The sequence below is a fragment of the Dipodomys spectabilis genome, unplaced genomic scaffold (assembly GCF_019054845.1).
Source record: "Dipodomys spectabilis isolate Male_0828 unplaced genomic scaffold, ASM1905484v1 ptg000231l, whole genome shotgun sequence".
Taxonomy (NCBI): Eukaryota; Metazoa; Chordata; class Mammalia; order Rodentia; family Heteromyidae; genus Dipodomys; species Dipodomys spectabilis.
This window is the reverse complement of record NW_024870908.1, coordinates 919,916-1,059,552: the sequence shown is the minus strand read 5'-3', so window position 1 is coordinate 1,059,552 and position 139,637 is coordinate 919,916. Positions and strand designations below refer to the sequence as shown.

Below are 139,637 nucleotides of genomic sequence, written 5' to 3'. Positions count from 1 at the left end.
AAGATGAGCCAGAACAACCCCCATGAAGATGAGATCGCACTAAAATTAAAAAAAAAACAAAACAAAAACAACCCACGAAGAATTGAGCCAATGAGCGGACTTGGTAAATATAACGAAGAGAATGACCGTTCAAGCACTCACCTTAGACTATCTTAAAGAGATCGTAAATATATTTGAAATATTAAAGACAGAAGAAATCAAAAACAAAATGAAATACGAGGATGTGGAAAAAGAATGAATAAAACTGCAAAAAGTTAGCCTCGTGAAAACATGATTGCTAATGAATTAAAAACGCAATGGATTAAATACAGAGTCACAGTAAACGTAAGGCTCTGAATCCTCACTCCACTACTGCTAAATCAGCCAGTCAATATTGAATATATGAATCAACAAAATAGGTACTGAAGTGTGGTTAAGGTGGTGGAATGTTTACTTAGGAAGCACAAGATCTTGAGTGAGAACTTCAACAGCACTAAGAAGAAAAGAAATATTATAAAAACAAATTAAAGCTGCATGCTGGTGGCTTATACCTGTAAACTTAGTGATGCAGAGGGCTGAGATCTGAAGATCATAGTTCAAAGCCAGCTTGGTCAGCAAAGTCCATGAGACTCATCTCCAATTAACCAGCAAAATATTAGAACTGGAGGTATAGTTCAAGTGGTAGAGCACCAGCCATTCAGTGAAAAAGCCAATCAAGAGTGCAAGACCCCTCTGAGCTCAAGGCCTGGTGCCAACACAAAATAAAAAATTTTAAAAAAGTAAGTAAATACACAAACACGGAGATACAGTGATTTACAAATTAGAAACTGGCATTCTAAATTGGCAATTTGTAAATCATAATTTATAAACTGGAAGGCAGACTTGAGGAAATTCGCCCCCAAGGCAGCACAAACAGGAGGTGGAAAGGAGCAGAGGACAGAATGACAAAGGGCATTCCAGGAGAGAAAACAGAGAAGGAGAGGCACAAATTTCTAGGAAGGTAACATGGAAGTATGTTCTAGAATTGAAAGGTACGATGGCTTCCTTAAACTGAAGGAACTTGAACCAAATTTCCCGTTTGTCATTCACTGATCACTTCTTGAATGCCAGGCCCCATGCTAGGCTTGCGAAAAAGCACAGCAGCAGTGCTGAACGGACCGTAGGGAACCAGGAACCGAAAGCCAGAGGGAAGTGGGAGCCGCAGGGACCACGAAACAATGCGCACAGCTCTCCACACCACCTCCACAAGGACTGGCCAGAGGCTGGGTTGGGGTTGGGCTGCGGATGGTCAGGGTTTTCTCCCCTCACTTCACCTCTCCTCTTTCCTTGCTGCAGGCTCCCGGGCAGAGAAGAAAGCAGAGCCCCCACCTAGCAAACCCACCGTGGCCAAGACAGGGTTGGCACTCATCAAGGACTGCTGTGGGACCACCCAGTGTAATATCATGTAACTGCCCCCCCACACGCAGGGGTGGGGGTTTGCCCCTGGGGCCATGGGGACCCCCTTCTACTCTCTTGTCATCATGGCCTCCATTTCACTGGGGCCCAAGAACTCTCCAAGGCAGAAAGGGTTGAGGGCAAGCGTGCCCGCGGCCAGAGGCTATGGGCATGGCAGGCGGGCCTGGCCGGCCTGTACAGAGTGTACCATAGGGAGCCCCTCACCGTGCATGGCCCCCCCCTCCACCCCCAGAGCATGCCCAACCCAGCAGTCTGTCTCAGCGTTTATCCGGCCTCCAGAAAGGGTCCTTCCTCCAGTGTATCTCCACTCCTCTCTAGCTGTATCTAACCTAACGTGCGAATGGACTGGGAGGGAGGCCGGCTCCCCAGGTCTGTATAGTCGTGACTTTCAATAATCTAGCACCATGTTGCACACGTTTCCTACCCCGACCCCCACCCCCAGCTCTGCTGTCAGGCTGGTCCTAAATGGGCACAGGCTCTGCCCCCTACTCCCCTCCTTTCCCAGGGACTGTGCCCCGAGGGCTCTTCAGTCTGTGCATCCCAGTGAATGGCATTCTGGGAGAGCCACGGCCTTGTCCATAAGCGCTGAGCTTGTGCGTAGAGTTGTAGTCACACCCCAGGTTTCCCCCCTGTGCTGTGTCTGGGTGCGGCTCAAGGCAAGGGGGTAGAGGGGGTGCCCCATGGCACTCTTGGACTCTTCCTTTGCTTGCCACGTCTGATCTCGTGGTATGGAGGTGGGCAGCCTGGACAAAAGCAGATCCAGTGCTTGGATGAGATAGAAGAGAGCTGAAGGCTCCAAGGCCAGGGCAGACAAGAAAGAGGACCTAGAACATTCTTTACCCAACCAGTCCAACACACAGACCTCCAGAAAGAATGACACGTGGGGAGAGGCAGCCTGACCCAACAGGTCCCATCGTTCGGTGGTATATTTGAACCAGCCTAACAATCCCACCTGTGTAACTTGATGTACATTTGCTGCCACCAGCCTGGCACAGCCATGTGACCTGTGTGTGTCTGTGTATGCGTGTGCGTGCGTGCGTGTGTGTGTGTGTGTGTGTCATGACCAGCCTAAGTAGTTAAGCCTAAAGAGTTGCTGACGTGTCACCATTCCTCAGAGAAAAATAAAAATGGAAACCACATGCAGAGCATTTTAAAAGTTTTTACTTTTTTCTTGATTATGGAAGTAACTCATGTACATAGTAAAATCATTTTAAAAGTAAAGAAAGTATGAAGGCTTTTTTTTTTTTAAACACTCATTATTCCTCCAATTAGAGACCTGATAGTTTGGTATATTTTTTGTTTTTTGGTTGGGTTGGTTGTGGGTCTTGAACTCTGGGCCTGGGCACCGTCCCTGGGCTCTTGAGCTCAAGGCAAGCGCTCCACCATTTGAGCCACAGTGCCACTTCCTGGTGTTTTTCCTTTGGATTGAGGTTCGCAGCTAGCCCGGGCAAGAAAATCCATGATACTCTCATTTTGGATAAACCACACACACAAAAAAATGGAAAAGTAGAGCTATGGCCTTGAGCAAAAAAAAAAAAAAAGCTGAAGGACACACACACACACACACACACACACACACACACACAAAGCGAAGCTGGACATGGTGGCTCGTACCTATAATCCCAGGCGCTTGGGAGACTGGGATTCAAAGGATCTTGGTTCAAGGCCAGCCCAAGACTCCACCTCAACCAATAAAAAGCTGGTGGTACACACCTGTCATCCCAACTACTGGGGAAGCATTAAGTAGGGGAATCATAGTTCGGGTCAGCCTTGGCAAAAACCAGAACCCTATTGGGGGCATGGCTGGAGTGGTAGAGCCCTTGCCTGTCAAGCACAAGGGCTCCAAGGCTCCTGGCTTCCGCCCAGCAGGGTCTCGGGGGAGGGAGACGGCGCCGAGTACCAATGAGCAGTGTAGTGTGTAGTGTGATGCTTCACCCTTCCTCCACCCCTATTCTGTACCGACACACCATGGGCACGTTTTCCAAATCCCACTGTGGGAGCCATCGGCGAAGGCTGTGGAGGTGAGGGGCCTCCCAGTCTGGGGTCCAGGAGGCACTGAGGAAGGACACTTCGGGGATGAGACTAAGGGAAGGCGGAGGTGGAGGTGGCAGTGGGAAAACCACCCATACCACCTCCTTAGCCCACTCTGCAGAGCATGGGGGCAGCTCGGCTCTTTCTATACAACTTTGAGACTGTGAAAGGAGTTTTGAGAGGGTTGCCAAAAAGCTTTAGAAGCTTGTACTATCAGACTTAAAAAAGAAAAGAATCACACTTCACTGTACATAGCGGTCCAGATCTGTAAGCAGGAGGCATCTAGAGACAGAAGGATCAGGAGTTCAAAGTCAGCCTGGGTGAAAGAACAAGACCTATAGTTCCCCCCCCCCCCTCCCCAAAACAACCAAGAATCAAGAAGGAAGCATTGTACTTTACCGAGAGGCAATTTGCTGGTCTCTTCCGGACCCTTCCATATCCTTGCACGGGGTGGATGCGGGGGAAGGGAAGGAGGCTTTTACCACTGGCTGAATCTGCACAAGGCTATCCCAGAGCAGCCTGTTGGAAAGGCTGGGAGAGCCTGGGACTCCGCGGGTCTTCCCTGGAACGCCAGGTGGGTGGGTACCGAGTTTCCCACGCATGGGAAGAGGCTGGAGGAGGGCTGGGGAGCAAGGGCCTGGGCCACATGGCAAACACCTGCCAAGTCACCAAGGCCTCTGCCCCCCCCCTCACTTACATTATACGAGGGGCAAAGCTGGGGGGTACCCAGACTGAGAGGCGACGGGGCTGGCTCATGACCCTCCCCGCGAAGACACGACAGCACTCCTGGGATGCTTGCTTGTGAAGTTTATTGACAACTGTTTGGTCCCAACACACAAAACAGCACTTGAACCACAAAATTAAAAAAAAAAAAAGGTGTCCAAACAAAAGAGACGGTTAAGAAAAACATCTCATTCCCCCACAAGCCTGATCCACAACAAACAGTGCGAGAGAGGAGAGGGGGCTGGGGATGACTTCTGTCTAACCTGGTGCAGTTTTCCACCGAGATCCTGCGTCCCACTGTCCCAAAGCCACACACCATCGCCTAGCACTTAATTAAGCCTCTGGATAAAAAAATAAAGACAGCGAGTGGCCTGGCTACAAGGGAGTGTGGCCACCCACGCCGGCTCCTGCCGCCAGCTCCCACTTTAAAACAGGAACTGATGGCTGCGCTCTGTCCCACACTCCCCCACCATGCCAGCAGGCAAGCGGCACGGACACACTCCCATGCCAGGCAGTGCCGGCTGCTGCGCCGCCCCAGAGCCTGCTCCTGGGGGGCAGCCCCGGGGGCAGCAGGGACGCCCAGCACACATGGGCCACACTCATTCCCACACTAGCAAACCACCCTCAAGTCCAGATGTGCAAACCCCTCCTTAGGAAGGCTCAGAGCAAGGCAATGCCCGTTCTCCACACTGATTCTGTCACACGGCCTCAAAGCGCCTTTCACCCCCTTCCCCCGCGGGCCTGCTTCCTCCTGCCCCTGCCGCCGGGTCTGCAGCGCCGCCCGCGGCCCGCCCTCGTCAGGATCGGCTGAGGGAGGGCCGCCACGCGGGCAGTGCTCCCACGGGCTTCCGTCTTGATCGGGGTTACAGGCTGAGAACTGAGAATCACCGGCTTCATTGGAAAGATTTGGGGAACAAAAACCCAGCTTGTAAAAAAAAAAAAAAAAATCTCCCTACAGCCCTTATTTTGTGGCATTTTATCAAAATGCTGGCTCCAAGATCAGAGTCCATTTCCTGGCTTTCTAGAAATTACAAAAATACACAAACATTTTCCCCAAAGAAACCATTCTTACTAGTGGAAGACCTAGCGCCAACAGGTGCTTTCTGCTTTATGATCGGACCCGCCTTCTTTGCCTGACAAATACAACCCATTGTAAATGCCAGGTTCTCCGGCGGGGGTGAGTGGACGCCTCAGGCACCCAGAGAGGAAGGCCACTCCACACAGGGCAGTGCCCCCATGCCAACAGCAAGACACCGCCAAACTCAAACGTGCTTCCAACGGTGAGAAGTAACGGGGGGTAAAAACAGACACACTATTAAAAGGTGCGGAGCCAACAGACAGACGTGCACGTCTTCGCACGGAGAGCTTCCCAGCTGCCCAAACCAGCTTGGAAAATGACAACAACAAGGTTAAGTTCCTCAACCTTGGCCTTCAACTTGTATTGATAGCATTCCGGTCTCTTCCTAGTGGACACAGTATGGATCCTGCTCACCGCTCCGCTCTGATTTGTGATTTATGCATTCAATGCATAGTTTAGAAAATCAGACTCTCCATTATCATCGCCTCTCCACACACAGTTATGTGTGCTGTAATCCACGCACTGACTTTCAACCTATGACACCAAGACTATCTCCTTCTCCTTAACCTGATCCATAGCACACTGGAACTGAGTGCGGAAGGGAAGCTTAAAACACCCTCCACTTTCTAGAAAGCTCCTACACAGAACCCCAAGATGGAAATGCTTAAAAGAATCTGTGATGAAGCCACATACTTACTGACTACAGACATAGTTAACTAAAAACAAGGGACACATGGACACTCACACACACGTGGAAAGCTGTAAGGACGCCAGGAACCTTCCTCTCCCTGAAGACATCTGCTCCTCCCCCCTCCTTGTGCCCAGGACAGACTGCTCAGAGCCACGCGGTGCATTAGGTGAAGAGTGCCAGGATGCGATGCAGGCTCCCTGGTGTTGGGGGGCGTGGGGGGGGGGGGGCAGGCTCACTGCAGGCCATCTCCTGCTAGCTACGGGCTCGCTGCCCTCTTCTGCCACCACACCACGGCATTCCATCGGAGTTACAAAAGATTTGGTAAAATAGGTGGAAGGATTCTTTAAGAAATTCTTTAAGAAATGCCGGAATTCTTTCAAATAATTGAAAAGAAGAAAAAGGGAAATGCCAGCCGCAGCTGCGCTCTGAGCGCGCGAAGGAGAGGAAGCAGGCCGCGCTGAGGGCCTCCCCCACCCTCTGCAAACAGAAAAGGTCGCTTTTGAGCCCATGTGTGTGCAGAATCAGACCCTTTCCCCATCCTAACTCTACTTTCAGCTGGGAGTTACAGCTTGGTGACAGGGGTTAAGGAGAAGTTGGCTGCCAATTTGACTTTGTTTTTGGGTGGCTGCTTTTTGGCTGGGCTTTCCACAGGGTCTTTGTTTAGCTGTGACTCAGGGGCGTCCAAGGAAGAGCCGGGGGGCACCGGGGTAGCGGCTGGGGTGCAGAATGAGCTGGGACCACAGGGCAGTTTTTCCTTCATGACTGGTACTGTGATTTCAATGTTTTCTTCTTGGTTTAAAATCATAATTTCTATAAACATAGAAAAGCAAACACTCAGTTCTAAGACATCCTCATTTTCAGTTCCCTACTTCTATTCTTTCAAAATTAAAAAAAAAAATTTTTTTGGTGCTGGTCCTGGGGCTTGAACTCATGGTTTGGATGCTGTCCCGGAGCTTTTTGTTCTCAAGGATAGCACTCTATCACTTGAGCCACAGCACCATTTCTGGCAGATTTTGTTGCCTCAGCTGGTTTTGAACCATGATCCTCAGATTTCAGCCTCCTGAGTAGCTAGGATTGCAGGCGTGAGCCACCAACACTTGGCTCAAAAGATATTAAACAAAATAGCTGATGGTCAGTATTGTGTGTCACTCAAGTTGGATATTGATAAACCACACCCCCAGACCCCCACTTGGATTTTCTGTCCATCTGTCCGGTTCTTATGGACCCCATGCCCCAGGTGACCTCCCTGAGCCATGAGTGGCCTGAGAGCCAGGCAGCTCTGCATGGCCGGAGGCCAGGGCCGCGAGAGAACTGGGTTGAAGCAGTGTCCATTGAGGACCACGGGCTCACCACCCGAGCGACACGCAGGGCCTGGGAAACGCCCGGCACTGCACCTGCAGGGGCTCCTGTCCCAGAGGCCTTGTGGAGCTAGAGGGCAGAGGGCAGTGCTCGGATCACATGCACATGGCAGGAGTCATGTGCGCCGAAGACACAGAAGCCCAGACCCAGGGAGAAGCTACTTACTGTCAACCTGCCACCGATGTGAGTCATGCACTGGGCATGCTCACAGCCAGGTCTCCCACCAGAAGGCAGCTGGAACCCTGCCCCTCCCAGGCCCTACCCAGGCCAACAGCTCAGGTCTTCCCCGGTCACCAGCGAACTGTCGGAACTGCCTGGGAAGCCTGAGGATGTGTGAGCCCCGCAGCAGCCCTGGGTTGCTGAGCAAAGCAGGCTAGAGAGGGACAACACAGCTGCTACACAGCAGCCGGACCTCCTCACAGGCCAGGAGGGACTGCACAAGGACAAGATGCCTTGGGTTCAAATCCTAGCTCTGCCACTGCCTAGCCAAGTACCAGGGAGCTTTCTGGCTCCAACAGATACAAGCTATGCTTTTGTCACTGCCCTGTGATGGGGGAGTCACTCATGGCCATGCCTCTCAGCCTGCGTGGCACCTCACGCCAGGCTGGCACTGGTGTCCAGTTCCCTGTCCTCAGGTCACAGGGCAGAATCCACAGCTTCAGAAGCTCCAGAACTCCGGGGCCCCCAGCCCGGAGACAGGCTTTGGCTGAGTCCTTCCTGGGGATGGGGGCAAGGCAGGGAGACCTCAACTCCTCCCACAGCCCTCCTACCCACCGTGCCCCCCCCCCCCAAGCACTTGCCATCTGGAGTAGAACAGTGTGAGCATGACCCACCAGCAGGCTCTTGAGGGTGCTCCTCAAACTGAATGAGGTCGGCGGGCTGCAGGACCACGGGGTCTGGTCTCAGCTGAGGGGACGGCAGGCACGAAGGGACAGGCGCGCACAGGAGGTCCACGGGGGAGCTGCTGGCCAGGTGGAGAAGCTCCTGCTCCGTCTCACTGGACGCTGCAAGAGAAGGCCAGCCTCAGTCTGCACGGGTGCATGTCCAGCTGGCGCCTGGGATTTTCTAAGCCTTGAATGGAGTAGGCAGAATGACTGAGTTCTTACAACCACCACCTCCCCTCCCTCCCCCCCACCTGCCCAAACACGCCACAGGCCAGGGGTTTCCTACAGCGATGGACAGCTGGGAAAGGGCTCTGCTGTCACTTTCTGAGCATGGAAACACAGGACCTTGGGACAGGACACAAAGGAACTAAGTGAGCTGAAGCTTCCAGGAGACTGGGGCCTTGGCCCTGACAGCCTTCACAAATGCCACCTGGGATCTTAGGTCCTCAGCTGCAGGAAAGAGGGAGCTGGACTCTCCAGGGGAAGGCTGTGGAAGACGAGGGCTGGCAGCAGGTGCTTTAGCCAGGTAAGATGCAAGTGACAGCTGGGCACCGGTGGCTCACGCCTGTCATCCTACCTACTCAGGAGGCTGAGATCTGAGGATCACAGTTCAAAGCCAGCCGGGGCAGGAAAGTTCATGAAACTCTGATCTCCAATAAACCACCAGATGTGGCGCTGCACTCAGGCCCAGAATTCAAGGCCCACGACCAACAGAAAAAAAAAAAAAAGAAGATGCCAGTGACAGTTTTCATATATCCATTTTGTTTCGTTTTTAAGCAGCGCTGGGGATCTAACTCAGGGTCTCCAGCATAGTACATAGGAGCTCTACCATTTAGGCCACACCTCTAGCCTTTTTGTTTATATTTTTTCTGAGACTGGATCTTGCTAACTGCTCAAGCTGGCCTTGAATTTGAGATCTTCCTGACTCCTGAGATTACAGGCATACACTACAGAGCCTGTGAGTTAACATTCTTTTTTCTTTTTTCGGTTGTGGGGCTTGAACTCGGCCTGGGCGCTGTCCCTCAGCTCTTCAGCTCAAGGCTAGCACTCAACCACTTGAGCAGTGCCACTTCCAGTTTTCTGGTGGTTAATTTGGGATAAGAGTCTCACAGACTTTCCTGCCCAGGCTGGATTTGAACCTCGATCCTCAGATCTCAACCTCTTGAGTAGCTAGGATTATAGGCATGAGCCACCAGCGCCCAGCTGAAAACATTCTTGTAACAACAGATTCAAAGTCCTTCTGTAAAGTGAAAGCTGCTATACAATTTGAGAGAGCTGGTTTTTATCTGCTTTAGAACCGGGCCAATGTAACATCCATGGGACTCAATGTGCTCTGAAGCCAGTGCACTGCCGTCAAGTCTTGCCACAGGAAGTCCTGGTACAGAGGGATTCCTGGACCCAACTTCTGCGGTTCCTCGAAGCCTTCTTGACCAGGCCTTGCCCTTCTTCCTCTCTGTCCACTCTTCCACGGCACCTCCACTTCAAGCAGGAGCCCCTTTCCCCCCACCTCTGATCACCATTACTACACAATCAAACTCCTTAGCTCCCCTCGCGCAGCAAAGTCCTGGGCCTGCCTTCAGAGTTCCACAGAGCCAACTCCGCAGGGTTCCCTCTCCCGTGGCATCTCCTCTCAGTCATCTTGAGGCTTCCCTCTGCTCCTGGGCGCTAAATCCCTCGCTAATCTAATTGCTGAATTTGGAGACACCTATCCCCCACGCTAATATTGAAACAGTCTAAAGTTACTATTTTACCAAGCATCTCTAACAGCAGGGGTGTCGGTATCTTTTAGAGATTGTGCCAGTAGCTATGCAATGACATTCCACACGGCTCACAGGCTTGCCGTTAGCCAAACATCAAAACTGCTTTGAAAAACGTATGAATATTACATTTAAGTAATGAGATGACTGACTAGCCTCCTTTCCTCCACACAACCCACGTCCCAAGCCATTTCCCAAGCTTTACTTTAAACCCATGTTTCTCCTCGTACCATTGCTACCTGCTTCGGGCTGCTGTTCTGGGACTGGATGTGGTTTGGGCATCTCCAGGATTTGCTCGCTGTCTGTCTGCTGGTTTTCGTGACCGGCGAGGGAGAGGCTGAGTGAGCTCAGCCTGCCTAGAGACAAGGGGTGTGCTGTGAGAAGCCGGGAGGGGAACCTCGCTGTTCCAGGGGGAGGGCTGGGGTGTTTACTTACTCTTCATGTCGTTTTTTAGCGCTACAATTCTCTTGTGACCATGTCCTTTTATCCACACCACCTGCACACAGACATGCTACTGGTTAGGTAGTGGAGAAGCGTAAGTGACTGCCGTACACATACTAGCATTTAGAAACTAAAATCATACCAAGAACAACTTTTCTATGCTCCTTCTTTAAAAAAAAAAAAAACAACAACAGAAAGAAGCTGACACAAGCCTGCCCCCTAGCAGCTAAGCCACTGAGAAAAATCATGAGACATAGATTGAAACTCTGCACATGCATGAATGTGTGTGTGTGTGTGTTGGTCCTGGTGAGTCTCACAGATTTTCCTGCCCTGGTTTTGAACCAGGATCTCAGATCTCATTCTCTTGAGTAGAAAGGATTACAGGCATGAACTGCCAGTGCCTGGCAAAACTATTCTTTTTTTTTTTTTTGGGTCCGGTCGTGGGGCCTGAACTCTGGGCCTGGGCACTGTCCCTCAGCTCTTCAGCTCAAGGCTAGCGCTCTACCACTTGAGCCATAGCGCCACTTCCGGCTTTTTTCTTTTTGCTTATGTGGTGCTGAGGAATCGAACCCAGAGCCTTGAGCATGCAAGCCAAGTGCTCTACCACTGAGCTACCTTCCCAGCCCCAACCTGGCAAAACTATTCTTTGTTTCAGAGACTACCTTTCCAACACCAGCTCTGATATAAATTAAGGAAGTTTAGGTGAGAATTTAGCATTTCTTTCAGAACTAAACTCAATCTATAGCAGCATTCTCGGAGGCCCTCTAACTGAGCTCAATGCTCAAGTGGAATCTGGGACTTAAGAAGACACTGCTGTCTGCCGGCTCAGCAGGGGCAGGCAGAGGCATGGTCCTGGGCTCCCAGTGATCTCCACATGGGCTGTCAGTCGGTCCCCGAGCTCAGCTCCAAGCAGTTCTTCCTCTCCTCATCCCTTGCCTGAAATGCCTGGGATCAGAAATGACTTAGATTTGGAAATATTTGCATAGACATAATGAGATATTTTGGGGACAATGCCCAAATGTAAACATGAGGGCATTCATTATGCTTTACAATCCTCTACACACGTGGCCGGAAGGTGTTGCGAGCAACCCTTCCGCACGGGGACCCACCCGCAGAGCTCAGGCATCGGTTCCCCTACTGGCCCTCTCAAGTTCTGGATTTCAGATGGTTTGGATTAGGGACTTCTCCCTAATCCAGGGGCGCTGTCAGCCCCCCTCTGCCAAATGCTCCCCGGTACCCCAGCAATGGCCAGGACCACCACCAGCCAGCTCTCCTTTCCTCCTGCTTGTCTTGGTTCTGTGGATAGCAGCACTGCGGTGCTTCGCTATGCTGCCCCCGGCAGCATGGCTCAGAGCCTTTCTGGCAGAGCGAAGCCCTCACTGGCTTCCAACATGGGTTTTAGTTTTCCCTTTAATTTCTATGGTGCTGGGGAGCAAATCCAGGGCCTTGCCCACGGCCAAGCCGGCATTCTGCCTCTACCACAGCCCTACCACCCTGGTAGCTGTCATGTCCCTCCGGTACCATCGGCCGCCTGGTACACTGCTCCCTTGTGCCCTCCATGGGTTGAAGCTGGCAGGTCTGCTCAGGCTGCCCTCTCCCTTCCCTCCCCCTTTCCCACTGTGAACTCATCTGCACCCTGGTGCCTCCATTCTGGAATCCCCTGTGCCCAGGAGCTTGGGGTCAGGGTGATGGCTGCACAACCGTGTCACCCAGGTGCCCTGCCTGTGGTGCCATCCGACACCTCCTGGAGGGCAGGGCCTGGGCCGAATAAACCTGGCACACAGGAAGTTAATAAAATATTTACAGAATCAGTGAGAAACACTAAACGTATCTCATGCCAACAGCACATTTCCAAAGCATGGGTTCAAGATGCCTGCTGCTTTTGTCACTTGCAGCCTCCTGTTTCTCTGTTCAGGAGCAGCCCCACGGCTCCCTGGAAGCTGAGCAGCACCCACCTGCGGGATGGCTCCCAAGAGCTCTTCCACGCTGCTGAAGCCGTATGTCTTGGGCTGCAGGGTCTCCCCAACATACTTGGCATAGGCCACGGCGAAGTCGTGAAGGCAGATCTGCTGGTAGTGATATGTGTGAAGCAGAGACCGCACGTTCTTTGCAAACAAATACAGACTCGTGAGCTTCACATACTCTTCTGTCTTCTCGTTTGTAAAAACCTGGTCCGAAAGAGAGAATAAGGTAGAAACTCCCCAGGTGAGTCATCTGAAAGGTGACCAGCCTCACACATCTCTAAGATCTCTTTCCTCTTGGCACCCAGATCTACCAATGGGTCATCTGAAACTCCCAGCTTCGCAGCGATGGTTCCACGTACCTCAACCAAGTAAGGCAGACTCTTCAGCAGCTCGGTCAGGGTCATGAACCCATATTCACAGGGGTTGAGAGGAGCGCCTTGTGTGGTTTCATAATGTCTCCTGAGCTCGTCCACAGAAAGATGGGTGGCTCCTTCCCAAGACATCAACAACACCAGCAGCTGAGCGGTGAGGGACCGCAGAGACTTCCGGTTGATGAGCTGAATCTGTTTGCCAGATTCAATGTCAGCAACCTGGGGGAATGAGGACACACACATTTCAGAGCTCTTGAGCGATAGCCGAGGGCCTGCCGTATGCTGCTAATTTCACTCTTGTCTGATGAGACCATAGAGAAATAGTTCCAATTTCTCTCTTCAGCTGAAGTGAGGGGGTTTTTGCATTTCCTTGGGACACCACACCAACAGTGATAGAAGCCGAAGCCTTCATCTCAGGCAACCATGGGAAGAAGCTGCTCCACTTCCTCACCCATCCCTTCTCCCAATCCTCCTATGGCAAGGAGAGGCAGGCCAGATGACACCCACTGGCCCAGAAAAGTTCTTTAAGAGCCATCGCTTCTTCCACTACCTCTTGCTCTGTGCTCATCTCTCTCTCAACAGGTCCTTCTCTGTGGCTCTCAAACATGCTCCCGTCTCTCCAACTGGAAAACGGTCTCCCAGAATCCCCCTTCCTCCCTCATCCCAGCCTCCCGCTGCTGCCCTCCCACTGGCTCCCTTCAGAAAGCTACGGGAAGGCCCAAGGCCTTCCTCACCTTTCCGTACGAGGAATCCTCAGCCCCTCCCAGCAGTACCATCTCCACCTCATACCAACCAACAACACCAGATACCACCAGCAGGCTCAGAGCCACCACTCTGTGGCAAGGGCTGCTGCTGCTGCTGCTGCCGCTGTGTCCCTGCCTCGGTACTAGGAGCCTCCTTCCTGACTGCTCCTCCACTCCTGTGAGGCCTTGCCCCCCCTAGCTGATCATCAGGACACAGCCACAGTTCTCTACTGGAGATGCTGTCCAGTCCCGTGTCCTCTTCCCACTCTTCCCCTGGCAGTGCCTTTTCCTAGTCCTTGGTGATGTCAGCTCTACCTACACCTCAAGGCAGGTGGGCGGGAAGAGGGCAGGGCAGAAGAGAAAGTGCTCCTCTGATAGTTTCCCAGCCCTCAAGTCAGTTGTGACGCCATGCTCCCAAACCTACTCCCAAGTGAGTCGGGATCTGGAGAGAGATGGTATGTGATTACGGTGCCCATGAGCCCTGGAGACAAAGGTTTGTGTGGAAGGATTCAGGTGAGCCTACTGAGACTGACACACACGAGTACATGCACCCTGGAATAACAGGGGACTGGCTGCCTCAGTTCACACTGGCCATTAATTAACAGAAGGGAGATCACAACTCCCAAGTGCTAGGCAAGCCACGTCCTAGTACCTCATGATGTACTGGTGACATACAAGCAGGTTGTGAACCAACAGCCAGCAGCCCAAGGTGCACACAGAGGCAGGCTAAAGCACATCGCACACCCCACTGCAGATCAGCATTAGGCCACGGACTTGTCTGTGAAAGCGCAATCTGTTTACCTTGACCACATGGCAGAGCTTCTGTGTCAAAGCCGAAACTGAACTGACATCATAGTCTTGGAGACGAAACGTATACCCGAACGTTTTGGCATATTCTGTAAGAAGGTCTGTCATCATAAGGCAGTTATCTTTCTGGGACCGCAGGAGTTTAACAAACTGGGCAGCTAGAGCTTTGAAGCGTTCCACCTCCGTCAAAGTAAGGATCTTTTCTTCTCCACACTCTAACACCTTGGAAAACACATAGAGAATCATGATTGTCCATCAAAGTGAAGGGCATGCAGATGTAAAGTATGTTAGTGTTGTTTAACAGGCATGGAGATAACGTTTGGCAACATGACTGCACAAATTGAAAGTACTGCTAAACAAACGCTTACAGCCAGGTGCTGAGGGCTCACACCTTTAACCCCAGCTACTCAGGAGGCTGAGATCTGAGAACCTCAGGCTGCCCTGAGCATACAAATCCAAACAGCTGGCAAAATGCTGGGTGTCAGTGGGTGTAATCTTAGCTACTCAGGAGGCTGAGATCTGAGGATCGAGGCTCAAAGCCAGGCCAGGCAGGAAAGGCAATGATATTTTTATCTCCAATTAACCACCAAAAAAACGGGAGATGGTGCTATGGCTCTAAATGGTAGATAGAGCACTAGCCTTGAGCGAAAAAGCTCAGGGACAGCACCCAGGCCCTGAATTCAAGCCCCATGACTGACCAAAAAAAAAAAAAAAAAAAAAGCCAGTAAGAATGCTGATCTGGAGTGGCAAAGCACCCAGGAAAAGGCCAAGCAGAGAGTGAGAAGCTCCAAGTTTACATACATGCACATACTCATACACACAGAAGATAGTCAAGGCTGGGCTGGGAAGGTGGCTCAGTGGTAGAGCGCTTGCCTTGCATGCATGAGGCCCTGGGTTCGATTCCTTAGCACCACATAAACAAAAAGAAAAAGCCGGAAGTGGCACTGTGGCTCAAGTGGTGGAGCGTTAGCCCTGAGCTGAAGAGCTGAGGGACAGTGCCCAGGCCCAGAGTTTAGGCCCAATGACCGGACCCTCCCTCCCCCCCCCCGAAAAAAAAAAGATAGTCAAGGCTGTCATATGTATTCTAAGACAGGAACTCTAAAAGCACTTTAAGCATCAAATATACTTATAAAATCAAGAGTAGAGATCTGATTCCACACAGCATGTGTGGAGCACACACCTACAATCCTAGAACTCAGGAGGCTGAGGCAGAGGAAGATCAACTGCTTGAGGCCAGCCTGGGCTTCAAGAGTTCAAGGTCAGCTGAGGTTACAGTGAGACATTGCCTCAAAAAACAAAACCAGGGACAGCGCCCAGGCCCCATGACTGACCAAAAAAAAAAAGAACCTCCCCCCCCCCCCAACCAATATCAAAGAAAAAAGAAAAGAAACAGGGCCTACTCAGAAAACCAGCAGCTAAGCATCCATGCTTCCTCACGGGCTCAGCCTCATACCCCAGAAGGGATCTGATAAGGGCTCCTGAGGAAAAGACCCATTTCAGGACATAAAACTCTCTCATCCTTTCTCCAGTACTCACTAAGAACACAATTCTTTTAAGGAAAGATGGGTTGGGAGGGTCTCAATGTTTCCAGGCTGAACTCAAAAAGTTTTCCTGGGATTGGAGGTATGAACCACCACATCCAGCTGAAGAGCTGATTCTTTATTGAAGAAAAACCAGCACATTTACCTTCATTAGTACTTAAAAACTCCAAAACCTAACAGCTTTTCTGGCAGGATTACTTTAGGCCGTCAGACTCTTAAATAATTCCCTACTTTCCAGGTAAACAGGTTCCGAAAATGATAAACAAGATGTAATGTTTAGGACAGTGCAAACAGGACTGTCATCTCTTCACTTACTTGTAAAATATCAGGTATGGCTTCAAAAAGTTCAAGTAGTTTGGTAAAGCCATAGTAGGCGAGTTTGCACTGCCGGCCGAAGTGGTGGTGGTAGGAGGGGATGAACTTGTTGAAGGGCATGCGGAAGTGGGGCTGGTGCCGCAGCAGATCCACAACATCCTTGGAGAACTGCTTGGTCCTCTCGATTTCGTCCTGGGTACGCTCTTAACAACACAGAGACAAATCCTCAACCAGTCCTCATCTACCCACCGTGTAGGAAGTCTTTTGTCAGCTCACAAAACTCCATCTTTGCCTTCTACACCCCTGTTACCCTTACATCTATGTGCTTAATAAAGTAAGCCAGAAGTTGTTCCCATGGAATTGTACTTTGGTCATTTACAGGATTTTACTTATGCATGTGGTCTTCAGTTAAATGAGTTTCGGAGGGGAGGGAAGGAGAGGAGGAGAGAGTGCTTAGCTTAGTTTTCATTTTTGTTTCTATTGACTTTTAAGTGAGAACTGGAAAAAGACGGACTTTGGACTTGAGCTCTGGCTCACTATGACCCTGAGCCACATGTGCAGCAGAAGAACATAGGTTCAGGACCATGGTCAGCGACAGCAGAGCCACAGTTGCTGGGCTTCCCTATCCCCCAGACTGGGAACCACTAAGATGCCACAACAAAAAAGCCAGCATTCCTCCCAATGAGCTCGAGCTCAGAGCTGAGATGGCAGACACAAGTGATGGCTCTGCGAACATTCTCCCCTGGAAAAAAACAGCCTCAGATGGGCTGGGATGGCATTGTAGACTCTATAGAAATGTCAGTGTGCTCTCTTCTAGACGCTCCACAGTGCCCAGGAGCTCTGCACAGCCAAGCACCAACTTTGGAGCTGCGCTTTCCAGCAACTGTGGCACGGGACGGGGAAAGCACCCCATTTTATGACCACTGAATATAAGGCACTCACCTCTTTTGGGGATACAAATCACTGTGTCATTGTCCTGCTGGGACAAGCAGATGACCGTGTCAGGAATCTCTGCTATGATGTCAGTCAACTCACACACACCATACTCTGTGACATCCCAGTCCTTGGAGAAACACCTAGGTTTGAACGAAGAAAGGATAAAGGAGTAGCACTGCTGCTGCAACTGCAATTTTCCAAATGAGTGCTAACTAGAGAAGTTACATGCTACTGAAAACTGGGGAGAAGAGAAAGGCTTTAAAAACACTTGCTTTTCTCCTTCCCTCCAACTCACCAGTGATAAGCCTGAGAGAATTCTCTCACGACAACTTGCTTGCTGGCCTGGGATTTGAGAAGTTTTAGCAAGTCCTGAGTGAAGCGCTTCACCTGGGCTCTGTGGGTGAGGGTCAGCAAACGCTTGGATCCCATGCCAAGAATCTGCAAAGCAGACATCTGACTAAGATTTCAGAAGACACTTTCTCATTACCCATCTCTTTCCCTTTCCCCTCAGAGAATAATGGGTGCGATTTCAAACATACACATCAACAAAAAGTAGTCAGAAAGAACAAGATCCAATTTCTTGGGGCTACTTTCTTCAGTCCTACATACTACATACCTGCTTTCAAATAATCCTAAGTGCAGAGAAGCAAAGTACATCAGCAGTCTGGGTGACTAATTTTTATTCTAAAAGAGTAAAAGCCTCTTTTACAAGTGGGAAACTGTTGTAGCACTGCCTGTAGGCAAAGCTAATAGGGAGGGCTTCACAGGATACGCTAGGTTGTAGCCCAGGAACTAATGTTCAGTTCGTGGAGATGAATGGCTAAGGTCTTGATGCAACGTAGGAACCCCTGCGTAAACATATGGACATTCACAGACACTCCTGCGTGACAGTGAACAGTTCTAGGGCGAACTGTGCTAGGAGAAAGGAACGTACAGAGATGAGAGGGAAAATATTCCACAGGCCTCTCAGGACTTTCTGTAAGGAAGCTGGAAACTTGTAGCTTCCAGAAAAATTGAGAAGCCAGCTTGTGTAGGTTTCCTATACTCTGAAAAAAGCGTTTATGGGATGTGTAGCTCAGAGCTGATTTCTTAGGAATCAGGTTAGTACTGGGCTTGTTTCTTTCACAGAGGCAGCCAAAGTCAGGGAGGAACGTCCATCTTTACACAAAGAACCCATTGGCCTTGATTACCTGCAGCACGTGAGGCACTGCTTCTAACAACTCGATCAGCTTGGAGTAGCCATAGTCTGAAACGCGGCACTGCTTTGCAAAATGGTGGTGGTAAGAGGGGATGAAATTACTGATGGGTATGACACAAGATGGCTGGTTCTTCAGTAAGTCAATGACTTCTCTACTGAACTGGATCAGCTGTGGGTTCCCTACAGGACTTTTAGATCGCAGGAGCCAAGGGTCTAGGGAGAGAAAGAACATGCATCAATGTGAAGTAGGGTTCCATCAGCTCAAAGGAAGGCCATGAAGCTGTTTCAAGTTTAAATTCAACCACGAGCACTTCACAGCGCAGACTCTATCCTCAGATACCAGAGAACCACATCGTTTACTGCCAAGCCACTTCCATGAAATTCCCCAAGGCAAGGTGTGAGCATAAAGCATAGTTCATCCCAGAATGATTTACAGCGGAAGTGACGATTACACAAGGATTTCTTAGTTTCGATACTATTGCCAAGATCCACGTGAGCTCAGGCATAGAGAAGAGACTTCCCACAGAGCCAAAATATAAATGGGTCATCAGGAAAGTAAGTTGTAAGAACACAATTAACCATAATTAACCCACAGTGGAGCTGAAAAATGTTACCCAGAAAACTATGGAAAGCAATGTCATAGTAATCCCAACACTAGGGAGGCAGAGGCAGAAGGGACCATGAGTTTAACACCAGCCTGGACTACACAGTGACAAATACCTTGTCTCAAATGAACAAAACAAAAACAATCAGCTCAGCACCAGTAGCTCGCATCTCTAATCCAATGGCTCTACCATTTGAGCCACACAGTTCCACCTCCAGCTTTTTTCTTAGTTTATTGGAGATAAAGTCAGCAGGCTGGCTTTGAACTGTGACCTTAGATCTCAGCCTCCTGAGTAGCTAGGCTTATAGCTGTGAGCTACCAGTGCCTGGCTCTGAGATTATTTTTAAAAGTAAATCAGGGGCTGGGAAGGTGGCTCAGTGGTAGAGCGCTTGCCTTGCATGCATGAGGCCCTGGGTTCGATTCCTCAGTACCACATAAGCAGAAAAAAAAAAAGCCAGAAGTGGTGCTATGGCTCAAGCGGTAGCGTGTTAGCCTTGAGCTGAAGAGCTGAGGGACAGCGCCCAGGCCCAGAGTTCAGGCCCCACGACTGGCGGACCCAAAAATAAAATAAAATAATAAATAATAAATAAAGTAAATCAAACAAAAGCCTCACAAAACAAGGTAGCTAAAGAGATGGACAACTGAAACTTGGATTTTAAGTGCTTTGCATAATTTATACTGATTTGGTTCTGCCAAACCCTCTACAGTTTGAAGAGTTTTTGAAGATGAGAGAAGACAGCAGGGTTATTTTCACACTTGGCAAATGCACTGCCATTTTAAACGGTGCCACCTACCGGCATTGGGGGGTGGGGGCTTGTTGTGAATCCACTTGACCACCTTGGTGCCGTTCTGGGCAGTGGTGATGTTCACACCTGGAATGCAGGTAATGAAGTGCTCTAAGGGGACGCCCCCGTGGCTCGCCCGCACTACTTCCAGGTCTCCAAACTCTGCAGCATAGCACTCTGCAAAGCTAAAGAGGGCAAATGGTTAAGGTTTGGTGGAAAAGCAAAGTACATGCCACATGGTACTTGTTATCAGAACCCTTAAGAAGTAACCTCAGCTGAAATGGGGTCTGGGTTTGGAGGGGGAGGCTGTGGCACTGGCCTTGGTGCCAGGATTCCTGGGCACTGCTCTAAACAGAGGAGCTTAAGTAATGGGGACAGGGCTCCAGGTCAGTTTCTCTCCCACTTTTGCCTTTTGGGGTGGTAAGGGCAACATGCCTTACTACTGTGGCCAGAGAGTAAGTAAATGTACATTTGGAGAGTTCTTTTCTCTTGTGGCCAGAGAGTAAGTAAATGTACATTTGGAGAGTAGCTGAGCTGAGCAATCAGTCTGTGCAGATTTCTATTATGGCATGCGTAATGCTTCCCTTTCTCATGGAGAAGACATCACTGTACTGGTGTTCAGTGGAGACATCTAGCACACAGGCAAGTGCCCTTGTTGAACACCAAGTGGCCGGATCCCATTCCAGAGGGGCTCGGGCTGCAGGGAGGGTAATGTGAGGACCAGTGTCCCCCTGGCTGCCCCCTGGCCCAGCGTACCAGAGTAGATGACTTCCTGACAACAGCACTCACCTTAACAAAGGCACAGTGCCCTCATGGGTCTGCAGAAGACTATGAACTTGGGGTGCAAATGTTTTCAAAGACAGAATCACAAAAGGAATCTTGTAGGAGTCTGGATCGAATTCATGTTCACTGAAGAAGAGAGAACAGAGCAGCCACTGATATTGCCTGGGGTTTCCATGTTCACAGGTAATGAACAGATGTCACACAGCCTATGAAAGGAGCACTTCGGGAGGAAATAGGGCCATACCTGAAGTCCTTATTCGAACAGTGCCGTCTGCAGACAGGCTCATGATACTCCAACTCCTCAAATATAATTGGGCTGCAGTTTGTGGAGGAGCCATCATGAGACTGGGAAGACCCCAGGGGGCTCTGGCGGGCCTGACTGCTGGGCAAGAGACACACCAGCCGCCCACTTCCCTGTTCACGGACTGCAACTGTGTCTGTTAACTTATACAAATCTGACACATTCAACTTGTGTCCAAACCTACAAACAAAAGGGGGGAAGGAGGAAGATAAACTTAGGATGTTTTTCTTTGGTTGCACAGAAATACCTGTTTTGTTGAAATAAAAGGCATGCCTTTCCTCTCTTAAAAAGTAAAAGGAGCTGGGCGCCGGTGGCTCAGGCCTGTAATCCTAGCTACTCAGAAGGCTGAGATCTGAGGATTGAGGTTAAAAGCCAGCCCAGGCAGGAAAGTCTGTGAGACTCTTATCTCCAATTAATCACCAGAAAACCAGACATGGAGGTGTGGCTCAAAGTGGAAGAGCAATAGCCTTTATCAAAAAGAGCTCAGGGACAGCACACAGGCCCTGAGTTTAAGCCCCATGACCACCAACAACAAAAGCGTAAAATGAAGTTGGGCATGATGGCTCAGTGGGCATGGTGGCTCACATCCAGGAGGCAGAGAATTAGAGAATAGAGGTCCTAAGCCAGCCCTGAGAACAAAATTAGCAAGACTTCATCTCAATCAATAAACTGGAGCTGGTGGCATAAGCCTATGACCCAAGATATGCAGAAAGCCCATAGGTAGGAGGATCACTCTCTTGAGGCTGGCCCTGAGCAAAAACATGAGACTCAACTTGAAAAGTAACGAAAGTTAAACAAAGGGCTGGGGGCGTGGCTCAAGTGATAAGTGTTCAGCTAAACAAACATGAGGCCCTGAGTTCAAACTCAAGCACTGCAAAGGAAAAAATAAAAATAAAACTGGACTATCCAGTGGATAGTAATATCCACAAATTCACATGCTGCAGGGTGGGCGATGCTTGGTGCTCCCTGGTGGTGCTGCACCGCTGTCTAACTGGCATAAGAGCCACAGCGTTTGGCAGTCTCCCCTATATCTGCCAGTCTGTCCAGTTCCTCACCTGAGTTTCTGAGATGTACACTACCTGCTGTGAACTGCTGTCAATGCAGCACCCCCCACCCCCAAAAGCCTGTGTACTCGATTCCCAAGCCCCGTGGTCTAGTCTCAGAACACAAGTTTCAGCTGTGCAGCAGCTCTCATCTATTCTGCTGCTGCAAGACCACAGCCTTCTTGACTGCTCACCAAGCCCCAGATTTGAATCTGTCGTGTCTGAAGCTGCAAGGCCTAAAGGCCCAGGCTCTGGAGGATGACTTGAGTTCCACCTCAGTGGCAAACAAACCACACCCGGTTTCCTTGGCCCCTCCCCTCCCCACAGGCCTGACACACTCTGCTACTCTCAGTTCCGGCACCATCCCCTTCAGGCAAGTTGCTGTTTTATGTACCTTGGATTTTTCTCCCAAGGGGTCTGTCAATGGGCAGCTACCCAAAGGCCCTGAGAACTTTTGGGATTTGTCTAAAATCCAAATCCGGCATTCATTTCTCATATTCAGGTTTCAGTTCCTACTTCTTGTGGACTGTCCCACTGTCTTCCAGCCATGAGCGGCAAACCTCGACCTGCACCCTCCCGCCGCTGACCACCAGTCCCACAGCTCTGGTCATCCACTGCAGTTCCACTGCGCTTGGAAGTGGGGTGGCACCTCCTTCTTTCTCTTCCTACAGCACCTGCTCAGAGCGGGGTCGGGAGTAGCACTCCACTCTTGTCTCCTTCCCTCTCGGCTCGGGTCACCTCAGTCACTCCTGCTGCTAGGAAAGTCTTTGTGATGGACAGTTCTCATCTCCACAACTCTATCCACCACTCAGAGAAAAGTGGTCCCACTCTTTTTTTTTTTTTTTTTTGTGGTCCCACTCTTAATTTTCCTTCCTATCCATCCTCAGAGCATCTTCTCCTCCCTGCTCCTCCTTTTCAGTGGCTCTTTTCTTTGACTTACAGAAAAACATGTCTTCCCTTTCCTTCCAGTAAGCTCCTTGGAGATAAGGGCCAAGCCCACCCAGCTCTGCATTTCTATCATTCCATGACCTCTGCCAGCTGTCTACCACCTGTGAAGTGTCACAGACCTGTGAGCCTAAGGTATACTGTATGATATACAGAAACATCTAAGTGAAACCTCCTTGTACAACTTGTGTGCACACATGTGTGGAAACAAACAAAAACCCAGTGCCGGGCACTGGTGGCTCATGCTTGTAATCCTAGCTACTCAAGAAGCTAAGATTTGAGCACTGTGGTTACTGTGGTTCAAAGTCAACCCCAGGCAGGAAAGTCCATGAGCCAAGAGTCCACAAGACTTATATTTCCAAGTAACCATCAAAAAGCCAGAAGTGAAGCCATGGCTCAGGTGGTAGAGTGCTAGCCTTGAACACAAAGGCTCAAGGACAGTGCCTAGGTCCCAAGTTCAAGCCCCAGGACTGGCTCCAAAAGAAAGAAAGAAAGAAAGACAGAAAGAAAGAAAGACAGAAATAAAGAAAGAAAGAAAGAAAGAAAAGAAAGAAAGAAAGAAAGAAAGAAAGAAAGAAAGAAAGAAAGAAAGAAAGAAAGAAAGAAAGAGTAATGATAACAACCATTTCTTCCACATCTCATGCATGGAAATGGGCCGCTGGACATGGGAACAACCAACCTCACTTACTTCTTTTCATAGAGATCCGTGAATTTAAAAAGTGGCAAACAGCAGGCAGGAGCATCCTGAAGGATGGATATTGTTTCTGCACTGTAAGAGAACATTTAATTAGAGACAGACCGTTTCCTTTACAGTATGAAAATTTAACACGGCACATCGCAAATTCTGCTACATGAGAATTTATTCTCTAGAAACATTTTAAAAAAGGGCTTTGGGGACAAGCCAATGAAAGATGTCACACTCAAGGACTCCTATCAGACACAATCATAGGACTTCCATGCCTGAGCAGCAGGAAGCTATGGGCTCCTACAGAAAAATACATCTCCTGCCATCACTTGCTTTATAGGGCAGATGTAAGGGGTTGGAAATCTCATATACATAATCAGCCACATAACTGAATACAGTACAATTTCAACGAAGGTTTTTGAGTGGCTTTTTTTAAAGATACCAAAAAAAAAAAAATGCAATGGGAAAAATATACACAAAGCAAATAAAACCAGCTCTTAAGTGCTATTAGCTCGTAGCCACAGGGATAAGGATGATTTTCCCATTTATGTTTCTCAATTTTTCAATATTGAGGTTTATTTTTATCCTAATGGAAAGAAACACTCAGAATTTAAAATCTTTGTGAAGTACGAAGTTAGAGGAAAGTTGCTTGATTATTCAGGAACGAGTCCTGTTTTACTAGCTCTGAGATGGAGAGAGCCAAAGAAATATCAAACCTGGTAAGGGTTGTAAGGCTCACTGGTAATGAGTAAGACTGAAGGGGCTGGGTATCTGCTCGACACTAAGGACTGATCTCAATCGGAGCCCTTGGAAGCTTGATAGATCTAGTCTTTAGAGACAAATCCGCCTTCTGCTACTTGAAGACAATTGGAGTTTCCAAGCTTGTAATCTGTTGTGGTGGCATTGTACTATGTCTAGAACCTGTCCTGGATATTTGGCATGCTACTTTACTCCCAGAGCCTGTCTCTTCAAGCTGTGTGTCTGCCTTTGATTAATGACTCACACAAAGGTCCAGTGGCTTATCTCTAGTGCTGCCAACTGAACAGGCCCTGCTTCAGATGCCATCACCACAGAGGGCTGGTAACATAGGACAGAATCTACTTTTTAATTTCCCAAACTGTTTGTGGGTCAAATGTTAGCTCCTGAAAGAAATGACTTGGGTTTTTGTGGGGTTTTTTTTGTTTTTACCTCAGTAAAGATAGTGATTTATTAGCAGCTCCCGTGGCAAGTGAGACCAGGATCTTCTTGCTTCCTATCTTATACCTGTGGAGGCTATTCACTGCACAGATTGCTTCTTGCAAATTTTCCATCTGGACAATGGCCTTGAGCTGATAATCAGTATGGGGGCTGAGTTCCACACTCTTCACCTACAACAGGGCAAAGGAGAACACGATGACATCGTGAAACTGAACCGCTAAGGATCATGTTCAGAGTTTGTGGGAAGATACTTGTCTGACTCTCTGCCAACCAGATCCCAGGTGACAGGGCTGAGATGACCTTCAGAGGCATGGTCCTGCCTGCTCTACCTGCACACTTTACAGTAGCTCTCTGAGGTAGACTCAGAGGCCACATCATGAGAGGAGTCTCTGGGTCTTCTCCAGACCTACAAAACTCCAAGTTTGTGAGAGAGGTGCATCTGCTAGCAAACTACAACTAGGAATGTGGACATACAAATTAGAATAGAAACGAAATTAGTCAGCATCCTTTTCAATTATTTTTTCTGTATTCCTCCTCCCCCTCCACCACCAAAAAAACCAAAGTGTCATTTAAGTTGCTAAGAACAGCTCACTGGCAGCTTTCTTGCTCTGAGGGCTATGGCTTATGAGCTGGACATGGCCCAGTGCCATGTACATCCTGGCTGTGGTCACCTCCTTCAAATGCATTTCTCTAGTCTGCCAAAGGATAAAAGAAGCAAGAGCAAGAGTGGAAGGTACCTTGCCATGCCTAGAAAATGCCTCCTGGATGAGCTGCTGGAGCTCCTTCCGGGACAGCCTGTAGTCTATGTTGCTGACCTGGATGTCAGCACCGTTTGCAAATGGGTCCAGGCAGTCGGCTCCGCTGCTGGAATTGGCAACATTGAAAGCAAGCGGAGAGGCTCTGTTTAAAAGGTTTGGAGACATACTCCTGCCAAAAACACACACAATGGTTTCATTATCAGGCTTTGTTTGAAAGCTGTATATAGAAATGTCTTTCCATCTTGATAATCTACTAATTGAGATGTACTGTCTAAAGTCTGTTGACTCCTTACTAATGACCAACAGATGATTTAATAGGAAATGCTTTCACTGGATTGAAGTTAAAGAGAGAAATTAAAGAGCTTGATGAATTAACTTTCTACTTTGGGCATTGTTCCACGTGAGGGTGACGATGTCCTCTGACCTCTGTTTACCAAGGTTCAGAGTGGAGGAGAAATGAGTGGTGAGAAGCACTGTCCTTCAACGTAGCTCTGGAAATCTGAGGAAGGGGAATGGCGAGCAGGGATTTACGTTGTTCCCTGCCAATTATTCGGAAACAAGAATGCTGTTTCTCAAGCCTATCTCTTGAGTAACCACTCTCGGGTCAGGAGGCTGAAGAGCAAGACCGAGAAGTAAGAAGAGGAGAGACTTGCCTTGACACAATCAGCTTGCTGAAGGCAGATGGGTAGCTCACTTGAAAGACCATCTGGTCTTTCTCTTTCTTCTCTACAGGAGAACTGCTAACACTCCGGGCACTAAGGCTCTCTTTCCTAACGTGAGGGAAAAGAGAAGAGGGCTCATGTGTGCGATTACCTGAAAGCCACAGCTGTCATACACAGGAAGGTAATGTGTGGTACGTACTTGTGGCTGCCTCTGTGAGGAGGTTCTGTCGTTCCTGGGGTTTTCGCAGTGGGTTGGGGCATGACGGCCAGCCTCCCGGCGGGCTGGTGCTCACTGTTCCGGTGGCCCGCCTTGGTCTCTGTGCGGCACAGCTCCTGAGATGACACAAGGAAAATGGGTTGAACATGCAAGGAACAGGATATTGCAGTTGGCCCAGACTGAAGTGCAAACAGGACATACCAAATGCCAGCAGGCACTCGAGACACGGAATCCGAACCCAAACCTGCTGTCAGTCTCACAAGGTGAGAGGTCTCCGAATTACCTGTAAACTTTTCACATGGGCGTTTTTTGTAGCAGATCCAGAGTGTGCCTGCGACCCTTTCCCAGGCGTGGTTTTGGCACTGGAAGGTTGTTCACTTGCTTCTTTGACGAGGCACAGTTTTTGATTCTTAAGCTTTTTGGGAGACTTCACTTTATCAGCAACTGTGTTCGAACTCTTTGCTTCACAGAGTTCTCTATGTTTTGGGGTAAATGACACAATGATCCGATTGCCAAAGACATCTTCATTTTCCATGCGCTTCTGCGCACGCTCGGCGCTGTCTTGGTTTATGAAGCGGAGAATGGCGCTGCAGCCTGTGATGCTCAGCACTTTCCCACCACAATTGTCAGACAGGCGCCGGAGCCTGTTGCTGATGCTCTTACCATCCTTGTTTGCCGGGAGGTTATACACGTACAGCAGAGTGTGGCACTGCTAACGCAGAGGAAACAGTGTCACCCGAAGGCCCACTAATGATGAATCAGAAGGCTAACTTCAGGCAACTCTTAGGTAGGCAAATGTGAAAAATAGACATTTGCCAGCTTGGACATAAAAGTTCTCAAGACACCATGTAAACCAATGACTGGGCACAGAGGCATGCACCTATCATGTCCAGTGACACAGGGATGATGGGAAGATGACAGCCCAAAGCAACTGAGCATAAAGCAAGACCCTACCTAGAAAACAATAGTGCAAAAAAGGGTGGAAGGTTCAAGTGGTAGAGCACCTGCCTAGCAAGTTTGAGGCCCTGAGTTTAATCCTGAGTACCACACATACACACAAAAACAGATACTTGACTGTACAACTCAATGCCATCTACCTAGAAGACAACATAGATGCTGCCAACAAAATTCTGACTCCCACCATCACACCTTAAAACTTATCCTCCAAACCATTAGCCTGGAAACTCAGATGATACGGTCAAATTGCTGGAGATAGTGAAAACTGGGTAGAAACAAAATGGCCAATAACATGAATTATGAGAAACATGAATTATGACTGAATTATGAGAAAGACTAGCTACAAAAGTATGTTAACACTCTGCTTGCTTTTTAAATGTAGTGCTTACATCAATATGTATAAAACATATATGCACACACTAACAAAAATAAATCCAAGCTACATGAATTAAGTTTAAAAAAGAGAACATGGTTGGGTACCAGTGGCCTGTGCCTATAATTCTAGACATTTAAGAGGCTGAGACCCAGAGGATCATGATTTGAGGCCAGTCTAGGCAGAAAAGTCTCCATTTCCAATATAATAATAAAAAAAAAAAAAATAGGCCCTGGTTCAAGTAGTAGACCACTAACCTAGTAAGCAGCCTGAGCAAGCTTGAAGCCCTGAGTTCAAACACTGGAGGGAGAGGGGAGGAAGCCTGGTGCCAGTGATTGACATTTGTAATCCTAGCTACTCAGGAAGTTGAGATCTAAGAATTGTGCTTCAAAGCCAGTGTGGGCAGAGAAAGCCAAGAGACTGTTACCTCCAATTGACCACCTCAAAAAGCCAAAATGTAGCTGTGATTCAAGTGGTAGAGCACCAGCTTGAGCAGAAAAGTCAAATGAAAGCCTACAACTCTGAGTTCAAGCCCCAGTATTTGCACGCGTGCGCACACACATACACATACACACACACACACACACACACACACAGGATGTGGAGATAAAAATGATCAAAATATATTATGTATGTCACTGTCGTAAAGCTTAGTATGTACAGTGTAATAGAGATCCCTAAGAAAAATCCACAGAACATTACACAGGTGACATGACTTTTTAACTGCCCATCTGAGATCTCAAGGACATTACCACAATGTTAACAATGGGCTGGGCAGGGCAGGGCAGGGCAGGGCAGGGCAGTTTTCCCTTTCCACATCCCCACATCCTGCTTTTTGCTGTTCTCGCAAAGAACACATTACTTTTTTTAATCAGAGGCTTTCCCTTTTTTGTGAGGGGTGCTGACCAAATCTCACTGCTGCTGTCACACCTGGGACTCAAGACCCACACAGAGCCAATGGAGGTACAATTGTTTACAGTGACAGACTGAAGGCCATAAAAGAAGAAAATGTATTTTTACTTATGACTAGTGAATAAGAATAGCAAGACCAAAAAGTAAGGACTTGCAAAGTGGGAAAGCTTACACCACAATTGATTTAATGGCCTCCAAAGCTAGGAAAGAGTATGAAACACAAGTGAGCAGAAGGAAATGCAGTTAAAAGCCTCGACTACAACTAGTGGGTGTGGACAAGGGTGAGTTAGGGAGAGGCTCAGGGGACCTGCAGGGCCCAAGATCCTCAATGAGAACTGGCTACGGCTTGTGCTTTCTATTGGGCCACATTCCAGACCTCTAGGCGCCAACAGAGTAGCAGGGAGAGCCTGAATTAGAAGGCTCTCCTGTGCTGCCCTTCTCAATGTTTTCCCAATGAAATCATTTCTAAGATGCACCTGTAACTCAGTGGTCAGACTGCAGTTAACCTGCAGGACTGCCCACTCTCCTGGATCATCCACACAACAGCTCCTCTTGCACAGGAGTATGGCTAACTCAAGCGTTATGCGTGTACTCCAAAAGTAAGCCCAGCTCAGCACTGCCTCAACATGCTTTTCCCACCCAAGCCTAAGAGAATGCTGTTCCTCCAGGAGGTGTTCTGTCCCTCTGGGCCCTGGCTTGAACAGGCTGCAGATGCAGCCATAACAACAGCCTCACTGCTCCTATGCATGACAAGGCTGTCCATGAAATCCAGTCTCGGAGGCCTATAGGGCTTATGGACCCAATAAGTTAAGAGTGTATCATTATAATTTACTTGATACTCAACATAAGGATGTGTGAACTTTCATCATGTTCTCTACCTGTAACACTTGAGAACAAAGACAACAATTCTTCACCCAGTGAGATAAACCACTGCCGGCTCTGGAGACAGGGCAGGTGATGAGCCAATGCTCTGAGATTATTTGAGAACCGAAAAGGGCCAGTCCACACATCTCCATTCTGTAGATGTGTACAAGCAGAAGTAAGGGTTCCCAAGCCTCCTATCAGAAACCAACCAGCATCGGACAAGGAACAGGCTTCATCCCCTTGGTTAATGGCTGTCCCTCAGCCTTGAGACTCTTATCTCTAGAAACAGGCAGAGGATAGTGAGAATCTACTTACTGGCATCTTTAGTGGCAACCGGGGAGGCAAGTCAGAAATGAACTCTTCAAATCTGATCAGCTCGTTAGCATGGTGCAGCAGTGCTTCCGAGGCCTGGTTCTTATGCACCAAAATGATGTGGAAACCATGCCTGTGTCTCAGGTCACTGAGCTCCAGTGCGAAGTTGACATCAGCTGGAAGACACAGCCCACCCCCCGTTCCCCACATTAGAAACACCCAACCAAGACACACAACCACAGTGAAGCCTGCTGAGAGGGAAGAAAGGAAGGGTCAGGGGGGACTCAAAGGTGCTTCCCTCTCCTCTGGTACAGGAGCGCACTTCCCGGCAGCATTCATGTGGTAGATGTGACAGCACATGCCTAGACAGAAGTCACTAATTCCATAGGAATTAGTATTAGCATTAGAGGAAAATAACAAGCTGGAGAAACTCAAGTCTGGAAAGTGCTCATCTCGCTTTTTTTTGTTGTTGTTGTTAGTAATACTCAGCCCAGGGAAATAAAGCATCCAATTCTCTTTCATAAACTTGGCCTGGCAAGAGTTCACATGTTGGGGCTGGGAAGGTGGCTCAGTGGTAGATAGACTGCCTAACATGCATGAAAGCCTTGGGTTTGATTCCTCAGTACTACGTACAAAGAACAAGCCAGAAGTGGTGCTGTGGCTCAAGTGATAGATCGCTAGCCTTAAGCAAAAGAAGCTCAGGGCTAGTGCTCAGGTCCTGAGTTCAAGCCCCAGGACTGGCCAAAAAAGAGATCACATGCCCAAGAAAAAATACAAAAATTCTCAAAGACTCCATTTTCCTTTTTGTAAACAATTCTCAATCATAACCACCAGCATGTCCTGTGCATTTCAGCCTCTAGGGAGTATATCTTGCCTTTACAATCATTCCCACAGTGAGTAGTGGAAATCAGATATCGGCACACTTACTGGACACAAGAACCACAGTGGCAGGAGCAGTGTGAGTATTTGCAAACCTTCGGAGACTCTGCCGGAGTTTATCATCAGCAGCATTCTTCGCAGTAGCATTGATGTGAGCAACGGTCACCTGCATTCATTTATGGTAAGAGCTAGAATTAGAACATCACTGAACACTCTGGCCACAGATGGGTGGATAATTATATCTGCTTGTCTGTTTGAGATGGGGTCTTGCTATGTTCAAGGCCCTCCTGCCTCAGTCTCCTGAGTGCTGGGATTACCAATACACCTGGCACCTACCAGGTAAGTCTAGAGAAAAGAAACTCTTCTATTATTGTTGGAATAAACAATTACAGCTGGATCTTAGTAATTTCAAAACTGATTTTACAGATGAATTACGTGGACCCATTACTGTGCCTGTTCTCGCCTCTAATTTGCTTTTCAGAAAATAGGCAGGGAAAAGGAAGTTTCAAGTCACTGAATTTCCCTAACACTTTTGCCCACAATTTGGAGATGGTGGGAGCAATTGTATGATTAAGGTACAGTGTGGGTTGTACTCTATGTCATTTCTCTATGCTATCCATTTGTGGCTCTTGAGATCTGGAGGGGGGAGGAAAGAGTAAACCTATGAGGCAGCCAAACGCATTCATTCCGATAAAATAACCAGGCTCATACACATTTCCAAAGCAAAGACAGGCTTATTTTGAGAGATGCTTCAGCCACATGTAATATACCACAGGATTTTGGGATGTCAACGTGATTCCTTATTTAAGAGTTACGTTCTAGCTGGGCATTGGTGGCTCACGCCTGTAATCCTAGATACTCAGGAGGCTGAGATCTGGGGATTGTGGTTTGAAGCCAGTCCAGCCAGGAAAGTCCATGACACTCTTATCTCCAATGAATTTCAAAAAGGTCAGAAGTGGAGCTTTGGTTCAAGTGGTGAAGCACTATCTTGAGCAAAAAAAGCTGAAGGATAGCACCCAGACCCTGAGTTCAAGCCCTAGGATTGGCACACATACAATAAAAGAGTCAAATTCTAGTTCCAGTTTCATAGCACAAATGTGAGGGTCTGGAAACCTGGGTTTAAATTCTGTCTCTTTTGTTTACTGCCACGTGATCTTAAATTAGCCAGTTCCCTTCCCAAACCTTTAGATTCATAGACAACACACAGGTAAAGGGGACTTAGATTCACAGAACAGCCATGTAAATTACCAGAAGCAACACACAGGTAACTCTTATACCAACAGAACAAAAAAATAGGAAGCATTACTGGAAGATCAAACAAAAGTCAATGCTTTCTAGCACTTTCAGAATAATCTTCTAATTTATTTGAAATTAAGCACAATTGCAGGCTCATTATGCTGTATCATAGCAGATTAAAAATTAAAAAGAAAAAAACCAATTTCTTACCTGGCAATTATTCAGCTCTTGAATAACTTCTTTGTTTTCTTTGCTGATGTCACACACACAGATGAATTCTGCTTCTCTGTGCCCTTTAAAAAACTTTTCACGGATTCTCTGGACAACAGTAGTAGCTGATCGGCCAGAGGGAACGGAGCAGTTCTCAATATCCCAAAACACTCCAATGGGGGGTAAGTTTTCTAGCACTTGCCCAGTTATTCCAACTTCGGGTGAACCTTAAGAAAAGTTAAAAGACTTCAAGTTACATGGAATGAAACTTTAAAACACAGTAATGAAACATTAAAACACAGTAACAGGAAATTACCTATCCTCCTCAGCGAGGGAAAAACCAAATCCCGAAGGAAGAGGAAATGAAGGACAGGGGCCTCCTGGCCAACCTAACAAGCAACCCAACCCTGAGATTATCCTGTAGCCCTCAGAAATCTGTCTCCAAGCATGAACAGGCTCATGCTGGCCAACACCACATAACCAGCTGGCTGCTGCGGCTCCCCGGGCCTGATTTCAGTCCTCAGCCCACACCTGTCTACCTGCTGGGCCTGGAAGACCCTGAGAAGACCCAGGTGGGAAAGCTGCTGCTACTGACCTTAAATTACTCGTGATACCGCATTAACATCTGATCTTACACTGTAAAAACGTCCTCAGACTTTCAGGTTTTCAAACACTGTTTGTGATTGCCCACTACTTAGTTGTTCTAAATTTCTAGACATTTAGGAATCTCAGTTGACCTTCAATCTCCTCCAGCACTCGGTTTCTCATAATATGCTCCCCATTTGACTATAGCTTCTCACTTCAGACAGCTACAGAACCCCCACAAAGGGCAAATGACTTACTGATCTATAATAAAAGAAGTTTCTTTCTGTCTCTTTTCTCTTTGGGTGGTACTGGGTTTTGAACTCGAAAGGTTTGGCTCTTGCTAGGCAGGCACTCTACCACTTGAATCATGTTTCCACTCTTTTTTTTTGGGTCCAGTCGTAGGGCCTGAACTCTGGGTCTGGGCACTGTCTCTCAGCTCACAGCGCCACTTACGGCTTTTTTCTTTTTGCTTATGTGGTGCTGAGGAATCAAACCCAGGGCCTCATGCATGCAAGGCAAGCGCTCTACCACTGAGCCACCTTCCCAGCCCTCACTCATGTTTTTTGACTGGTTATTTTAGAGATGGAATCTTGTGGACTTCTCTTGCCAGGCCTGGCTTTGAACCATTATCTTTCAGATCTTAGGTTATTAAATAGTTAGGATTACAGGTATGAGTCATGCCTATTAATGTGCCGTTTTTGATTATTGAGATTTTTTTTTTTTTGCCCAGGTTGGCCTCAATAATGATCCTATTTATACTTCCCATCATAGCTAAGATGAAAAGGAATATACTATATCTGGCTTTTTCTGTCGAGACAGGAGTTTCACCAACTGTTTTGCCCAGGTTGGCAGGGAACTGTGATCCTCCCAATCTCAGCCTCCATTATACGTGGCAACAATAGGCACATACCACTCCTTCCAATTAATGGTTGAGATGGGGGTCTTGTAAACTTTTTTACCTGGCTGGCCTTAAAATGTGATCTTCCTGATCTCCGCCTCCTGAATAGCTAGGATTACAGGTGAGTTACTGGTATTCTACAAGTGGAAAGTGAGACTCATACACTTTTGAGTACACAAATCACTTTAAAACCATAAGTAAGCCAGGGGCTGGTGACTCAAGAGTTGAAATCCTCAGGAGGCTGAGATCTGAGGATCAAGATGCGAAGCCAGGCCTGGGCAAGAAAGTCTGTGAGACTCTTATCTCCAAGAAACCAACAGAAGGCTATAAGTAGAACTGTGGCTCCAGTGGTAGAGTACCATCCTGAAGCAAAAAAGCTAAGCAAAAGAAAGAGGTCATGAGTTCAAGCCCCACTACTGGCACAAAACAAAACAAAACACCCAGGATTATTTCAAAGGTAATTCAGTGCAATATTAGCATCGGACACTGAACATCGGACACTCAATCACATTTCATGGCATACGTCATTTACCAAATTTTGAAGCAGCTTTGCCTAGGTTGGCTGCCAACAACAACGTGGTCTCCTTCCCTGTTCCCTGGGTTCCACAGCCATTACACAGAGGTATAGCAAGGGGTGCTGCTTGAGTATTTGGAGGTGGTATATTCGGCCAGACTTTAGCATCAATTATACTATTTCTTGCCGGCTGTTTAAAAAAAATTTTTTAGGAGGCAGATATATCACTTTAGAAGCAAAAGTTACAAACAATAGCTGAAAATGCATTCCCACTCGCTAATTAATCTTTTTCAAGACTATTAGCTCCCAATGTATTACCTCATGTCAGGAAGAGACTTGAAATGCCTGGGCCCCAGATTCACAAGCTCAGTGTGGATCTGCTCCAGTGGACACCCTTCCCCCATGTTATGTTGGGGCAGTGACATCCCTGGGGGCCAAGTGTGACTGAGGCCACGCTGCAGGTTCCCCATGCTATCACAGAAAGGCAGCGAGGCATTACCTACATTCCACAGTCGGGCCCAGCAATTATGGATGAAACAGCATGGAGGCTTTGCGGGATGGGGTTTCACAGGCTGGAAGTGGATTTCTTAGAGCCAGAAGCTCTAAAATCATAAACTATGCCAGTAATTATTCTGCAACTTGCTTTCAAACAGTCTCTCAATGTACCTTTGTCTTCTTTAAGGGCCAGCAGCCAATAGGCTGGGGGGGCGCGGGGGGTGGAGAGGGCAGACGTGTACATAAAGTAGCGTCAGCCCTGGGCACCATCAAGACTTTACAAGATAAATCCACTCAGAGAGCCACTCCTCAAACCTCAGGTCCCACAAGACATGAAAAAAGGAAAAGCTACAAACCTTGCTGAGACAGTCTTCGCAGTAAAGTGAGCCCTTTAAACACACGGGAGGAACCACGTTCAGGTGCAAAGAGCTGGTGCCCAGGTGGGGTGTCAACTCGGGTTGTGGGAGGGGCTCCTCCAGGAGCCCTGGAGCCCCGCCGGGGAAATCAGAGCAGGGGAAGTAGGCAGCGGAGGTGCAGCCCTGGAGCGCCGGACATGGGTACAGCTTGTGCACGGCACCGTGACAGGGCTGGAAGTGAAGCTTCCCACAACAGGACAGGTGCTTGCAGGACGACAGATTACTCTCCAGACACATGCCGGAAAAGTCACTCCCGATGCCTGCCAAGGTGTTCCTGGCTGAGGCATTCTGGAGTGAAGACGCAGACTGGAAAGCAAACCCTGACCCAACCTGACACGTGATTGTCCTGGTGCTGTGAGAGTCTAAGAGTGCGCCTGCATGAGTCAAGCTACCACCACCACCACGGCACATTGGCGAAGTGGACGGCTCATTGGGGCAGTGAGCACAGCAGCTTACTTGGGGGACGGTTGAAAGCTGTATTTTCCGTTGCTGGAGAGGATGAGTATCAGAACTTGGAACTGCTGGGAAAAGTTTTGAGCCGGCATGAAGGGGAGATGGGACATCCTTTAATTCCACAGCAGCTTTCTTGTTCTCCATGGACTCTTTCTGAGAAGATTGGAACACAAGTCAAATCTGTGAGAACTAGTGCCCAGCTCCACCACCACCACAAAAACCCCCCAAAACCCTAAGCATGAAGGCAGACATATTTCATATTTCAATACTCAAGAGAAATGTTCAACAACAATGGACTATCAATGAGATCTTGTCCATCAATCTTTCCTAATTTGGTACTTCAATAAGAAAACCAATTGTCCTCCCCTCAAATGTAACACTGACTACTCAAAGCACAGCACTGTTACTCAGAGTGGAAGACTGGAGGTAAAACAATGTTCCCCTTGGACCAGGAGCTCTCATCTGCTACAGGGGCCAACACAAACATGACAGACAGGGAAACATGGCACAGAGTCAATGGAGAAAGGTCATGTCCCAGGCCAAATGGACCTCTCCTCCATTTGCAGTGGAGTGTGCCATCCCCTTGCACATAATTACCGTTTGGGGACTAAGTGGCAATGTCTGCTCAGGACGGGAAAAGCAATTAGAGAATTTCCAAAACCATGGCTTAGCATCATTGTCTGGTTGAAGCCATCCAAGTGCTCTACTGCAGGGGCCCTCGGTTTCCCTTCCTTCCATCATACAGCCCCACGGAGCGCTTCAACATTCTTCCATCTTCCTTTCCTTTCATTCTTCCACCCTGTCAACAGAGTCAGATGCCCATGTTATTTTCTTGCATAAGAACAAATTGTACAATATATTGAAACATAAAACTACAACTATAGGTACAGTGCAGTGGCTCCCAACAAGTCAAATCTTACTCAGGAGGCTGTTTACCTGAGGATTGGGGTTCAAAGCCAGCCCAGGTAGCAAAGTCTGTGAAACTCTTGTCCCTAACTACCAAAAAGCCAAAAATGGTGCTGTGGCTCAAAATAGAGCACTAGACTTGAGCAAGGACAGCACCTGGCACTGAGTTCAAGCCACAAAGGCACAAAAGGAAGAAAAAAAAAAAAAAGATGAAGAAGGGATGCCAGAATATATTACAGGCTGCTAAATCGGGTAAATTTGGTTCTGTTTATACTTAAAAGCTATATCAATTTGGTTTTTTAAAGTCTATATTCTGCTATTTCTCGTGTTCCATAGCTCTTAAGAATGACCTGGATGACTCCCCCCACCCCACACCTTTTTTTTTTTAAATAAATATACCACTGTGCTCGGAAGAGGAGCCAACTGTTGGATACTGCAAACCCAAGAACTCTCTTCACTTGGCTAGAGCCAACCTCCTCCAGCTCCAAGCAGTCTGCTTCTACGGTTTTTCTTAATTCCTCTCAGCTATGTCTCCCTAAAGGTCTGCTGAGGAGAAGCAGGAAGCTAACATCTTATCTTGGTACAAGAATCCCAAGATCAGGCTCTCGCTGTGTGTCTAGTAGTGAAAGGGCCAAAGTAAATGTCAGCTATGGACTTTGAACTCTTATTCTGCCAGAGAGCAAGCCAAACAATCTCTTAGTTTATTTATAATGAAAGTCCACCCTGAAGGAAATCCTACAATACAGATGTACTCTATTTACTCCAGCATTAACAGCACTCCTACAAGTCTTAAACAGTGCAATCAAACCAATCCGCACTCATGAGGAGGAGGCAGCTGGCCCGCAGTGAGGAGACATAAACCACCACCCAGTTCTTACCGAGAGCGGCCATTCCTAGGAGAGTAATTCAACAGACATTTCACCTGGACATACAGAAAATAATTACTTTGAGCTAGATCTTCTGATGAGAGGCTCTTTCCAGGGGCTGGGGATGTAGCTTAGTGGTTGAATGCTTGCCTAGCATACACAAGGCCCTGGGCTTAATTGCCAGCACCACCAAAACACCTCTTTCCAATAGACTTCACATCTACACGTCAGAGGGAGGGCAGACAGTTACACAAGCCATCCATCTAGGCTATAACTAAGGTTTAGAGAACTGATTTCACCAAACAGGAAGCCAGCTCACTGCCTGTATTTAAACAATGAGTTGTAAACTAAGGATGTATCTTGTTTTTTTAATTCCTGAAGAAAAATTACACACAAAGCTCAAATTTCAGTGTCTATAACTCTTTTTTTCTTCTTGTGCTGGTACTAGAACCTGAACTTAAAGCCTAGGTGCTATCTATCCCTTAGCTTTTTCACTCAAAACTGGTATGCGATTAACTGAGCCACAGCTCCACCTCCAGCATGAACTGGAGCCTCATGGAGTTTCCTGCCAGGGCTGGTTTCAAGCTTCAATCCTTAGATCTCAGCCTTCTAAGTAGTTAGAAATACAGGCATGAGCACAACACTCACTCACTTAAATACTGTCTACAGATGCTTTTGAACTGCAATGGCAGAGTTAAGTCTTTGCAACAGAGATGTGGCCATAAAGCCTAAAATATTTACTATTTGACCTACTAGTCAGAGCTTTTAAAGTTCTATTTCCACCATGAAAGTATAGCTCAGTAGCACTTAGCAGGTGCAAAACCTGAGTTCAAAGCACACACACACACACACACACACACACACACACACACACACACACACAAAGTTTCTAGTTCCTAGAACTAATTTTTCTCAACCTATCTTATAGCACTATAAAGGGGGGAAAAAGTGATTTAAGGGCAGGCTATTTTCACTATTGTATCTCCTGCTCAGTGCAAAGCCTGCTAGACAGATACCAGGATAAAGCAGACCATTTGCCTACTACATGGTGGGGACTCTTTTAATTCTGAGACAGAGACAAAGTAGCCTGCTACCAGATACGATGAGATTTGCTTTCACTATTTAATCAGGCCAGATGTCCCCCAACAAAGCTCCTCAGGAAATCAGAAGAACTTGTGTCACCAAAGACACAATTTCACCAGGCTTTTTCAAACCTCTTCAAAGCTAGATCCTGAAAGTGAGGAAACAGAGTATAATAATTTACAAAATGTATCTTTTTATTTAGGCTTTTTCATTTCCCCATCCAGAAAAACTAGATTGTGGTAAGGTGCCAATGGCTCATGCCTATAATCCCAGCTACTCATGAGGGTAAGATTTAAGGATGGCAGTTTGAAGCCAGCCCAGGCAGTAAAGTCTGTAAGACTCTTTATCTCTAATTAGCTGCCAAAAAATAACAAAATTTTTAAAAAGCCAAAAGTAGAGCTGTGGCTCAATTGGTAACGCACTAGTGCTGAGTACAAAAGTTCAGGAACAATGCCTAGGCCCTGAGTTCAATCCCCAGGACTGAAAGAAAACAAAACCAAAACTAACTTGCTGGCTACCATGTAGCTGGCCTGTGCTGAGCACAGGAATGCACAAATGAAAAAAGGGGCAATGAGTTCCATTTCTATCATTTTTCCCCTCAACATTTGTATGTGGCAGATAGGAGAAATGAGTTACTTTACAAACAGAAATTTGATATCACACAATTACTGTTGAAAGGACACACAGGTTTATCCATCTCTTTGCTCCATACCATGGTCTCAATATAATAAAAAATAAAAACTTGTTAGTGGCCAGCACCATGAATATTTCCCAACTATTCCCAGGAACAGAGAATGCAACAAAGATGGCCAACTTGGGTTCTGTTTGAGTGGGTGTACCCCTTCTACCACTATCTCTTGTCTTCAGCAATTTAGATACTGGCTGAGATCTCCAGCTATGACATCATACTGTCTGCATGTCTGTCCCTTTCTACCTGGGCAGTTTTGGGAACTCTCTGAACCTGAGATTTCATCTCTTCTGGGTCTCATAATACTAGTTAACTGCCCATTAGATTATATCTAGTAGTTCACATAAAACACTTAGCAAATAGCCTTGCCATTAACCACTCAATCTTATCCTGGCCTCTTTCCCCCGCCCCCCTCCTTTGGCTTGTTACTTTATTTCTCTCTCCTTTAAAAAAATATAAATTCCACGACAGCAGAAAATAAGGCAACATAGTTGCAAGTACCCAGCAAAGTGCTTGGCAGATATCTGTAAATAATACTTGACATGAATGAATTGCTCAGTAAATGTCAAGAGATGGTGACTAGCTGGAAAGATACAGAAGTAGCTAGAAAGCTAAACACCGGGCAGAAAGGTGCCCGGCAAAATGGGGGGGGGGGGGAATCTCCAGGCGGATGGCGAGCCCGTGAGTTACAGGAAGGGGCTTGGGGTCACCCTTGTGTGTGTGGGGGGGGGGTGTCGGGTGCAAATCTTCCAAGTGAGTTTGCACTTTGACACCCGCCCCTATCTTCCCCCCAACTTTGCACAACCCTCCAGGCAGGTTCCTCTTCACACCTGGAGGCCCTGACAGGGAGCGGGGGAAACAGGTGCGTGCGGAGTACCCCCCCCTCCCCAAAGGGGAAAAGCACCACCGAGACGGCGGGGTACAGTCCTGAGGGGGACACGGGCCGCGCGGGGCCTCGCCGGGCGAGTGCCAGACCTTCCTCCGACCCCCACACCTCCCGTCACCCCGCCAGCGGCAAGCATGGGAAGGGGGGGGGCCGGACCTCCGCTCCCCCCCCCACTTCACACCACACACCGCCCCCCCCGGGGCTCCCAGAGCGGCGGGCCCACCGAAGTCAAGTCCCGCAGCTGACAGGAAACTCACCTGGGCCACGGGCTCCACCGGCGCTCACATTCCAACCCCGCCACCTTCCCCCCGCCCCCCCCCAGGCCCTTTGTTTTGATTCCCGACTCCGCCGCTCCCGCCGCCGCCGCCAAGCGCGCCCTCCACTTCCGCTTCCGCACCGCGCCCGCCCCTGTCGCAAAACCGACGCTCTTCTCTCCGGCTCGCCCCGCCCCTCTCTCCCTCGGCCCCGCCTCCTCCCTCCGCCGCGGCCTCCCCCCGCGCGGGGCATGCTGGGAGCCGCGGGGGGGGCGGGGCCTCGCGGCCCTGCAGCCTCGTCAGGCTCAGTCCCCTCCCGATAAACCCCTAAATAGCGGCTTTCCTGGGGGGTCAGCCGGGCTTAGTCGGCAGGGACCCCCAGTTTAAAGAGGTCTGCTCCCCCGCGGAGTCGAGTGGAGCGCCGCAGCGGAGGATTAGGGAGCTTGTGAGGCGGAACCGAAGGAAAAGCGGCGGGACGGCGTTCGCTCGGCCGGGCGGCGCCTCGGGCCGGCCGGGGCCGGCGACGCGGGGCCGGGGCCGCGCCGACGCCCGACGGCTTCGCCCTCGCCCGCTCCGGCCTCCTGCGGTCACGTGATCGCCCCGCCGGGCGCACAGCCACCGAGTCCTTTCATCTGCTGCAGCCTAGTGGCGGGTGGAGAAAAACGAGATCAAACACGGCCTGTGGGCTAAAAGTTCTCCTGGAGGCTTGAACTCAGGACCCTGAGCTTCCTTCCCTCTCCCTCCACTTCTGGGCTTTTTTTTTTTTTTAGTGGGGGGGGGGGTTCGGAGGGGGGTGAGCTGGCTTTGAACCTGGAATCCTCAGATCTCAAGCTTCTGAGTAGCTAGGGTTTCAGGCCTGAGCCCGGCTCCCCGTCCCCGTAAGTGTTGGCCTGGTCCTTCCTGATTGCCCCAACAAGGTTGGTTGGCCCAGCTGGCGCCAATTAAGTCGCACCAAGGCCAAGCTGAATCTTGCCAACCCTCCTCCCCCCACCCCCACCCCACCCCCGATTGAAGAGGTCTTTGGTGACCTTAGGGAGGAAACGTTTTTTAAGTTTTTAAGTTTTCAGGAGTGGTCCAGAACTCATTCCAAATGGATCTGGCTGTTCCCAGGGACAGCAAAGGAGACTTTGGTAAGTTTAGGAAAGTTCTGCAAAACCACAGCCACTTTCATGCGGGCAGCACCACAGGGACTCAAGAGGCTAAACCTGTGGCCTCTGGGAAGGCTAGGTGCTGTTTCCTCTTGCAAATGAGAAAAGGCACAACGTCGTGGCCAACTGTAGACACAATCTCAGAATGTACTTGTGCAATAATTACTTTAAAAGTTTTGTTTTTAAAGTCTGCCAAGAAAGTGATCAACTTGGCAAAAAGCAATTAACAAGTGGAAGATGAAAAAAAATATTTTTTTTTCCTCCCTGCCTCCCTGGTTTGTAGTGATTTCATTAGGCAATCTGCGTAACTGTCCCGGTAGGCACCCCTGAAGGTGTGGATTGGGGAAGGCAGGATGAAACACGCCAATGATTCCTTGGTGCCACTCATTTTCTAGAACCCACAGCGCAACTATACATCATCTACCTGCCTTGGTATCTATGGTGGGGTAATGTTTTCCAAGTGAGAATTAAAAACGAAAATCAGTATTTCCTGCCTGCACCAGGATTTGAACTTGGAGTTCAGCTTGCTTGATTGGTGCCCTACAACTTGAGCCACAGCTGCAGACCTGCTTTTTTGCTTTTCTGCTTTTTCCTGCTACTTTAGAAATGAAATCTTGTGGACCTTTCCCTGGGCTAACCTTGAACCTTGATCCTCTGGTTCTCAGCCTACTGAGTAACCAGGATCACAGGTTGTGAGCCACCAGGTATCTTGCTAACACTTTGTTTTTATTTAAAAAATTTTTTTTTTTGCGAGTCCTGGGGCTTGAACTCAGGACCTGGGCACCTTCCCTGAGCTTTTATTGCTCAAGGCTAGCCCTCTACCAGTTGAACACAGCACCACTTTCAGCTTTTTCTGTTTATATGGTACTAAGGAATCAAACTCAGGGCTTCGTGCATGCTAGGCAAGCACTCTACCACTACATCATATTCCCAGCCCCAACATTTTGTTTTTATAAGTACCAAAACAAATGTTAGTCTTAACATATTTTTTTCCTCCTTTTTATTCTAGCAGAATATTTCTGAACATAGTATATTAATAAATACCAAAAAGGAAATTATTAAAAAAGGAAGATGATACCAGATTTTTAATTTTTATTTCCATTTAAATCACAGAAAAGTGCAGAAATCTCCCCTCCACCCAGTCCTGGGGCTTGAACTCTGGGCTTGGGCACTGTCCCTGAGCTGCTTTCATTGAAGACGCTCGCACTCTACCACAGTGCTACTTCCAGAAACATTTTTGATTGACTTTACTTAGCATTCTTTCAAATTCAAAAATGCCTAGTCTAGGACTGGAAGTATTGCTCAAATGGTAGAGTATCTGCTTAACAAGTAGGATACCTTGAGTTAAAATCCCACAGAACCATCAAAAACTTGTGTGTATATAAATATAGCTTTCCATACATGTATATTATATATAGTGTGTGTGTGTTAGGCTAAGATGAGGATATCAGCTTTATGTAGGAGATAATTACCTATTAAAACATATTTTGAGCAGGGTGCCAGTGGCTCACAGCTGTAATCCTATCTACTCAGGAGGCTGAGATCTGAGGATCTAAGTTTTAGCCAGTTCAGGCAAGAAAGCCAGTGAGACTCTCATTTCTAATTAACCAACCAGAAACCAGAAGTAGAGCTGTAGCTCAAAGTGATAGAGCACTAGCTTTGCCTGAAAAAGCTCAGGGATAGCATCCAGGCCCCACAACTGACCAAAAAAGTGATTTTTTTTATCTTGATCTATGTGAAAGAATGCTTTAAAGTTTCTTTTAGGATATATTTTCTTAAATATGAATTGCCTGTTAATTTGACTTCCTATTTAGTATTGGATTTTCCCCTCTTGTCCAAATAACATGCTTCTCATTTGTGAAACAAGGGTGAAGATTTCCTTTATTTATTTATTTATTTAGGGTCCAGTCGTGGGGCCTCAACTCTGGGCCCGGGCGCTGTCCCTCAGCTCTTTAGCTCAAGGCTAGCGCTCTACCACTTGAGCCACAGCGCCACTTTTGGCTTTTTTCTTTTTGCTTATGTGGTGCTGAGGAATCTAACCCAGGGCCTCAGGCATGCAAGGCAAGCATTCTACCACTGAGCCACCTTCCCAGCCCTTGCTTTATTTTTTTGAAGATGTCTTTAGTAGTTAAGTGGCTACTCTACATTTGATCCAACTCATTTTTTTTTTCTCAGTTTTAGTTCTGCTTCGGTTAGGTTTAATGTTTGAACTGGTAAAGTAGGATGGAAGGAGCTAAGAAGCTGAGCTCTACAAGGAAACGAATTTTAAAAGAAATAGTTTTAATGTACACCAGAGCTGGGCTCTGGTGGCTCACGTCTGTAACCCTGCTACCGAGGAGGCTGAGATCTGAGAATCACGATTTGAAGCCAGCGTAGATAGGGAAGTCTATGAGAATTATCTCCAGTTAACCACCAAAAGGCTGGTAGAGGAGCTGTAGCTCAGCTGGTAGGGTACCAGCCTTGAGAAATAACTCAGGATAACGCCCAGGCCCTGAGTTCGAGCCCCAGTAATGGCACTTTTTTTTTCCCCCTGTTGCCCAATATCAACCCTATTTTCCGTAAACTTTTACTTTTCCACCCTTTTGGGGAAATTGAGATCCAAGTAGTTTTAGATTAGCTGGTGGGTGTCATCTAAGTGTGCCGATTTGGGCTTCAGTTAACTTGCCCAACTTGGCTGGGGCGCGCAGTGTACCCTGCTTCGGTCCCGGAGGAAGAGAGAGGTGCTGAAGCTTCTACTGTGGGCACAAAGTAGCGGGAAGGATTGGGGGGTACTGAGCCTCGGTCCTGGTCCTTAACATCGTATCGGGAAGAAGCTCACGAACAGGAGGCGGCGGCAGGAGGAGGCCAGCGGCGTATTCTCCGGAGACGCGTGGCCCGCGAGCCCAGGCCGGACCGCCCCGCCCGGTCCGGGGCGCCGCCGCCCGCAGCGGCGGACGCAGCAGCTCCGGGCCACGACCGGAGTCTCCTCCCGCCCGGCCGGCGGAAAAAAGTTTCCAAACGGCGCTGCTCGGCGCTGATTGGCCGAACCGGACGCGGACCTGAGACGCGGCAGCCAATGGGAGGCGCCGGCCGCGAGAGCGCGGGGTGGGGCGGGGGGGGAGGGAGGAGCCGGGCGGCCCCGCCCTGGCCGGAGCTGCCGCCCGATCCTCGCCGTCCGTCCGACCCTGGTAAGTACAGCTGCCGCACCCCCCCACCCCGGCGGGCGGGGTGACCCCCCCTCACCCCCGGGTCGCCACTCCGAACTTCCATGCTCTGGGGTCTCCCCCTCCACCCCTCCATCGCCTTGCAGGACGCCCGATCGCGCGTCGCAGAGCCCCGAAATCCCGCCCTCGGGGAGCCTCCTGCCTAACTTTGCGCCCTCACCAACTTTGTTCCCGGCCCCGCGCGCGCGTCTCCGCCCCGACCGTCCCCAGGCCCCGCCAGCCTGCTCCGCCCAACGATTTACCTCCGCCCTCTAAATCCCCCCCTTCCTGACCGCCGTCCCCTCTTTCCCGCCCTCCTTCCGTCCCCAAATCCTCCTCGCGCCCCCCCCCCCCGCCTCTGCCCCCCACCCGCACCCGAGTCCCGGGCACACTCCCCCCTCATGAGCGCGCGTGCGGAACCCCTGGGTCCCTGCGGGACGGTTCAGATTTCTCCTGACTCCACATTTGGTGCGGGGCTGCATGAAAGGTTTGGCCCGGCTTTCCTGCTTTCCAGAGGTCGCTGCAACTTCTCTCCCCCGCTCCTCCCCGCAATCAGCTTGACCCCTTGCTAAGGGGACACCACCCCTACCCTCACCCCCCTCCAGGAGTCTCAGGCTCCCGCAAGCCTTTGTCCACGGTGTGCACTGGGTCGTGCCTCCTTTCCTCCCACTCGGAGCCTGAGGTCTCTGTTAGCTTCCTATCCAGAGAAAGAAGGCCTTTCTGCAGCGTGTGCGGCGCCGAGGTTTGTCACTTTGGGAGCTAGTTTTGTTTTAGTGTATTGCCGGCTAGGACAAGGGTGGACCGCTTTGAAGAGTAATCCGACACCTGCTTCTCTCCTCCCGGGGCCTCTGGTCATCTGACCACTCTTGTACCCCCCTCTTCCCACTACACCAGCATTTAAGTTTTGAAACTTAAGTCATCGCTCTTAGTGTGAATGTCTGTGGGGGGGGGGCGTGCATTTTATTCTGTGTTGGATATTTTACCAACTTGGCTTGTATGATTAGCCTGTTGTGTTCTTTTCCAAGTATATTCTTTCCACCAAAGATAATTTCCTGGCGTGAACCTGCCAGTATAGTAGGGAGTTTGTGCTTGTAGCTCATCCTGTGCTTGAGCCTAGTACCAGGATGGAGTCCCCTCTGCATCTGCCTTTCCCAGTAACACCTCACTCTTAGGAGGTATCCAAGAAATGATTGAAAGCCTAGTGTGGTAGTGCATGCCGGTGATCCCAGAAGTATGGTTGAGAGTTTAAAGCCAGCCTGAGCTATGTAGCAAGTTTCAGGCCAGTCTAGCTGTAGGGAAAAATACCCTGTCTCAGGAAACAGACACCAAAATGACTGAAAAATGGAGAAAGGGAAAAATCACAGTAGAGTTCAGTAGAATAAAATTATCTTAGAGCAATAGCTGTTCTTTTTTGGTTTCAAGTGTAAACTTTTTTTTTTTGTGCTGGCCCTAGGGCTTGAACTCAGGGCCTGGGCTCTGTCCCTAAGCTTTTATACTCAAGGCTAGTGCTCTACCACTTAAGCCACAGCTCTACTTCCAGTTTTTTGGTGGCTAGTGGGAGATGAGAGTCTCATAAATTTCCTGACCTAGCTGGCTTTGAATTGGTGTCCTCAGATCTCCTCCTCCCAATTAGCTAGAATTACAGGCATGAGCCATCAGCACCCAGCCAAAAGTTTTTTTTTTTTAATTTCATTTCAGTTATGGTAGTTCATGCCTGAATTCTCAGCACTTAGACAGAAGGGTCTCAAGCTCACGGCCATCATTGGCTATAGACTGAGCTCCATATCAACATCTAAAACCTAGTAAGACCTGTCTCGGGGGAAAAAGCAAAACAAAACACAAAATTGGGTTGAGTTTGATGTTTCACACCTGTAATCTCAGCTGCTCCAGAGGTGGAGATAGGAGGATTGTGGTCTGAAGATATCCAGGGCAAATGTGAGAGAACCTATCATAAAACAATACCAAAAACAAAACAAAACAAAACAGCAACAAAAAAAACTACAAAAACCTCACCTAATTCAAAAAGGGCTGGGAATGTGTCTCAAGTGGTAAAGCGCTTGACTAGTTCAAACGCCACATAGTTTAAACCCTAATCCTGGCAAAAAGCAAACAAACAAAAACCACCACCAACAAAAGCCAGTGTTCTAGAAGTGTGTAGGGTACAAGTGCTCTGTCTCGCTGCCGGCTCTACCCACATTCTGCTCCTTCCTTCCAGACCCTTGTGATCCGCCATGCAGAGAGGAAGCTAACACATTCCTCCATCTAGCTCTTCTAACAAGCACATGCTTCTCATCCGGGCTCTGTTGTCAAGTCTCTATGTTCTTGTCTAGTGAAGGGTGGGTATGTCACTGAGTGCTTGTCTTTGCATGCCTCAAGCTTTCAGGTGGGTCATTACACACTCTGAAGCCAGGCAAGCTGACTCTTGGCAGATTGTGCCCCAGTGATGTCAGGTCGGCCAGGAGCGTGTGCAGACACTGCTGCTCCCGTCTCTTGCCTTCAGCTCTGTAGTTTGTGTTGAGAAGGGTGTTGATTTAATTCCTGATGCGTTCTCCATGTGTGTCGTTTCTGACCAGCCACGCTGACGTTCTTTACTCAGAAGAAAGATAAAAGACAGCATTTTTTATTTTCTAGAGTTTTAAAATCAGAGGTATATGTCTCAAATGTGTTTTCAGATTTTTCTGTTAACTTCAAAAACAAGCCATGCTGAGAGGGAGGGGAGTACTGTCGTTCATGCCTGGAATCCTAGCTGCCCAAGGCTGAGATGGGGGGGAGGATCAAGATTTGAGACCAGTCCAAGCAAAAGGTTTGCATGGTTCTTTTTCAATCAGTAAAAAGCTGGGCAAAGGGGTTGGTAATTAAGCTCAGTGGCAGAGTACTTGCCTGGCAAGTATAAGGCCCTGAGTTCCATCCTTAGCTCTGGGAGGGGGCGTGGGAGGGAGCAAAGCTGGGCATGGTGATGCATCCCTTTCATCTCAGCTACTGGAGAAGTATAAATAGGAGAATCACAGTCTGGAGTATCCAGACAAAAAGCAACAGGCTTGGGGCAGAGCTCAGCACCTGCTTAGCAAGCACAAGGGCTTGAGTTCAAACCCCAGTACCACCACCACCAACAAACAAAGAAACCCCCAAACCAACCTGAAATTAGTTTGGAGGAATTATTACTATTTATTTATTTATTTTGTCGGTCATGGGGCTTGAACTCAGGGCCTGGGCGCTGTCCCTCTCAAGGCTAGCGCTCTACCACTTGAGCCACAGCGCCACTTAGGGCTTTTTCTGCTTATGTGGTGCTGAGGAATTGAACCCAGGGCTTCATGCATGCTAGGCAAGCACTCTACCACTGAACCACCTTCTAGCCCTGGGGGGAAATTATTTTTATTTTATTTTGCTTTTTCAGTTATGTAGGTGTACACAGTGGTTTCGGTTTCAGAAGTCGAGTCAGGAGTACAATGCATCCTGATCAATGTCACCGCTTCCATCATTCTTACCCAGCTTTCCCCATCCTGTAGGTCAGTTTTTACATAGCGTACATTGAATATAATAACTGCACTTGCCCACTCATCCTCCAATCATGTCCTTCATTTCATTGCCCCTACAAGGGGAATTTTTTGTTTTTGAGGTGCTGAGGATGAAATACAGGGCTTTGTGCACGTTAGGCAAACACTACCACTTTAGCTAAACTCCTATCCCTTTTTATTTTGCTTTTTTAAAAAATGTATCTTTAAATTCTCTTTAGTCATATAAAGGGGGTTACCATTAATATTTGCTGTTAACATGTTGTTGTTGTTGTTATTGTTTTAATAGAGTCTCATTATCTTTGCCAAGGCTGGCCTCTAATTTGAGATCCTCTGCTTTTGCCTCCTAAGTAGGTAGGCACTAGCAGGCTCAGTTGCTGAACTTTTATTTTATTTTTGATGCTGGTCCTAGGGCTTGAACTCAGGGTCTGAGCGCTGTCCCTGAGCAATTTGTTTAAGGCTAGCATCCTATCACTTGAGTCACAGCTCTACTTTTGGCTTTTGATAGTTAATTAAAGATAAGTCTCTCACGGGCCTTCCTGCCTAGGTTGACTTCGAACTGTGATCCTCAGATCTCAGCCTCCTGAGTAGGTAGGATTATAGGTGTGAGCCATTGGTCCCAGTTTTTTGATACTTTTTATACCTCTGGCTCATTGTTTCTTGCTCCATGTAAACATATATGCCGTAGTGTACATATTTGAGGCTCCCTTGAGACTTGTCTACTGAGCTGTTGGGGCACTATTACCACGATGATGATGGTGTACTGAGAATGAGAGTTATCTGCATACAGATAGAACAAATGAATGTACTGTTTTAAAGATATCAGTTACAAAGCAGTATGTACTGTGCCCAGGCATTAACACCTGCTTATTATTCCTTTCTTCCCCTTCCCTTTCCCCTTCCTTTCCGCCCTCCCTCCCTCCTTCCTTCCTTCCTTCCTTCCTTCCTTGAGGGTACTGGGGCCTGAACTAAGTCTTCATGCTCTCATTCAGCTTTTTTTTTCCTCCAGCTTTCTTAATCAAAGCTGGCACTCTTACCACTTATTGCCCTGCCTCCATCTGGCATTTTATTAGAAAGATGTAATCTCACAGACTTTTCTGCCCACCTTGGAACTTTGGTCCTCCAGATCTCAGCCTCTTGAGTAGTTAGGATTACAGTCATGAGCCCTTAGCTCTAGTGTCTTTAAAAAGCCTGGTCCTTGAACTTGACCTACAAAAGACAACTCATACTTGGATCTGTTCACTTTAACCCTCACTTATGATGGCCAGAAGGAACAATGTTTTGCTCTAGTCTGCTTCTAAGAAACAAAGCGATTGTTTTTGCTCTTTGCTTAGAATAGAAAAGCTTCAGGAGTTTTATGTCCTTTGAAGGAAATACATTAAATGGGCAGCTCGTGCCAGATAGCAGGCGATGAGGACACCGAGGAAGCCACCCTTCATGAAGGGGCACTTCGTGAGTCCTTTTGCCTGTTTCCCACGGCAGAGACCATGGGGAAGAACTTTCTGGGACATTCCCACATGGCAAGAGAAAAATCTTGTATTTTTAAGAGTGTGGTTTCATAACCAGGTGAGGTGCAGCTGCTGCTTCCCTCTCTGCTTCTAGCATGTTCGTTCCACAGAGCTTGGTTGAAGTGTCATTCCTGTGCTCTGACACTGTCTGGGTCTTGAAGTTCAAAACCAGACCCTTCTCAGCTCCGCGCTCTGTCACAACAGAATGTACCTCCCCAAACATGTCCCCTGCGTTCCTTTCAAGTTTTAAGCCTCAGTGGCCATGATAACAGATTAGAAGCCCCCAAAATACATCTGCCATAGCAGGCAAGAGGGCATTAGGAAACTTCAGTCACTGTAGCTGGGTGCTGGTAGCTCACACCTGTAATCCTAGCTACTCTAGAGGCTGAGATTTGGAGGATTGAGGTTTAAAGCCAGCCCCAAGCAGAAAAGGGTACGAGACTCTTTATCTCCAGTTAAACCACCAAGAAGATGGAAGTGGAGCTGTGGCTCAAGAGGTAGAGCACCAGTGTTGAAGGAAAAGCTAAGGGATAACACCCTGGCCCTGAGTTCAAGCCCCGTACCAGCACACACAAAAATTCATGAAGGTCTAGGCTTTTGGTTCCAGTAATAGAGCAGCTGTGGCAAATACAAGGCGCTGCGTTTAAAGCTCAATAATTCCAGAAACATTCCAGGCCAAGACACCAGCAAGTACAAAAGCCCTGGGGTTGGGAGCAAGCTTGGCCTTAAGGAAGATGACGGTGTGGCTGGGTCCTGAGAGGTGGGAGATGTTTATCAACGTAGTGGTGACATTGGGCCTTATGTATGACTCTCTTCCAAATGAAGGAAACATCAGTCTACCTTGTTCCAAATTCCTCAGCACCTCACCTGACTGCAAACTGACCTCTTCCTTTGCTTCAACACGGAGGCTGTGCTCAGGAGCAAACTTGCCAGGGTCCGACCCACACAGTGCTCATGTCTACACACCTGCGTGGTCTTGGTTTGGGGACTACCCCTGACCTGACAGCGGGACGGGGGAGTGGGGAGGTGGGCCTGGTTCCGCACCGCTCCTTACCTTGGTGATTACTGTTAGCCACTGAGGCAACGGCTGGGTTAGAGCCCAGACCAATCCCAGCTCTACTCTTTACAATGTCCACAAATAAGATTCTTCTCTCCATATTCAGCAAGTGCTGCCTGTGGTGGAAAGGTAACCTTGGGCCGTGTGCCAGGACAGGGAGTCACGTCGCTCATACCCTTCAGTCTGCCCTTGTTGAAATGGTACCGTCAGTTCTAGTGTTTTCTCTCTTTCCTTCTCCCTCTCCCTGCTGTTTTTCCTTCTCTGTCTCCCTCTCCCCTCGTCTTTCTCCTTCTTCTCCCCCCTCCTCCTTTCTCCCTCTCTGTTTCGGTCTCTTTTTTTCTCTCTCGTCAGCAGCACCTTCCTCTCTTGGTTCCACTCTGAGCCGCAGTCTCTTCTGTGAAAGTAAGAACAGTGGAACGCTTCTATCTACTGTAATGGAAAGGCTTTCTCCGGATAGCTGCAAGAGGCCCGGACCTGGACACTCATTGAGTCATTCTTGTCATTGGCTCAGTATTTCATTCATTTACTCACTCACCCAAGATAGGGTCTTGCGATGTAGCCCAGGCTGGCCTTGAACCTGAGATCCATTTGGCCTTCAGCTGGAGTTGCAGGTGTGTACCACCACCTGCCTGATCCTGATCCCCACTGTCTATCCTCCCTCTCCTCTGTGGTGTAACTCTTCTTCCTGACACAGCCAGTGGCTGAATTTCCAGTCCTTATCTCACTTGCATCCCTCTCGCATCCCTGTTGCTGTGGAATGTTCCAGGAGAGCAAGCTCCTGGTTCTTATCCTTCTCACTGTTTCCCATCTCCGATGGCATTTTCCTTCTCGGCCCACCTCTCTAGTGTTGGCCTTCCTCCCGTCCCTATGCAGTGCCCATGAAAGTTCTCATGGTTCTGGCTCAAGGAAAGAAAGAAGAGACTACAGGGCCTCCCAGTCACAGGTGCCTCAGGTTTCACGTCCAAGGGGTTTCGATCCTCAGTTTTATCTAAACACGTCATGTGAAAATAGCCTAGACAAGGTGTGTGGTCTCCTAGTCCCCCTCCCCCACTCCCCCCAGAATGAGCCTGCTGGTTCTTTCCACCCCTCCCGATGGGGATTGCTGGCCCGGTGCTGGACTTCTTCCCTTCTTCTCCCATCAAATGTAATAACTGAGATCCAGGACATTTGCCTTTTGTTTTTTTTTGGGGGGGGGGGTCCGGTCGTGGGGCCTGAACTCTGGGTCTGGGCGCTGTCCCTCAGCTCTTCAGCTCAAGGCTAGCGCTCTACCACTTGAGCCACAGCACCACTTCTGGCTTTTTTCTTTCTGCTTATGTGGTGCTGAGGAATCGAACCCAGGGCCTCTGGCATGCAAGGCATGCGCTCTACCACTGAGCCACCTTCCTAGCCCCCCCTTTTTTTTTTTTTAAAGATAGAGGATCTCACTTTGTTGCCAACACACACACACACCACTATGCCTGGCCAGTTCTGCCTTCTAAATATTTTTGGAGTCCGTGGCTCCTCCTTCCATCCTCCTTCTCACTTCTAATTCAGGCCACCTCCCTTTCTTTTTTTGGGTTCCTCCAGGTTGAGCTATTTCAGCAGAGGAGCCCATCTGCCGCCCTCCTCGAAGCCCTTCATGGCTCCCGTTGCCGCTCAGTGTTTTTCTTTTCTCGTTTGTTTGTGACTAGGTCTTCCTGTGTAGCCCAGGCTGGCCTCACTCGAAGTCCTCCTGAGCCTCTGCCTCCTGAGTGCTGGGATTACGGGCATCTACCACCACACCTGGCTTACTACGAAATTTTTGAACAAGGCAGAAAAATGGCTGTGTGATTTGACTTCTCTGTTTTAATCTGCCCAGTGTCTCTACTTCTCTTCAACCTTCAGCCTCTCTCCCAAGCCTGGCTGTTTCTCCCTTTTCTCCTGTTCAGTTCTTTCTCATCCATTTGTTGCTTTCCTATTCTTGTTCATTTCTTGTTGCGCTCGTACATGAGGTTGAGTTTGGGATGTCCTATCTGGTACTGAAGGGATGCTTCTGATTTTGATTGTGGTTGTTTTTAGATGCATGCCTATATCCAGACACACTGAAGAATATGCTCTGAATATAGTATGTGCTCTTGAATGTCAACACTACTGAATGATTTACATATGATTTGCATGCATTTACATGCAATTTGCATGTGATTCCTCCCCTCCTTCCCCCAGGCCACTTAAGGAAGAAGGAGGGACCTTGGAGACATCTTGCTTGGATCCCTAGGTTCTGTTGTGGGTGTTCAATAAATACTCATGGAATGATATATACAACATATTAAGCCCTTGGATGTTAGCAGTGGCAGGCTCTCTTAATTTTCACATGTTAGCATGCTAATCCACCATGAATTTCAGGGTTATTGATTTAATTCTTCTGTTGAAAATCATCTGTCTCTCCTGGCCTGGATAATAACTTGAAAGCCTTGCCTTGTAGACACTATGTCACAGGAAGCGTGAACACGTGCCATCTCCACCATGGAGGACCCGGGAAGGACCTTCGGCTCCCAGGAGGAAGAGGCCACCTATTGGAAAGACCTGGCGATGACCTACAAGCAGAGGTCAGTCCTGCAAGTTCTGCTCTTGGCCCATTGTTGCAGGCCTACTGTGCACTGTAGGCCTATTGTGTGGGCCGCGAGGGGCACACCTGTTGTTCCTTCAGCCTGTGAGGGAAGTTGTCACGGTTCTCTGCAGATAAGCACACTGAGCTGCAGGGAAGGCAGATGACCTGCCTGGGGCCATAGCCGTGAGGAACAGAGCAGAACTTAGAACTACCTGCTGAGGCCCTTCACCATGGCGTGGTGCAGCCTCTCACCTCTGGTTCAGAAGGATCTTATCTGTCCTTTAAGCTCAGATCTGCTCAGATCTTCCTCTAGGGGAAAGAACTTTTCCTGAAAATCTGCAACTGCCTATGTCTGGGAGAGCTGGGGAGTGTGAGGGTGTGGGGTGGTTGTGTGTTGAGCAGTTTTCTTCCCAAGGAGTTTTATGATCTCCACATATCCAAAGTCATATTCTAGCCCATTTCCTTTCTCCTTGGACTCCCAATTTTCCTTCTTTAGTCTTTTGAATACTGGGATTATAGACGTGTGTTACCATAGCAGGCCCTTTCTTAGTTTCTTTTGCTGTCTGTCTCTTTTTTATGCTGGTATTGGAGCTTAAACTCGGGGCCTCATGCTCTCGCTTGGCTCTTTTTGCTCAAGACTGATGATTTACCATGAGTCATGCCTCCAGTTCCCAGCTTTCTGCTGGTTAATTGGAAATGAGTCTCACTGACTTTTCTGTCTGGGCTGGCTTTGAACTGTGATCCTCAGATCTCAGCCTCTTCAGTAGCTAGGATGACAGACGGGAGCCACTGTCAAGTTTCTATACTTTTGGTTGCACTTAGATTAGTGGAAAGTCCCTGACAATGTAGGGCTTAAAGGCAGGCCGAGGTTTGTGGTGTTCTGAGAACAGAGGATGAGGAAAGTGATAAGTTCACAGTTACTGATCGGTTGCTTTCTGGAGACAGACATGGAAGTAAGTCTGAAAGAAGCTACAAGATCTTGTAGATTTCCTACAGGTTGGTTAAAAGAGTAGGCATTAAGTGAATTGGTTAGGAAGTAGCTTTGGAGCTAGTCATTCCCAAGTTAGGTGCAAGTTCTGCTTCTGATGTCTCATGTGACCAGCAGACAAGTCACTCAGCCTGTCTAAATTATATCTTTCATGCACAAATAGTAGTAAAGATGCATCGCTCTTTACAACACCCAGTACACATTAACATACAATAAAAAATGGGCACAGGTGGCTTACACCTGTCATCCTAGCTACTCAGGAGGCTGAGATCTGAGGACCAAGGTTCAAGGCCAGTTCAGGCAGAAAAATATCTGGGACTCTTACGCCTAACCACCAAAAAGCTGAAGTGGAGCTTTGGCTCAAGTGGTGGAACACCATGTTTGGCCAATAAAGCCAAAGGACTGCATCCCCTGAATTTATGCCACAGGACTAGCAGCAAATAATTTTTTAACCTGTGTGTGTGTGAGTGTGTGTGTGTGAGTGTGTCTGTGTGTTTGTATTGTGTGTGTATGAGAGAGAGAGCGTCATGGGGCTTGAATTTGGGGCCTGGGTGCTGTCCCTGAGCTCTTTTGGTCAATGCTAGTCCTCTACCACTTTGAGCCACTTCTGGTTTTCTCGTGATTAATTCGAGATAAGAGTCTTACAGACTTTTCTATCGAGGTTGGCTCTGAACTGTGATCAGCAGATCACTGAGGCTTCTCAGATCCTCAGATCCCCTGATCTCCTGAGTAGCTAGGATTAAAGGCATAAGCCACCAGCACCCAGCAAATAAGTAAATTCTTACTGGACCTCTGGGAATTCTGCGGCAGGGCAGAGAACACGCAGGAGGAACTCCGGGAATTCCAGGAGGGAAGTAGAGAATATGAAGCTGAATTGGAGACCCAGCTGCAACAGATTGAGACCAGGAACCGAGACCTCTTGTCTGAAAACAGTCGCTTGCGGATGGAGCTGGAAGCCGTCAAGGTGAGGAGCTTGGGGCAGTGCTGGGGGGCTAGGTGAGTGGATCATCCACTTGCCCAGTGGGGCTGGCTGGGAGAAGAAGCCCTACAGGCTGAAGACATAACCCTGCCCACTCCTAGCACAGGCCTGCAGGAAGGGTGTGATCACTGCCCAAGCAAGTCCCACCTGGAGTCCTAGATCTCCAATTGAGGGGGGCCTTGCGGCTGCCCTGCACTAAGGAAGGGAAGCTCTGCAGTGTGCCTGTGTTTTGGCGAGGCTAAGAGGTCCCCAAGTACTTCTAGACAGAACTATTGAACCTGCAGAGGACCTGTTGGTCACAGGGCTGAGATAGAGGGAAGACATCCAAACCTGTGGTGCTGCCACCAGCAATGCCAGTCACCTAAGTCACGTCAGCCGAGTCAGGCACATGACAAAAATACAGAGGCCTGTGACAGATCCAGATCACACGTTCTGAGGCCACAGCTGAGCGTGTTTGTCTGGGGAGGTCTCCCTCTTGGAATTTTTTTGGAACCAACGTTAATTACTTAAGGTCCATCCCCTTTTGTCTGGCTATGGGTGCTGGCCGGTGGGAGAGAGCATGCGTGGGCATGTGTGTGCATGCGCGCACGCGCAAGCCCTTGTGTGCTTGGGAGTAGGGGTCTGGGCTGCTGCTTCCTGACGACAGGCCCGCACGCTCGGCTCCTGGCCAGGACACGAGCGTCAGAAGGGCTCCAGCAGCAGGATGGTGTGGGGTGACCTTCCTGTCGTCGCCCACCCCACCCCAAGTCGGGTGAGTCACTGGGTCCCTTGGCCGGCTTCTTTGTCTGGGGCCCCCGCCTCGCCACTCTGGCATCAGGCACCATGACATCATTTCCTGTCTCTTGGGGGGGGGTGGTTGCAGCTGAGTCTGAAAGAGGAACTTGACTTTGCTTTAAGGCTTCAAATGAAATTTTGGGCCTTTTTGTGTTTTGTGTTGTTTGAATCTGGGAAGAGTACTTGAAGAGAGAAGGCGGAGACAGAGAGGCGAGAAACAGAAAACAAGGAATGGTCAGCCCCCTTACTGACTTGCACTGAAATTGTTTAGGGCCATTTGGCATCTTTTGCGTTGTTGTTGCTGGTTTTTGTGCTAGTGCTAGGGTTTGAACTCAGGAGCTTGGTACTGATCCCTTAGCTTTTTCACAAATGTGAGTCTCAGACTTTCCTGCCCAGGCTGACTTTGAACCTTTATCCTCAGATCCTCAGCCTCCTGAGTAGCTAGGATTACAAGTGTGAGCCACCAGTGCCCAGGTCAGCATCCAGTGGCCTGGCCTGGACCTTGGCTCAGTTAACTTTGGGCTAGTTATTGGAGCCTTGATTCCCACACCTGTGAAGTAAGACAGCATTGTGCAGCAGCCAAGGGTAGCACAGATGTAACGAATGTTGGTTGATGTAGTAGGTAGCAGCCAATCACTGAGACTCATCTCGACTTGTCTCCACCCTTGGAAAGCAATAGCCAATCACTGAATTTCCTTTGGTAATTAACAACAGCTGTTCCCTTCTCTTTCTCTCCTCTCCTATCCCAAATGTTCCTTGTGATTTCCCTCTGCTGAAGTGTCTTGGATCAACTTAGGACAGTTGTCACACTAAGTACCTGATGCCCTCTTATTTTTTTTTTTTATTATTATTATTAAGTAGTTGTAAAGAAGGGTTACAATTCTGTAAGTCAGGTTATGAGGAAAATGATTCTTGGTCAGAGTCATCCTTCATTACATCCTAACCATCTGCACCTTCAAGTTACATAACTTTTTTTTTTTTTTTTTCCTGTCTTGGGGCTTGAACTCAGGGCCTGGGTACTGTCCCTGAACCTCTCTGTGCTCAAGGCTAGTGCTCTACCACTTGAGCCACAAAGCCACTTCCAGCTTTTTCTGAGTAATTTATTGGAGATAAGAGTCTCATGGACTTTCCTGTCCGAGCTGGCTTTGAACTGTGATCCTCAGATCTCAGCCTCCTAAGTAGCTAGGACTACAGGCCTGAGCCACCACTATCCAGCCATAGTTCATTTTTAAAAAAACAAAATGTACATTGAATACAATGCCCACTTTTCCTCACCCTTCCTCCAATCCTGTACACCCCCCTTTGCCCATTCCCTAAAATGCGTTTCCACTTTCCTGGCATTAATTTTGATAAACAGTGTTTAGTTGTTCAGAGTTGTGCCTTCAGATTCTTCCCCTAAGTTCATTCTCCTTTAGTCAGTTTGTTAGTGTGTAAATGCAGTGAGCCCTGTATGTGTTATCATACATACTTGTATTTTAGATCTAGCTTTCTCATATGAGACAAAATGTATCCTTAGTCTCTGAGCCTGGCTTATATCATTTGTTCTAGGTCCATCCATTTCTCTGCAAATGACATAATATTCCTTCAAATGAATGAATAAAATTCCATTGTGTATATGTACGGTATTTTCTTGAGCCACTCATCTATTAGAGGGCATCTGGGTTGTTGCCACAACTTGGCTATTGTGAAGAATGCAGCAATGGACGTGGACTAACGCAGCAAATGTCTTTACCGTATCCTGCCGAGTAATAGTCTAGGTAGATGCCCAAGAGTGGTATGGCTGGATCATAGACTTTATGTTTTGTGAGGAACCTCCAAACTGCCATCCAGAGTGATTGCACTCGTTTGCATTCCTACCAACAATGCAGTAGAGTTCCTTTTTTCCCATATCCCCGCCAGCATCCCTTGTTGTTTGTATTCCCAGTGCTGGCCATCTTACTGGGTGAGATGGAATCAGGGTTGTTTTGATTTGCATTTCCTTTATGGCCAGGGGTGTTGACCATTTCTTCCTGTGTTTGTTGACCCTTCTTCTTCTGAAAAGTCTCTTTAGCTCCTTTGCTCATTTATTGATTAGGTTATTAATCTGGGTTTCTTGAGCTCCTTGTATGTTTTGAACATAACCACTAAAGATCCCCCCCCGTCCATTGGCTGTCTTTTTAGTTTTGTAACTGTGTCCTTTGCTGTGCAGAAACTTATTAGTTTGGTGTCATCTTATTTGTCAAGTCTTGTTCCTACTTGCTGAGGCCCTGGGACTCTTCAACAAATTTCTGCCTCCGCCTGTAAGTTCTAATGTTTCTCCTGCTGCTTGTAGTTTCAAAGTTTCAAGTCTGCCGTTGAGGCCTTTGATCCATTTTGAGTTGATACCGGTGTCAGGTGACAGATCGGGATGTACTTTTAGTCCAGTACAGTGTACGTCCATTTTTCCCAGCACCAGGTACTGAAGAGGCTGCCTGTGGTCATCCTGATGTGAGGGCTCGGCAGCCACAGCTCATCACTGGCACTCAGTGGTACCAGTGTGTGAAACGGTGTGTGTCCAGTCACACACACGGCTTCAAGGCTGCGTGGAACTTTTGTTACCTGTGGACACTTTAAGTTTGTTTTTTTTTTTTAAATAAAGATTGATGGGGTTGGACACTGATGGTACATGCCTGTCATCCTAGCTACTCAGAGCTGGGATCTGAGGATCATGGTTCAAAGCCAGCCCATGGCAGACAAATCCAAGAGTCTCTTATCTGAAGTGCTATAGCTCAAGGGTTAAGCCCTAGCCTTGAGCAAAAAGAGCTCAGGGTCAGCACTCAGGCCCTGAGTTTAAGGTCCAGGACTGGCTTAAAAAAGGGGGTGGGGGGATGGGAATGTGGCTTAGTGGTCGAGTGCTTGCCTAGCATGCATGAAGCCTCAGCACCACATACACAGAAAAAGCTGGAAGTGGCACTGTGGCTCAAGCGGTAGAGTGCTAGCCTTGAGCAAAAGCAGCTGAGGGACACTGCCAGGCCCTGCGTTCAAGTCCCAGGACTGGCCAAAAAAAAAGCTGGTGGCAGCAGGGAGCAGTTTTGGAATGGGACAGGGGCACAGGTATGGGAACCAGGAGGCAGGAAGCACTCAGGACGTGGTTGAGACAGCTGGTAAGGACAGGACGGCTACCTGCCACGTCCTTCCCCTCCCTCCCCCCAACGCAGCTGTGTGGGGAGATAGTCTGAGCATCAGGGGAGACTGGATGAGGAGGTCTGGCCCTGCCTCATGGATGACGGCCAGGAGGTGCCCCTAAAGGCCATCAAACGAGGGGAAGGACCCCTTAAGAAGTCAGGGTGCTTGTGTGGGGAGAGCAGGGAGCGCAGGCCCCCCAGGAGACCAGCAGGGAAGAGACGGAGCCTGAGCTTGTCTCCGACACAGTGTGGGTGGATCTTGTCCTTCAGGAGAAGCTGGAGCTGCAGCACTCGGAAGGCTACCGGCAGATCTCAGCCCTGGAGGACGACCTGGCGCAGACGAAGGCGATCAAAGATCAGCTGCAGAAGTACATCCGGGAGCTGGAGCAAGCCAACGATGACCTGGAGAGAGCCAAGCGGTGAGCAGGGCGGGGGAGGTGGGCTGCCAGGCCCGTGTGCATCAATAGAGCTCAGTGGACAGTGGGCAGTAAAACAGATTTTGTCAAGAGCGGTTCCAGGTCCAGGCCGTGAGAGAACGCATAGGATATATTAATTTGGCCACTGGTAGGAGATTGTCAGGCAAGGCAAGAACATTCCAGAAAGAGCCACCAGCCTGTGCTCAGGAAGGAGGCATTTTCAAAAAGAATACTTAGTAGCTGTGGGGAGAGGGGTGGTAATAGTTTTTGAACTCATGCTTGCTAGGCAAGTGCTCTACCATTTAAGCCAAACCCTTAACCCATTTTGCTTTAGTTATTTTTCAGATAGGCTCTCACATTCTGCTGGGGCCTGGACCACAGTCCTTCTATGCGCCTGGTCTGCACACTTCCCAAATAGCAGGGATGACAGGCGTGTGACACTGTACCCAGCTTTTTGTTAGTAAAGCTTGGGGGCAGGGTTTCCTCTTGAAGTTTTGGCTTAGCTGGCCTTGAACTTGAGTCCTCCTATCTCTTGCTTCCTGAGTAGCTAGGATTACAGACACGAAACACTGTGTCTGGCTAAAGAACAGGATTTCTCAAACTGCTGCTCTGTGGTTTGGCAAGATAACTGCATTCATAGTGATGATTCTGACTAGAGGCGCTTCTTTGTGTGTGTCTGCTAGTATAGGGCTTGAACTCAAGGCCTCACATTCTCACTTGGCTTTTCTGCTCAAGCTTGGTACTTTACAGACTTGAGCTGCAGCTCAAGTTAATTGGAAATAAGAGTCTCACAGACGTTCCTTCCTCGGGCTGATTCTCAGATCTCAACCTCCTGAGTAGTTAGGATTATAAGGCGTGAGTCACTGCACCAGGCTGTAGACACTTTAAAAAAAACACCAAAAAACTTAAAATTCCTGTGTCCATAAATACGTATCATTTAAGGAAACAACATTTCTAGCTGAATGACTTAATGTTAAGATGCACACAGCTACAGTGTGCTGTTCTCTTGGCTTTGACAAAGGGACATATTGACACAGCTCAGGCCCAAACCAGGGACATTCCCTTTGCCTTCAGAGTGGTTTGTTGTTGTTTTTTCTGTTTTGTTTTTTGTTTCTTTTTTTTTTTTTTTTAGCAGTTGTTTTGAGGATGACACAGCTGTTTGTATTTCCTTCACTTAGCTGATCACTTCCTACAAAGTTTAGGATCACTTCCTACAAAGTATCACTTCCTACAAAGTGTAACATCTTTGCAACAGCTTTCACTAGCTAGCTCGATACTGTGCTGGAATGCAGGTATCTGTGCATCCAGCACATACATAAGAAAAATGGACTCCCAGCTACCAGGATAGAGTTTTTGTTTTAAAAAGGCAAACGTTGCCGGGTGCCTGTGGCTCACACCTGGAATCCTTGCTACTCAGGAAGCTGGGGATCTGGGTTCGAAGCCATCCATCCCAGGCAGACAAATCCACTAGCCTTAATCTCCAGCTAACCACCAAAAAGCTAGAAGTAGAGCTGTGGCTCAAGTGGAAGAGCGCCATCCTTGAGGGAAAAAAACTCAGGGACATTGCCCAGGCCCTGAGTTCAGTCTCCTAGTTCTCTCTCTCTCTCTCTCTCTCTCTCTCTCTCTCTCTCTCTCTCTCTCTCTCTCTCTCTCTCTCTCTCTCTCTCTCTCTCTCTCCCCCCCCCCCCAAAATGCAAATTCAGGCACATAAAACTAGCCACCCTCCCTCCCCAGGCATACTGCTTGACATCTGCCACTTTCAAGTGACAGTAGATCTTGGGCATTGTTCTGCCTGAGGACACAGCAATCCTTGTTCTTTGTTTTCCTTTTGTTTTGACATGTCTCTTTGTCTTCTGTTGGACAGTTGGTGATGTGCAGTACAATAATTATTTGTTAATCCACTACTCTGTGATGGGTTTTGTTGCTCTGCCATTTGAGCCATGGCTCCACCCTGCCTCTTTTGCTGGCTGTTTTGGAACTGGAGTCTTCCTGGCTTTTCCGTCTGGGATGACTTTGAACAGTAGTGATCATCTAGACCTTACCCTCTAGAGTAGCTGAGGTGACAAGGATGAGCCTCTGTGCCTGGCCAGATTTTTTGGTGGTGGTGGTAGTGGTTGTGGGGCTGAACTCTGGGCCTGGGCACTGTCCCTCAGCTCTTCAGCTCAAGGCGAGCGCCCTACCGCTTGAGCCACTTTTTCTGCTCGTGTGGTGCTGAAGAATTGAACCCAGAGCCTCATGCATGCTAGGCAAGCACTCTACCACTGAGCCACCTTCCCAGCCCTGGCTGGAGTTTTCATCACAGCACTTCATACTTTCCCACCAGTGCCGCGGACCGGCTCTGTCGGGACGACGGAGGACACCTAGTGGAGGAACTGGAACAGGTGGGGAGATGGCAAAGAGACAACTCACACTCAAGAGGAGTGGATGCTGAGTGCGATTTAATGCCGAGGATAACAAGCTTTTATAGCAAGAGTCTCCATGAGAAAGGGCAAAAGGTTACACAATCTTGCTGCAGGGCTTCGTTCTTGGGTGGTCACCAGCTGGTCGCCTGATCTTGTTTTTTGGATGATGAGCTATGACGATAGGTACTTGTTTTCAGCTTTACTTCTATTTTTAAGAAATACAATGGGTTTCGATGTTTATCACCAATTAACCATTAACCAGAGCATATGGCAAGGTGCTGAACAGAAAGGCATGAACTCTAGTACTTCATAGTTACTTTTGTTTAGTTTTGTACTTTATACGTTTTAAATCTTTTCTAAGCAATTGTGCTTAGAGGGTTCCCAATTTGTGGCCAAAAATCATGATATTCAGTATACTTAGTTAAATCTGGCCATATATCAAATTTAAGCTCATAGTGTCTTTTTTGTAACCCTTTCACATAATCGTTTACTCTTCTCCATAAGGCCTTAACTGTCTCATAAGATCTTTCTTGTTCCTTCTTTAATAGTAAGCACCAAGGAGGCCTAGATCTAGCAAGTCTCTCAGTAAATGGAAGAGAGTAATGGGAAATTCTTCTAAGTAGTTTACCCAACGGTTGCCATCCTTATTATACACACCTGTAACAGGCAATGGATCTGGTGGAAGTCTCTGGGGTCCTCTAGATAATGGAGGATCCCACCATTTTCCCCTGATAAGCCATTGCCACCTTCCATCTACCAACCTTTTAGGAATCTTATTTAGCTTTTGGTCTAAATATCCTTCTACATCTTTTTTATCTACAGGATATCTATATGAATCTATTGTATATGCTTTAGGATTAAAGGGAAGTCTCCAATAGCCATACACTCTTTCTGCTCTAGCCGTGCCTACAGCTTCTTGTAAATCCTTACAGACAATTCCTTCTGCTGAAGTGACGTCATGAAACCCCCAATACTTTCATATTTACTTATGACTTGTCTACTAGCCTCCACAAGAGGGGCTTTCAGGGTAGCACTTAACTCTGGTGAGTTAGTCATATTCTTAAGACACTCATCAGATGTTGGAGTCCTCAACACTTTTAAGAAAGAGCTTTGAATAAGGGAACGTTGAGCATGAGTAAGTACAATGAGCAGCAGGAACAGTAAGAGATTAATAGGCACTCCTATACAGTGAAGAAAAGAAAAACAGGAACAGAAACACATCTTTCCCAGGGGCTTGCCAGCCTTTCCAGGAGGTAGGCCTCTTTGAAGCCCCATTCTCTGAGGTAGACTTCGGTGAAGTCCCATTCTCAGAGATAGGCTTCTGTGAAGCCCCATTCTCAGGTCTGAAAGCAGGTTTCCCATGCTAAGCAGACTCCACCGGAGTAGACGTGGCACACCAAAGTGCCAGGAGAATGTCTGTGTGAAGACAACACTTCAGCCAGACAGTGGCTGGATGTTAGAAACTTTTTTTTGACTGTTTGGTGCCAGTACTAGGACTTGAACTCAGAGTCTAAGTGCTGTCCTTCAGCCTTTCACTCTACCACTTGAGCCCCAACTCTTACTTCCAGCTTCTTTTGTGGTGGTTAGAGATAAGAGTGTCACAGAATTTCCCGCCAAGGCTGGCTTTAAACCCTACCTTGTCCTCAGATTACAGGCATGAGCCACCAGCTCCCAGCAAATGCTTTTTTTTGTTTGTTTTTGGCACTGGGGTTTGAACTCAAGGCTCTGTGCCTTCTAAGCAGGTGATCTACCTCTTGAGCCATACCTTCAGCCCTGGGAACTTTTTAAACTTTAACAGTTAACTCACCAAGAGGTACAAGCTGGTTTTTTTCTGAGTGATTAAATGCAGGCTGCTGATTTCTAGTCAGCACTGAGTGTGCAGGGTGATGCCTGGGTGCACACACACCACGCCATGCACCTCCTGAGCACTCACCCACACACACACACACACACCACACCATGCACCTCCTGAGCACTGACACACACACACATACACCACACCATGCACCTCCTGAGCACACACACACACACACACACACACACCACACCATGCACCTCCTGAGCACTGACTCACACACACACACCACACCATGCACCTCCTGAGCACTCACACAACACACACCACACCACACCATGCACCTCCTGAGCACTCACACACACACCACACCACACCACACCATGCACCTCCTGAGCACTGACACACACACACATACACCACACCATGCACCTCCTGAGCACTGACTCTCACACACACACACCACCCCACACCATGCACCTCCTGAGCACTCACACACACACACACACACACACCCCACACCATGCACCTCCTGAGCACTGACACACACACACATACACCACACCATGCACCTCCTGAGCACTGACTCACACACACACACCACCCCATACCATGCACCTCCTGAGCACTCACACACACACACACACACACACACCACACCATGCACCTCCTGAGCACTGACACACACACACATACACCACACCATGCACCTCCTGAGCACTGACTCACACACACACACCACCCCATACCATGCACCTCCTGAGCACTCACACACACACACACACACACACACACACACACACACACCATGCACCTCCTGAGCACTGACACACAGACACACACCACACCATGCACCTCCTGAGCACTGACACACACACACACACACACCACACCATGCACCTCCTGAGCACTCACACACACACACACCACCCCACACCATGCACCTCCTGAGCACTGACACACACACACATACACCACACCATGCACCTCCTGAGCACTGACTCTCACACACACACACCACCCCACACCATGCACCTCCTGAGCACTCACACACACACACACACACACCACACCATGCACCTCCTGAACACTGACTTTCACACACACACACACACACACACACCACACCATGCACCTCCTGAACACTGACTCTCACACACACACACACACCGTGAACCTCCTGAGCACTGACAGGTCCCTCTGGGCAGGTAAAGAGACCCCCCAGAAGGCCAAGAGACTTGGGCCCTGGCAACCGACACAATACGCCATTGTTCTTTGGGTAACTTGGCCTTTCTCTCACCCAGAGCCACGATCATGTCTCTTGAAGACTTTGAACAACGCCTGAATCAAGCCATTGAAAGAAATGCCTTCTTGGAGAGTGAACTTGACGAGAAGGAGAATCTTCTAGAATCTGTCCAGAGACTGAAGGATGAAGCCAGAGGTCAGGGATCTTGGCCTGTTCTATATCTTCATCAGTGTGGCCCCCTTTCCCCCCTTTCTGCCAACATCAGGTACTATGGCCCCGGCGCCTGCCCAGCCCCTGTCATCTTCAGCATTTACAGACAAAGCTATAGGATGAAAAAGTTTTGGGGTTCTGAGATGACGCCCTTGTTTGGGGAGTTTCCCCTCTGGGAAGAAATCCTTTCAAGAAAGACGCTACCCATACATGAGTCACACATCAAGAGAGCTTGATGCTCAACTTGTGGGGAGGAAAGTCTGTTGGCTGACTTGCCAGCCCATTTTTTGTGACTTGTTATAATTAAAAACAAAGGCTTGGAGGGCTGGGAAGGTGGCTCAGTGGTAGAGCGCTTGCCTTGCATGCATGAGGCCCTGGGTTCGATTCCTCAGCACCACAGAAGCAAAAAGAAAAAAGCCGGAAGTGGTGCTGTGGCTCAAGTGGTAGAGCGCTAGTCTTGAGCTGAAGAGCTGAGGGACAGCGCCCAGGCCCAGAGTTCAGGCCCCACCACCGGACCAAAAAAAAACAAAAAACAAAGGCTTGAACTTAGGGCCTCAAGCATGCTCGGATTGCCCGCTAGTGGCTGCTACTCTACCACCTGAGCCATACCTCTAGTTCAGCGTTGTTAATTAATTGGAGGTAGACTCTCCCAGACTTTTCTGCCCTAGCTGGATGGAAATCACCTTCTAGAGCTCAGCCTCCTGAGTATCTAGGATTACAGGTATGAGCCACTGGCACCCCATCTATTTTGATAAAACCTTTTAACTTTTTTTTTTGGGGGGGGTCCGGTCGTGGGGCCTGAACTCTGGGCCTGGGCGCTGTCCCTCAGCTCTTCAGCTGAAGGCTAGCGCTCTACCACTTGAGCCACAGCGCCACTTCCGGCTTTTTTCTTTTTGCTTATGTGGTGCTGAGGAATCGAACCCAGGGCCTCATGCATGCAAGGCAAGCGCTCTACCACTGAGCCACCTTCCCAGCCTCCAACTTTTTTTTTAACTCAAAAATCCTTTAGTTTTTGCACACCTGCCAGGCAAAGCTGAGTGGGTTTCCTTCCCCTGAGGATTTTTCTCTATCTGCAGTGTTTCATCTGGCCTGCGTAGCTCTCCCCATCCCAAAAACAGGGACTGACTTTCTGGCTCCTTTTCCCACGCAGATTTGCGACAGGAACTGGCTGTACAGCAGAAGCAAGAGAAGCCACGGACACCCATGGCCGGTGTGGCGGAGACGGAAAGGACCGACACAGCAGTGCAGGCCACGGGCTCTGTGCCCTCCACTCCCGTGGCCCAGCGAGGCCCTGCCTCTTGTTTAAACACGCCGGGGACGTTCAGAAGGGGTAGGGATCCTCTCTGCTTTACAGAGCTTTCCACAGGGAGGACCTGGGCTGCGTTCTGGCTGGGGGGAAGAGGGGGGAAGGGATGACTTGGGCTGGGTTCTGCAGCAGGAAACAATCTGAAGGGCCAGTGCAGAATGAAAAGTGAGAGGAGGGTCCTGGGGGCGAGGGCAGAGGGAGCGGTGGAGTCTGCAGTAAAGAACGCAAATGCCCATAGAGGGGGATGCTGCCGCAAGGAACGCTGGAACGCTGGCATGCCGGTCCAGCAAGGCAGACCTGTCCATTCACTGAAAGCCAGCTCTGGTAGTTTATTCCTGTGGTCCCAGCTCCTCAGGCAGAGATGGGAAGATTGTGGCCTGAAGGTCCTCAGGAAAAAGCAGGAAACCATATCTAACAAAAGCCATATCTTAAAAAAACAAAAACAAAACAAAACTGGGTACTGGTGGCTCACGCCTGTTACCCTAGCTACTCACGAGGCTGAGATCTGAGGATTACGGGTTAAAGCCAGGCAGGAAAGGCCATGATACTCTTATCTCCAATGAACCACCAGAAAACTGGAAGTGGCGCTGTGGCTCAAGAGGTAGAGCGCTTGCTTTGCTGAGGGACAGAGCCCAGGCCTAGTTTAAGCCCTATGACTGGAAATAAACAAATAAATAAAGCTAGCTAAGCATCACTGGCTCATGCCTGTAATCCTAGCTGCCCAGAAGGCTTGAGATCTGAGGCTTGAAGTTCAAAGCCAGCCTGGCCAAGAAAGCTTGTGAGACTTATCTATAGTTAATAGGGAAAAAAAAACAGGAGAGCTGTGGCTCAAGTGGTAGAGCACTGGTCTTGAGCACAAAAGCTTAGGGACTGTGCCCAGGCCCTGAGTTCAAGCCCGAGGACTGGCACAAATAGCTAAAGCATCAAAGGACTAGGGACGCACCTCAAGTAGTAGACTGCTTGCTGAGGCCCTGAGTTCAATCCCTGCTACAACCAAAACCAAGCCATAAAGATGATATTGTACCATTTGTAAAGAAACAGAAAGATTTGGAAAAGTAAGCCATGCCCAGACAGACAAAGTTTGCATAAAATTCTCCTTGTAAAATTGTAAGTGAATACATTGGGTAGTATACAAGTGTAGTAACTGGAATACGGTAAATTCAGGAGAGATCTCAAATAGTATCATTTCTCAGAACGGCAAAAAACCAAAGTTCAGCAAAATAGAACACCAGGAAGCTGGTACACAAAGGGGTGGGGTGAGGTCAAGGGGAGAGAGATGCGTGAAGAGAAGAAGAGGTGGCTCACGCCTGTCATCCTAGCTACTCAGGAGGCTGAGATCTGAGGATCATGATTCAAAGCCAGCCCGGGCAGCAAAGTCCGAGAGTCTTATCTCCAATGAGCCACCAAAAAACCAGAAGAGGTGCTATGGCTCAAGTGGTAGAACACTCGCCTTAAGGTGAAGATCTGAGGGACAGCGCCCAGGCCCAGAGTTCAAGCCCCATGACTGGCAAAAAAAAAAAAAAATGAATCCAATGTTTATCCTCCAATATTAAGAAAAGGGAGGGAAGAAGTGGCAAGGGGGAGGGGTGGGTGAGAACGGTACATTGGAAGGCGTGACCTTGCCCAAGATGCATTCTTACACTGCTTTGTTAAATGACAACTTCTTGGTACAACTGCTCGAAGATAACAAGGAAAAAGATTAATGTGTAAAATAAATGTTTAATCCTTTCAAAGACTCAGAGCTGATCGTCCAGCAGAGCCTGGGCACCTTGTCCGTTTAACTCCTGAGTGAACTGGGACACACTGGGAGTGACAGAGATGACATCGGCTGCCCCTTTCCCCTTTTCCAAAACCCTCCCCCTCCTTCCCCTCCCCCTCCTTCCCCTCCCCCTCCTTCCCCTCCCCGCCTCCTCCGTGGTTTGCCCTCAGAGGCGTGAGTACACGGACTGGACCGTGGGCTGTGTGTGACGTGAGTTTGTCATGTCCCCAGGTCTGGACAGCTCCCACAGTGGGACTCCACTCACGCCTGCGGCCCGGATCTCAGCCCTCAACATCGTGGGAGACCTGCTGCGGAAAGTTGGGGTGAGGCAGCGCCTTCCAGGGGGTCTCCTGTGTCTTCTCCTGTCTTCCAGGCTACGGAGGGGTTCATTCTACCAGGCCCTCTCCTCATGAGTCTTAGCCACCTGGGCCGTCGTTAACCAGTCTCCAGACGTTTCTACTGCTCCCAAGCCAACTCCAGCTCAGCACTTGGGGATATCTTTTTGATTATTTTTATTTTGTTTGTACCACTTTTGGAGCTTGAACTCAGGGCCCGGGCGCTGTCTGTGAGCTTTTTCATTCAAACCTGGTGCTCTACCACTTGAACCACATCTCCACTTCTGGCTTGTTTGTGGTTAATTGGAAAGAAGAGTCTTAAGCACTTTCCTGCCCTGGCTGGCTTCAAACCTTGAGCCTTAGATCTCAACCTCCTGAGTACCTAGGATTATACACACGAACCATGACATCCAAATAGGGGTATCTTTTTTTTTTTTTCCAAACCATTTTTCCTTCATAATTGAGATAATAGGATGGTGTGTATTGTTTTGATTTGAGAAAAACAGGCAATTTAAGAATATCTTTCTGGGCTGGGAAGGTGGCTCAGTGGTAGAGCGCTTGCCTTGCATGCCTGAGGCCCTGGATTCGATTCCTCAGCACGACACAAGCAAAAAGAAAAAAGTCGGAAGTGGCGCTGTGGCTCAAGTGGTAGAGCGCTAGCCTTGAGCTGAGGGACAGAGCCCAGGCCCATGACTGGACCAAAAAAAAAATAAAAAGAATAGCTTTCTGCTGGGCACAGTAGGGCACACCTGTATTTCCTGCACTCTGGCTAGTGAGGCAGCATTACCAAGAGTTTGAGGGCACCCTGGGCTATGAAGTGAGATCCTGTGTTAGAAAGGAAAAACAAACCAAAAACAACCCTCCCCTCTCTTGGGGGAGGGTCTCACAGTTCAGTGGAACATCTTGTAAGTCCAGAATAAACAACCTGATCCCCCCCCCCCCCCCCCAGGTAATTACAGGGAACGATTCTTATGCTGAAGCAGTAAGCTAGGCATTCTGTCCAGATTCTTCTTTTATTCTTACAAATGACGCTTGGGAGGCCATATCATTCCTCTCCTGGGTGTGGGCTGGGCTCTGGCTTTCTGTTTGGAGAGTGAGCCTCTGCGTGTACTGCAGAGCGGGCTCTTCTGTTTCCTCCAGCTCCGATCAAGTCCTTGTTCAAATCTGCCCTTCTATGCAGGTTTAACAAAAGAGGGAACAGTCCCCAAAGTTGATGTCTCCTGTTTCCCGGCTCAGCAGTGTTCCGAAGCTCCCTGGTGCTTCCGAGCCTGGGGTTCTGTGAGCCCCTGGGGTCCCCGTGTGTTCCCAGCCGGCAGTGCGTGTGGCTTGTGTGGTTTTGTCCTTCCAGCTGTGGGGCTGGGGAGTTGTGTCTGTAACTTGCATCCTTCTCTCTCCAGGCCCTGGAGTCGAAGCTGGCGTCCTGTCGGAACTTTATGTACGATCAGTCCCCAAACCGGACAAGTGGCCCAGCCTCGGGGCGGGGCAACAAGAGCAGAGACAGCGGAGACCGGCGGCCCGGTAGTGCCAGTGGACCTTTGGGGGAGAAAGGGTCAGTACCTTTCCTTGCTCTCCTTCAGGGACCCCTGGCTGGCCCCACTCACCACCATCTGGTTTGTTGGTGGTGCCCATGCTGGGGCTTGAACTTGTGACCTGGGCACTCTGGCTTTGCTTTTTTTGCTCAAGGCTGGCACTCTATTACTTGAGCCACAGCTTCACTAATGACTTTTTGGTGATGAATTGGAGATGAGTCACGTGGGCTGGCTTTGAACTGAGATCTGAGACTCTCAGATCTTAGCCTTCTGAGTAGCTAGGCTTATAGGTGTGGGTCCGGTGCCATAGCCGCTGCTCCCTCCGCCTGAGGTAGAGTTAGGCCTCATTGGCTTTGAACCTTGAATCGTCTGATTTCAGCCTCCTTGAACAGCTAGGATGACAGGCGTGAGCCACCAGTGCCCTGCTTGGCTTTGGGCTTCCTAGGCCAGGGTTTCGCTGTTTGACCTTGGGGATGTGACCTTGGAGAACCTGATGGCCAGCCTCTTTTCCTTCCTTCCACAGGAGAGAAAATTGAGGCCTGGGAGACCCAGCTCCCAACTTTCAGTGTTCCAACCCCGTGGGCACTGGTGGCTTGTCACTCCTGGCTTAGCCTGGCCCCTAAATGTGGTTTGCTCTGTCTGAAGGTTGGGGAAACGCCTGGAATTCGGGAAGCCGCCCTCCAGCCCGTCACCTGCGCTGCCGTCCGCCCAGGGTGTGGTCAAGCTGTTGCTTTAGGACCAGGGAGCCGGAGCCCCATCTGTCTGCCTGCCTGTCTGTCTGTCTGTCTTGCGTTTGACACCTCCCGCCCTGTCCACTCACCTTCCTGCCTGTCAGCTTTTGGTTTTTTACTTCCTTCTTAGAGAACTAAGAGCCGTTGCTTCCTAGCTCGCCCTGTGCTGTGTGGCCCAAGTCAGTCACTGCGGGCATCAATTGTGGCCCTGGTTTTGTCCCTGTGAACAATGTCACCATCCCTACTTGCTGTCTGCCAGGCCCCAGGGAAGGTTCCAGAGCATAGGTAGCCACCCCATCATGGGCACCCGAGTCTAAGGTCCCCCATTTCCTGCAGAGGGACGTGTGCTTCACATCCCCCACCCCCTTTTCCTCTCCCAGGCTCCACCCAGAGGGATCTGCCTTCCAGAACAAACCAGCCCCCCATGGAGTGTCGTGGCCTGTATAGGAGTGTGGTGCGAAGGAGGCTTGGTCGGTGTGGGCTCTCTTTGAACGCTCCTGCACCTCTGGTACTTGAGAATCTGCCTCTCACGAGGTTTGTGGACGCATGCTTGACCGTGGTGCCCAGGCCTGTGGGGACTCTCCGCTCGGCCGCCCTGGCTGTCCCGAGTGGAAGGGCAGCGCGGCAGCAGGACTCAGCCGGGCAGGTGACACGCCGGCCCAAGATCCCTTGCCCTGGGCCTGCTGGCTCTGCGGCCCCGGGCTCGGGAGCCACGCCAGCGCCCTGCCCTCCCCAGCCTTGGGACACACAGGTGTCACAGCGCATGCGCGCCGTCACCCCCCCCCCCCCCCCGGCCCCGGGACACACTTGTGTGTCACCCACACTGCTCGCCTCGTTTACCGGACAGGTGAGGCCACCTTGCGTCGGGGCCGGGACCCCTCAAGGCTGCTGACGCTCCTCACGAGGATGTTTGTCCCCTAAAACGTGCGAACCCTTGTTGGCACAAAGGTGGACTTCTTTTTTTAAGGAACAATAAAATCAAGAGAAACTTGTGCTCAGCCGCTTTGTGGTGTGGTCAGGAGATGCTCAGGCCGCCGCTCACAAGTGGGAAATGGGGTCTTCAAGATGCGGATGTGGAAATCAGAAATGGGCTTTTTTAAGAGGCCTCTGCGGGTGTGCGTGTCACCCCGGGTCTGGGCCCTGGGTGGTGCTGTGGCGTCTTTTGTCTGTGCGGTTGGTTGCTGTTTTCTCGTCCGTCCTGGGCAGGGCTGGCCTGAGGGATCATGTGTGGAATGGAAACTTCCTGATGCATGTCTGTCCAGACGCTTGTGCTAGGCGGCAAGGGCCTCGGCCTGTTTTTTAGGACCCCAGCGCTCAGAATGGCTATTCAGGGGGAGGGTGGGTAGGACCTCCCTGTGAAGTCCAGGCTGACCTCATACTTGTGATCCTCCTCCTCCTTCCCAAGTGCAGGGATTACAGGTATCTGCCACCATGCGCTTGCTCTTACGTTTTTAAGTGCTGTTGCTTTTTTTTTTACTTTGATAGTGAATGTAACAAACCAGATGTAACCTGCCAATGTGAACTGTTGACTGTCTGGCTTTTACAGAAGCTGTTTGCTGACTCGTTGTTTTAAGTGAAAGTCACATCTAGATAGCACAACAAGGATGTGTTATGGACAAGGTTAAGACCAGAGCAGCTGAAGACTTGGGGGGTTTGGGGTGACGATGAACTGTTTGCGTGTACAGAATGAGGTACCCAAGTGGAAACACAAATCCACTTGTTTGTTATCCGCAGAGCCTGACGTTTGGACAGTGACGTGTCACCTGAGGGCACGGGGTTTTCCGCAAGTGGAGGTGGTGGTGTTCAGAAGGGGCTGGGTCTGGACTTGGGTGAGTGCCCCGGCCACTGGCAGCCAGTGCAGCCTTCAGGCAGTCATACTGCCTCATCCCCTCCTTCTGAGGGGGAGACAGTACTGGGGGTGCCAAATTGGGGTTCAACCATGTAAACCCACCTCCAGCTCCTTTTTACATTGATTGGTACCCATAATAGGCTCTGAATTTGGGGCTCTGAGCAGACACACTGTGTTTGTTTCTGAGTGATACTTTACCACTTGAATCGTGCCTCCAGCCCAGCTTTTTGCTGTTTCATTGGAAATGGAGTCTCATGGGCTTTTCTGCTTAGGTTGGCTTCAAACCTTGATCCTCCTGAGAGCTCCCTGAGTAGCTAGGTTCACAGCTGTGAGCCACCGGTGCCCGGCTTGGTTATTTTCAGGGTTGTAGTTTGGCTTTATGCCAGGGCTAGCCTGGGCTCTGACTCTCCTACTTGTGATTTCCTGAACCACTGAGGATGACAGGCTCACGCCACTGTGCCCAGCTGTCACACATCTTCCTCCTGTTGCTGGGATAACAGGCGAGCACCACCACACCCGGCCACTGACTGAGATGGGGTTTTGTGAACTTTTACGCCTGGGCTGGCCCAGCCTTCCCCACGTGGCTGGGGTCACAGGTTTGAGCCGCTGCTCCCCATTGTGCTTTTTCTTCTTGCCTGGGCTGTCTAGGGATGGAGCCCAGAGCCTCACACGGGTCGGGGAGTGCCACCAGGTTGAGCCACGCCCGGCCTCAGCCCCTCCCTCCACCGGATCGCCACCTCAGGCCTCAGTTCCCCAGCTTACCAAATAGCCCTGACTTCCTGTCATTGCTGGGGTTCACCCCCAGCACCCCCCGTGCTTTGCTCTGCAGAAAAGGGCTGGACAGAAGAATCCCACCACCTTTCTGGTGACTTAGAACCTTTTATTAGTGCACGTGTCGGCAAGTACAATCCGGATGCAAGCAAGACAGTGTGGCATCTCTGCTTGAGCCCTGGGCTTCCCGCGTTAATTCCCGAGACTACAGGAGGCGCTTGCTGTGTGGTCTGAGGCGTGACAGGCAGGGCAGGGGAAGAAAAATTCCTAAGCAAGGGTCTTTCTGGAGAGGTTGGGGGGTCCGCAGGGAGGAAACGAGTTGGGGCCGTGAGAGGGCAGTGATGCCCATTTGGCAATCCCCCAATTCATGGAAACCCAGCGCCGGTGACTGGTTATCACGTGTGTTTTGCCCAGAACTGGCCATCAGGGCACGCGCCACCGTCAGCGGGAGGCCGGGCCGCGTCTCCCGATGGACTTCTAAACCCAGGATGGGCACCTGCCGGCGGGGGCGGCGCCGGCGTGGTCGTGGTGAGGGGTGCGGATGCCATCTGCAAGTCGAGGACGGACCAGAGTCTGCGGGGCCTGGCGGGCTCACTCGCTGGATTTCATGCCGTTGAAGTCTCCATCCCTGGACTCTGTTTCTTCCTCGGAACCATCCGCATTCTCGATAACCCTGCGGCCTCCGGACCTTCTGGAAGGGATGAACGCTGTCTCGTTTCCTCTCCTGTGGGTTTGAGGCAGAAGAGGCGCCCAAGAGCTTTAGCCGTCTCTTTCTAGCTTGTTTTACAAGAAGCAGAGACGTCCAGACCAAATGCCAACAGTCAGCAGAGAAGAGTCCGGCCCAGGGTGAGAAACCCTGGCAGAGCTTAAGGTATGGGGGTGGGCCGCGTCTAATCAGGGGCATTGTCTGCTTTCCAAACTGTCTGGCTTGGTCATCTGATGCTCGGGACCCTAGTTCCTGCAATCTGGGATTGGAATAGAAGGGCAGGTGAGGGCTAAGTCCCCTATCTTTTTTTGGGGGGGGGTAATAGAACAACCTGCTGTGCTGTAGCACCCCCCTCTCCCTTTAGAAGGCAAAGGGGACAGGGCTAGACTTTCAGCTGATTTGAAAGTTCACAGCCAGGGCAGTGTGATGAGATGTGGAGGGAGATGGGGCCCCCCCTACCAGTGCGAAGTTTCCCTCTCCAGATCCCCCAAAGGTGGGGATTGTGTCTGGATGGCTTGGGTTCTCGGCGCACCACGGATGTGTCACGCGTGGCATAAAGTAGGAGCTCAGTGAACGTGTTTTGGTTAGCTACATAAGTTACATCTTCGTGTGAGTGTGTGTGTGCGCACCAGTACTGGGGCTTGCACCGAAGGGCTGGGCACTGTCCCCGAGCTTGAGTAAAACTCAAAGCTGGTACTCTTACCACTTGAGCCAACGGCTTCATTCCTGTCCTTTTTGGTAAAGTGTCTTGTAGATTTGTCTGCCTAGGCTGGCTTGTGATTCTCCACCCCTAGCTCTCAGACTCCTGAGTAGCACAGATTACAGACATGAGCTGCTGGTGCCGGCTGGTAAATTACATCTTAATGCAAGGTGCTCGTAGCGCCAGCAGGTAGACACGGCTCTGTCCTCGCTGCCCCTGTCTCCTCAGGCCTTTGCCCATCTCGCTCTGTTATCCAGGCCCATCCTGCCTTCACAGGAAGGGCTAAACATGGGAAGGTGGGTGGGAGGGAGACGTGGGCAGGAGGGGTCAGAAGCGGATCTACTGGGCACTAGCCTCTCTGTTGGGAACTTCAGTGGAATTTTACGGTTGAACATAGCCTGTGACTCTGTCCATCAGGCCCCATTTGACCCAAGTCAGAGGACAAGCCTTCACTCCTTCTAGGCCATCTAAGCGCCCACTCCAGTGCAGGAAGACTGGGCCGAGAAGCCAGGAGATGAGCTCACCCATAGACAGACCCTCCAATCAAAGGAACAGCTCAGACAGGTAAAACCAGAGGTGTAAGCAAGACCCAGAGATTTCCTGATCTCTGAGAAGGGGGCCCCACTAGGAGCCTGTACAGCAATCAGGAATAAATACTTAAAAGTTGTAGCCATTCCCGATATAAGCACACATACCCCTGCCCCCAGATGCATGGGGAGCCGCCTAGACTTCTGCTCCATTAGGAAAGGAACTCTCCACCCCTTTCTTTCCAGCACTGAGAAAAGGTTCTAGAAGTCTGAGGTGTGGAAATGAACATCAGCCACCCTTGTGGGTGGGGTCACAGGACCCCCCCACCCCATCTGAAGTGGGTAGGCTTGCCAAGGCAGAGGAAGGGGGCACTGCCTCTTGGCACTGTGCTGGCTTGTCAGAAGAGCTGAGGGATCTCCTGGCCTCTGATCTCAGCAGCAGATCTGTCCTGGCTTCAGGCCTTTCCTGGGCTAGTTTAAATCCAGCTGGGTTACAAGAAGAGCCCCTCCAGAGGCCGCCTGAAGAGGGTCTGGCCCTGGAGAATTTTGTGTTCCATCTTGAGTCGCTTGTCTGAGGCACGGTGGGCCACGGCAGCAACAGACCAGCTCGGCCAAGTTGGCAGGGGGGCTACCCTAGTGCCCCCCGCCAGCCCACTCACAAGCTCCTGGCAAAAGCTGACCCGGCTTTAAGTATTTGGTAGCAGTAGCCAAGCGGAGCCTCCAAAAGAAACACAGACCCAGACAAGGGCTCATTGGCCTCTCCGAGCCTAAGAGAGAACTCAAGCCCTTTATAGGCACAGACAAGTTCCCAAGAGCCCAGAGAAGCAGAGGCCTCTGCGCCCCGTTGAGCAGGGCCCTGGGTGCCCACTCCCCCGAGTGCATGCAGGCCCGGAGCGGGGGCGTGGCCAGTCCCCACGCACGTGCACCACGTGCTCAGGTGCTCAGCGCAGCGGTGGAGGCGGAGCTGTGGGAGGCCAGGCTGTGGGCTGGGGTCAGACCCAGACCAGCTGGGCAGAAGCCACGCCCAGTCTGCAGAACAGACAGTGCGGGCCTGTCGCGTTTATCACGTGGATTTCTTCACCCTGCACGAGGCAGCGGCGCCGCCCGGCATCCTGACCGTGGAGGAGTGACTTCAGCGTAAAGGTAAGGAAAAAAGAAATCTAAGTGACACATGCCCTGCCGACAGACGTCCGCAGGACGGGGTGGGGATGTGGCAAGGCCCCACTGTTTTGAACGAAATGTCTGAGCCCTTCGATTTTTGCTGGGCGGGGAATCTGCAAGGACTGGAAGGAAGGGTGTGCTGGGCAGAAAGGGCGCAGAGAGTGTGACACACGGGCCGAGCGCGGGAGCGGGGTACCTGCTGGGTCACTGCGAGGTTTCCTGTGGGAGGGGCCCTCTGAAACAGAGAGAGACATGCCTGCGCCGTCACCGCGGCCGCAGTAACAGCAAAGGCATTGACATCACCCCCCGGGCCGAGCTCAGCCCCGCCTGCGCCGGGCATCCTTCCTGAACCTGGCGCCCGGGCGAAGGGCAGCTTCCCCGACAGACAGAAACCTGCTCCACAAGGCCTTGCCGCCGAGGAGCAGCTTCGCCCCACTCTGCAGCGAGGGGCGGCGGCGCCTCAGCCTGCATCTGCGCGACCTGGCGCAGGGGGTCTGTCTAGATGGGGCAGGCCCGTGGGGAGAGGGGGCAGTATCCAGGCCCTGGCACACACTTGGGGTCCATAGGGGAGCACAGCTGCCCTCCCTGGACCCCTCAGAGCTGGAGCTGCCAGGGGGAGCCACACTGCCCCCCTCCTCCACGGGGCTCCGTGTCCCCAGTCCCAGGCTGTCCCCCAAAACCACTTTGCATGGCTTCCTGCCCATTGCCCGGCTAGGCCGTGCAGCACGGGATGGGCTCCCTCCACCGTCTCTTAACCACGGCAGTATCTGCTGATCACGTGGGCCTTCTCTTTGAGCCCTAGTCCCAATTGCAGGGGTGGGGGGCAGTACTAGCAAGAGGTCAGCGTTGTACTCTTTCAAGCATATTTAATTTTGTCTCGATCTGTGAGTTCAAGGCAAGGCTGGTGTAAATGCTGGGCGCAAACGGTCATAAAATGGTTCATTTCAAAGCCATCTTTAGTGCCGGTGTAAGAGAGCAGGCTGGACAGACAGACCCCCTGAGGCTTGTGGGTAGAGGGATGGATGGCAGCATGGGCCTGGTGACGTGGAGGCCAGGGACAAGGGACGGTGGCAGAGAAGGAAGCGAGGACGGTGGCAGAGAAGGAAGCGAGGGTGGAAGTGTGGAGTCACTTAGGGAGTGCGGAGGCCCAGGCGGAGGCCGGGCCCTGAGCTCCCAGCCGGCCGCGCTGGAGTAGCTAACGGCAGGGCTTGGGGTGGAGGGACGGTTGCCTTGATGGTCGGCTGTGGGGTGCAGGGAGGCTGAGGCCTGGGGGGCCGCGTGGACCGGGGTGGCAGCGGTGGCTGGATTCTCACGCAGTGTTCTGAAGGAAAGCAGGGTACCCTCCCCAGCAGCGTAGCTGTGCGGCCCGGGCAGAGGCGCCCCGGAGCCCGGCGTGCGGGCAGTTAGCTCCTGCTGGCCGCGGCATTCCGGTTCCCAGGCGGGGAGCGGGGACCGCGCGCCTGGGCCGGCGTTAGGGTGGGTGCGCGGACCTGAGTGCGAAGGGCAGGCATGGTTAGTTCTGGAAAGATACCGGACTGGACAGAGGAGAGGAGAGGACAGAAGCGTTTGGAGCTGAGCTGGTGCGTGCGGTGAGCGGATCCGGATCCGTGGATGTGCATGTGGCTGGCAAGAACCCGCGGGAGACCCAGAGCAGGGCAGAGAGCCTTCCAGAAACTCAGCCATGTTGAAGGGGAGAGGGCGGGAGCTGTGCAGGGTCCCATGATGGAAAGATCTCAAGATGGAAGACCCTGCTCCCCTCCCTCCTCCTCTCCTCCCTCCTCCCCTCCCTCCTCTCCTTCTCCCCTCCCTCCTCCCCTCCCTCCTCCTCTCCTCCCTCCTCCTCTCCTCCCTCCTCTCCTCCCTCCTCCCCTCCCTCCTCCCCTCCCTCCCCTCCCTCCTCCTCTCCTCCCTCCTCCTCTCCTCCCTCCTCCCCTCCCTCCTCCTCTCCTACACTTCCACCTTCCTTCCCCTATCTTCCTCCCCTTCATCTCCCTCCTCCACCTCCTCTCTTCCATCTCCTTTTACTCATCCTCTTCTCCTCCACTTCTTCCCCTCGCAGCTGCTCCCCATCTTCCCTTCCCCCTACTTCCTCCTGCCCTGTCCCTCATCTTCCTTTTACTCATCCTCATCTCCCTCCTCTTCCAGCCCCTCATCCTTTCCCCTCTACACTCTCCTCCCTCATCATCCTGCTCATCTTCCTCCTCCCCTTCCTCCTCCACTCTTCTGCTCCTCCCCCGACCTCCTCCTCTCTTCTTATCCTTTTATTTCTCCTCCTCCCTCATCTTCCTTTTACTCCTCCTCCTCTCCCTTTCTCTCCCCATCTCCTTTCTCCTCCCGTCCCCCGGCGGGGTGGGCGGGTGGGGGCGCGGGGCTGGTCGGGGCGGCAGGCCCTCACCTGAGCTTGCTCTTGAGCGCGCTCATCTCCCGGCCCATGGCCTCGTTGCTCTCGGTGGCCTCGTCCAGCTCCCGCTGCAGCTTCCTGCGGTTGGCGTTGATGCGCTGGGACTCCTCCTCCGCCTCCTCCAGCTGCCTCTTGAGTTGCTTGACCTTGGTGTTGCCTTTTTCTGCCTGTGCAGGACAAGTCGGAGGCTCAGCGGGCACGGAGGGGCCGGGCAGGCGGGCGAGGCGTGAGGCGCGGGCCGGGCCGGGCTACCTGCTCCTTGTACTGCTCCGCCATCTTGTGCTCATCCTCCACCTGCAGCAGCACCTCCTTCAGCTTCTTCTCCTTCTGCTTCAGCGCCTTGGCAGCCGCCTGCTTCTCCCTGCACACAGCCAGAAAAGGGAGGCGCTTCTGTGAGCGCCAACCCTGTGCCCAGGGCGGGACGCACCCCAAGGCCAGCTCCGCCAGAACGCTCTGTGGTGGGAGACCGTTTAGGACATCTTCATGCGCACACATAATTGCAGTGTGTTTCACAGTTACATGCCCTCTTATTATTCCTAAATAGTTCTAGAGTTAGAGTCACGTTCTATGTGTGCTTGTATGTTCATGTCTATGAATGTGTGTATCTTTTAGAGTGAGCGCCCTGTCTTAACAAGCCGACACGGTGGCACACACCGTCATCCCATCCACATGGTAAGTGTAAATGGCATCACAGTCCTGGCTGGCCCAGGGGCTAACACAAGACCCTGGGGCTGGGAAGGTGGCTCAGTGGTAGAGCGCTTGCCTTGCATGCATGGGGCCCTGGGTTCGATTCCTCAGCACCACATAAGCAGAAAAAGCCAGAAGTGGCTCAAGTGGTAGCGCGCTAGCCTTGAGCTGAAGGGCTGGTGCTGGCGGCTCACGCCTGTCATCCCAGCTACTCAGGAGGCTGAGATCTGAGGATCGCAGTTCAAAGCCAGCCCAGGCAGGAAAGTCCTTGAGACTTTCATTTCCAGTAAACCGCCAATAAACAAACTGGAGATGTGGCTAAGTGGTAGAGCACTAGCCTTGAGCACAAAAGCTCAGCTACAGCGTCCAGGCCCTGGGTTCAAGCCCCATGACTTGGGCTGACAGTATGGCCTAAGTGACAGAGCACTTGTCTCATGAGTACAAGGCCCCAAAGTTCAAACCCCTCTACCTCCATCAAAAACAGCAATGATGGGAGGAGGGTGGCTATAGTATGGGCTTCATTTTTTTTTTGTCGGTCGTGGGGCTTGAACTCTGGGCCTGGGCGCTGTCCCTCAGCTCTTCAGTTCAAGGCGAGCGCTCTACCACTTGAGCTACAGCGCCACTTCCGGTTTTCTGGTGGTTATTGGAGATAGGAGTCTCACGGTCTCTCCTGCCCGGGCTGGCTTTGAACCATGATCCTCGGATCTCAGCCTCCTGAGTAGCTAGGATTACAGGCGTGAGCCACCAGCGCCAGGCCCTTCATTTGTTTTTTTAACTAAAATTTTTTCCTTATTTTATGAAAAGCATGAGTAACAAATCAACTTAAGTCTTTTGGAAATGACTTCTACTAAGGATTCATAATGCGCACAGTCGTTCAGCGACTGTATGAGCTCATCCAGCAGACATTCTATGCTATGATCCTCGACCCGGTTCTGTGGAAAATTGTATGTTCTTATTTTCTCTGCTCTTCCTTTAGTTCCAACCTGGACTTTCCTAGCACTGTATCTTTTATCATTTGTGTTTTGTTTTTGTCGGTTGTGTGGCCTGACCTCGGGACCTGCGCTGTGCCCTGAGCATTCTCGCTACCATTTTGAGCCACAGTCCCACTTTCGGTTTTCTGGTGGTTCATTGGAGATGAGAGTCTCATGGAATTTCCTGCCCGGGCTGGCTTTGAACTGTGATCCTCAGATCTCAGTTTCCTGAGGAGCTAGATCTACAGGCGTGTGCCTGTGGCATAACACCGGCTACGGCTTTATTTTTGAAAGGATGAAAATGTGAAACCACTGAAGCGAACATAATACATTTTTTTTTTTCCAGTACTGGGGACTAACACTTGGTAGGTCAGAGCTCTGCCACCTGAGCCAAGCCCCGATCTTCTTGCTTCTAGTGTGTTTTATTCAGACAGTGCCTTACTCTTTGACCCCACTGGCCTTGGCTTGTGATCCTCCTATCTCCACCTCCCAAGTCGTGGAAGCTACGAGTAGGCACCACCAGGTCCAGCTTGTATGTGACATAGGGTCTCCCTAACTGTTGCCTAGGCTTGCAAAAAAATATACCTAGGTCAGCTGCTTGCAGTGTGCCGGTCATGGGTGTGTCATGGGTGTGTGTGTGACGGCGTGCGTGTGCTGGGTGGCGGGAACAAAGCCACGCACCGCTCACCTGGCCTCCTGCTCCACCTGCTCCTCCAGCTGCGCCACCTTGGCCTCCAGGGCGGCGATGGTGGACTTGAACTTGGACTTGACGGCACCCTCCATCTCCTGCAGCTTCCCGCGCAGCTCCTTGTTCTGCCGCTCCAGCTGCTGCCGCGCGCTCTCATTCTTCTGGGCCGCGCTGCGCTCCGTGGCCAGTTCGTTGTTGAGCTGCTCAGCCTGCGTGGGGGGCGCGAGGGGCGGTCAGCGAGGGGCCGGCGCCTCAGCCTCCTCCCGCTCCTGTAGCTGCCTGTGCTGGGATCTCAGCTCTTCCGAAACGCCCACGCCGTGCCCTTTGCCCGGACTGGCATCGAACTCACAATCGTCCTGTCTCCACCTCCTGGGTAACTGGGATTACAGGGGTGTGCCACCACACCTGGCTTCCGTGACCGTTCACTGACTGTGCCAGCCTTGCTTAGGAGGGGGCGAGGAACAGGGGAGGGAGCATGCCAAGGCCCTGGGTCTCTAACTTCAGGCCTCCCCCCTCCTCCCAGAGCTGGCCACAGGACAGAGCCAGGACAGAGCCGGGACGCCTTCTCCCGGGCCGGAGGCGTCACCTGCTGGGTGGCCTTGCGGACGCGGTCGCTCATGGCCTCCATGTTGCCCTGCTCCTCCTCCAGCTCCTCCTCCAGCTGCGCGATCCGGGCCTCCAAGCGGCGCTTCTCATCCTGCAGCGTGTTCCTGGGGGACGCGGCCAGCTTGGTGTCCCCCCCCCACCGCTGGACGCCCTGCCTCCTCCGATTGGCCTCGTTCTAATTGTGGAGAGGCTCAGACGCCTCACCCAAGGTCCCCACTAGCAAGAGGAGCCCAGGACCGAGCGGGGACCAGCTCCTCTCCTGCCCCCAACACTACTTATTCTGAGTGAATGGGAGTGGCCGCGCCTCCAAGCAGGACCCGTCCCTCACCGGGGGTCTGTCCCTACGCCTGGTGACCCGTGGCTCACCGGGGGTCTGTCCCTACACCTGGTGAGGGAGCTCGGTTGGCCATCAGCACCCACCTGGGGTTCACATGCACCCCACAAGCTGTCGCCCGGTCCCCTGCACCCCCCATACCTTCCAGATAGGCTGCTGGCCAGCTCCTCGGCCAGCTCCTCCTTCTCCAGGTCAGCCTGCTTCCGCGCGCGCTCGGCCGCCGCCAGGTCCTGTGGCGGAGGAGACGGCTGGCTGTGCCCCATGGAGGGGGGCCCCGACACCCCAACCCTGCACCCCCCTGCAGTCTCTAGAGACCTGGACATGCAGGTTCCCCTGGGCTCAGGAAGGCTCTGGGGAGGCCCCTCCCCCCTTGGCCTGCTCCGGGGGGACCATGGCATTGGGGGGTGCGCTACCTCCTGGAGCTGCATGAGGTCGGCCTCCAGGCTCTTGGCCTTCTTCTCGTTCTCCTTGGCTGTGGCGAAGATCTCGTCCCTGGAGGCCCGCGCGTCCTCCAGCTCTCGCTGGAAGTCCTTCATCTGAGCCTGCGCGGGACACACGGCGGACACGCCAAGGGGTCTTTACAAGGCCCAGTCCTCCGCCACCGCGTCCAGTGCCTGACCGTGGCACCCGCCCACGGCCGCACGGTGGAAAGTCACCACCCAACCTGGGGCGGGCCTGAGCGCCCAGAGCCCTCCCTGTGGCGGCCTGGGATCGAGGCCGCCCCGCGTCCGCCCACCGTGGGCCACGCACCTGCAGTTTGCGGAGCTGCTTGATGGCCTCCTCCCGCCCCTTGATGGCCGAGTCGGCCTGCAGCTCCAGGTCCTTCAGGTCGCCCTCCAGCTTCTTCCTGGCCGCCGCCGCCAGGGTGCGCTGTTTCCGCTCGTCCTCCAGCTCCGTCTCCAACTCGTGCAGCTGAGTGGGGGAACGGGCAGAGCTGCCGGGCCGCCCTGAGCCACCCACGGGGGAGATCGCCACGGAGCCCCAGCTGGGGGAGAGGTGCCAGGACCGAGCCCGCGCTCACCTGCCGCTGCAGCTGCCGCCGCTTCTCCTCATTCTGCTCGTCCCGCGCCTGCAGGTCCCGCTCGAACTGGCCCTTGAGGGCCTGCATGTTGACCTCCAGCCGCAGCTTGGCGTCCTCCGTGGCCTGCAGCTCGTCCTCCAGCTCCTCCAGCTGGGTCCGCATCTCCTCCATCTGCGTCTCCAGGGCACGCTTGGACTTCTCCAGCTCATGCACCTGTGGGCGCCCCCCGCCCCCCGCAGTGTGAGGCCTCGTCCCCCGAGTGGAGGCCCGGCAGCCTCCACCCGCCAGCCAGCGACTTACGTTCTTGCCCACGTCGTCCTTGGAGCTGACCAGGTCTTCCATCTCGGCTTTGAGCATTTTGTTGGTCCTCTCCAGCTCCTCCTTGGCCTCCAGGGCCTCTTCGAGGGCCCGGGCCAGGGACAGAGCCTTGGTTTCCTTCTCCCTGGCTTCGGCCTCCGCTCGGTCCCTCTCATCCGCGTATTTGGAAGAGATGTTCTTCTCCTCGGCTAACAACTGCAACATGATGCACAGAGGCCTCAGAGGTGCCTGGCCACATCCCCACCTCTCGGGACCATTACCTTCTGTGACAAATATTCACTGGAAACCAAACCGGCCTCCAACTCCAATCCTCATGCCTCAGCCTCCAGAGTGAGTGCTGAGATTACAGATATACACCACCTACCACACCTGCCTACCAAAGGAGGTCTTGAACTCTGGTCAGTCCCTCACGTTGAGATGCGGAGGGAGGGAAATGCACCCACAAGATAAAACCATGTGGCTAGCTGGGCTCTGCCTCCTGGGCAGGCATGGAGTTCCGTCCGTGGTGGGGTCAGGTGGCCGCTGCTCGAGGCTTCCCCTGTGCTGGTTCTACTTAGCTGGGCTTGAGATTTAACATAATGAACGGCCAGGGAAACACAGGCTAGAGGCCGTCGGCTTTGAGTGTGACCCGCTGCCTCCCTTCCTCCTGGGGTGAGAAACTAAGGTGGCATTGGTTTTCCGGGGGCCCCCACGGCGCTGGGGTCTAGAAAAGTCTAGGGGTGTTGCCATGGGGTGGAATGCAGCCCCCCCCCCCCCAGCTCCCACCTGGTCAAACTTCTTCTGCTTCTTCTCCAGGTTGGACACCAGCTGCCTCTGGTTGTCCAGGTCCACCGCCAGGTCGTCCAGCTCCTGCTGAAGTCTGTTCTTGGTTTTTTCCAGTTTGTCGTAAGCCGCCGCCTTCTCCTCGTACTGCTGCGTGAGGCCCTCGATCTCCTTCTGGAAGCGCTTCTTGCCCTCCTCCATGGCCTCCACGGTGCTGGCCAGGTCCTGCAGCTTCTTCTTGGAGTCCGAGAGCTGAGAGGGGAGAGAGAGGCCCAGTGGGGGTGAGGGTGGAGGCCCGCCCCGCCCCCTCCCAGCTCACCCAGGGGGAGAAGCAGAGACGGGCGTGGTCATCGCGGGGTCCCGCCAGCAGGGGGCGCACCTGCACGTTCAGCGAGGACACGTGGCGCTCCAGGTTCTGCCTGGCCTCGGTCTCCTCGTCCAGCTGCTCCTGCAAGCTGTTGCGCTCATCCTCCAGCTGCCGCAGCTTGGTGGACACGTTGAGCTTCTGGCGCGTTTCTTCTTGGAGCAGCTCCTATGGGGGGCCGGCGTGGAGGTTCCAGGGAACTGCCCCAGCCGGGGCCCCGGGACCTGCCCACCCCCCCACCCCGAGGATGTGGAGCAGCTCACCTGCGTGTCCTGCAGCTGGGACCCTAGGGAGGCCACGTCCTTGGCCAGCTTGATGGCCTTGCCCTCCGCCTCGTTGAGCAGGCTCGTGACGCTCTCTACTTCATTCTGAGGGTGAGGGAGACCCCGTGAGCGGAAGCATCTAAAGCAGGGCCCTCACTAAGCCAGACAAGCCCTCCGCGCCTTCATAGGTCAGCACCTGCGGGGGCCGGGGTGGGAGAAGACGCCAACCCCGAGGGATGATGCCCTGTCACACACACCCTCTGCTGCACTGCGAGCCCCAGCTGGATTGACTGGGCCTGGATCCCAGCAGTGGGGCTGAGCCTTGTGCTGAGACGCGGTGCGGAGGATCATGTGAGGGACTCGCAGATGCCCTTCCACCCGCACCCCGCAGCCTAAGACGCAGCCTCTGCCGCACAGCGGCCCCCACCCCAGCCCCCGACACACACTTGCGGCAAGGCTGTGAGTGATGGTGGGTAATAAACCACCATCTGCTCACTGCAAGCGCGAAGAACCTACCTTCCTACCTTCCTTCCTTCCTTCCCTCCTTCCTTCCTTCCTTCCTCCTTCCCTCCTTCCTTCCTTCCTTCCCCCCTCCCTCCCTCCCTCCTTCCTTCCTTCCTTCCTTCCTCCCTCCCTCCTTCCTTCCTTCCCCCTTCCCGGCCCTGCGCTCCCACCACACACATGCCAAGCACGGGGTGACATGCTGAGAACATGAGGCCAGGCGGGTGGAACCCCAGTAAGACAGACCTCAGCTTGAAACCCTCCGCTGGCTTCCCGTCACCCAATCATGGGGCTCGAAGGCCGTTCCTTATGCAGCCACAGGGCCCCCCCCCCCCCGTATGTTTTCCCTGGCAACCCGCCCCTTCATGTCCAGCAGCCGTCTCTGACCACTGCACCTGCGCGCAGGCTGCCCTCTGCCCGGCAGATTCTTCCCTTTACGCTCCCAGGCTCCCGCATCCCACGGACAGTACACGCCTTCCCCTTCCAGAGTAACCGCACGATAGGTGATGAGTTAGGCAGGCGTCGCCCACCTGGCCGGCATCAGGGCCGGGACAGCGCGTGTCAGGCGGGACGGGAGAGCGGGCAGGCGGATGGGCGGTTCCAGGGCTCCACGGATCGGGAAGGGCGGCGGCCGCTAGGGGGCGCTCACCTGCAGCTTGTGGGCCTGGTCGCTGAGCTCGGCCCGGGCGCGCTCCCCATCGCTGCACCTGGACTGCAGCTCCTGCAGCTGCGCCTCCAGCTTCTTGCGCTTGTGCTCCACCTCCTGCTTGGCCTGGCCCAGGACCCGCAGCTCCCCGGCCAGGTCCGCGTTCTCCTTCTCCAGCGTCTGCTTGCTCTTGTCCAGATTCGCCTTGGCCTGGGGCAGCACGGGGGGGGGGGTATGGGAGGTTGGCGGCCTCCCTTCCCTTCCCCCCTCTGCTCCTCCCTCCTCCCTAGGGCTGTGCTGCCCGGCTCTGCAGCTGGGGGACCTGGAAGGACATGGGGGGCAGCGGGGGACACACACGCCCCCGGGCAACACTTCTGGGGTGCTGTTCTCCAAATGCACGGGCTGACAAACTGCCACCCCGTCTCCTCGGGTCCACACCAAGCCAGGCACCAGCGGTCAGGTCACTGGGCACGGTGGGGCACCCCTGGAACCCCAGCTACCCGCCAGGCAGAGGCTGGGATGATGACAGCCTGAGGCCAGCCTGGAGACCCCATCACAAGTCCCAACTACGAAGCGGGGTTGTGGCTCAAGTGGGGGCTATTTCCACAGAGAGAGGGGGGTGTCCCAGAGCCCCGAAAGGGACCCCAGGCCGCACGGTGGGGACATGGGAGCCACCGCACCAAGGCCAGGCCAGGACTGTGATCCTCCTATTTGCCCTTTGCCAGTCGCCAGGATGGCAGAGGCACGCACCACTACCCCTAGCTTTTCACTAGCAGAGATGAAGTCTTGGCTACTTTGTTTGCCCAGGCTTTCTGTGAACTCTATGAGGCTCCTGATCACCACGACTCAAGTGGCTGGGACTACAGGCAGGTGCTACTGTACCCAACTCTATCTTCAGTGCACCTGACTGACGCATCACATGGGAGCAGGCGTGGAATTTTCCACATGTGCACGCCAAGTTTGGGGTGTGACAGCACGTCGGGCTTGGGTGCATTCTCGAAGGGGTGGCCCCAGGCCCCTCCAGGCAGGACACTCGCCCACCACATACCCTCTTGAACTGCTCCAGCTGCTCGGTGAGCTCCTCCACCGCCTGCGTGTGCTTCTGCCTCATCTCCTGCACCTGCGCCTCGTGGGACCGCGTCTCCTCGTCCAGAGCCTTCTTCAGCACCGTCACCTCCTGCTCCCGCTTGGCCCTTGATGACAAGAAACCAGGGGCTGACACTCAGGCTGAACCTAGGATCCAGAGCCGAGCGCCTCTTCCCCCGTCCAGCCACAGTCCCATTGTGGGGGCTCGCGCCGGACCCGCACCTGAGTTCCTGCTGGGTGGCCGTGCTGTCCAGCGTGTCCTCCAGCTCCGTCTTGAGGGCCTCCAGCTCCTCACCCAGGTCTCGCTTCTGCTTCTCGGCCTTGTTCCGCGCCGCGCGCTCCGAGTCCAGGTCCTCCTGCAGGTCTGAGATGTGGCCCTCCAGCTCCCGGATCTTCTTCAGAGCGTTGTTCTTCTGCGCAATTTCGTCATCCAGCCTGCCGGGAAGAGGGGGGGGGGACAGGGCTAAGACCCGAGGGGTAGGGCAACATCTCCTACACATCCCCAGGACATGAGGGGGGGGGGGGTGAGCAGCTTCATGTGGAACAAGAGTGGTAAGAGCAGGTCGCAGTGGGAGTGGTTGTGCGCGCCTGTAATCCCAGCACTCGGGAGGCTGAGGCAGGAGGGTCTTCCATGCCAGCCTGGACTACACAGTGATATCCTGTCTCAGAAAGAAAAATAAAAGCTGGGCACCAGTGGCTCAGGCCTGTCATCCTAGCTACTCAGGAGGCTGAGATCTGAGGATCACGGGTCAAAGCCAGCCCAGGCAGAAAAGTCCTTGAGATTCTTCAGTGAACCACCAGAAAACCAGAAAGAGGCGCCGTGGCTCAAGTGGTAGAGCGCTCACCTTGAGCTGAAGAGCTGAGTGCCCAGGCCCAGAGTTTGGTGGCTTGCACCCATAATCCTAGCTACCAGAGGCTGAGATCTGAGAATCATGGTTCAAAGCCAGCCCAGGAAGAAAAGTCCACGAGGCTCTTATCTCCAATTAACCAGAAAAAACAAAGCCAGAAGTGGAGCTGTGGCTCAAGGGGTAGAGCAAAAACACTAAAGGATAATGCCCAGTACTGGCACACGTATGCCATGCAAACACACACACACTTTCTTTCCCTCATACACGTGTTTGGCAGGGCTGAGGATTGAACCCAGGGCCCTGTGTGCGCCCAGCGAGCCACGCCCCGGCCCCTCGCGATGCTTCGTGACTAAGACAGTGCTCTGGGCTTCCTCCCTCCTCTCTAGAGGCCACACCCCGGCCTTCCATGCCAGGCCCTTTGTGGGGGGGAGCGTGGCACCCTGCCCAGAGGGGCGGTGACTGGATGGTGGAATGGCCAAAGGCAGAAGGCAGAGGCCTGAGCCCTCCTCACACGGGAGAGAGCTGGCACGGGCATGAGCCAGGGCCAGGTGGGCACTGTGCCAGTGAGTGGACAGCAGCAAGACAGAAAGAGCAAGACTGGGCAGTGGACAGGCCCAGGCCCCATCAATGGTGGGAGCCAGCGATGGTGGGATCATGGGAGGGTGGGAGGGTGGGAGGACGGGGTGGGGTTGCAGCTCTGCCAGGGCGCCCTGCAGCGGTACCTGGCCAGCGCGGCCTGCAGCTCCTCCTCCTTCTTGGCCAGCTGTGCCCTGAGCTCTGCGATCTGCGCCTGCAGCTCCGCGATCTGCTCGTGGAAGTCACTGGCGTCGCCCTCCAGCTTCCTCTTCAGCTTCTCCAGCTCCTGCCTGCTCTTCTCCTCCTTCTTCAGCCGCACTGCAACACGGCCAGCGGGCCCATCAGGACGCGGGCGGGCAGGGGTCGGGCGGGGGGAGACGGGGGGGGGGGGGGAAATGTGGGCGCCTTCCAGCCCGGCCCCAGTGCCTGACCCACCCTAATCCACACACCCCACCCTACCCGACTCCGCTGGCCCTGTGGCCTCCACCCCAGATCCTCTACTTCTCAGCCTCCTGGGTGCCTGGGACTGCCTGGCTCACCCTCCAGTTCTGAGATCATGGACTCATGCTTGTTCTTCAGTTTCGTGAGGTTCTTGGCCTTCTCTTCCTCCTCCGCGAGGTTGGTAGTCAAGTCGCTGATCCTTTCTTCCAGAAGCTTCCGCTCCTGTGTTTATGGGGAGTGGAGAGGGAGACAGGAAGCAGCGGTGTTGGCGTTTTCTATGCATGTGTAATGACTTCTACCTGAATGGACAAAGGCTCGCAGCAGAGGTACGAAGGACCTGGCGTCTGAAACGCCAGAGAGGCGTCTTGTCGCACCGACCGCTTGTCCTCTCGTCCCTCCTGCTCCCTCCCGCTCAAGGGACCGTCTTTCCAGTGCTACCCCACGCCAGTGAGTCTCTGCCCTGGGGCCTTTGCACAGCGGGCCAGTCAAGATGACTCTGCTCTTGTATTCCCATGTCTCTGTTCTTCCTCGGCTCAGATGCCAGCCTCCTCCAGGAAAGCCTCCCTTCGAGGCCTCCCCTCCTCCCCAAGGCCACACATCTTCAGAACCCCGGGGCCGTGGTGAGGGCCGGTGGGAGATCCCAGCCCGCCCCTCGTTGAGGCCTCTGCACACCGCCCTCCCTGAGCGTCATGCGGGGCCCGGCCCAGGGGCGGGGGCGGGGGTAGGGGTGCCCCACGGGAAGCCCACCTTGGAGAGTTTGTTGTTCTGGTCGTCCATGACCAGGATGTCGTCCTCCAGCTTCTTGATCTTGGCCTCGGCCGTGACCTTCTCCAGCTGCAGCTTCTGCCGGGCGGCCTCCTCCTCCTCCAGCTGCTCCTCCAGGTCCTGGGGGGCGGGGAGGGGGAGAAACCCCAGGTGAATTCAGATACCCACAAACACCAGGGACCCCAGCCCCCACCATCTCCCTCTCAAGGGTCGCTTAGTGGCATTCTCGGTCTCCTCATCTGTAATGTAGGATAATTGGCACGGTGGTGGTTCTGGGAGAGGGGGGTTCAGCCTGCCACCTGGCCCTGAAGCACCCCAGCAGCCTCTCGGCAGGTGTGCATGCCACCCTGAGCCAACGCCACCCAGCTAAGCTTTCCCAAGCTCTCATTAGGTCAGCTAAGTATTATTTCCATTCGGGCTGTTTTGTTACACAGCACTAGCTGACGCATGAGTGAGTGCCCGCACACAGAGCGCAGAGCGAGCTGAGGCAACCAGGGCTCGCTCCTTCCCTGGGCGGCCTTACTAGCATCTGCTGTGCCATCTTCTTCCTCTCGGCCTGCAGCTGCTGGCCCCGGTCCTCCTCTTCCTCCAGGCGGGCCTCCATCTCGTGCAGGATCTCCTCCAGCTCCTGCTTCTTGGCCGCCAGTCGCACCCGCATCTCCTCCGCCTCGGCGTACAGCTCCGTCTCCGCCTGCAGCTGCTCCTGAAGTAGGTTCTTCTCCTCGGCCAGCTGCAGGGGGGTGGGTGGGAGAGAGCCGGTGAGAGGCCCCCCTCTTCTGTCTGTGGCCTAGTGTTCGGCCGCCACCCTGTAGTCCCAGCCGCGCCCGCCGCACCTGCGTGTGCTTCTGCTCCAGCTCCTTGAGCTCGCTCTCCGCCTTCTGCTGGCGCTCCTTGGTCTTCTGCAGCTCGTCCTCCTTGGCCTGCATCTCCTCCTCCTGCCGCGTCACCTGCAGCAGCGGCTTCACCTGCACACGGACGCGGACACGCTCTGCTCACACGCAGCCCCAGCGCCCACGGGATTCACTGGCTCGCAGCCAGAGTGAAGGGTGCGGCCGGCCTCCAAGGGTGGGGGACCAGAGAGGTCGCCAAGTGTCCAGGCATGTGCACAGGGCAAACCACAACACATATGCCCAAACAGGAGCGGCGCTGAGAGGCTCTCCTGCGGTCATCTGTGCGGGCCGGGGCCGGGCCTGGGCCTACTGGTCACCATTCTTACCTTTTGCCTTTTATGTGTATGTTTTTTTTTTTTTTTTTAATTGTTTTGGCCAGTCCTGGGGCTTGAACTCAGGGCCTGGCCACTGCTCGAGAGCTCCTTTCGCTCAAGGCGAGCGCTCTACTACTGGAGCCACAGCGCCACTTCAGGCGTATGTGATTAATTGGAGATAGGAATCTCATGGATTTTCCTGCCCGGGCTGGCTTTGAACCATGATCCACAGATCTCAGCCTCCTGAGTAGCTAGGATTATAGGCGTAAGCCACTGGTGCCGGCATGGTCAGGTGATTTTCCTGGTATAGATTTTCAGATGTCGGGTCAAGAAGGTGGACATTTCCACAGAGCGGGCCCCTTCATGGCCTGGGCGTATCTATCTGTGTCTGTGCCTGGCTGGCCCTGGGCAGGCCTCCTGGTCAGCGGGGACATTCACAAAGTGGGCAGCAGGGGGCGCAGTCACAGCTGCATTCCCAGCGCCTGGCACAGGCGGGGCGCACGGGAGCGGAGTCAGTAGAGGCTGGGAGAGAAAGGCTGGTCCCAGGGGAAGGCGTGGAAGGGGCGGGCCCAATGCGGCCACTGAGCCCACTCGGGGCCTCATAGCCCATCGCCAGTGCCGCCGCAGGGCCAGCGGGGCGGGGGGCATGCCAGGGGGTGCCGGGGGGCTGGGGCGGGCGGCCTCCGGGGAGAGGGGTGAGCGCCCACCTTGGTGAAGAGCCTCCACCACTGCCAGTTGCGCAGCTTGAGGTAGGCTGCGCAGTTCCGCTGGATCACCCTCATGGCCGTCAGCTGCTGCTGCCGCTTGGTGAAGGCCCTGCGGGGAGGGAGGCGGCCTCCAGGGACGGGCCTCCCCTGGGCCTCACTGTCCCCCCCACCCCAGCCATGTGGGACCTCCCTACACACCCCTCCCACCCGGCGCTCTCTTGAGCATCGGCACGAGCTTCACTGCCTTTCTCAATGATCCAGGGGGACCCCAGACTCACGGCCAGACAAGCACCCCCAGGAAACCAACCCAGCCTGCCTCTGCCCTATGGGAGTCCCTGACACATCCATTCTCCTCTTGGTTGTCTTTGAGAAATCTCCAACCAAGCCAGCACTCGGCCACGCAAGGGCGACTGGGTGGGAGAAAGCATAGCATGGTGACGACCGCCATCAATCTTGGCCATGGACGCCATCTTGGCGGCTGCCATCTTGGCCACGTCAAGATTAGAAGGGCCCCAGTGACGCTGGAGGTGGGAAGCGGGCCAGGGGAGGGCTGAATCGTGGAAGCCAGCAAGCAGAGTCCACCATGAGAACCCAGAGCTCCCCAGATCCACCCCTGACCATCCCGGGAGGCGGCCATCTTTACTTTCTGGCCAGGTAGCCCCGACACATGGCCTGGAAGGCCATGATGACGTCGGTGATCTTCAGGTCCCGCTCCTCCTCCAGGTGGGCCAGGACGCCGGTGCGGAAGAAGATCTTGCTCTGCCCGATCCTGTACAGGTTGGGGTCGAGCTCCAGGGCTTTGATCTGCGGGGAGGGAGGGCGGGCGGGCGGGAGGAGAGCTCCCGTGTCTGTCCAGCTGGGCCCTGTGGTGGCTAGTGAGGCGTCTCCCACCCCGGAGGGCAGTGAGGGCTGAGGCTGGATGGCTAGGGGAGAGGGGGAGGCCAAGACTGAGCTTACCATGAGAATGCAGGCCTGTTTCCCATCCATGAAGCCTTTGGGGATGGCGTTGGCTGCCAGGATCTCATAGCTTGGAATAGAGGACAGCAGTCACCCCAGCGCCCCAGCAATGCTGCGGGGCCCGCCCCGGCCCTCGGCGCCCAGCCCCGGCCCTCGGCGCCCAGCCCCGGCCTGGGCCACCTACCGCTGGCGGAACTCCTGGAAGACGATCCTGTTGGGGAAGCCCTGGCGGCAGATGCGAATGCCCTCCAGCACGCCATTGCAGCGCAGCTGCTCCAGCACCAGGAACGCGTCCAGCTTGCCCGACTGCGCCGACAGAGGATGGCCGTGACCACCGCGCCCGGAGCCATCAGCCCCAGCCCCATTCACCGGGCCAGGCCCGGCGGGGCAAGGCGGGGTGGGGGCACCCTCGGGGCTCACAGGGCTCAGTTTGGGGTCTGGTTTCCCATCCCCTTCCTTTCTGTGGGTCGTGGGGCTTGAACTCAGGGCCTGGGCGCTGTCCCTGAGCTAGCACTCTACCACTTTGAGCCACGGCGCCACTTTGGGTTTTTGAGTGGTTCGCTGGAGGTAAGAGTCTCTCTCACGAGGACTTCTCTGCCCAGGCTGGTTTCGAGCTGTGATCCTCAGATCTCAGCCTTCTGAGCAGCTAGGAGGGCAGGCGTGAGCCGCTGCACCCCGGCCCATCCTCTACTTTTTAAAAATTACATATTTGAGACAAAATCTCACTGCGTAGTCCAGGCTGGCCTCTGACTTTCGATCCTCCTGCCCCAGCCTCCCAAGTCCTGTGATTTCAGGTCTGGGCTCCCACGCCTGGCTTTCCTTGGCGCTATTTGTCCTTTGCTGTCTACAGACTTGGTACATTAGCGTCCCCTGGATAGCACCCAGGGCCGCTGCTTCGCGCTCTCCGCCTTCCCTCCCTGCCCATCATCCATTCTACAGCCCTTCCCTTCCACCTCTCCCCCCCCTCCATGGTCGTCATCACCAGAGTCTCCCTCCTTCCGCGGCCGCCCGCCTCCCCCACCTGGACAGCCGCGGCGGCCTCCTGCCCGGTCTCTCTCCAGTCCCACCCCTGCCCCTTGACTGGTTAAATCGTACATGCGATCATCACGCATTCCAGCTTCAGCTCCGCTGATGGCTTCTTCGGACTGCTGAGCGCTAGTCAGCACGGAAGGAACCCCACGTTCCCACCCTGCCTGCCCACTCGCTCTCAGCAATGCGATCCCCGCCTCACGCCGTATCTGTGCCTAGCATTCCCCCCTCCCTTCCCCCTTCCACACTGTGGCCCAGCCCTGCGGCTCCGGGAGCTGCCCTGTAAGCACTGACTGGACGCGAGGAGAAAAGGAGGACCCCACATCCGGGCATCTTTCCACCCACGGCAGCTGAGGCTCTTGGAGTGGGCGGGGGGGGGCAGGCGCCTCTCCCCTGCTAGCTCCCTTCCCCGGGGTCCCTTCCCTGAGGGCGCCCCCTGGTGGCCACGCGGGGCTCACCCGCTTCTCGTGGTTGGGGATGATGCAGCGCACGAAGTTGGGCGTGGTGTTGCGCAGCGTGGTCATCAGCTTGCCCAGCTGCTCCTTGTACAGCTGGCCCACCGTGCGGAACATGCCCTTCTTCGTCTTGGAGGCGCTGGGCAGGGAGCTCTCGGTCATCTTGGCCATCTGGTCCAGGCCCACGATGCGGTCCACTGTGGGCACGGGGGGGGGGGGGGTGGGGGAAAGGCGGTGCTCGCCTCTGGTCTCTGCCCTGACCGGGGGAACCCGCACCCCTGCCCCCGGCCAGAGGACCCAGATAGGAGGGTGGTGGGCGAGGACATAGCCTGCAGGGGACCCCCAAGTTGCCTGCCCCCTCTGCTCTCTTCTGCTGACCAATGCCAGCAGGGGACAAGGCGGGGGGGGGGGGTGGCCGCGAGCAGCCTCATCTTGGAGGTAGCCCGAGATCGCCCGACCCACCATCTCCAGATCTCCACCGCCTGTGGACTCACCGTCCTTCCACAGGTCAGCCACAAACTTGTCCGAGGAGGCGTTGAGCAGGGAGGTCACGTTGTCGTTCAGGGGGTCCATGTTCTTCGTCAGCCAGGCGCTGGCGTTGTAGTCCACCTGCCGAGGAGCAGCCCGCAGGTGAGGGAACGCAGCCCAAGTCCACCCATCTCCCTCCCCGGGCTCCTGAGATGGCCCAGGAAGTGACATCATGGCTGCCACGTTGGGCCAACCCATACACCAAGAAAGACTGGCCCTGCACACAGTAGGGCAGCAGCAAATACGGCTCAGGAAGGGGGCTGGATTATGGGATGTTGGTTGTTATGGCAATGGCTAGGCCTACCTAGGAGCCCTAAGCCAAGGTTTGCACACGGGCAGCCACGACGTGACAATGAGGGTGAGGACAGCAATGGGGCCGCGTCTCCCACAGGCCCCCCTCGCTGGAGCCTGCCGGCAATGGCAGAGTTTTGGGGGTTTTGGCCAGTCCTGGTGCTTGAACTCAGGGCCTGAGCACTGTCCCTGAGCTTTTGCTCAAGGCGAGCAGTCAACGACTTGAGCCACAGCACCACTTCTGGCTTTTTCTGTGTGTGTGGTGCTGAGGAATCGAACCCAGGGCTTCATGCATGCTGGGCGAGCGCTCCACCACTGAGCCACATCCCTAACCCCGGATTTTTGTTAGACCCCAGGGCTGGTCCGCCAGTCTGGCAGCCATAAAGAGAAGTTACACGCGTGGAGGCCGTATGTGGGATAGGGTTGGGATCTGCTTGGTACATGGCTAGGGGGGGCTGTGTGGGGTCTGCCTGGGTCCCCTCACCCCAGGAGGGAGCGAGCCCCGGCCCCGCCCTCATACCTTCCCCGCGTAGTGGATGATGGAGAATTCCGTCTTGTCCTTGAGTTGTTTGGGCTTCTGGAACTTGGGGTGGTTGCCCTGCTCGGAACACAGCTTCTCCACGAAGGACTTGTCTGTGGCTTTGGGGAACCAGCACTCTTCATCCAGCAGGGCCAGCACGCCCGGAGGGTTGTTCTGAGGATGGACACCGAGGTGGGCGGGGCCAGTTAGATGTGGGGTCGCCCCAGCTCGCCAGGGAGAGCAAGGCACCCCCCCACCCCACCCCCAACCCCCCGATCCATGTCTGTAGGCGCCTAGCTCTCAGGATGGATTTCTGCCGCCTCCTCCCAATCCATCCTCCAATTACCCCCTGGCCAATAGGAGGCCAGCACCGTAAAAGACATGTCCTCTATCGCCCCCTGGTGTCCGGGTCTCACAGAGCATCCTTACCTCCCGGGGGCCTTTACTAGCATGCCCCAGAGCAAAGCACGGCCTGAGGCCTAGGGGAGCGGGCGGGGCCCCTCACCGGGCGCTCGATGAGCTCGATGCAGGGCTGCAGGTCCAGGCCGAAGTCGATGAAGTTCCACTCGATGCCCTCGCGCTGGTACTCCTCCTGCTCCAGGATGAACATGGTGTGGTTGAATAGCTGCTGCAGCTTCTCGTTGGTGTAGTTGATGCACAGCTGCTCGAAGGAGTTCACCTGCGCGTGGGGGGAGGGGCGGTGACGTCAGAGGGCGGCGCCCCTCCTCCGCCCCCTCCCTCCGAGGTCTTCCCTGAAGAGAGACCTTGTCCCTGCCACTCAGCACCCAGGGAGGCCCTGGGGTTAGCAGAGGGGACAACCTGCGCTGCGTGGCCCTCCTGCATCTGCGTTTGAGGAGGCTTATCACTCCTACCTGCGACATTCATCTACGGCCGCCACACAGCTGGGGAAACTGAGGCTCAGGCCCAGACTGTCTGTAGCAGATGTCTTCTGTGTATCTTTAAACCTTAAAGATACCTCTCTCTCTCTTTCTCTATCTCTCCCTCCCGTCCTCCCCCTCCCCCTTCCTCCTCCCTCTGAACTGCCTCCCGCAACGATGTCCACACCATGTGAAATCCTTCACTGGGTCTGAAAACAGTGCCTGGCTGGAGGGCAATCATGGGGCTCAACTCAGGTTCACGTGGGGTCCGTATCGGCCTGACTCCAAGATTCTGGGTGGGACTCAGAAATAGGAAGTGGGATGTCTTCCTCTCTGCTCTAGTTGCTGAGAGAAGATTGCGTGGAGCTGTGGCAGCCATCTTGCCACCATGAGGAGGGAACCTGCTGGAGAATGGAAGCCAGTATGGCAGGCAGGCAGGCCCTGCCCAGCGGATGCAGCTGTACTCCTGGTTATTCCACTGCACAAACCAGCATATTTCCCCTTGGCTTTCTGTCTCTATATTCCCCAAGCTTCTGTCTTCACTAAACAGCTGTATCTCCTCCAATGGCCTTCCTCCAAAATAATCATTTCTTCACGGGAAAGTCGAGGCCCCCGGGGACCGAGGCATGGCTGCCACAATCCCACCACACTGTACCTCGAAGATCTCAAATCCAGCAATGTCCAGGATCCCCAGGAAGGACGCCCCCTGCCGATGGGTCTTGTCCAGGGCTTTGTTCACGCGGGTGAGTATCCAGCGGAAAAGCCGCTCGTAGGTGGCCTTGGCCAAGGCCTCGATGGCGAAGTCGGCCTGCAGGGGCGCAGGGAGACACGCTATCACCCGAGGCCTGCACTTTCCCAACACCAGGGCTGGGGGCGCAGACTTGGGATTCTCCCACTGCCTTTAATCAGCCCTTTAAAGCAGGAAAAGGAAGGGGCCGCGGACACAGTCGGCAGGAAGCCTGCGGGAAGAGTGGGAGACCTTCCGGGGACACGCAGAGACACCCGAGCATTTCCACAGCAAGGCTCCTGCCTTCAGTTAGGAGGTCAGAGGTCATGAGTAAGCGATGCTGCCGTTCTCATTTACCACCAAATCCTCAGAGTCTGACGTGGGACTCTGAATAGTCTACTGTCGGGTGTAGATGGAGGAATGGAGAGGTAGGAAGGTGGATGGATGGATAATGGAGAGATGCGTGGAGGATGGAAGGATGAATGGATGGACAGATGATGAGTGGATGGATGGATGAATAGATGGACGATGGATGAGAGATGGATGGATAGATGGACGGATGGTGAGTGGATGAATGGATAGATGATGGATGGATGGTGAGCGATGGATAGATAGAAGGATGGGTGGATGGATGAGTGGGGTAGGTGGATGGATGGATGGAAGATGGATATGGATGGATATAGATGGATGATGGATGGGTGATGGCTGAGTTGGGGTGGGTAAGTTGATGGATGATGGATGGTGGGTGGATGGATGAGTAGATGGAAGGATGGATGAGTGGGGTAGGTAGATGGATGGATAATGGATATGGATGGATAATAGGTGGATGGATGGTAGATGAATGAGTGGATAGATTTAGATGGATGAATAAGGGAGGTGGATGGATGGGTAGGCAGATGGATGAGTGAGCTGGAGGTGGATAAGTGGATGGGTGGGTGGGTGGGTGGGTAGGTGGATGGATGGGTAGGCAGATGGTTGGTTGGATGGATGGTTGGATGGATGGATGGATGGATGGATGGATGGGTGGATGGATGGATGGATGGATGGGCGGATGGATGGATGGATGGATGGATGGATGGATGGATGGGCGGATGGATGGGCGGATGGATGGGTCCGGGGTAGATGAGTAGACAGAAGGGAAGGTGATTAGAAGAACCAGCGCTGGTTATACCTGTTCTTTCGTCTGAGCTTTCTGTACCACATCCCGTCCAACTTTGATGCGTGGGGTCAGGATGGCTCTGGTGAAGTCGGTCACATTAATCCCGGCGAGGTGGCAAACTTTCTGTGCAGCTGGATGAGAGCGCGCGCGAGCTCTGTGAGCGTCAGGGGAGAGCGCCCCCCCCGCGGCCGTCCACGGTCGGTGCGTGCGGGCCTGCTCTCGCAGAAGCAGAGCCCGGTGGCCGGCTGTATGGTCCCCCTTCCTGGTGCTAAGAGTCAGTGCTGGGGTCCGCTGGGGGGATTTCCGAGGGGGCTTCGGGTCCCTCCCCCTTCCCATCTGTCCCGCCTGGTGCTGACTGTCCCCAGGGGGAGGGGGACGGAGGCCCCTGTCTGGGGACACTGCTGCTGTCACTCTTGATGGAGAGATGGCAGCAGCGCCAGCTGGTGAAGGACAAGTTCCCCCCGGAGTGTCTCTGCACTCTGCATGTGCGAGTGGCCCAGGGGGAGCAGGATCCAAGAGCCCCACAGCCCCCCGGGGGTGAGGGCAGCAGGGTGTTCTCCTGCACGGCCTTACTAACCGCCCAAGACCAAGAAAGAAAGCGCAGCCACAAGCGCCAGCTCCGGAGCGTGTGCATTGGGCAGCTCACAGCGCCACGCACACCTCCGCAGGGAGGAACTTGCTCCCCGGGCCCCGTGGCGCACCCCTGCCACCCCAGCTACTCGGGAGGGGGGACCGGGAGGGTCAGGTTCTGTGCTAGCCCAGGCAACACGCTGGTGAGACCCCCATCTCAACCACAGTGGCGTGGCCGCGTCACCCTCGCTGGGCGGGTGCGGCGTGCACAGGCTGGCACGGGCGGAAAGCCAGACACTATTCCCAAAAATGAGGAAAGCGCATGGCTGGGGGGCGTGGCTCGGGGCGGAGCACCTGCCTGCCAGGCACAGGCCTCTGACTTCAAACCTCAGTCACACACACACAGACACACACACACACACACACACACACACACACACAGACACACACACACACACACACACACACACACACACGCCCTGTGACCAGCTCCTCCTCAGCACAGAAATGAGTGCTTCATTACAGGCTGTTCAGCACAGGGAGACAGTAAACAGATTTCCTCCGTCCATTACATGGCATCATCTTTTTTTTGGGGGGGGAGGGTTGAGGGGGGCGGTCGTGAGCTTGAACTCAGGGCCTGGGCTCTGTCCACTTTGAGCCACAGCACCACTTCTGGTTTTCTGGAGGGTCATTGGAGATAAGAGTCTCACAGACTCTTCCTGAGTGGGCTGGCTTTGAACCGCAATCCTCAGAGCTCAGCCTCCTGAGTAGCTAGGATTACGCCACTGGTACCTGGCTTATATTTCTCATTACGGAAGGTCTCTGGGTCTCTGGCAGCATGTGGAGTTAGTATGCAAGAAAGGCTGAGGTGGGGTGAGCCTGGGGGAAGGGCAGCTGTTCAGGCCCCAAAATACGAAGCAGGGCCTCTCCCAGGTGGAAGGGGGGGTGGGGGTGTGGCTGAAAGCAGCCAATCCATCCCCAAACCTCAAACCCTGCCTGTTTATTCACAGGTAGCACGCTCACATTTAGGGTGACAAAAATCCAAGTCCAGTTAAATGTGAATCTTGAATAAATTGAGAACACTTTTTTGTTTGTTGTAAAGGCCGGGCGCCAGTAGCTCCCGCCTGTCATCCTAGCCATGCAGGAGGCTGAGATGTGAGGATGGCAGTTCAAGGCCAGCCCAGGCAGGAAAGTCTGTGAGACTCTGATCTCCAATTTATTACCAGAGAGGCCAGAAGTGGAGCTGTGGCTCAGAGTGGTAGAGCACCAGCCTGGAGCACAGCTCAGGGCCAGAGCCCAGGCCCTGAGTTCAAGCCCCAGAATTGGCACGCGCATGCATACGCACACATACAAAAGCAAAACCTCGATTCAACACTTCACTGGGAAAAGTTTGCAAAGAGAGCGAGAGGTCAGCGGCAGTAAGGACAGTGTCCGGCCGCTGACCAAGCCCCCGTGCCCGCTACCTCCTCCCAGAAACGCAGCCTGCCCCTTCATTCATCCCCAGGACACGGGTTCCAGGCAGCCCGATGCTGCCGCTGGCCCAGGACTGTATATGGTGCCAGCAGCATGTGCGCATGTGCGTATGTGTGCAAGCTCTCTGCTTGCCACGGACCCCAGCTGGACCAGCCCTCCCACCCCCCGTGTCCCTGTCCCCAAAGCCCCTGGCTCCACCCACCTGTGTTGTCAGGCATGGACGCCTGGTCAGTGTTTCTCTCCTTCTTGAAGACGATGTTGCCCAGCTGCAGGACAGAGGACACCACCTTCAATATGGCTGAGGAGAGGAGAGAAGGAAAGATGCCGCATGAAGCGGAGCTGTCTGGAACGGGAGGTGTAAATCCGCTGGGCGAGCACCGGCGAGGGACACTCAGTGTTTTCTGGTAGTTGCTGATGACCTTGTGTTATGTGGAGTACTATGCCGCTGGGGAAAAGCAAGCCCTAGCCTGCCCACCGAGCACAGCCCACTAGCTGCCGTTACAAATAAAGTTTTATTGACACACCATGACACCCATGCAGTTCCATATCCTCCTGGGCCATCTGCCTGCGACCGGGGCAAAACTGCACGACCACAACCGGCACCCCGCGGCCCCCCACGTTTAGAACCAGGCTGTGTCCCACTTGGGCCCTGACAGACATGATTCAAGGATTTTAAAGAGCAGAACCTGTCTTCCCACGGGCAAAGTCAGGGGCATGGACCTCCCAGAGGCCCGAGACCAAGTCCCTGCTCTACCAACAACTGGCTGTGTGTCCCGGGGTGCCTGTCTGACTGCTCTGTGCCTTTGTTGCCTCGCAGGCAAACGGCAGCTACCGAGGGTCTCCTCGCAGTGCTGTTGGATGCCGATAGTAGAACAGCACTTAACCCCTTGCTGTGCCCCCTGGCTTCCCTACTATGGTGGTTTTGGTTATTTCTGAGTGAGGGCCTATTTAGCCCAGGCTAGCCTTGAACCCTCGACCCTCCTGCCAAGTGCTGGGATGACAGGCAGGAGCCAAGGCATCTGGCCGACTTCTCCAGTCTGCTAAGCATTTCCACGGGGCCCACGTTTCTCCCACTCTTCCTCCGTGCGAGCACGTGCAGGGGGGTGGGCCCGCGCGGGGGGGGGGGGGGGCGGGCACGCGCAGGGAGCGCTCACCCAGCTGCTCCTCCTCGCTGAAGCCCATGATGGACATGGCCTCCAGGGTCTCCTGGAACATCTCGTCGTCCTGGGCGGCGGGGATGGGCACGAAGCCGTTGGAGAGGAACGTGTAGTTGCTGAAGCCCTCCAGCAGCAGGTCATCTGGGGGGGTGGGGGGGGGGTCAGCACATGGCTCCCTCAGGCGGGGCTGGGTGCCCAGGTCACTGTCACCTCGGTCCCATCCCAGGGTCTGGCTGTTTGTTTTTTGGTCGGTCGTGGGTCTTGAACTCTGGGCGCTGTCGCTGAGCTCTTCAGCTCAAGGTGAGCGCTCTACCACTTGAGCCACAGCACCACTTCTGGTTTTCTGAGTGGTTTATTGGAGATAAGAGTCTCACGGACTTTCCTGCCTGGGCTGGCTTTGAACCACGATCCTCAGATCTCCTGAGTAGCTAGGATGCCAGGCGTCCTCTGCTGCGGCGTGCAGGGTCGCCGGCAGCTGATGTGCGGTGCGGGCTGGGCCCTGCTGCCACCAGTGCCCGGCTCCCCGGCTGAGCCCCGAGCCCCGGCACAGGGTCAGGTCCACCCAGAAGCAGGGGTGCGTTTATTCTCGCATTCCCCATGAACTGGCCCCTGAAACAAAGCTACCCGCAGCCTCACTGTCCTAAGCCCAGCCGCTCGCAATGTGTCCCTTAACAAAACAAAACCCACGCAGGCTTCCAGGGTGCTTGCTGGACCCGGCTTTCCTCACCCAAGGCTGGTGCTCTACCCCTTGAGCCACAGCCCCATGGCCAGCTATTTTTTTTGTTGGTCGTGGGGCCTGAACTCTGGGCTTGGTTGCTGTCCCTCAGCTCTTCAGCTCAAGGCTAGCGCTCTACCGCTTGAGTCACAGCGCCACTTCCAGTTTTCCGGTGGTTTACTGGAGATAAGAGTATCACGGAGTTTCCTGCCCAGGCTGGCTTTGAACCGAGATCCTCAGATCTCAGCCTCCTGAGTAGCTAGGATGACAGGTGTGAGCCGCCAGCACCCAGCTAGGTTGTATTTTTTGTTTTTGGTTTTAAGAAAAGAATGGACTGAGCCAGGTGCCAGTGGCTCACGCCTGTCATCCAAGCTTCTCAGGAAGCTGAGATCTGGAGGATTAATGTTCAGAGCCAGCCTGGGCAGAAAAGTCTGCAAGACTCCAAGGTGAAAAGTAGAGCACCAGCTAGGCAAACTCAAAGCTCTGAGATAATGCCCGAGAACCCTGTGAAAACCAATATGTATTGTTTGATTTCCTGGACACAGTATTTTTCTTTTTTTGTTTTTGTTTTTGCTGGTCGTGGGGCCTGAACTCTGGGCCTGGGCGCTGTCCCTCAGCTCTTCAGCTCAAGGCTAGCGCTCTACCACTTGAGCCACAGTGCCTTTCCTGGTTATGTGGTGCTGAGGAATCGAACCCAGGGCTTCATGCGTGCGAGGCAAGCGCTCTACCACTGAGCCACCTTCCCAGCCCCCATGGCCAGCTTGTTTAGTGGCTCATTGGGACTAAAAGTAGGACTAAGTAGCCAGGACTACAGGCGTGAGCCGCCAGCGCTCGGCTGGAACGGCATTCTGAGTCCCGTTCCCCTCCCGACGCCGACCTTTGCCTACACTGCCAGGATTTTACCACCCCCTTCAGCGTGGTGGTGAAAACCACAACCATGGCCCCCTGGCTGTGTGCACCAAACCCCTCCTCGCACATTCTAGAACACACCTCACAGGTACACACAGGGAGGAGGAAAAAGGAGGGAGGGAGAGGGAGAAATGGGAAGGGAGGAGGGCTGGGGAGAAAGGAGGCAGGGGAGGAGGGAAGGGAAGAGGGAAGGGGGGAGGGAAGGGGGAGGGAGGGAGGAGGTGGGGGAGGGGTGGCAGAGGGAGGAGGGAGGAAGCGCTTCTTGACCTGGTCTGACAAAGTCCTGTTCCCAGTCACTTGCAGGCCCTGCGCATGCGCCTCCTTACTCTGCCGTCCCCCAAGCTGCTCAGCCCCAGGCCCCCAGGAGTCAGGCTGTGACCTCGTGGGTCCACCCGCACACCCCTCCCCCCCCCCCCCCCCCCGCCACTCACTCTTCATCTTGTCCTTGGCCCCCGCGATCATGTAGTAGAAGATGTGGAAGGTCCTCTCGTCCCGGGCCTGGCGGATGGCGCGTGACTTCTCCAGCAGGTCTGGGGTGTAAGCGTTAAGGATTCTAGAACCATCGCTTCTGCATCCGGCCCACAGACATCAAACACTGGCAGGAGGGCTGCGGGGAGAGGCTTGGCCTTTGACCCCCACGTACCACCCACTTCTTGTCCTCTGCCCAAGGTTCCTGAGGACACATAGGGCCACAGGGTACCCCTCCTGGATGCCCCCCAAAACCAGAAGGAAACAGGAGCCATGTGCCCCCAGAATGAGGCCTATGGTGGCTTCTGAGGCGGGCGCCATGGCCTCCTGTCTACCGTCCACCCCGGGCCAGCTTTAGACGTCAGGGAGACACGTCTGCCACCCTGCGGCACTGCGTGGACCCAGCCGGGGCGCGGCCCCACGCGGCGGGCGGCTGAGGGATACAGGTCTCGATGTTGGCTCCCACGATGTAGCCGGTGACGTCGAAGTTGATGCGGATGAATTTGCCCTGCGGGAGGAAGCCGTGTTCAGGCAGCTCGGGCTTCACCCCCAGCTGCAGGTCCCCAGCGGGCGGGGGGGATGTAGGGGCCCCAGGGGGTGCAGTGGGGGGGCGGGGACTCGTGCAAATGCTCAGAGCGCCCCCCCCCCAGTTCTCTGCAAAGAGCTAGTTAGAGGCCGGGGACCCTGTGCCCCCCTGGAGCGGGTCCATGACCTTCAGCTCCTGCAATGACCCTGCGCCCAAGTGGTGGCTCACGCCTGTCATCCTAGCGACTCAGGAGGCTGAGATCTGAAGATCGTGGTTCAAAGCCAGCCTGGGCAGAGAAGTCTGTGAGACTATCTCCAATAAACCACCCGAAAACTGGAAGTGGTGCTGTGGCTCAAGCGGTAGAGCACCCACCTTGAGCTGAGAAGCTGAGGGACAGCGCCCAGGCCCAGAGTTCGAGTCCCCCAAGAGGGACCCCCCCCATCGTGACAGCTGCAGGGGGGGTGATGACCAAACACGGCCAGCTACTTACGAATCGGGAGGAGTTGTCGTTCTTGACGGTTTTGGCGTTGCCAAACGCCTCCAGGATGGGGTTGGCCTGCAGCAGCTGCTTCTCCAGCTCCCCCTACAAGGCCAAGCACGGTGGGAGGGGCTGACCCTGGGCCCTGGCGCGCAGGCGCGCTCCCACCCGCCACCCTCTCGTCGAGCCGGGCAGCAGCGTCCAGGTGTCCTGAGCCCTGGACCACGCACGCACGCACGCACGCGCGCCAGTTTGAGACCAGGGCCCTGCAGCTGCGCAGTGCGCACACGGCGGCCGGGCCCGCTGGAGCCGGAGTCTCCCTCAACACCTCAGGCCCCAGGCCTCCTGTGGAAGATGGGGAGCCCCAGCAGGGATGATGGGGGGGCCCTGCGGCACGAAGCAGCTCCTCAAGCGGGTTAGAGGCAGCCCGGGGCCCACGGCAGGGCAGCTCTGCCCCGCGTGGCCACGTGAGCTGCCAGGGCAGGAAAGTCATGCCAAAGAGCCGCCAAGCCGCTCTGCCAGCCCCCGGGCCCGGAGGCCCCAGCTGGCGGCCCCCCAGCTGCATTCTGGGACAGGATGGACTCTAGGGGTTCTCCTCCTCCTCCCTGACAGCCCAGGCAGCGCCCCAGAATTGGAGGAGGGGTGGCGGACATGGAGAAGCAGCAGCAGCAGGCAGACCCCGGCCCGGGACCGGAAGTGACCACTGATTTCTGCGTCTTCTGGGGGGGGGGGAGAGGGGGGATTCCACAGCCAGATGGAACCCAGGCCTTGTCTCCATGGAAACCACACCCCACATGGAACCACCCAGGACAGACCGCGGACTAAAGTCGCTGTCTCCGTCCAGACAAACTTGGGGTTCCAATGCCTCTCCCCCCCGCTACACACACACCCCAATCCCCCGCTCTGGAACCAGGATGCTGGTGGGAGGGTGACAAGGCCCTCCGGGGAGGGGGGGGTCACCCATGGAGACCTCATATCACAGATGAGACCGTGGCCTGCAGCAGTGACTCAGCCACACGGTGGCTCCTCTGGCCCAGCGTCCACCCGAGACGCCCGGCCCCCCAAGCTTCTGCGTTAGACCGCAGGGCCTGGCCTGGCCCGGCCAGGGGCCTGGGGGCCTCACGAAGCCACCCAAGTCAGGGCATCGCCAGACTCTGGAGCCCTGGGCCAAGCATCGGCATGCAGAGGACACGCACGGACAGCACTGCACACGCATGCACAGGAACACACGTGCAGGGGGTGGGCGGAGCCATGCTGTCAATCAAGCCGGGGAGGCGGGGCCTAGCGCGCCTATACAAAACAAAACCACCTGCAAGGCTGTCAACCAGACACGGGAGGAACAGCTTCAGGGCCCTGCGCCTGGGGAGCAGGGGTGCGCTCGGGGGGAAGGAGTTTGGGGTCCAGTCTGAACTGGGGATCCTAAACGGGAGCGGGGGGGGGGTCCATGGGTGGCGGGTGGACCCCCACGTGGCGCCCTGGCGCTGGGTGGGACTGTGGGATCTGTACGGTCAGGGGCGCCCACGGGTGCAGCGAAGCATGCAGGTCCAACTCCACGCCGTGCCGCCCGTCACGCCACAGAACACGCCGTTACTCACGTAGGCAAAGGACGGGCCTTGCTGTGGTCACACCATTCGGTGAGGAACAAATGTCAGCGTTATTTCGGTCACATACGTCCGCCCGGGTCTGAGCTCACAAACACCCCCTCTCCCCGCCCCCCCCCCCCCCCGGCGGCCTGGGCGCCCCCAGATTGACAGCAGCCACTCCACACCGCATCCTGCCTCTCTGCCCGCCTTCCTTCCTGGCCTCCTTTCTCAGACACACTGGGAAGGTTTCCTGTAACTGCCACGGTGGATGTGTGCGTGAGGTACTGGGATTTGAACACAGGACCTCACACTTGCCAGGCAGGTGCTCGACCCCTTAGGCTATTTCCCCCCAACTCCTTACTGCTTTAGTTATTTCTCAGATAAGGTCTGACACTTGGACTCACTCGGGGCTGGCCTCGGATCACGATCCTCCTACCTCTGCCTCCCAGGTCGCTGGAATTACAGGCATGCACTACCACACCTGACCTGTGGTCAGGGAGAAACTATTTGGGAGCCCAGGTGACACTTGGGACAGATGACCCCTGGTTTTTACTCTGTAGGAACAGGCGGCCAGCAGGGTCTTTTCCCTGCTGCATCAAGTTCAAGGCCATCTCTCCCCTACACGCTGGCTAGGAACCAAGTGGCCAGAGATACTTGGCCGGGCCGGGCCGGGCCTTGCTTCCTGGGTTTGAGAAAGGAAAATCCTGATGCTGTGTCGGCCCCACGTCAGGTCTCCGGGAACCTCAGCCGCCCCGGCCGCCCTGCCACCACCCCACCTCTGCCAGATGGAGAAAGGCAGGTGTGTGTGTGGGAGGGGATCACCGCCACCGTCACGCGTGGCCTGTCACTCTGCCGTGGTTCTGTGCCTACGCCTTCCGCCGGAGGCACTGGCAGGGCCTGGGGTCCCTTTCGGCCACGTTCTCTGGTCAGCAGGACCCCGACGTGGTGGCGGGGGGGGCAGGGTTTCAGGGAGCCCTCGGGCGGCTCTGCGGGGGCTGGGTCTGCTCCAGGATGCCCTCGCACCCCCAAAGTGGCCCCCACGGGCTCCCTCCTGGAGGCCGGGTCTCCGAGGGCCGAGCTGCGCCCCCGTGTCTGTGGACACGCGTGGTCACCACACAGGACTGCCGCCCCTGGACATCCGGTCAGCACCACTGCCAGGCCGCACAGGACCCCGAGCCCCACGCCCCGGGCCCCCCAGTCCCCTGCTCACCGTGATGCTGGTGTCCTTCTTGCCCTTGTGAGACGAGGCCACCACTGCCAGGTACTGGATCACCTTCTTGGTGTTCTCCGTCTTGCCGGCTCCAGACTCACCTCTGGAAGACACGAGCGGCCTGGTGGCCAAGGGGAAAAGGGCCTGCCCAGGCCTCGGCCCTGCCCAGGGCACCGAGCGTGCAGGCTGACCACGGCCATCCCAGACACACCCCTGGGAAACTGAGGCCTGCAGAGGGCACGACTTGCCCTCTAACACCCCTGCTAACACCCAAGCAGGTGTGCAATACTCGCAAAAGATCAAACATCAGCAACAAAAAAATGCCCGGATCTTGGCTAGCAAGGGCTGAAGTGTGCTTGGAATTCAGTTGTTTGTGCCAGGGTCTGGCTGTGCTGGCCCAGGCTGCCCTGGAACTCCACGTCCTCCTGTCACGGCCTCCCTGAGTGCTAGGATTACAGGTGTATGCTACCACACCTGGCTGGAATCGTCTGATCAGCAGGGATGTTTTAAAGTTAAAAAGTCACTGGGCACGGTGGCTCACGCCTGTCATCCCAGCTACTCAGGAGGCTGAGATCTGAGGATCAAGGTTCAAAGACAGTTAGGGCAGGAAAGTCCTGTGAGACTCTTATCTCCAAGGAACCACCAGAAAACCAGCAGTGGCACTGTGGCTCAAGTGGTAGAACGCTCGCTTTGAGCAAAAGAGCTCAGGGATAGCGCCTGGGCCCAGAGTTCAAGCCCCACGACCACCCAAAAAAATGAAACCAAAATCCATCCAGACCATGAAGGAGATGTGGGTTTTCTGGGGCGGCTCTGGTGACCTGTTTGCAATGCGGGACCACCATGGAGGGGCCACTCCATCCAGGGGCTCCCCGATTTCCCCTGGCCCCAGCTTTCCCGCCCCTGTCTCCTCCTCCCACTGACTGCTTGTCCTGCTCTTGCCTAAACTCCCCCATGCTCTAAGCACACTGGAACATTCTAGGTCTTTTTCTAAGTCTGTGGAAGGTTGCACACCCCCTCCCCCGCTCCGCCCCAAGGTCGGCTCAAGATTCCCCTGTGCCGAACCAGGGCTCCCAGAACCAGTCCAGCCTCGATTCTTCTTCCTAATTAGGAAACGGAGAAGCTCGTTTCCTCTGCCAAGCTCCCCTTGATAACTTTGCTCATGTTGGGAAGAGAAGAAAGAAGAAAAGAAACACGTGTTCCCACTCGCAGGCCAGATCCACCCGGTCCCGCCTTCCTGGAAACCTCCATAGCTGCTCCCGAGCCCCCTCCCCGGAGGCGGGCCTGATGGGCTCCGTGTTAGGTCAGAAGCAAGTCCAACCCAGCGTGGGTAAGCCACTTGCCCTGGGTCACACAGCAAGGCAGGGACACACAAGGAGAACTCGGAGTCGGGTCCAATTCCAGGGCAAGAACTTCTAGGAATGGAACGTCTACCTGTGCCCGGCCCTGCTCGCAGGCAGCTCCCCAAGCTATATCCTAGCTAAGAACAAAATAGCTGATCATTCTCATCATCCACCAGGGGACACTGAGGCTTGGAGAGGCCAAAGTCGTTTCTCCAGGTCCCACAGTTGCCTCTGCTAAGCTACAGATTGGACGTAGGGAAAGAGCAAGATTTGAACTCAGGTCCTGCCACTGTCTCCTAATTCATTCTGATTCATAGCGTAAGGAGAAAGGCTGAGGGCCATTCCAGCTCTACTTCCATCAAAATACACCTCAAAATCCTCCCTGGCCTTCACAGGCGCTGGGAAAAATGTCAGCAAGGATCAACGAACTAAGCCACTCGGTCATGTACATTATAGTATGAACGAGCCGGGTTCTGATCAGAGAGGAAGGGAGGAGGGGAAGTTCTTATGGGAAGCCAAGCACATGGCTGGTCCTGAGACTGAGGCCTGAGACCGAGTCCGGAGCATTGGATTCTCACAGCAATGGCCACCATCTCCATGCTTCTCCCCACGGTCTCCTCCCTCCCTCTCCCCCCCCACCCCGCTTTGCCATGGTGAGGAGTGGGGTGCAAACTCTGGATCGCTGCTTCTCCCCAGTGGGTTACTTCCAAGTTTTTCTGATAAAAATAAACCACCCGGAGGCCTTGCCAAAGAAAACACCCCATGCGCCAGGCCGGGGGTGTCGGAGCCGGGCAGAGACAGGCTTATCTGCTATTCTGACCCTGGAATCCTGGGGTGCAGATGTGGCCCAGGTCAGAGCCCCTAGTTCCATCCTTGGGAACTTGGTGCTCAGCTCTGGCCCCCTGGGGAGACCCCAAGTGGCCAGATGTGGACTCTCCGCCTTGTCCTGACCCTCAGCCCAGCCCAATGGCAGGCCGGCTGGCCGGCTGGAACCATGGATGAACACAAATGAATTGGTAGGTGGGTGAATTGAGGGACAGAAGGATGGACAGATGGATGAGTGGGAGGTAGGATGAAGAGGGAGGGATGGAAGGATGGACTGGTAGATAAGAAGATGGACAAATGGATAGAGGTCTTGGTGATGGATGGGAGATAGATGGATGGATAGATGGATGGATTGGATTGGATGGGTGGATTGGATTGGGGATGGATGGACTGGATTGGATGATGGATGGATGGATGGATTGGATTGGATGATGGATGGATTGGATTGGATGGATGGATTGGATTGAGGATGGATGGACTGGATTGGATGATGGATGGATGGATTGGATGATGGATGGATGGATTGGATTGGATTGGATGGGTGGATTGGATTGGGGATGGATGGACTGGATTGGATGATGGATGGATGGATGGATAGATTGGATTGGATGATGGATGGATGGATTGGATTGAGGATGGATGGACTGGATTGGATGATGGATGGATGGATGGATGGATGGATTGGATTGAGGATGGATGGACTGGATTGGATGATGGATGGATGGGTGGGTAGGTAGGTGGATTGATTTGATGGTGGATGAATAGATGGATAGATGACTTAAAGAATGGATGAATGGATAGACAGAAGAAGAGGCAGACCAATGGATAGATGGAAGGATGGGTGGATAAATGGAAGGATGGGTGAAGTATGGGTGAGCGTATGGAAGGATGGATGGTGGATGGGTAGATGGATGGACTGGATTGGATGATGGATGGATGGATGGATGGATGGATTGGATTGAGGATGGATGGACTGGATTGGATGATGGATGGATGGGTGGGTAGGTAGGTGGATTGATTTGATGGTGGATGAATAGATGGATAGATGACTTAAAGAATGGATGAATGGATAGACAGAAGAAGAGGCAGACCAATGGATAGATGGAAGGATGGGTGGATAAATGGAAGGATGGGTGAAGTATGGGTGAGCGTATGGAAGGATGGATGGTGGATGGGTAGATGGGCGTGGCTGGTGTTTAGGTTTGTCTGCCTGTGTGAGATCATCATGGCTCCTGGTGTTTGATGAGCATCTACTCTGCGCTGGGAAGGAGGACGGACCCTTAGAGCAGTGAACACATCCGAGATCCCATGGGCTCCGACTCCCGTAGAACCAAGTGCAGCAGCTCCACTTACGTGCACAGAATGGACTGGTCCTCGCGGTCTGTGGACAGAAGGAGAGAGAACGCAGCTCTGAGCTGAGAGGCTGGACTTGCTTCTCCTGGGGGCTCCCATTTGGAAGCACCCACACTCTGGCGCCACTGGTGTGGCTGGAGGAACATCTGGTCTCAGCACCCAGGCCCCAAGGGCAGACCTGGGGTCTAGCCTAAAGCTTAAGCTCAATCAGGAGGGAGCCAGGCAGACAGAGCCCTGGGCCTCAGGCCTGGCTCTCAGTCCCAGGGTCCTCAGGAGAAAGCAACGTGGACACCTGTGGACAGGCAGGGAGAGGCTTGGCCAAGGGAGCTCATACCCTGTGCCTGAAAATGGCAGAGAAAAATGTCCTGAGCTACCTACTTTTAGTTTTGTCAATCGTGGGGCTTGAACTCTGGGCCTGGGCGCTGTCCCTGAGTTCTTCAGCTCAAGGCGAGCGCTCTACCACTTGAGCCACAGCACCACTTCAGGTTTTCTGGTGGTTCATTGGAGATAAGAGTCTCATGGATTTTCCTGCCCAGGCTGGCTTTGAACCGTGATCCTCAGATCTCAGTCTCCTGAGTAGCTAGGATGATAGGCGTGAGCCACTGGCACCCAGCATATTCAATTTCTTTTTTTAAAAAAATTCATATTCAATTTCTTAATGAATATTTAGTTTACATTCTTTTCATATAGATACGTGAACCTTGAAAACATTATCTAAGGGTCACAGTTCAAAGCCAGCTGGGGAAGAAAAGTCCACGAGACTCTTACCACAAATTAATCAACCAAAAAAGTTAGAAGTGGTACTGTGGTTCAAGTGGCAGAGTGCTAGCCTTGAGCACAGAAGCCGGGGACAGCACCCAGGCCCTGAGTTCAAGCCTCAGGACTGGCAAACATGCACGTGTGCGCGCATGCATACAGGCACACACACACACTCACAAGGCTGCATCTCATGTTTCCATTTACAGGAACTGTCTAGAATACTGAAGTCTATAGAGACAGAAACTAGACTCCTGATTATGAATGAGAACTACACTTCTCTGAGGGTGATGAAAATATCCCTTTAAAGCCCAGGACAGGCATGAAGCTCAGTGGTACAGAGCCTGCCCAAGATGCACCAGGCCCCGGCGTCAATCCCATAGCTCCACACACGCACAGATGCACACATGCACACACAGGCATGTAGATGCACACATGATGCACATACACAGGTGTGCACATGAGGTGCACAGATGCACACTGCACACATGTATGTAGATGCACATATGCACACACACACATATGTATATGTATGCATGCATGCATACACACACCTCTATGCACGGAAACCACCTCCCCAAGGTCATGGTGTTAGGAGATGGCCTTTTGCCACAGAAGGATTCCATGGATAGTGCCATCTTTGCACCAGGCCCTCACCAGCCAGGACATGATCTGCCCCCTTGACCTTGGACTTCCATCCTCCAGATCTGTGTGCAATAACCTTCTAGGTTTCTGAGCCAGCCTGCCTGGGGCATTTGGTTCTAGCAGCAGCCTGAATAAAGCGTGGAGGCCTGCTGGTCCTTAGCTTTTCAAGGACTCCGTTTCTCTAGTAGAGCCCTCGTGCCCCACAGCCCGAGAGGGGAGAGAAAAGGCCCACAGGGCGGGCGGTGGTGTCCCTCGGTTTGGCTCTCACGGGGTGGAGGAGCCTCAGTTTCTCCCATCTGTGAAGCGGGGAGGCTGGTGGCCTCCTGCAGGGCGCTGGGGCTGCAGGCCCTGGGGACGGCTTTTCCCTGCCTCTGCCTCGTTTGTGTCAAGCAGGCTGCCAGCCAGCCAGCGACAGGAAACCTAGACAGCCCGGAAAAAGGCTCCGGATCACGCCACTACCCGGGCTTATCTTCAACACGGAGCCCAGGGCACCTGTTTCCTTGTCTGCCGCCAGCCGCCAGTTGGTAGCAATGGGGGGAGACGGGGCGCGCGTGGGCCGGGCCGGCGCGGCGGGCGCCTGCAGCTCATCTGCGGCTCACGCGCCTTCCACACATATCACTCAGCAACCATCACCTCCCAACCCGGGCCTTTCAACACCCACGGATGTCAGAGCCAATGGGCTTCCGGGGGGCCCAGCCTGCACCTCACTCCCACTGGTGGGAAGGACAAGACGTGGGCACCGGCAACACCGAGTTCAAATCCAGCTCGTTGACCTGTAGCCCCGTCCTTCTGTTTATGTGGGCCTCAGTTTCCCCCGGTGTAAAGGGGGACTCATCACAGTCTCTGCCCAGCGAGCACGCCTGCGCACTTGGAATTGTACCACTAGCTGTTGGGTAAGAGCCACCGAGGAAAACACCAGGAGAAAAATGAAATCTGGGTTGGCCTGCCGCACTTTAGAGCTGGACGTGGTGCCGCTATGCCGGGTGTGGCGGTCCAGGCCTATCATCCCAGCTGCAGGGGGGAAGATTATAGTCCACGCCCTGCAAGACCCTGACTGGAAAAACAAAAAACCCAAACACCACCACCCAAACCATAAAGCAAGAAGGGCGGGAACCGCTCCGCACAGCACTGCTATAACAGTTACAGGGGCTGGGAAGGTGGCTCAGTGGTAGAGCGCTTGCCTTGCATGCATGAGGCCCTGGGTTCGATTCCTCAGCACCACATAAGCAAAAAGAGAAAAGCTGGAAGTGGTGCTGTGGCTCAAGTGGTAGAGCGCTAGCCTTGAGCTGAAGAGCTGAGGGACAGCGTCCAGGCCCAGAGTTCAGGCCCCACGACCAATGATGATAATGATGATGATGATGATGATGATAATAATAATAATAATAATTACAGATTCAGTTCGAGAGCCCCATTGTGGGGGTAAGGACTTCTGCTACAAGGGAGCAGAAGAAAATGATGAAGGAAATACTTTCCCCAAATTTCCCCAAACTTCATGATGAAGAAGGCATTATGTCTAACATATCGAAGGTTCACTAAGTCTCCAGAACAATGCGGGAAACAGCCCTGGGGTAAGTCCCAGCACTATAGCCAGGAAAATAAAGATGAGTCTAGCCAAGCACCAGTGCTCACTTCTGTAATCTCAACCACTCAGGAGGCTGAGATCTAGAGACATGTGATCCCAGCCCAGACAGGAAAGTCATTTAGAAAGTCGCTATTAGCAATGAAGAACATAGGAAGTAGGTTTGGGGGGCAGGGAGGTTATTGCTAACTTGAGAAAATAGTAAGTCACACAGGCAAAGAAAAAGTAATCACAAGACAGCACAGAGATAAGCACTGAGGAACATGGATACCAGCCGTAATCATCTAAGCTCCTACGAATACTCAGAATAAAGCTTTATTAAATTCACGGAGCTAAAGTATTGGAAATCTGTGAGATCAGGTGATATAGGCAGAAGGAAGGGATGAATGAGCTCAAACCCTATCTTCCACAGATAAAAGTTAAGAGGTGTAGCACCAGTGGCTCACACCTGTAATCTCAGTTACTCAGAAGGCTGAGATCTGAGGATCGAAGTTCAAAGCCAGTCCGGGCAGGAAAGACTGTGAGACTCCTATCTCCAATAAACCACCAGAAAACTGGAAGTGGCGCTGTGGCTCAAGTGGTAGAGCGCTCGCCTTGATCTGAAGAGGGCAGGGAACAGTGCCCAGGCCCACGACAAAATAAAGTTAACAGGTGAAGCCTAGAGCTGGAAATATTTTTAGTTATCAGCAATATATAATCAAGCTTTATCAAGGGGCTGGGAAAGTGCCACGCCTACTCCAGTGGAGTCTGCTTAGCATGGGAAACCAGCTTTCAGACCTGAGAATGGGGCTTTACAGAGACCTATCTCCTTGTATTGGGACTTCACCGAAGTCTACCTCGGAGAATGGGGCTTCAAAGAGGCCTACCTCCTGGAAAGGCTGGCAAGCCCCTGGGAAAGATGTGTTTCTGTTCCTGTTTTTCTTTTCTTCACTGTATAGGAGTGCCTATTAATCTCTTACTGTTCCTGCTGCTCATTGTACTTACTCATGCTCAACGTTCCCTTATTCAAAGCTCTTTCTTAAGAGTGTTGACGACTCCAATATCTGATGAGTGTCTTAAGAATATGACTAACTCACCAGAGTTAAGTGCTACCCTGAAAGCCCCTCTTGTGGAGGCTGGTAGACAAGTCATAAGTAAATATAAAAGTATTGGGGGTTTCACGAAGTCACTTCAGCAGAAGGAATTGTCTGTAAGAGATTTACAAGAAGCTGTAGGCTCGGCTAGAACAGAAAGAATGTATGGCAATTGCTGAGATAACTACTTAGGAGAAAGAACTTCCTGTTACTCTCTTTTATTTACTAAGAGACTTGCTGATCTAGGCCGTCGTGGTGCTTACTATTAAAGAAGGAACAGGAAAGATCTTATGGGACAGTTAAGGCCTCTATAGAAATAAGGTAATGGTTAGATGGTGACAAACATTGAAACCCATTATATTTCTTAGAGATAAGCCGGAAACAAGTGCCTATCAGGCGACCAGCTGGTGACCACCCAAGAATGAAGCCCTGCAGCAAGATTGTGTAACCTTTTGCCCTTTCTCATGGAGACTTTTGCTATAAAAGCTTGTCATCCTCTGCATTAAATCGCACTCAGCATCCACTCCTCTTGTGTGTGAGTTGTCTGTTTGCCATCTCCCCACCTGTTCCAGTTCCTCCCCTAGGTATCCTCCGTCATCCCGACAGAGCCAGTCCGCGGCAGGAAAGTGGCTCAGTGGTAGAGTGCATGCGTTGCAAGCATGAGGCCCTGGGTTCGATTCCTCAGGACCACATAAACAGAAAAAGCCAGAAGTGGCACTGTGGCTCCAGTGATAGAGCACTAGCCTTGAGCTGAAGAGTTGTGCCTGGATGTGCCAGTTCCAGAGAAAGTATTGGGGAGAAAATAAGATATCTAAGTTTTGTTTTGTTTCTTTTTGTCAGTTGTAGGGCTTGAACTCAGGACCTGGGCACTATCCCTGAGCTCTTCAGCTCAAGGCTAGAGCTCTACCACTTGAGCCACAGCGCCACTTCTGGTTTTCTGGTGGTTTGTTAGAGATAAGAATCTCCCCGACTTTCCTGCCCAGGCTGGCTATGAACTGAGATCCTCAGAGCTGAGCCTCCTGAGTGGCTAGGATGACAGGCGTGAGCCACCGGTGCCCAGTGGTAATACACTATTGTTCAAGACACTTCCGTGAGTGCAACGCATACCAAATAACAAAACACCATAGCCGCATGATACCCAGCTTCCTAAAGAGCTCACGAATAACCTCCTAAATAGTCCTTCATCTAGGGCAGCCATGGAGACCACAAAGGGACAGCAGGGCCCCAGGGCATCTCAATGGGAGGCCCAGCAAAGGGCCACCTGCTGGTCTTTCGAGGGATTGCAGGCCATGTCTGGAATTGGGATCACAGACACTTGGGGTCCTTCTGGCTGCGCCCCTCTATGCTGGCACATGGGGCTTCCCACCCACAGAGCTCCTGCAGTTCCCAGCTCGGACCTGGGACCCCTGGTGTCGGCTGTCCTGCAGTTACTTGTGGGCCCAGGGCCGGTGTGTTATGGGAGGAGCATTCTTGGAGCCAGAAATGAATCAGAGCACCCAGTTTTTCAGATCTGGGAATCTTTACACAGACTTCCCGAGGCCCTGGGGGGCGGGGGGCGGGGGGGGGCCGGGGGGCTGCCACCTAGATTTACACACTGATTTTTCTTGCATCAGAACGCATCGTAGGCGCATGGTCTGAGAGTCACTGTGTGCACAGTTTCCAATAATTTTGTGCAAGAAAAAAAAATCTTGCTTCAGGGTGTGGAAATTCCCAACTGTGGCACCGAAAAGGTTCAGAGCATTTGGGGTTTTTTTTTTTTTTTGGAAGGGGGGCGGTCAGTTGGGGGCTTGAGCTCAGGACCTGGGCGCTGTCCCTGAGCTTTTTTGCTTAAGGCGAGCACTCTACCACTTTGAGCCGCAGCACCACTTCTGGTTTTCTGGTGGTTCATTGGAGACAAGAATCTCGTGGACTTTCCTGCCAGGGCTGGCTTCGAACCAGGATTTTCAGATCCAGCCTCCTCAGCAGCTGGGATGACAGGCGTGAGCCACCGGAGCCTGGTGCATTTGGGATTTGGGGATGAATTGTTTGCTGGTAAGTACCTGGCACTCACACCTGCCACTAAGCACTGCCGATGTAATACTTCATGTGATCCTCATAGATGCCCTGAGAGCCAGGCTGCTCTCTTCCCCAGAGGCAGCAATGGGTACAGAGAGGTTCAATGGCTCATCTAAGGCCACACAGCACCATGAGTGGCAGAACTAGGATTTGAACACAGGACGCCCTGTTCTAGAATCAATGTCCTGAGCTAATGCAGTCACTGCTAGACTGTACTATCTCTGTAGAGGGGGAGAAGCTTCTAAGAAAAACATGGAGGAGACTGTGTGAGGATGTCACTTGTATCAAGTTCAGCAACAAGCTAGACTGATGGCATAGGAATCACCAGACCTGGGCAAGAGGGGGCAATTTGAAGAGGGAACTTTCTAGAAACATGTCACATCTTGGTCTATAACTATGACACATAAAAATCAGTTTTAAGCTGGGTACTTCAAATTGGCACGTTTTACCCATCCACTGAGTTTATAGCAGAAAATCCATTCCATTCTTTTTTTCTGAGACAGAGACTCAAGCTGACCTCCAACTGGAGATCCTCCTGTAATCCCAAGGGCTGGGATTACAGGTATACCCCACCATGCCCAACTTTTAAAATACTACACAACACTTCTTCCAACCTATAGGTGCAAGGTAGGTTTGAAAAACTTAAATCACTTTCCCCTTTGGACTTGGGTTCCATCCCCGAGATATCTCAATATACTCCAATGTTCTAAAAATCAAAACGTAATTTGAAATCTGAAACACATCCAGCCATGTTATGCTTAAGTATGACAACCCTCAAGCTGTCATACCTGGGCGTGAAGGTAACACGTAAAAAGCTTCAGGCTAACAGGGCGCTGGTGGCTCACGCCTGGAATCCTAGCTCCTCAGGAGACTGAGAGGATCACGGCTCGAAGCTAGCCCAGGCAAGAAAGTCTGTGAGACTCTTGTCTCTAATGAGCTACCACAAAGCCAGAAGTGGATCAGTGGCACAAGAGGTAGAGCTCCAGCCTTGAGCAAAAAAAAGCTCAGGGACAGCATTTCTAAGCCCCATGACCGACAAAAAAAAAAAGAAAAACCAACAAAATATTAAATGAAAGGTCTTCAAGCGGGCATGAAGAATAATCTTTGTGCAGATGAGGACACTCAGGCTGGAGAGGGACAGACAGGCGTCCACGCTCCGGAGGGAGTTTGAGACAGATGCCAACGTGGCTCCTGAAACCCTTCTCCCTCCCTCTTCTTCCCTGGGCAGCTGGCATGGCTGGGGGGAGGGCAGGCAGGGAGGAGGGCAGGCGGGGGGGGGGGCAGCTGAGCTTTGCCCGTATTTGCCCAGGCAGCCTCTCCCCCTCCCCCTCCCCTCTCCCTCCAGCTGCCCACAGACGCTGGCTTTGCTTTTCTTCCTTTTTCAGTCACAGCCCTGGGTCCCCGGCACCACTTGCCAAGCTGGCATTCCTGGCAGGGATTCAGGGAGGTCGCTTGGGACGCGGCGGGTGGCAGCGGCCGGGCCTACCTTGCAGCATGCTCCTGTAGGCCGTGTCAGCGATGGCATAGATGTGGGGGGGCATCTCGTGCCGCTTCTTGCCCTTGTACATGTCCACGATCTTCTCCGAGTAGATGGGTAGCTGCTTGTAGGGGTTCACCACCACGCAGAACAGCCCCGAGTACGTCTAAGGACACAGGAGGAAGGACAGTCAGATGGAAGGACACATGGACGGACAGGATCTGCCAGGTCCTGGCGGAGGCGGGGCCTAGGCTTGGGAAATGGGGGAGGGGTCCCCTGGATGTCTGAGCCATCTTTGATTTCCTAATGGCATAATTTTTTGATGGTCCTTCAAATCTCAGCCCCTGCATCTCAATGGCCACCGCTGCTGTCCTAGCACCAGTGCAGAACCACCCCAGGGAGGCCACCGGCCTCCCACATGTGTCTGACAGGAGGGGAAACTGAGGTATGCGGAGGGTGTGGCCACAGTAAAAGTGAACCCTGGGAGTGGTTCTCCCGACTTCCTGCTTGTGTGTGGCCACCAACAGAGCCCATGGTCTTCCATAAACGCATACCACCTCCCCACGGGCAGCCTGGACAGAGGGCCGGGGTGACGACCTCGGAACAGGGGTACACTGGGGAAAAGTCCACAGAGACAGAAAGTATGCCTGTCACTCCCATGGCTAAGAGAGAGGAGCAGCCATTAGTGGGCTTGGAGGTTGTGAAAATGTCCTGGGGCCAGTGTGTGGCTGGGGTTCACTAGGCCTGGGCTCCAGGCTGACACCGCAAACAAGAACTTCCATGGCTGATGGATGGGTGAGATTCTGCTCATTCTGAAAAGGGCGTGGAGCATGGCGCAGGGGAGGACAGGGGCCCGCCCGCCCTCCCTCCCTTTCTCCAGTGCCTCAGTGAGACCTCCAGGCCCAACGGCATCCACATGGGGAGCACTGGATGGTGGAGGCCCAGGGCAGAGGCCAGGCTAGGGACAGAGCTCACCGTGTCACAGCCACAGCCAATCAAACAACAGAGCTGAGATGAGGTGGCCAGCAAAACCCCACAGCACTCATTCATTCACTGGTTCATTGACTCATTTACCCACTCATCACTCATTCATTCATTCATTTGCTCATCTACTCATGCAGTCAGCCTGTGTGTCCTAGACTCGTGTCAGGTCACAGAACGGGATTTGTGTGGGTCGTCTGACTTCTGAGCTGAGGCTGAGGATTAGAGGCTGGGAAGTCCCAGGGCTCAGTCTGCCCAGGGCGGATGGATGGTGAGTGGTGGGCGGCGGGATGCAGAGGGAAAAGTGGCAGAGGATGGCTGCGAGGTGCGGGAGGATCGTCAGGTGGGCAGTGAATGGGCTCACATGAAACCTGTTTGAACAACCCTCCCTCACCCACTGAGCAGCTACTAATACCAGGTCTGGGGCAGAAACTGCAAGCAAATTAATCTTGGGCAGCCATGGCTCTCCAAGCATTTCTAGCTCACGGGCCAGGTGTGGCGGTGCACATGTCAGCCCAGCTCCTTGAAAAGCCGGGGTGGGAGAATCTGTCTGGGGCCAGCCTGGGAGAGATAACAAGAGACTATCTCTGAAAAATGAAAAGAGGGAAAGGTCCCGGGGGGGGGGGGGGGGGGGGGGCTCATGAGCCCCGCTCTCTCCTCCAGGCTTCCGTAGTGCTTTTCACAGTCTTTCTGCCTGTGAAAAGCACATAGTAGGAGTTCAAGGGGCCAGTTGTGAGCAGTGACAGCAGGGGGAGGCGGGGCTTGTGGAGAAGTAGAGACGACACAGGCTGCTGGTGGCCTGGGCTGGGGACAGACACCTCACCACCTGCCAGCCCCTACTGACAGGTTAGAATGGCCGGGGCGTGGCTAATAAGCTGGGTTAGCCTGAGTGGGGGCGTGGCTAATAAGCTGGGTTAGCCTGAGTGGGGGCGTGGCTAATAAGCTGGGTTAGCCTGAGTGGGGGCGTGGCTAACAAGGCTCAGTTAGGCTCAGTGGGGCGTGGCTAATAAGCTGGGTTAGCCTGAGTGGGGGCGTGGCTAACAAGCTGGGTTATAATAGGCGGAGGGCGGGGCTAGCAAAGTAGGTTAGCGTGGGGGCGTGGCTAACCGCCTGTTTAAGGGTGGGCGGGGCTTCCTGGCCCCGCCCCCGTGCTGCTGCTGCTGCTGCTCCTCCTGCTCCTGCTCCGGGAGGCCCTGTCTGTCTATGAAGGGGAGAATCTGAGCAGAAAGGTTGGAGGCAGGGGCAGCCGTGGCATCACGAGGCAGAGAGCATTCCCATCTGGTCCATCCAGAGGCGATCAGCGGGAATTTGAGGCTTGTTTTTGTTTCTTAATCTCTTTCAGATGACACCCTGGATTGGGGGGTGGGGGGAATCTTTCTGCTTTCTAGTTTGGACTCAAAGATCATGAGGGAGGATGGAGGAGACACACAGGCCTGCCCTCCACTGCCCGGGATGGGGGGACACTCTCAGATGGAACACTGGACCCCAAGGACCCCAAGGAGACCTCCCTCCCCTACACACCCCGCTCCTTCCAGAGGGGCCCTTGGGAAAGCCCACCTGCCAACCTAGGAAGATAACATTTCCACACAAAAATGCCACACACGCACGCGCGCGGAACTTCCCTCAGAGAGGGAAAGATGGGCTTTCCTGTTCCAGGCCTCGTAAGCTGGCCTAGAAATGGAGCAAGCTACTCAAGTGAGAGCACCTGCATTCAATGACAGGCCACAGGCTGGGCATGGCAGCGCATGCTTATAATCCCAGCCATGCAGGAGGCACAGGGAGGATGGAGAACCCAGGTCTACCTTCTCCAAAATAATAATAATGAAGCAAAAAAGGACCGGGGGTGTGGCTCAAGTGGAAGAGCACCTGCCTAGCAAGTGCGAGACTCTGAGTTCAAACCTCAGTACCACCAAAATAACAATCATAACCAATGAAGAGTGCATAGGTCCAACACCTAGACACATCACATGATACATTCATAGGCCTTCGGAGGTAGCTGGGGGGCGGGGGAGCTCTAGCAAGCACTCTAGCACTTGAACCCTGTCCCCAGCCCTTTTGTTTTTAGTTTGTTTTCATAGGATCTTGCACTAACTTGGCCTGGTCTGGCCTCAGACTCTGATCTTCCTGCTTCCACTTCCTGAGTAGCTGGGATTACAGGCATGTGCCACCGTGTCTGGCTTGATGGTGATTTGTTTGTAAAAAGAAAAATCTCACTCTGTGAGATTTGTGTCTTTTCTACAGGGAAGGAAATGATGTTTCAAAGAAATTAGGTAACTGGTAAGGAAAGCTGGGTGCTGGTGGCTCACACCTGTCATCCTAGCTACTCAGGATGCTGCAATCTGAGGATCAGGGTTCAAAGCCAGCCCAGGCAGGATTGTCCATGAGACACTTATCTCCAATTAACGATTAAAAAGCCAGAAGTGGAGCTGCGGCTCTAGTAGCAGAGCACTAGCCTTGAGCAAAAAAGCACAAGGCCCTAAGTTCAAGCCCCAGGGCTGGCATAACAAGGAAGTAATAAATAGGTAAGGAAGTCTATCTCTGTCCCTTTTCTTCTGAGGTTTGGCTCCAACCCCATATGGAACCTGTGTCCCCTGTCACCAGTCCCTTGTATAGTCCAGTCCCTCCAGGTTAAGAATGTTCTAGATTTACACTACCCAATGCTGTATCCACCAAAACTCAGTGCCCGTTGAGTGCTTGATCTGGGGCCAAGATACCACTGGAGAGATGAAGTTTTAAATAATAATACTTAAAACATTTTCTATCGCGGGGTGTCGGTGGCTCACGCCTAGCTACTCAGGAGGCTGAGATCTGAGGATCATCCTTCAAAGCCAGCCCGGGGCAAGGAGCCTCCTATCTCCAATGAACCACCAGAAAACCAGATGGGGACCTGGGGCTCCAAGAAGTGGCCAAGCGCTCGCCTGGAGGAGCCACAATAGAGCTCAGAGACCCAGGCCAGGGGAGACAAGGAAAAAAATAACAAATAAATACACACGGCTCTGTGAACACCGCAGGGAATCTCTGGTAGCCTGAACATGTGCATCTTCAAACCTCATTAAAGTTAGCCCCACGCGGCCAGTGGCTGGCCACACGGGGGCGGGGGGGATCCCCCAGCCCACACCCCCGGGGGAGCCCCCCCCCAGTCACTCACGTAGATGAGGCCGGAAAAATAGCGCTCCCTCAGGTTGTGCAGCACGGAGGCCTCGTTGAGACAGGTGAGCTCCGCCATGTCCTCCACCTTGGAGAACTTGGGCGGGTTCATCTTCTGGATGTCATCCTTGGCCACCGCCACCTTCTTGCCGTTCTCCACCAGCTCTACCACCACCTCGTCGCCCTTCTCCTCCTTCACGCTGGCCGCCTCGAAGCCCTGCTTCTCCGACGGGACCCACACCAGCTTCTTGGCCACCCAGTCCGCCTGCGCCATTGGGCTGTTGAGGAAGTTCTTGTCCACGAAGAGAAACTTCTCGTCGTCGCTCAGCTGGCCCTTCTGTGCCATGGTGCCTGCGGGGTGCCCTGGGGTGGGACGGGCACACAGGGTCAACAGCAGGACAGAGGGGTGCCCCTCCCCCCCCATACACAGCTGACAGAAGCATCCAGAAGATACCAGAATGTTCTATTGTCAAAAGATGCACAGGGCCACATGAGTGGCCACGCGCCCGTCATCCTAGCCACTCAGGAGGCTGAGATTCTGAGGATCGTGGTTCAAGGCCAGCCCGGGGAGGGAACAGCCCTGAGATTTTTTTTTGTTTTGTGGGGTTTTTTTTTTGGGTCCGGTTGTGGGGCCTGAACTCTGGGTCTGGGCGCTGTCCCTCAGCTCTTCAGCTCAAGGCTAGCGCTCTACCACTTGAGCCACAGCGCCACTTCCGGCTTTTTGCTTTTTGCTTATGTGGTGCTGAGGAATCGAACCCAGGGCCTCTGGCATGCAAGGCAAGCGCTCTACCACTGAGCCACCTTCCCAGCCCCCATCCCTGAGGTTCTTATCGCCAGTGAACCACTGAAAAAAAAAAATAAGCGGGCAGTAGAGCTGTGGCTCAAGTGGTAGAGCGCCAAGCCTGAGTGAAAAGCTGAGGGACAGCGTGTGGGCCCTGAGTTCAAGCCCCAGGGCCAGCACGAGAAAATATTATAAGAGAAAGAGTCTAGGGGTGGTGGCTCATGGCTGTCACCCAACCCACCAGGGAGGTAGAGACAGGTGGGCGGCGATTCAGTGGCAGCGTGGCGAAATTATCAAGACTTCATCTCAAAAACAAGAGCGATGCGGCAGTGCATGCCTATAATCTCAACTACATAGGAGGCTGAGGTAGGAGGATCACAGTCCGAGGTGGACCTAAGCTAAAGCCCAAATCCCTCTCTGAAAGACAAATGAGAGCAAAAGGACTGGGATGTGGCTCAAGTGGCAGAGCACTTGCCTGAACATGAGGCTCTGAATTTATCCCGATACCACCAAAGGAGGGAGGGGGGAGGGGGGAAGGGGAAAGGGGGGAGGGGGGAGGGAGGGAGGGAGGGAGGAAGGAAGGAAGGAAGGGAAGGAGGGAGGGAGGGAAGGAGGGAAGGAGGGAGGGAGGGAGGGAGGGGGGAGGGAGGGAGGGAGGGAGGGGGGAGGGAGGGAGGGAGGGAGGGGGGAGGAGGGGAGGGAGGGAGGGGGAGGGAGGGAGGAAGGAAGGAAGGAAGGAAGGAAGGAAGGAGGGAGGGAGGGAGGGAGGGAGGGGGAGGGAGGGAGGAAGGAAGGAAGGAAGGAAGGAAGGAAGGAGGGAGGGAGGGAGGGAGGGAGGGAGGGGGGAAGAAGGGAGGAAGGGGAGGAAGGAAGGAAAGAAGGAGGGAGGGAGGGAGGGAGGGGGGAAGGAAGGAAGGAAGAAAGGAGGGAGGGAGGGAGGGAGGGAGGGAGGGAGGGAGGGGGGAGGGGGGAGGGAGGGAGGAAGGAAGGAAGGAGGGAGGGAGGGAGGGAGGGGGGAGGGAGGGAGGGAGGGAGGGGGGAAGAAGGGAGGAAGGGGAGGAAGGAAGGAAGGAGAGAGGGAGGGGGGAGGGAATGAATTATAAAACAATAGCTATAAAATTCCATTTCCTGTCTTAAAATATATTCGCAGCCTATCTAGAGGACTACGCCTTCATCAAATACAGTTACGAAAGACTGTCATTTCTATTATGACCTTTCCGATATCAGCATTTACTTCTGATAAAATACACACGACATACAACCTGCCATCTCAGTCTTTTTGGTTGGCAATGGTGGGATTTGAGCCCGGGGATTGTACTGGCCGGGCAGGCCCTCTACCACTGGCGCCACAGCCGAGACCCCATCCGCATCATCTTCAAGTGTACAGTGGAGTGGGGCACGCCTCCACCCCACTCACAACAGCCTTCACTTTGCAACACCCACCCCTTCCGCCGCCCCGGCCTCCACTGTTCCACCTCCATTTCCAAATCTCTGTTCCAAAAGAACAGAGATGTGTCTTTCTTCAGCACTCAGCACAGTGTCCTCGAGATAGCCAGAATTTCCTTTTTTAAGGCTGAATAGTATTCCACTGTATGGACAGACCCCAGCTGGCCTATTTCTTCATGTATCCACGGGTACCTGGATCGCTTCCACATCGTCGTGGGGATACCGCGTGCTGTAGTGGGCGTGGGCACGCTGCCCTTTATGCATTCTCTGTCAGATTTGACCTTTTAGAACTTCTGATTAAATTGATGATCACGGGGCTGGGAAGGTGGCTCAGTGGTAGAGTGCTCGCCTAGCATGCATGAGGCCCTGGGTTCCATTCCTCAGTACCACATACACAGAAAAAGCCAGAAGTGGCGCTGTGGCTCAAATGGTAGAGTGCTAGCCTTGAGCAAAAGCAGCTCAGGGGCAGTGCCCAGGCCCTGAGTTCAAGCCCCAGGACTGGCACCAAAAGCAATTAATTAAATAAAACCCCAGGTTATTTTTCTAGATTCCTCCTCCCCCCCCATCCCCCCAGTGCAGGGAACACATACCAAGAGCTGCTCATACCACTGCCACCATTTATGGAGTAGCTTGGTGGCCCTGAGAGCCTCCATGGTATTTCCAGAACGTTCCATTCCTTCAGAGCAGCGTGACCCAATGGCAGCTTTTCCTGGTCAGGCCACGTGCATGAGCTCCGCTAACTTAGCCAAATGAGCCAAATAATGAAACCGAAAAATAAAAGTAGGTGCAGGTGTGGGGGGGGGTGAGTGGGGGGGGGCGAGTGGGGGGGCGGGGGAGGACACCCCATCTGATCCAGCATAAAAACACAAGCAACAAGAGCAAGTGCAGGGACTGAGTCCCTGCCCCAAAGAGGAGAAGACACCGCCCCCCCCCCCAAACGCCCTGCTCCCCCCTCCTCCCCCTTCCTGGCTTTGATGCCACCGACCCTGATGAAGTGTGAAATCCTCTTTGGTCTGAAGGAAGCCAGCTGCAAAGCCCTTTCCCAGACTGGGCTCCTTGGAACCCTAAGGCCCTGAATTTCTGGAGGCTTCCCCCAGAGCCTGAGGCGTGCGGTGCAAGCGCTCTACCACTTCAGCCACATCCCAGCCCTTGTTTGATTTTTGTGTTTTTGGGTTTGAGACAGGGCCTGGTGTTACCTTTGCTCAGGCCGGCCTGGAACTTGTGGTTCTTCTACCTTTGCCTCTGCAGTAGCTGAGATTACAGGTGTGCACTACCACACCTGGCATATTGGAGATGGGGCAGGATGAGGGAAAGCGCAAAGGTCTCCCACTGTGGTACAGACGTGAAATCTGTTAGGGAAGTGCCAGGTATTATGTGCCCCTCACGAGGACCCCCAATGCACACTGGGATATCCAACTTCCTGGCTTTTGTTCCATCTATCCACCTGGGGCTCCCCCCAAATAAGAAAATAATGCTTGGCCATACAATGCCCTTGAGAACCTGCAGTGAGCCCATCAAATCATAGCAATCACGATCACAAAGCTGCTAAAGCACACTGAATGCCAGCTTCTGTGTGTGTGTGTGAGAGAGACAGAGAGACAGACAGACAGACAGAGACAGAGGAAGAGAGGAAGGAAGGGATGGAGGGAGGGAGGAAGAGAGGAAAGAAAAGAAAGGGAAGGGCAGGGAAGGGAGGAAGGAAGGAAAGAAGGGCTGGAAATGTGGCTTAGTGGTAGGGTACTTGCCTAGCATGAATGAAACCCTAGGTTCTATTCCTCAGTATACTCCATACACAGAAAAAGCTCGAAGTGGTGCTGTGGCTCAAGTGGTAGAGGGCTTGCCCAGGGACAGCGCCCAGGCCCTGAGTTCAAGCCCCAGGACTGGCAAAAAAAAAAAAAAAAAGAGGAGGGGGAGAAGCAGGGCTGGGGGAATGGCGTGGCTCTCTTGCTCAGAGCTGGAGCTCTACCACTTGAGCCGTGTGTCCAGCCCATCTTCTTGTGGTATTAGGGATCAAACCCAGATTCTTCCCCATGCGAGGCATACACTCTGCCCACTGAGCTATGGCTCCAGCCCCAGATACCATTTCATTTAATCATCTCAAAAACTCTGGGAGGGTCGTGGTTCAAAGCAAGGCTGGGCAAGAAAGTCCACAAGATTCCTACACCTCCAATTAACCACCAAAAAGCCAGAGGCCGAGCTGTGGCAAATGCTACAGCAACAGCCTTGTGCAAAGATGTCAAATGAGAGCGTAAAACCCTGAGTTCAAGCCCAAGGACCGGCACAAAAATAAACAATAAAAACGCACAGGGCAGAAGTGACAGCAACAGGGGGATTCTGCAGTCTCTCTCCGGTACAACTTGCCAATATTTAGCGCTTTAAAGTATAAGGACATGCCGGGCACCGTGGCTCACGCCTGCAATCCTGGCTCCTCAGGAGGCTGAGATCTGAGGATCATGGTTCCAAGCAAGCTTGGGCAGGAAAATCCTTGACACTCTTATCTCCAATAAACTACCAAAAAGCTCAAAGCGGAACTACGGCTTCAGCAGTAGAGTGTCAGTCTGGTGGGAAAAAAACAAAAGGCTCAAGGACAGCACCCAGGCCCTGAGTTCAAGCCCCAGGACTGGCCTTAATTAATTTAGCGATTTCATTACAGGAAATTCATGCCACCAACACATCTTAGTAGATGTGAAGAGATACACACGGGGTGAACGCCCTCAATCCGAGAAGCTCCAAAATGTCTGCCCTTTGGCGGTGCCAACGGGACATCCCCAAGGAGACTCGCTCTCCCTCCACCCTAGGTGGCAGGTTGCAGTTAAAACACACAACGAAAACGACTGCATAAACAAACAGACATGACCACGCACACGCACGCACGCTCACGCGTACAAACACGCCAGCAGCAGCAGGGTAGATGCAGGGGAGGATTCTGATGGGGTAACTGGCAACCCCCCCCCCAAATGACCACCAGGAGGCCGGAGGTTGTGTTGTTAAAGTGGGGGTGGAGGGATGAATGGAGGAAGGGTGGGAGGTAGTCATAAGATTCAACATTTCACATTTTCATGTGAAAATGAAGCCAGGCCACTGGAGGGGAGGGGAGGGGAGGGGAGGGGAGGGGAGGGGAGGGGAGGGGAAGGGAGAGGAGAGGAGGGGAGGGGAGGGGAGGGGGGGGAGGGGCAGGAGAGATGGGGGAGCATGTGGGGTGGGGTGACACTAATCAACCCACAGATTGAACTCAAAGCCTCAGGTACAACTATTTAAATAATAAAAATTAAAATTAAAAAGACAGCAGGCCTCAGGTTATATACCCAAGGCGTGCACAGGAAGGAATTTGGTGTCTAGACTGCAAAACCCCCCTAAAAGCCCCAAACTCAAGCCCCTGGGGTCCCAGGTCCACAGGAGAAGGGGCTTCCATGTCCCCACAGAGAGTCTCTAGTTCCAGGAGTTCCTTCAAATTCTTTTTGTTGTTGGTGGTCGTGGGGCTTGAACTCTGGGCCTGGGCGCTGTCCCTCAGCTCTTCAGCTCAAGGCGAGTGCTCTACTGCTTGAGCCATAGCATCACTTCCGGTTTTCTGGTGATTTATTGGAGATAAGAGTCTCACAGCCTTTCCTGCCCGGGCTGGCTTTGAACCATGATCCTCAGGTCTCAGCCTCCTGAGTAGCTAGGATGACAGGCGTGAAACACCAGTGCCCGGCTTTGTTCCTTCAAATTCTTGCAAGGATTTCTCTGAGCTCAGTGGTCTTCCTTGCCTTGGGGAGGCTGGGCAGTGGAGGATGTGGGAGAGACCCCTCGGAGGCCCGGAACTATCGCAAGTGATTCAGAAACTGACAAGTTTAATTGAAACCCCTCACAGGGGCTGGGAAGGTGGCTCAGTGGGTGCGTGCTTGCCTTGCATGCTTGAGGCTCTGGGTTCGATTCCTCAGCACCACATACGCAGAAAATGCCAGAAGTGGCACTGTGGCTCAAGTGGTAGAGCGCTAGCCTTGAACAAAAGAAGCTCAAGGAAAGTGCCAAGGCCCTGAGTTCAAGACCCAGGACTGGCAAAAAAAAAAAAAAAATTAGACAACATGCTAAATATCAAGAAAGATGGAATTAGACCATCTGAAGAGCTGAGAGACAGTGCCCAGGCCCAGAGTTCAGGCCCCACGACCAACAACAACAACAAAAAGAAACCCCTGTTATAATGTAGCTGATATAATTTGGAAGGAAGGCAATAATAATGAGGAAGTCCATCCCTTCCTCCTTTCCTCTCTCCCTCCCTCCCTCCCTCCCTCTCTCCCTCCCTCCCTCTCTCCCTCCCTCCCTCTCTTCCTTCATTTGGTGTCCATACCAGGGCTTAGAGATCACATCTCAAAGACTTTCTGGCCTCTACTGGCCTCAAACCTCCATCCTCACATCTTGGCCTCCTTATTAGCTAGGATTATAGGCATAGAAATAGTTTCTAATTACTGCTTGGACTTCCCTGATCCCCCCAAAGAGGAATGGGGGTTATCAAAAGCAATAACACACAAAAGAGAATTTAGGGACACGTTTCTGCTTTAGAGTTTCCTAGGGTTTGGCCATCTATGAGCTGTGCCACATGGGACAAGTTCCTTACCATCTCTGGTCATGTGTGTTAGAAATGCCCATCCCCTGAAGTGTGCCGGGGCCTGGGTGCTATGTTAAGACCTTCACTAATGGAGGAAGTGACATTGGTTGAGAAGCTTTCATTGTATTCACAAATTAGTAGGCTGTATTGAAATACCTTTGCACAACTACTTAAACTATATTAAAAAAAAAAAAAAAAGGCCTCGCACCCCTTTCTCCCCAAAGGGAGGAGAAAACCCTTACCTTGTGACACCCTATCTTCTTTATTGGCTGGCTGAGCTATGGAGCAAATCTGAGACTCTACTGTTATAAAATAGGGCCCCTGGCTCTAAAGACTTGATAAGAAAATGCCCATAAATATTGTCCAGCAACCATGCCCCATCCACACTGGGTAGCAAGGACCCGTGCCTGTCACCCTAGCTACGCAGGAGAATGAGATCCAGAGGATCGCACTTCAAGGCCAGTAAAGGCAGCAGAATCTGAGAGACTCCACCTCCAAAACTACCCAGCAAAGCCAGGCCACAGGCACCAGGCAAGCAAGCCTAGCAAACCCTGATACTACAGAAGAGAGAGAGACAGAGGAGAGGGAGAGAGAGCATCCCCAAAACACATTGCCTATTTTCTTTAGTCCCATTATACAGACAGAAAAGGTAAGGCACTTGAATGCCAATCGAAGTGACTTTAAAAATCTGCTTGTGGGAGAGTTCTCAAGATGGCGACGGGGCAGTAGGGAAACGCCACAGCTCTCTCCAACCAAAAAGAGAGTTCGAGTTCCAACCTTTAATCTCCCCAAGAGACCGACAACAACAAAAAGACGAACACTCAGAGAAAAACCAGAGGTGGAAAATAACAAAAAAAGAAAGAGAGGAAAAGAAGAATTTCAGAACAGAGAAGAGCGAAGACCCCTCCCCCAACCTTTACTGGCCGCGCGGCAGTGCGCCAAGCCGCCGGCCAGCCGGCCCGGCAGGGGCTGCCGGAGCCACAGAGACACAGGGGGCTGCTTGCAGATCACCAGGTACCGGATTGCAGAACAGCGGATCGCCAGGAACAGAGAAACCTACCAGCCGGGAGTCTCCAGGAGGATCCCACCCCACCCATCACTCTCCACCGGAGCGGAGAGGCTCCATCCCGCCAAAGCCTCCCGGCACCAGCAGCGCCACAAAGGGACCTGTCGCGATCGCAACGACCCGGCGGGGGGCCGCCCAACCCAGCCCGCAACCACCCCAACTGAACTCGGACTGCAACAACTGACGGACTGCAACAACAACTGACGACCTACAGGGTGAGTACCCATCAGGGGACAGGGAATCCATCAAGGGAGACCAGAGCTGGAGGGAATCCCCAGACCCTGACCTAGACTCCCTACCCCAACACCCGGACCACAGGACCCACTAAAACTGGGAACTGTTCGAGAGCCCCACCAGCCGGTGGAGCACACTCTGCTGGCCAGGCCAGAGCAAGAGCGCCCCGGGAAGGGAGCTTAAATGCTCAAGCCAGGAACAGTGCCCCTGGGTCAAGACTACCAACAGTAGAAGAAATTTGAACTGTGTCCTCCAGGCTGCATAACCAAGGTGGTATACACATTAGCACAGGCCTAACGAGCGCGCTCCAGGCTGGGGCCGGAACCAGGCCAGGGGACCGGCGCCTGAACAAAGCAAAAAGGGTCAGAAGTGGGGCTGTGGCTCAAATGGTAGGGTGCCAGCCCTGAGCTGAAGAGCTGAGGGACAGCACCCAAACCTAGAGTTCAAGCCCACAACCAGCCCAAAACAAACAAAAACACATCAGGAGCCCATAGCAGACTCCAGTATTTGGGAGAGTGCATCCAGAGCATCTGATCTTCCCAAGAGCACCCGCAGGAGCAAACACAAGCAGTCTAGGCTGCTCAACCCTTCCAAAGGCGGGAATTGCTACAGCAGAGAGCTGAGAATCCTAAGTGAATAGCAGCTGGAAATAGGCTCCCAACAGAATCCAGATCAGACACAGACTCTCTCTACCAATAGAGAATCAGCAACCAAGCAAAGACAGACACACCAAAACAAGATTGAAGAGCAGTCTCCTGAACCCCCATGCGAAAATCACAGAGAAAAATCACAAGGTTTACCACTACCCAGGACAGCAAGCTCACCTCAAAAGCCAGCAGCCACGCAGGGGAGAGCCCCAGTGGGAGCAAAGCAGGAATGGAAGACAAAAACTACATCCAAGGGTTGCTGGAGGCAATGACTCAAGAAATAAAGCGAGAAATGGATCAGAAATTGAAAGAGCACAAGGATGAACTATCAAAAGATATACAGGATATCAAACAAAAATTGGATGCAAAAATAGAAGCTGCACAAACCTCAGTAAGAAGTGAGATAAACGCCAAATTAGAGGTAATGCATACTGATATCACCTCATTGAGAGGTGAGATCAGTACTCTGAGAACCAACATTGAATCCATAAAGGGATCCATTTCCATCATGCAAACCACAATAGAAGCCACGGTCAACAGAGTGAATGAAATGGAAGGTAGAGTGTCAGATACAGAAGACAGAATACACCAACTGGACCAAAAAGTGACAGATATGGAAAAATCACTCAAATTAAACCAAAGGGAAATTCAAGAGCAAGCAGATAATGCTAAAAAATTTAACCTTCGCATAATCGGAGTGGACGAAGGTGAGGAATTCCAGAGCAAGGGAATGCAACACCTATTTAACAAGATAGTCAATGAAAATTTTCCCCACCTCAAAAACGACCATCTTAACTACATCACAAAAGCTTATCGAACACCCAACAAGCAAGATCCCAGGAGAAACACTTCTAGGCACATAATAGTAACAATGATGGATCTGAATAATAAGGAAACAATCCTGCATGCAGCAAAAATGAAGAAGGAGCTATACTACAACGGGAAAAAAATTAGAATCACTGCAGATCTCTCCACACAAACAATGAATGCAAGAAAAGCCTGGGAAAGCACCATACGAGCCCTGAGAGCCAATAACTGCCAACCCAGACTGATATACCCGGCAAAGCTAGCATTCACATTCGATGGAGAACTGAAAACTTTTAATAGCAAAGAAAAACTAAATGAATACATAAACATTAAGCCAGCATTACAAAGAATTCTAAGAGGGGGGACACAACCTGAAGAAAGCAACCAGGAACTGGGACCTGCCCCAAACAGGCATTACTCAAAGTCTAACTGAGCAAGCACAGGAGGAAAGGAAAGAAGAAAAACTTAGGAAAACGGAATGGCAGGGACAACAATGCATCTCTCTATACTTTCTCTTAATATAAATGGGCTGAATTCGCCAATTAAAAGAAAACGAACTGAGGACTGGATCAGAAAACAAGACCCATCCATCTGTTGCCTTCAGGAGACCCACCTCTCAGCCAAACATACAAACAAACTCAGAGTGAAGGGGTGGAAAAGGATCTACCAATCAAATTCCCCCAATAAGAAAGCAGGTGTAGCTATCCTGATATCTGACAAAATAAACTTTTCATTAAAATCAGTACAGAAAGACAAGGACGGACATTACATATTAATAAAGGGAACAATCCAAGAGGAGGATATAACCATCATCAACTTATATGCCCCAAATATCGGTGCACCCAGATATGTTAAACAAATGCTCTCAAACTTACAGAATAAAATAGATCCCAATACGATAATACTAGGAGACTTTAACACGCCACTCTCACCAAAGGACAGGTCTACCAACCAGAGGATTGGCAAAGAAGCTACCGAATTAAGTGAGGCCATACTTCAAGCGGAATTAACTGACATCTACCGAGTATTTCACCCTAAAACAACACAGTACACATTCTTCTCAGCAGCTCATGGAACTTTCTCCAAAATAGACCATATCATAGTTCATTCAAGGAACTTAAGCAAATACAAAGGGATCGACATAATCCCCTGTATCCTATCTGACCACAGTGGAATCAAGCTAGCTCTCAATAACAAAGCATACCGCAGAAATTTCTCTAATACATGGAAATTGAACAGCACACTCCTTAACAAGGCCTGGGTAACAGAAGAGATCAGAGAAGAAATAAAGCATTTCCTAGAACTCAATGAAAATGAAAACACCTCACAAAGAAACTTGTGGGACACAGCAAAAGCAGTCCTGAGGGGCAAATTTATTGCCCTCAGTGCCCACATCAAGAGAATGGAGACAGACCAAGTAAATAATCTCATGTTGCAACTAAAACAGCTAGAAAAACAAGAAAAAATGGGACCTAAAGCTACTAGACGAAGCCAGATAACCAAATTGAGAGCAGAGATTAACCAATTAGAAAATCAGAAAACCATAACCAAAATAAACCAAACAAAAAGCTGGTTCTTTGAAAAAATAAACAAAATTGATGGCCCGTTGGCAAGATTAATTAAAAAAAGAAGAGAGGAAACCCATATTAATAGGATTAGGGATGCCACGGGAAACATCACAACACGTACCCAAGATATCCAAACAATTCTAACAGACTACTTTCAAAAGCTATACTCTCTAAAGGAAGAAAATCTGGCGGAAATGGATGCATTTTTAGAGAAATACAAGTTACCCAAACTGAGCAAAGAAGAAGTTAACCAATTAAATAAGCCAATATCCTATAATGAGATACAGGAAGCTATCAAAAGTCTTCCAACAAAAAAAAGCCCAGGACCAGATGGATTCACAGCAGAATTCTATAAGACCTTTAAAGAAGAACTAATACCCATACTCCTCAAGCTCTTCAGAGAAACAGAGAAGGAGGGAGCTATCCCAAACTCATTCTACGAAGCCAATATCACACTCATCCCCAAACCAGGCAAAGACCCAACCAAAAAGGAGAATTACAGGCCAATCTCCTTGATGAACACAGATGCAAAGATCCTTAACAAGATTCTAGCTAACAGAATCCAGAAACACATAAAAAAAATAATACACTATGATCAGGTAGGCTTCATCCCAGAGACACAGGGATGGTTTAACATACGTAAGTCAATAAATGTAATCCAGCATATCAACAGAGCCAAGGTCAAGAATCACATGATTATCGCCACAGATGCAGAAAAGGCCTTTGATAAAATTCAACATTCATTCATGCTAAAAGCTCTGGAGAAAATAGGAATAGAAGGAACATTTCTAAAAACAATAAAAGCCATTTATGACAGACCAATAGCCAATATTATACTTAATGGGGAAAAGCTACAACCAATCCTCCTAAAAACAGGAACAAGGCAAGGATGTCCACTGTCTCCACTCCTCTTCAACATAGTCCTAGAACCCTTAGCCAGGGCAATAAGGCAAGAAAAAGACATTAAAGGGATCCGCATAGGGAAAGAAGAAGTGAAACTATCCCTTTTTGCAGACGACATGATACTATACCTCCACGATCCCAAAAACTCCATCCCCAAACTTTTAGAAATCATAAGTCACTTCGGCAAAATAGCAGGATACAAAATAAACCCACAAAAATCAGTTGCCTTCCTATACACTGATAACGCACAGGAAGAGAGGGAAATAAAGGGAGCAACCCCATTCACAATAACCTCCCAAAAAATAAAATATTTAGGAATTAACCTAACCAAAGATGTAAAAGAACTATTTAATGAGAACTATAAAAAGTTAAAGAAAGAAATTGCAGAAGACACTAGGAAATGGAAAGACCTCCCATGCTCCTGGATAGGCCGACTTAATATAGTAAAGATGGTGATACTTCCAAAATTAATATACAAATTCAATGCAATTCCTATTAAAATCCCAATGACGTACATCACTGAAATACAGAAAACAGTCCAAAAATTTATATGGAACAACAAAAGACCTAGAATAGCCAAAACAATTCTAGGGGATAAAGACAATATGGGAGGGCTATCCATGCCGAACTTCAAACTCTACTACAGAGCTATAATCACAAAGACAGCATGGTACTGGCACAAAAACAGACCCGAAGACCAATGGAACAGAATAGAAGATCCAGATATAAATCCACAGGCCTACAGCCAGCTGATATTCGACAAAGGAGCCAAAGACATACAATGGAAGAAACACAGCCTCTTCAACCGCTGGTGCTGGGAAAACTGGGCAGCCACATGCAGAAAACTAAAAGTGGACCCCAGCCTATCACCATGCACCAACATCAACTCAAAATGGATTAAAGACCTTAACATTAAACCTGAATCTCTGAAACTACTGCAGGACAGAGTAGGAGAGACACTTGAACTAATAGGCACAGGAAGGAACTTCCTGAACAGAGTCCCAGGGTCACAACAAGTTGGAGAGAGACTCGACAAATGGGACTACCTTAAAATAAAAAGCTTCTGCACAGCTAAATCTATCGCAACTAAGCTAGAAAGACAACCAACTAATTGGGAAAAAATATTTACCAGCAATATATCAGACAAGGGGTTAACATCCTGTATATACAGGGAACTCAAGAAACTAATCCCTCCCAAACCTAACAAACCAATTACTAAATGGGCAAGGGAACTAAAGAGGGACTTCTCAAATGAAGAAATAAAAATGGCAAAGAAACACATGAGGAAATGTTCATCATCCCTGGTGGTGAAGGAAATGCAAATAAAGACAACCCTGAGATACCACCTTACCCCAGTCAGAATGTCCCACATCCACAAATCAGCCAACGACAAATGCTGGAGGGGATGTGGAGAAAGAGGAACCCTATTACACTGCTGGTGGGAATGTACACTTATACAACCACTTTGGAAAGCAGTCTGGAGGGTCCTTAGAAAGCTAAAGATTGACCTCCCTTACGACCCAGTCATACCACTTCTAGGCATCTACCCTGAACAACAGGAACCAATATACAAGGACACGTGCACCTCCATGTTTATTGCAGCACTGTTCGCACTAGCTAGGATATGGAAACAACCTAGATGCCCCACCACAGATGAATGGATCCAAAAATTGTGGTATCTATACACAATGGAATATTATGCAGCCATTAGAAATGACAAAATAATGGCATTTGCAGGGAAATGGATGGAGCTAGAAGGAATCATGTTGAGCGAGGTAAGCCAAGAACGAAGAGACAAACGGTACATGGTCTCCCTCATAAGTGGATGCTAAATCCAAAAGGTTAGTGATACGACAAAACTAACAGGACTTAAGAAACAAAGAACTCCCGCTCATCTGGTTGAACCACTACTAAATATCCTCATGCTGCTGATCACAAATATGGTATATAACATGTGAACACTGTTATATATTACAGACTGTGGTAGACAATTTGCTCCAGGGAAGTTAGAATGAACTTGTGACTTTGAAATTATGTAATCATTTAATCACAATCAAAAAAAAAAAAAAGAACCTCGGGGAAGGGAGGGAGGGAGGGGATGGTAGGGGGAAAACAATGGAGGGGGTAACAATGTTCAAGAGGAAGTGTACTCATAACCTCACTCATGTAACTGTGACCCTCTGTATAGTAGCTTTACAATAAAAAAAAAAAAAAAAAAAAAAAAAAAAAAAAATCTGCTTGTGGCCTTCTATGATTCCCTTAGATTTGAAAGTGGGTTTTTTTTCTTCTGGGAAAAATGGAACATATTTTAGAATTGCCCAGTGGTGCCTTACAGCTTCAGTGACACTTGTTTGGATAGAATGCCCAGAGGAAAAGAAGAGGCAATTCCCATCAAAAAAAGAAAAAAGCAAGCAAGCAAGCACCGTCCTTTCCTTCCAAATGTCCTGGGCTGTGCTCCCCAGATCTTCCTGAGGGGGACCAGAAATCCCTAGGGCTCGGCCAGCAAGGCTGGGTAGCTGGCCGGGGGGGGGGGGGGGGCCTGGGGCTGGGCTGGAAGCTGGAAAACACTACCATACATGGACATGTTTGCCTCCATCTCAGCCCTCCCAGGAAAAGTAATGATAAATCCATAACAAATACCTTGTACGGAATCGTGTGTCTATTTCAGACATGATAATAAAAAAATACGGTGTTTAGGAGTCAAACTTGGGGGGCTGCTGAAAGGTCGCCCCAAGAATCCAGAAGTACCTGAGGTCATCAGCACCAGCGACAGAACTGTTCCATGTTCTTTTCAACCCAAAGTTCAGTTTATGTTTTCTCCAAAGAGGAGGATAAATATTTACGATGCTGCAAGAATTTGGTCCTACCAGAAACCTGACTTCTAACGAGAAGTTTGAGTCTACAGTAAAGAAAGAAAGAAAAGAGACCATGATGATGAGCTATAGGGCATAATAACCCTGGCATCAGATAAACCAGGGAATGGGCTCGACCATTTATTTGCTGGGTGCCACGGATAGTGTCTCAGCCTCTCTGAGCATCAGCTGTCTTCTATACTAAACAGGCCTCCTAATGCTTCTCTGATGAAGTTGGGCAAGGTTTAAATGAGATCAGTTAAGTGATCTCATAAGAATTATGTGGCATCAAGCACCAATAGCTCATGCCTGTAATGCTAGCTAGAGACCGTCATCTGAAGATCACAGAGATCGAAGCCAGACCAGGCAGGAAAGCCTCTTATCTCCGAGTAACCATACACACATACAAAAAAAAAGCTGGAAGTGGAGCTGTGGTTCAAATGGCAAAATAGCTAACGGACAGTTCCCAAACCCTGAGTTCAATCCCCAGGATTAGGACAAAAGAATAACTCCTGTGATCATTCCAATAGAAGCCCATCAAGAGTAGCTATCTTCCTGGAAGACTCCAAGGGCTTTCAAAAATCATCTTCCCCCTCTTATTTCCCATCCTGTCATTCACAACTTTCAGACCAGCCCCTTCGAGCTCCTTTCTTTCAAATCCACTCCAAAACAGTAATTCTAAGCAAGCCAAAGAACTGAAGACAGAACCAAACCAAAAACAGCTACGCAAAGGAGTGTATTAACAGTCCAGCCTGACTTCCCTTTGAAACCCTCTGGCCGGCGCACAACCCAATCCATCAGTCCTAATATTAACTGAAGCTGCTCTCTCCCTGCCCTGAGTTTTCTAAATATTTCCTTTGTGTGTCTGTGTGTGTGCGCGCCTGGACTTTTTGTGGAACTTTTCTAGAAGTTGCAAGATCTCCACACCAGCCAGCCCGGTCTTGGTTTTTTGGGTGTTTTTTTTCCCCTGGCTACTCCAACATCACACCCCAGTTTGTTTCCATGTGGGAAACTCCAGCCTGAGCTAACCTAGCGCAGGTGCAGGTCCTGGATGCAATCTGGGACTTGGCACCACCTGTAGAAGGTGCAGAGGGCTTGCATCTGGGTACACAAGCCTCACACCCATGGGCCTCCCCTCCCCTCCCGGGCCCCAGAGCTCCTGCCCACCCACTTCTAGCCCAACCCTGGGGTGATCCCGTGCACCTGGGCCGCGCTCTGCCCATCTGCGGGGTAGCAAAGTGCTTCAGGGCACTTTTTTTTTCCTTTTTGGTGACCGTGCAAAAGCTGCTGGGCATGAGGTGCCCGCCTGCAGGGCCGCCCGCGAGTCCCAGCCCAGCACCCCCTTTCTGCTGCACCCTAGCCATTCATTTTCCCAAGACGAGGCACCCCGGCGTTGGGCCCAGGCCTGGCATCTTGAGGATGGACGCGGATGGACGGCTCGCCACCCTCCCCTAATTGCCCCCCAGGCTCCCCCCCACCCCAGCGCTCGGGGACCCCACTGGACCTTCCAGCCCAGACCTCCCCTTCGCCCCAGGGCGCCCCACAGCACTTACAGTCCTCTGGGGGGGCTAGGAGAGGAGACACCGGATGGAGAGTCAGATCTGGCGCGCTTCCCAGGCCCGGGCGTCCAAATCCCCTGCGCACCCCTGACGCCTGGCTTTATAGAGACCCCGCGCAGCCCGCGGGTGGGAAAGGGGCGGTGGGCGGGGCGTGGACGGAGGGGGCGGGGTCTGGTGGCATGGGCGGAGTCTGTAGGGGCGGGGCTTGACTTTATAGAGACTGCTTGGCCTGTGAAAGGCGGGGCCTGGTGGTGAGGGGCGTGGCCTGTCTATAGAGACCCTGGGGTGGCCTTTGGGGCGGGGCCTGGCGGACAAGGGCAGGGCCTGGAGGGGGCGGGGCCTGACCGGCGAGCATTGGTGAGCGGGGCGGGGCCTGGCGGGACGGGGCGGGGCCAGCGGGCGCTCTCCGCAGCGACCCCTGCAGGAGTCCTGGGGAATCGCTGTCACCGGCCCCAGGCGCACCTGGCCCGGGTCACATTGGGACGACCCGTCCTGGCGGGTCTGGCCATTCCTGGTGGTCACTGAGGGGGGAGGGTCCCCTGAGGCGGCGATGATGGAGGGGGGGACATTGGAGAATTTCTTCCCTGGGCCAGGGCCAGCCTGGGGCGCTGAGTTAATTAACCTCTTCCTGCCCGGATCCCGTGTGCCACTTTGCTTCCCAGCGCCCCCTCTTCGCGCTGGGGACACCACCCCGGTGTCTTCTCAGGAGCCGGCCGCGGCCGCTCGGGCTGGCGGTCGGAGGGTGGGACTGCGTGGCCCTGCAAGGTGCTGCCCGCATGCAGAGCGCGGACCTCTC

General features: G+C 52.4%; 4 protein-coding genes across 13 annotated transcripts in view; 2 read left to right on the top strand and 2 right to left on the bottom strand.

Moving 5' to 3' along the window:
* Bmerb1 (bMERB domain containing 1) overlaps positions 1 to 1,427 on the top strand; it is a 42,403-nt gene extending 40,976 nt beyond the window's left edge. The window contains exon 6 of the mRNA XM_042698469.1: positions 1,315 to 1,427. Within this exon, the coding sequence (XP_042554403.1) occupies positions 1,315 to 1,427 (113 nt within the window). The remainder of the gene's footprint in view (positions 1 to 1,314) is intronic.
* A 2,830-nt stretch (positions 1,428 to 4,257) lies between these two features.
* Positions 4,258 to 40,128, bottom strand: Marf1 (meiosis regulator and mRNA stability factor 1). Of its 5 annotated transcripts, none has more exons than XM_042698205.1 (27): positions 40,044 to 40,128; positions 35,955 to 36,156; positions 34,845 to 35,510; positions 34,012 to 34,183; positions 31,997 to 32,223; positions 30,599 to 30,716; positions 29,675 to 29,847; positions 26,537 to 26,965; positions 26,236 to 26,369; positions 26,028 to 26,144; positions 25,354 to 25,543; positions 24,608 to 24,786; positions 23,423 to 23,503; positions 20,690 to 20,926; positions 20,452 to 20,571; positions 19,672 to 19,847; positions 18,266 to 18,486; positions 17,371 to 17,513; positions 17,082 to 17,215; positions 16,140 to 16,342; positions 14,278 to 14,505; positions 12,722 to 12,952; positions 12,354 to 12,566; positions 10,393 to 10,453; positions 10,188 to 10,313; positions 8,150 to 8,320; positions 4,258 to 6,767 (listed from the first exon to the last, which is right to left on the bottom strand). In XM_042698205.1, exons 2-27 carry the CDS (start codon positions 36,096 to 36,098, stop codon positions 6,520 to 6,522), a joined length of 5,142 nt encoding a protein of 1,713 aa, XP_042554139.1. In that variant the 5' UTR covers positions 36,099 to 36,156; positions 40,044 to 40,128; the 3' UTR covers positions 4,258 to 6,519. The 5 variants fall into 5 exon arrangements, with proteins under 5 accessions (XP_042554139.1, XP_042554143.1, XP_042554142.1 ...); XM_042698209.1 differs by having other exon boundaries at positions 10,197 to 10,313; XM_042698208.1 differs by having other exon boundaries at positions 26,537 to 26,962.
* A 12,800-nt stretch (positions 40,129 to 52,928) lies between these two features.
* On the top strand, positions 52,929 to 84,333 carry Nde1 (nudE neurodevelopment protein 1). 4 transcript variants are annotated; one of them, XM_042698196.1, is made up of 8 exons: positions 52,929 to 53,011; positions 54,812 to 54,965; positions 59,168 to 59,316; positions 64,815 to 64,951; positions 66,117 to 66,296; positions 68,263 to 68,354; positions 69,764 to 69,915; positions 84,246 to 84,333. In XM_042698196.1, exons 1-8 carry the CDS (start codon positions 52,929 to 52,931, stop codon positions 84,253 to 84,255), a joined length of 957 nt encoding a protein of 318 aa, XP_042554130.1. In that variant the 3' UTR covers positions 84,256 to 84,333. The 4 variants fall into 4 exon arrangements, with proteins under 4 accessions (XP_042554130.1, XP_042554129.1, XP_042554128.1 ...); XM_042698195.1 differs by lacking the exon at positions 84,246 to 84,333 and adding an exon at positions 73,661 to 73,727; XM_042698194.1 differs by lacking the exon at positions 84,246 to 84,333 and adding an exon at positions 71,007 to 71,412.
* Myh11 (myosin heavy chain 11) lies at positions 73,339 to 138,899 on the bottom strand. Of its 3 annotated transcripts, XM_042698190.1 has the most exons (42): positions 138,836 to 138,899; positions 122,395 to 122,756; positions 118,275 to 118,431; positions 110,681 to 110,708; positions 107,163 to 107,265; positions 105,965 to 105,985; positions 104,382 to 104,474; positions 103,810 to 103,873; positions 103,329 to 103,427; positions 101,271 to 101,414; positions 100,319 to 100,414; positions 98,086 to 98,204; positions 96,843 to 96,995; positions 95,815 to 95,988; positions 95,310 to 95,483; positions 94,465 to 94,579; positions 93,974 to 94,167; positions 92,671 to 92,792; positions 92,487 to 92,556; positions 92,173 to 92,333; positions 91,530 to 91,638; positions 90,452 to 90,583; positions 90,142 to 90,348; positions 89,601 to 89,738; positions 88,952 to 89,075; positions 88,559 to 88,730; positions 87,211 to 87,423; positions 86,951 to 87,095; positions 85,906 to 86,112; positions 84,756 to 84,860; positions 84,508 to 84,660; positions 84,132 to 84,380; positions 83,349 to 83,561; positions 83,049 to 83,261; positions 82,778 to 82,939; positions 82,441 to 82,569; positions 82,169 to 82,257; positions 81,674 to 81,797; positions 81,088 to 81,296; positions 78,994 to 79,102; positions 78,736 to 78,908; positions 73,339 to 73,970 (listed from the first exon to the last, which is right to left on the bottom strand). In XM_042698190.1, the coding sequence occupies exons 2-42, from the start codon at positions 122,737 to 122,739 to the stop codon at positions 73,838 to 73,840; spliced, it is 5,940 nt and encodes a 1,979-aa protein (XP_042554124.1). In that variant the 5' UTR covers positions 122,740 to 122,756; positions 138,836 to 138,899; the 3' UTR covers positions 73,339 to 73,837. The 3 variants fall into 3 exon arrangements, with proteins under 3 accessions (XP_042554124.1, XP_042554125.1, XP_042554126.1); XM_042698191.1 differs by lacking the exon at positions 105,965 to 105,985; XM_042698192.1 differs by lacking the exons at positions 73,339 to 73,970; positions 105,965 to 105,985 and adding an exon at positions 76,536 to 76,575.
* Between the last annotated feature and the right edge of the window lie 738 nt (positions 138,900 to 139,637).

What these genes read in the sequence shown, in the direction of transcription:
- Marf1 (XM_042698205.1), bottom strand. Translation starts at nt 36,098, where the DNA reads ATGATGGAAGGAAGGGAAACCGAGGGCCCCTGCAGTAGAGCACTTGGA. An exon ending in CAAAGCTGCTTCAAAATTTG is followed by an intron (nt 32,224 to 34,011) that starts GTAAATGACGTA and finishes ACTTTTCTTAAG; the next exon opens with GTTCACCCGAAGTTGGAATA. An exon ending in ACGGATCTCTATGAAAAGAA is followed by an intron (nt 20,927 to 23,422) that starts GTAAGTGAGGTT and finishes TTTTGTTTGTAG; the next exon opens with GTTTGGACACAAGTTGAATG.
- Nde1 (XM_042698193.1), top strand. Translation starts at nt 52,929, where the DNA reads ATGGAGGACCCGGGAAGGACCTTCGGCTCCCAGGAGGAAGAGGCCACC. An exon ending in TGGAGCTGGAAGCCGTCAAG is followed by an intron (nt 54,966 to 59,167) that starts GTGAGGAGCTTG and finishes CTTGTCCTTCAG; the next exon opens with GAGAAGCTGGAGCTGCAGCA. An exon ending in GACCTGGAGAGAGCCAAGCG is followed by an intron (nt 59,317 to 64,814) that starts GTGAGCAGGGCG and finishes TCTCTCACCCAG; the next exon opens with AGCCACGATCATGTCTCTTG.
- Myh11 (XM_042698190.1), bottom strand. Translation starts at nt 122,739, where the DNA reads ATGGCACAGAAGGGCCAGCTGAGCGACGACGAGAAGTTTCTCTTCGTG. An exon ending in TCATCCACTACGCGGGGAAG is followed by an intron (nt 94,580 to 95,309) that starts GTATGAGGGCGG and finishes GCTCCTCGGCAG; the next exon opens with GTGGACTACAACGCCAGCGC. An exon ending in CCCAGCTGCAGGACACGCAG is followed by an intron (nt 84,661 to 84,755) that starts GTGAGCTGCTCC and finishes GGCCCCCCATAG; the next exon opens with GAGCTGCTCCAAGAAGAAAC.